This window comes from Salvia hispanica, chromosome 1 (assembly GCF_029641045.1).
Source record: "Salvia hispanica isolate PSC_SH4W2 chromosome 1, Shi_PSC_v1, whole genome shotgun sequence".
In the NCBI taxonomy this organism is placed as follows: domain Eukaryota; kingdom Viridiplantae; phylum Streptophyta; class Magnoliopsida; order Lamiales; family Lamiaceae; genus Salvia; species Salvia hispanica.
In genome coordinates this window covers 45271462-45415640 of record NC_142692.1, presented here as the reverse complement: position 1 = coordinate 45415640, position 144179 = coordinate 45271462, and the positions used below count along the sequence as shown (strand labels likewise).

At 35.7% G+C, this 144179-nt stretch overlaps 12 protein-coding genes, 6 long non-coding RNA genes, 1 other non-coding gene and 1 pseudogene across 23 annotated transcripts; 10 read left to right on the top strand and 10 right to left on the bottom strand.

Annotated features, from left to right (window-relative positions):
* Positions 1 to 2991: 2991 nt before the first annotated feature.
* Positions 2992 to 4954, top strand: LOC125220054 (Peroxidase superfamily protein). Its single transcript, XM_048122174.2, has 4 exons — positions 2992 to 3268; positions 3351 to 3542; positions 4089 to 4254; positions 4362 to 4954. The coding sequence occupies exons 1-4, from the start codon at positions 3014 to 3016 to the stop codon at positions 4769 to 4771; spliced, it is 1023 nt and encodes a 340-aa protein (XP_047978131.2). The 5' UTR covers positions 2992 to 3013; the 3' UTR covers positions 4772 to 4954.
* Positions 4955 to 6970: 2016 nt separating this feature from the next.
* TRNAL-CAA (transfer RNA leucine (anticodon CAA)) lies at positions 6971 to 7051 on the bottom strand. Its single transcript has one exon. It is a non-coding gene; the product is annotated as a tRNA-Leu (tRNA).
* A 2387-nt stretch (positions 7052 to 9438) lies between these two features.
* On the top strand, positions 9439 to 10485 carry LOC125220558 (uncharacterized). Its single transcript, XM_048122720.2, has one exon. It carries the CDS (start codon positions 9943 to 9945, stop codon positions 10360 to 10362), a length of 420 nt encoding a protein of 139 aa, XP_047978677.2. The 5' UTR covers positions 9439 to 9942; the 3' UTR covers positions 10363 to 10485.
* A 1172-nt stretch (positions 10486 to 11657) lies between these two features.
* Positions 11658 to 18108, bottom strand: LOC125217590 (uncharacterized). Its single transcript, XM_089062042.1, has 7 exons — positions 18081 to 18108; positions 17081 to 17211; positions 16932 to 17027; positions 14129 to 14198; positions 13272 to 13372; positions 12188 to 12372; positions 11658 to 12104 (listed from the first exon to the last, which is right to left on the bottom strand). The coding sequence occupies exons 1-7, from the start codon at positions 18106 to 18108 to the stop codon at positions 11981 to 11983; spliced, it is 735 nt and encodes a 244-aa protein (XP_088918168.1). The 3' UTR covers positions 11658 to 11980.
* A 565-nt stretch (positions 18109 to 18673) lies between these two features.
* LOC125217592 (uncharacterized) lies at positions 18674 to 19932 on the top strand. The gene is made up of 3 exons (XR_007175758.2): positions 18674 to 19001; positions 19079 to 19168; positions 19509 to 19932. It is a non-coding gene; the product is annotated as an uncharacterized LOC125217592 (long non-coding RNA).
* A 4162-nt stretch (positions 19933 to 24094) lies between these two features.
* On the bottom strand, positions 24095 to 24777 carry LOC148933920 (uncharacterized). The gene is made up of 2 exons (XR_016135953.1): positions 24718 to 24777; positions 24095 to 24260 (listed from the first exon to the last, which is right to left on the bottom strand). It is a non-coding gene; the product is annotated as an uncharacterized LOC148933920 (long non-coding RNA).
* An 8651-nt stretch (positions 24778 to 33428) lies between these two features.
* Positions 33429 to 37706, bottom strand: LOC125217591 (ARM repeat superfamily protein). The gene is made up of 8 exons (XM_089067799.1): positions 37484 to 37706; positions 37138 to 37398; positions 36101 to 36384; positions 35877 to 36005; positions 35345 to 35467; positions 34505 to 34612; positions 33833 to 34011; positions 33429 to 33752 (listed from the first exon to the last, which is right to left on the bottom strand). The coding sequence occupies exons 1-8, from the start codon at positions 37632 to 37634 to the stop codon at positions 33629 to 33631; spliced, it is 1359 nt and encodes a 452-aa protein (XP_088923925.1). The 5' UTR covers positions 37635 to 37706; the 3' UTR covers positions 33429 to 33628.
* Positions 37707 to 73280: 35574 nt separating this feature from the next.
* Positions 73281 to 75482, top strand: LOC125224128 (serine carboxypeptidase 1-like). The gene is made up of 7 exons (XM_089057864.1): positions 73281 to 73875; positions 73957 to 74064; positions 74127 to 74398; positions 74467 to 74706; positions 74793 to 74914; positions 75026 to 75115; positions 75230 to 75482. Exons 1-7 carry the CDS (start codon positions 73509 to 73511, stop codon positions 75480 to 75482), a joined length of 1452 nt encoding a protein of 483 aa, XP_088913990.1. The 5' UTR covers positions 73281 to 73508.
* A 420-nt stretch (positions 75483 to 75902) lies between these two features.
* On the top strand, positions 75903 to 76856 carry LOC125220561 (serine carboxypeptidase 1-like). Its single transcript, XM_048122722.2, has 4 exons — positions 75903 to 76095; positions 76195 to 76296; positions 76380 to 76645; positions 76725 to 76856. Exons 1-4 carry the CDS (start codon positions 75903 to 75905, stop codon positions 76854 to 76856), a joined length of 693 nt encoding a protein of 230 aa, XP_047978679.2.
* A 1807-nt stretch (positions 76857 to 78663) lies between these two features.
* On the top strand, positions 78664 to 80969 carry LOC125224129 (uncharacterized). Of its 2 annotated transcripts, none has more exons than XM_089066250.1 (5): positions 78664 to 78975; positions 79130 to 79528; positions 79673 to 79750; positions 80337 to 80458; positions 80583 to 80969. In XM_089066250.1, exons 1-3 carry the CDS (start codon positions 78799 to 78801, stop codon positions 79727 to 79729), a joined length of 633 nt encoding a protein of 210 aa, XP_088922376.1. In that variant the 5' UTR covers positions 78664 to 78798; the 3' UTR covers positions 79730 to 79750; positions 80337 to 80458; positions 80583 to 80969. The 2 variants fall into 2 exon arrangements, with proteins under 2 accessions (XP_088922376.1, XP_047983443.2); XM_048127486.2 differs by having other exon boundaries at positions 80337 to 80462.
* A 7455-nt stretch (positions 80970 to 88424) lies between these two features.
* On the top strand, positions 88425 to 92279 carry LOC125224124 (CDPK-related protein kinase-like). 3 transcript variants are annotated; one of them, XM_048127478.2, is made up of 11 exons: positions 88425 to 88992; positions 89953 to 90083; positions 90165 to 90206; positions 90295 to 90403; positions 90516 to 90594; positions 90665 to 90961; positions 91041 to 91069; positions 91236 to 91343; positions 91420 to 91482; positions 91574 to 91741; positions 91817 to 92279. In XM_048127478.2, exons 1-11 carry the CDS (start codon positions 88585 to 88587, stop codon positions 91955 to 91957), a joined length of 1575 nt encoding a protein of 524 aa, XP_047983435.2. In that variant the 5' UTR covers positions 88425 to 88584; the 3' UTR covers positions 91958 to 92279. The 3 variants fall into 3 exon arrangements, with proteins under 3 accessions (XP_047983435.2, XP_088923593.1, XP_047983434.2); XM_048127477.2 differs by having other exon boundaries at positions 88426 to 88992; positions 91041 to 91153; XM_089067467.1 differs by lacking the exon at positions 91817 to 92279 and having other exon boundaries at positions 91041 to 91153; positions 91560 to 91683.
* Positions 92280 to 92686: 407 nt separating this feature from the next.
* Positions 92687 to 94321, bottom strand: LOC125224126 (PIF / Ping-Pong family of plant transposase). Its single transcript, XM_048127482.2, has one exon. It carries the CDS (start codon positions 94205 to 94207, stop codon positions 92906 to 92908), a length of 1302 nt encoding a protein of 433 aa, XP_047983439.2. The 5' UTR covers positions 94208 to 94321; the 3' UTR covers positions 92687 to 92905.
* A 2478-nt stretch (positions 94322 to 96799) lies between these two features.
* Positions 96800 to 98344, bottom strand: LOC125224132 (uncharacterized). The gene is made up of 3 exons (XR_007176827.2): positions 98058 to 98344; positions 97808 to 97965; positions 96800 to 97001 (listed from the first exon to the last, which is right to left on the bottom strand). It is a non-coding gene; the product is annotated as an uncharacterized LOC125224132 (long non-coding RNA).
* A 7919-nt stretch (positions 98345 to 106263) lies between these two features.
* LOC148933919 (uncharacterized) lies at positions 106264 to 107783 on the bottom strand. The gene is made up of 3 exons (XR_016134736.1): positions 107497 to 107783; positions 107247 to 107404; positions 106264 to 106440 (listed from the first exon to the last, which is right to left on the bottom strand). It is a non-coding gene; the product is annotated as an uncharacterized LOC148933919 (long non-coding RNA).
* A 6350-nt stretch (positions 107784 to 114133) lies between these two features.
* On the bottom strand, positions 114134 to 115264 carry LOC148933918 (uncharacterized). Its single transcript, XR_016130728.1, has 2 exons — positions 114858 to 115264; positions 114134 to 114415 (listed from the first exon to the last, which is right to left on the bottom strand). It is a non-coding gene; the product is annotated as an uncharacterized LOC148933918 (long non-coding RNA).
* Positions 114351 to 116925, top strand: LOC125197286 (uncharacterized). The gene is made up of 4 exons (XR_016130727.1): positions 114351 to 114493; positions 114576 to 114647; positions 116177 to 116240; positions 116712 to 116925. It is a non-coding gene; the product is annotated as an uncharacterized LOC125197286 (long non-coding RNA).
* Positions 116926 to 119028: 2103 nt separating this feature from the next.
* LOC148933917 (putative late blight resistance protein homolog R1B-16) lies at positions 119029 to 121297 on the top strand (annotated as a pseudogene).
* A 1107-nt stretch (positions 121298 to 122404) lies between these two features.
* LOC125218126 (C2H2 and C2HC zinc fingers superfamily protein) lies at positions 122405 to 125884 on the top strand. Of its 2 annotated transcripts, XR_007175883.2 has the most exons (7): positions 122405 to 122572; positions 123528 to 123728; positions 124315 to 124417; positions 124847 to 124942; positions 125031 to 125424; positions 125634 to 125711; positions 125779 to 125884. XR_007175883.2 is itself a non-coding variant. In XM_048119730.2 (6 exons), exons 1-5 carry the CDS (start codon positions 122564 to 122566, stop codon positions 125375 to 125377), a joined length of 756 nt encoding a protein of 251 aa, XP_047975687.2. In that variant the 5' UTR covers positions 122405 to 122563; the 3' UTR covers positions 125378 to 125424; positions 125634 to 125884. The 2 variants fall into 2 exon arrangements, 1 of the variants encoding a protein (XP_047975687.2); XM_048119730.2 differs by having other exon boundaries at positions 125634 to 125884.
* A 4695-nt stretch (positions 125885 to 130579) lies between these two features.
* LOC125219691 (calmodulin-binding protein (DUF1645)) lies at positions 130580 to 131761 on the bottom strand. The gene has a single exon (XM_089069832.1). It carries the CDS (start codon positions 131744 to 131746, stop codon positions 130742 to 130744), a length of 1005 nt encoding a protein of 334 aa, XP_088925958.1. The 5' UTR covers positions 131747 to 131761; the 3' UTR covers positions 130580 to 130741.
* Positions 131762 to 138342: 6581 nt separating this feature from the next.
* Positions 138343 to 140357, bottom strand: LOC125224131 (serine carboxypeptidase 1-like). The gene is made up of 7 exons (XM_048127488.2): positions 140003 to 140357; positions 139799 to 139906; positions 139436 to 139707; positions 139119 to 139358; positions 138912 to 139033; positions 138739 to 138828; positions 138343 to 138620 (listed from the first exon to the last, which is right to left on the bottom strand). Exons 1-7 carry the CDS (start codon positions 140355 to 140357, stop codon positions 138371 to 138373), a joined length of 1437 nt encoding a protein of 478 aa, XP_047983445.2. The 3' UTR covers positions 138343 to 138370.
* Positions 140358 to 144179: the final 3822 nt, after the last annotated feature.

The window sequence follows — 144179 nt, the reverse complement described above, 5'->3', positions numbered from 1 at the left end:
GTGGGCTACCTTGGCTGCCCAAGATAAAAAAAAAGTACATGCCATGAAATTTTGGTACTCTTTTATTTAAGTAAAATATTTTATAAATAAGAATTGATTTTATAAATAAAATCATTTTCTTATAAAAATAATCAGAAATGTCACTTCCAAACCCGGAAATCCCATTAATCGATGTAACAATAAAGTTTAACACGTATTTCACGGTTCCAATTTCAAACTAGAATTGCGATTCTGAACCTACAATTAACCACTCACAGGGCCAACGGACACTATTATTGGTCCTGGAGAACTGCCGGGAAACGCCAGCCGCCAACCCCACTGCGGACCTTGGCCCAATTCTATAAGAGAGTGGGAGCAATGTACCTCTTTCTCATGGGTTTGAATTATTGGGCCTTATTTTGATTTTATCACTATTAATTTTATTAATTATAAAGTGTAGCCCACCCCACTTATATTTGCTACTCCCTATACAGTTAAAGAACTTCAATATACAGGCAGAAGAACAAAAACTATGTTAACCATCTTCCTATATGAAATATTTATTATTTTCAATATTATTCTATTTCTATTCTGCATTGATATTGAATTTACGGATCATGTAATAAAAATTTCTTCATCCCGATAGTTTTGCTTCTTAAACAAATTAGTAGAATTTTCACCTCTTTCTTGTATTTTCTTTTGACACTCTTTATTTTAAGTTCATATATTAGAGTATGCAGTATAAAACAATCTGTTTAAATTCTACAGTAATTTATTTATGTAAATATTATATTTATCATCTGATCTCCTATCATTAATTTTTGAGTGAACTACAAAATTAGTCCCTGGACTATATGTTTATCTCGCCAATAAACCATGGACTTTAAAAATATCTCCAGATAACCCTGGACTAAGCGTTTATCTCGAAAATGGTCCTTTTTCACTGTTTCGTGATGAAAATACCCTTTTGGGAGGTTTGGGCAATTTACATTTTAAATTTGATATTATTTCAAAATTATTAATCTTCTTCCCTTTTGTCATCCTTCACTTTGTTTCTTTATTTCAATATTAGATTTAATTTTTAAAATTAAATTTTTAATTTTTAATTTTTAAATATCAATAAATATTTTTAATTATTAAAATTACTATTAAATAAAAAATTAATAGTTTTAATCAATATTTGATAGTGTTAATATTTAATCAATAAGGTACGACGACACCTTAGTTTTAATCATAAATAGATCATATAACACGATTTATTCCGAAATAAATATGCATCTAATGTAAGACTAATATAATTTTCGTTTATTAATTTGAAAACAATCAAAATTAACTAGAAAATTTCAACAAAAATTATCCTATATCAAAATTTTAGTAGTATCAAATTTTTAGAACTTCATAATATTTTTAGTCAAATTCTCCTATACATTAGATGCATATTTATTTCGGACTAAATCGTGTTATATGATCTATTTATGATTAAAGCTATTAAATATTGATTAAAACTAAGGCGTCATCGTACCTTATTGATTAAATATTAGACACTATTAAATATTGATTAAAACTATTAATTTTTTATTTAATAGTAATTTTAATAATTAAAATTTTTTTATTGATATTTAAAAATCAAAATTTAAAATTTAATTTTATAAAATTAAATCTAATATTGAAATAAAGAAACAAAGTGAAGGATGGAAAAAGGGAAGAAGAATGATAATTTTGAAATAATATCAAATTTAGTACATCACTGAAATAATATCAGATTTAAAATGTAAAAAAGATCAAATTGCTCAAACCCCCCAAAATCCTCCAAAAGGGTATTTTCGTCATGAAACAGTGAAAAAGGACCATTTTCGAGATAAACGCTTAATACAGGGTTGTCTGAGGATATTTTTAAAGTATAGAGTTCATTGGCGAGATAAACGCATAGTCCAAGGACTATTTTTGTAGTTCACTCTTAATTTTTTTATCCGTCACTAACTTCTAGTACTAGGGTACGTATACAACATGGAGTCATTAGAAGAAGTTATATTAGTACCTCACAGTACTTTATAGTGCAGAATTTTTATTTTCGGTTAAAAGAAAAGAACACGACCTAGTAATTCAAACGAATTAATAGAACATTTACTTTTTAAAAAGTTATTTAAAATATAAGCATAATTCGCAGAAATAGGTATAATTAGCTCACAGTACTTTTATGCCTTATTGTCTATCTAAACGTGTACATATTCTTTTTTTTGGTTAAAAGAACATATTAATAGATCATTTATCTTTTTAAAAGTATTTTTTATTATCTATTCGAAAGTTGCAAAATCAGATGTCATTCTAATTCCAATTTTCATATATTTAGTTTTTCATTTCCTCTGATTATTCCCTTCACTACATTGAGGCTAATTTCATATTGACACCTAATTTCCACTTTTCCAACCATAGTTAATTAAAAATTTTCCACTTAGTGCTGACTTGTATAAGATTCACAATTTAATAGTATAAATGTATTATTATTAGGTTGCACATGCTAAAATCCCACAATTAATTAATCATGTTTTCACGAAAAAGTAAATCCTTTTGGTTTAAAATTGCAAATTGTCAATGTAATGTGACTGACAAAATGAAGCATATAACCGAAAGACAACCACTTTGCATTAGTTTTTTTTGCAAAAGCATACATTAATTAATAAACATACTAGTAATTATCAAATTAAGTGATCCAGTTAGGAGCTTATTAGGGCTTCATGAGCATAAATCCAAACAAACAAACAATTAATTATTTTCCTAAGTGGAGGCTAATGCTAATGCTGCCACCATTAATTAACTAATTAACTATCTTGTATATAAAAAAACATATACAAAGGTGCATGAACAAATTTTCCACAGAGAAATGGCCGCCATTAGATGATCACCATGAACATAGTGGCAATGCCACTCACAAATTTCTCCAACCTTATGTTAATCTCTTGCTATAAATAGAAGCAACTAAACCTCTCCATAATCATCAACATTTCTCTTATCTTTTTCTCATTATAATCAAGCAATGGACCAACTTAATCTCTTATGCGTAATCTTCATCTTGTTTGGTCATGGCCTCATCCATGCTCGACCCGCGGATTATGGCTATGGTGGTGGCTACGACAAACCTACAGACGGCCCCCTCAGCTTCGACTTCTACGAAAAATCATGTCCCAATTTGGGAAGGATAGTTGGGTGGGGCGTTTGGGCAGCATTCAAGAATGACACAAGAATAGCGGCCTCTCTCCTTCGTCTCCACTTCCACGATTGTTTCGTTGATGTAACTTTCTCTTTTCTAACCTTATGTAAACATACATAAAAATTTGGATTTTAATCAGACTAATTTGTTGATCATTGTATAGGGATGTGAAGGCTCAGTGCTTCTTGATGACACTAAAGATTTCAAGGGAGAGAAGAATGCTTTCCCTAACCGGAATTCGGCTAGAGGTTTTGAACTCATCGACAACATAAAGGCGGATGTCGAAAAAGCTTGCCCTTCAGTCGTGTCGTGTGTCGATATATTAGCTATTGCGGCTAGAGAAGCCGTTGTTTTGGTAACGATACTTCATCTCGTATTTTATTCGGCCTACTTAGATATATGCATGGGCAGAAGCACAAAAGAATGTTGGTAGAGACTCCATTGACGTGACAATAATCCAACTCATTATCCTAACATAAAACTTGAAATATGTTTATATAAGACAAATTTTACATTTTAATTTCCTTTCTATTCCTTATTTTAATATATCTTATTCTTCTTTAAGGATTAGAAAGAGGAAGAAGATATTTTTGACAATTTGAACTTCACTAGGGCAGTGTGAGCTAAAGATAGTTCTCACAATTTTGACAAATTTAACTAAAGATAAAATGAAAAAAAAATAGTGTGGTAAAGAAATAGTGCATATAAAAAAAAGAAATAATGTGGAAATTAAGCCCCTTAAATTTCCCACTACCACTTATGTCCGCCTAAGGATACATGAGAATAAATATAATTATAGCCAGTTTGATAAGGTAGATAACTCATCTATCTTGAAGTTATTTGACCGAAAATATATGCTCAGAATTGTTTCTGATGGTTGCTTTTTATGGTTTACGAGCAGTCGGGTGGCCCGTTTTGGCCCGTTGCTCTAGGGAGGCTGGATGGGCTTACAGCAAGTGAGAAATCAGCAAATGAGCAGTTGCCTTCACCATTTGAGCCTCTTGTAAACATCACTGCAAAATTTGTGGCAAAGGGACTTGATGCCAAGGACATGGTAGTGCTATCAGGTATGTACTATATTTCTATGTGACATATTTACGTGCCCAATTCAGTGAAAAGGTTATAATATCAAAAGGACACTTTACTAAAACCCTAAATTCAATGTCACGTTTAGGTGCTCACACAATTGGATTTGCTCAATGCTTCACATTCAAGAGGAGACTATTCAACTTCAAAGGTTCCGGCAAAGCTGATCCATCTCTTGACACTCCATTTCTCTCCAATCTGCAAACATCTTGCCCTAATTCGGACGCATCGAACTCCAAACTCGTCCCTCTCGACGCCCAAACCATAGCCAGATTCGACAACAGTTATTACAAGAACATTGTCAACAACTCCGGCCTCCTTGAGTCCGACACAGCGCTCATCACAGACCCTAAAACTGCAGCCATGGTCAAGGCCTACAGCGCCGATCCTTACCTCTTTGCGAAGGATTTTGCCGCCTCCATGATGAAGCTCGGAAAGATCGGTGTTCTAACCGGACAGGCTGGACAAGTTAGGAAGAAATGTGGCTTGCTCAACTAGTTTTATTAGATCCAATTAAATAATATGGTTATTGCATGCATCCATGTGTGTGTAGTGAAATAGGATTCTGTTTATTTTCTATGTTAGTTTTGTGAGAAAACTAACATGGCATTGTGCATGTGAGTTAATGTATATAAATAATCAAAGCTACCAAGGAATATAGTTGCATACATATTACATATATATGAGAACGTGAGTGTTACTGCAACACTACTCTGCCTAACAAATAAAATCACTGTATTCACAATGATATTAACAATGAAATTGTACGGAAATTTCACTCAAGATTCGGACTTAGGTGGTGCAGTAATCAAATAAAGAGATACATCCACTGTAGATTTTAATTTGTAATTGAAAGGCTCAAAATAGTTCTAAAAAATATTACTCCCTCTGTCCCGGATAACACTTTGACCGTGCACGAGTTTCAAGAAATGTAATGAAAAGTGAATTGAAAAAGTTAGTAGATTGTGAGTCCTACTTTTATATATTAGTTTTATAATAAAATATGAGTAGAAATGAGTTAGTGGAATATGAGATCCACTACCAAAAATGGTAAAAGTGAAATGAGACAGATTATATAGGACGGACCAAAATGAATGAGACAAATTATTTGGGACAGAGGGAGTTCTACACATGATTCTATAAATGATCCCTATTCAGTTCTTAGTAATCCAATAGCACAAATTGAAACTAAATGGAACTTTACTCTTATCAAAAAAGTGATCTATGAGTTGTGGAAAAGTAAGGGATGGAAAATTATAAAAGGCGTATGAGACCCGACTAAGACACGTCCCATTGTTGATATATATAAACACTGTTACAACTCTGCCTCTCCGGAACCAACTGCGCTGCCCTTGTGGGCCAGTAGTATATATAAACATGGTTACACATATCGATGAGTATAAATATTGAGAATGGATTTTATGGTTGTGTTGCCTTGGTTTAATATCGTTAATTTCCTTCAATTAATGTTACATCTTTTTTAATGTTTCTTTCAAAATTTGCATAAATTATATTAGCTCCATCAACAAATAAATACTCCTACATTATTTGAAAATCTTAATTATCACCAACATTTTATAATCTCACATCCGAACAAAATTTTAAAAACAGCTAACTCGATTCTTCAAAACTTATTTTCAAATCTATTTCGCTCTTATATACATAGAGTATCGTGAAAATCATAATACAAGAGTTACAATATAATTGGATTCCTTCACTTAAATTAAAATATGGGGTATTTTCGACTTAACAACTAACGAATTCGAAGTGTGTGTGCATGTGTTTTATCAGTACATAGATTGCACGCCGCTAGATAGATACAAATTTAGCACTATTATTATAGTACTACTATTAATAAATATATTTAATTTGTACGCAAAACACGTACAAAAATCACATGCATCAATTAAAATAAGAGAAAAATAATTTATAAAATTATGAATTGTAGTACTAAAATAAAAGAAGAGGGATTCAAAATCAGTTATCAAAGATGTCCGTACGTTGACCACCCCGGGAAAATAATCAACACTGTTTGGGTGTGTGCATTATTTATAGATACACATGTAATTTTGGTAATACCAATTACTACCAAATTTAATTAGAGGAAAAGAATAATACAGGAAAGCACAAGAGTTCAATAGATAAGCGACAAGAAGAAGAAGTTGGTATAATTCATTCAGCAGAAGAACTCACTTATAAACTATCAAGACAAAAGCTGTTTTTCTCGGAATATTGATTGATTTTGACCAAACCTTTGTACTATCCATTGAAATTCAAGATTTTCTGTCCTTCCTAAATTAAATATCACATTCTGCTGCGTCAATATATGTGTAGCATCTTCATATATGCAGACTATACAGTTACACCATCGAATAATCAAGATTAAATATGGACCAAGCAATACAAAACTAAGGGCATGCACGAGAGATTTGGGTGATTTTAAATAATTACAATAATACATCACAATAAGAGAGAGCCATTTTGGTTAAATTCAATTTGACAATGACTTTGCAAGAAATGAACATTTTGATTATTATTAATTAATATATCTTAAAGCTAAGTTTAATTTGATGCAAAAACGACGGGTCGAAAATCACCACTCATATACTCTGGGGTGGGTGCAGGTCGGTATATCAATACCGATTCGATCCGAGCTCTCTTATTGAATTGCTTATTCAATGAGCATTCTCAATATTATGCCTTGAAGAGGACTCGAACCTCCACGCTCTTTAGCACGAGATTTTGAGTCTCGCGTGTCTACCATTTCACCACCAAGGCATCTTGAAAGTGCATCCTATTCTATGAATATGATATCTATCTAGTGTGATGTATGGAATATATGACAAAGGTGGTAAGAGCATCTCCAATGCCAGCTAGCCAACCGGCTAGCCGATTCGCGTCGCTAGCCGGTCGGCTAGCCGAACCATTGGAGTAGGCCAGCGGGAAATCGGCCAAAATTTCGGCGTGGGCTAGCCGATGGCGTGGCGCTGGCCGATGTGCTACCCGCCATTGTGGCGTGCCGATCGGCCAGCGATCGACCAGCGCTATTTTTTAATTTTTTTTTTAATTTTTGAAAAACTATATAAACACGATTTTCTCTATCTCTAAATTTCTGTACAAGAGCAACATCTAGCGATGGACAACAACAACTAGCCCAACATAAAATTAAGACCTAAAACAGCAAGACCCCCGTTCGGCTAGCGGCAAACTATAACAGATTCAAGGCATACTAACATTTTTTAATGTATTTTTTTAATAAATTAGTGAGCAGTAGAGTGGGGCGGTGGCTCGTGTGTGGAAACCCAGATTTTTTTTTATTATGTAATTTTTTTGATTTTTAGTTAATGTACTTTTTTTTATTTAAATAAAGTTAATAAATTTTTCCATATATGTCTCGTAAATTTAATTCGGTAATTTAATCGTAATTTTAATTCCGTAAATGTAGTATATTTTGAATTATTTTTATTGCGGTTGGCCTAAATCTGATGTGGCAGGTGGATTTTTAGTACTACTGACGTGGCAGGGAGAGAGAGTGGCTGGCCTATGGCTGGCCTATTTGCATTAGAGAGGCTCTAAACTGATGATCATTGATAACCTACTGACGGGGCTTTGTCGATAATCTATTAGTGTTACATATAATTACAAAAAATCTAAATTATCAACAGTTTTTTCGTAGTTCGTCGATAAAATCTAAATCGGGTTTTATTATCGACGCTATTCTCATTAATCAATTTCATCTAAACTCTAACCCTTTTCTTTGCTACTCACCACCCATCTCTTTCCGGACCTCACACGTTATCGCTCTCCTCCGTCTCTTCATTCCTCTCCTGCTCAGCCCGGGTCGTCTCCCCTTTCTACCATGCCACCATTACTCCAGAGAAAAACGATTTTCGACTTTATTGTTGCTCTCCTCCAAACCAAAACCCTATCCTAACTCAAACCCTAGGTGCAATTTTGTCATGTAAATTAATTAGTGTATGCTAGAAAAATAAATCAAGTTATTCTAATTCTAAGCATAAAATCTATTATGACTTGTGCTAGTCCTATATAAATAGTATGTGCTAGAAAAGCAAATCAAGTTATTATTAAAAATTATTAGTATGATTTATTATAATTATTGATAATTTCGCACGATTTCTTACCATCCCACACCAAATTTTACCACGGACTAGCTAACATTGAATTTGTTTGAAGAAATTCAAAATTTAAAGCTTAAACTATGAAGCCGAGACATAATCATTGCATGATTTACATTGCCCCAACGGCTAGCTTCAAGGATACCATACACTGAATAATACTGCTATCAAAGTTTAATTTACTAATAAACTAAAAAAGACATACAAAAAAGTTGTCGAGACAAGCACCCCATTTTGCATCAGCTATATAAGGATTAGTTACACATTATTAAAACACTATTTAACTCAATTTACACAACACTCTTTTCAGGATAATGCTAATCTTTATGCAACCTTTTTTCCAACAAATTCTCAGTTTGTGAACCTTTAAATCAAGAAAGCAAAAGTATGACCATTTTAGCGTATGAAACAACACTCATTACTTCCCAAGTAACACAAGAAATTTCATTGAAACAAACTTGCTGCTCAAACGAAAAAATTCGTGATTTTTAAGTACTCGTCGTGGATCGATATATCAAAATGTTTATCGACTGAAGTTAGTCAGAGCCCAAGTTTTGATTTCATGAATTGAGAAGTTCAATGTTTCACGAAATAGTTTAATTTGGGATTAACATAACTGCAACAAATTCAAAAGGTTTTAGAAGTTATATTGCAGTTACAAAAATGTGATGATTTGATTTGTAATTAATCCTAAATCAACCAAAAGCTCTCTACTTATACTAATATTCTAAATGTACTCGATTTGTGACTGGAGACACAAAAGAATAATTGGAACCCAAAATTATAAGGTCTAAAAATTCTATTTTGTGGACCATGAAATATCAAGAAAGCATATCCTACAATAGTAGATCGGAATGATATGACATAATCACACATTGCCATTTTACATTTTTGGACAGAAATCAAAGTCCAAAAACAAACATCAATAAACCCCATAACCAAATTAAGAATTTTACTGTGGTCCCAAATAAAGAATTACTACAAAAGATAAATTACAAAAATTATTAGGATGTAAACACAACATAGTCTGCTGCCAGCTGCTATCTGCATATCTATTCTCTAGTCCCTTTACTACACATCTCATTCTTAATCCTACATTTTTCTTGAATTTTTCCATGCAAAAACAGACACCTTTTCTCATCTCACAAATTGATTTTTAAAACTATATGATTGTCTCATCTGAGAAACCATTTGGTCTTTATAGAAACAACAATAAAGGGAAAAAAACACTTCTTTTCCTACCTGTTTTCACACTTGAATTTGTGAAGGTTTTTATTTTTGAAAAAAATGGAAAGAAGAGAGAGAGAGAAAGGGAGAATTTAAAGTACCTGTAAACAGACAGTAGTACATCTCTCCCACTCTTTTTAACTTCAACATTCTTGAGAAAACTAATGTTTCACAACGTTTGATGCCTCATTTCCTCCTCCAAACTTTTATCTAATCCCAAAGATTTCACCTTTCTTTTTTTTCAGTTCTTTTTCACTCAGGAATATCCTCAAACACTTCATCTTCAACAAACCGAGATTTCCAAAAATGACAACTTCCGCTCCGGTATTGGACCCTTTACAGTCTCCGCCGCCGCCGCCGCCGATGCAGATGGGGCAGCAGGAATACACCGCGCATTCGGGTCACGGGTCGGTGGGGCCCGTAATCGGAGTTCTGGCGGTTATAACGATTCTCGGCGCCATCGCAATCATGATTGGGCGGCTGTGTTCGGGGCGGGGCATAATGGGCCACGCCCAGTACGATTTCGAGAGATGGGTCGAGACCAAATGCGCCTCCTGCATTGATGGCCGGGTCGACCCGCCTCCGCCCCGGGTCGTCGTTGAGCACCGCGTCAGCACTTCGTCGGGAGACGGCGCCAGGGCCGCCGCGACGGAAGAGAGTAATGAGAGCCATCATCATCAACAACAACAACAACAACAACAACAACAACAACAACAACATGAGTAGAGATTGAATCAAAATCTTGCAAATTGAAAAATCCAAGGTTTTCACTGTAAACTGTTTCTCTATTGGGGAAAAGGAATTTTATTTTTTTATTGGCTTATATATTATGTCAACATTCACATTCTATTATTGGCACCAATTAATTTATATTTGTGATTAAAAAAAACACTTTAATTGGTGAGGACCAGTTTCGTAATCCAATTGAAAGAATTAACAATTTTGAGAAAATGTACACATTCCTCTAGAAATGTTTTGATTGTGAAGGAAATAAATGGGGAATTGTTGCAAACGAATTTAACAGTGTAGTTGTAGTACTACGATGTATTTGTGCCAAGCTCATTTTTGCTTTGCTACAGTAGCATGCTTTAATGATTTTTGTACTGTCACTGACCCCCTTTAATTACAAGTTAGTTCGAAACTTTAATTCCCTTTTTGTTTTGTTTCTTTTTTCAAAAATGCCATAAAAAATATAAATAATAAAGTGTATTTATTTAATACTCCTAACAAATTAAAAAGGGTCAAGTGAAGGAGCTGGTATTTGTTCCAACTTTTTTGATAATAAGAATTTAAAAGTAGAGGTGATGGATGGCTAATGGCTTCATTGGCAAAGAATGAATTTTTTTCAAGCAATAATGTCACTCTTTTTAGAAAGTGGGTGGCGCACTTTCATTTTCTTTCTTATGTCCCACTTTTTTCCCACCCAAAAAACTAATTACTCTAATTTTTTTAATACTATTTTGCACTACCCGAATAAGTACAAATTTTAGTTTTTCAATTTTAACGTAAGAATATAATTTCGTACATATAAGTATGGTGGCCCGTCACGTGAGAGGCACGAGAGGAGGCATGGAGATTCCTCTGATTGGTTTGACTTTGACCATGTGAATTTGCAGCTTTTGTCGAGGAATATGCAGCGACCGGCAGCGGCGAGGCGCACCAACAGCTGCTCGCCACCGTCTTATGCGCGGCGGCGTCGATCCCAACAACCGCTTCCTCACCGCTTTCTCCTATTGGGAGTCGACTTTATAGGAACAATGTTAACAATGCCGCCACGTGTCTCTCTCTTCTCTGTGTACCCATTATCAATGGGGGAATAATCCTTTTTATTCTTTTTTAAATATTTTTGTGCAAACCAACTATATCTATGGACTATTTCCTCTAGAGAGGAAAAACATATCTATGAATTCCAAGTGAGCTCAAGCTGCTATAATATCAGAATTTCTAACAAAAAAGTAATAGTAGTAATAAAGTTTTTTAGTAGTACTACTGCTTAAAATGAATCACAATACCAACGTATATTTGCAAAATATTACTCCCTTCGTCCAAAGGAAGATGACCCATTTCTTGGACGACACGAGATTTTATGTAACTTTATTTTGTGTGTTGAGAGGAGAGAGTAAAGTGAGAGAGAGAGAATAAAGTAGAGATAAAGATGTTTTCATTTTAAGTAATGGGTCATCTTAGTTGGGACAAACTAAAAAGGAAAGTGGATCATCTTCAATGGGACGGAGGGAGTACTAGTAAAATAGATGTGATGAGATTACAACAGGTGAAATTCTTGGGCAGTGGCTAAAACAAAGCAATAGTATGAAATATGGTGAGGGAATATTAGTAAAGAAGCTCACAAGTTGTAATTGTCCAAACCTAAATCCCTAAGAGCATCGGTGGCAGCAGCTTTGCAGTTCTTGTGGGTTTGCTTCGCCCTTCGGATTAGTTGCTCAATGCCATTGTTAAGCAGAATTTTTCTGCACATCATAGTGCCAGCATCTCAGAGAAATTCATCGGTAATCATCGCATTAGCACGTATCAAAGTCGTAAAACTATGTACCTGTTTTCTGCAATCTGCATTCGAACGACAAGGTTCCTGATCATGAAACAAGAGCTCCTCTGCAGCTGATCCGACTGAGGAAACTTTTTCATAGTTTGAATAGCGAGGTCCCCGGCTCCAGATTCGATTACACGAGCTGCATTCTCTGGGGACCTCAAACATAGAGTAGTTATAATTGACATGACCTGTTCATCCAGGAAACACAGTCTGATGCATTAGGTACTTGTCGAATTCTAAATTAAGCATAAACAGATATTAAGTGAACAAAAAACACAGAGAGGTGAAGCATGCATATAAGAAACTGAAAGTAACGTCTGGTAGTTCGCACTTCATTTTCATGCTCTGTCATTTTATCCTTCTACCTTCTTTTCTTTCATTTCTGTTGGGGAGGGGGGACCATGGGGTTGAAGTAGGGTAAAGGTTGATTAATATTCAGGTTACATCTATAAAAGAATCTCCACTATCTTTCTTTGCTTTTAAGTTGGATTTTTTAAAACAAGAGTTTATATTATACTACTAAAAAATTAAAAGGTGTTTAAACGCCTCAAAAAGACTAATGGTGTATGTAATTACTATATGTTACAGATAATTATACATTGTAGAATATGACTAATTTGTTTCCTTATCTATCCAGGCATGGTTGCTACTCTAGGAACAACCAAACTATTAAAAATAGTCAAAAGCTTAAGTCCAACCAGTAGCAAAAAAGAAGAGTATGTTGTATTACTAGGTACTACAGATATATGGGGTTCAAGCAATTTTTTTCCATGGCATCAAGTTGTAAACTAACCTCTTTCCATTATCTACTACTCTACTGTATGTATAATGCATGCTACACAATATATGATATACATATTGATAATTCAACTTTATTAAAACATGTTAAGTAATGTTTTCCATTTTCTTGGTTTTAAGTTGGTTCAGAAACAAGAGTGTATATTATACTCCTCAAAAAGACTATTGGCGTATGTAATTATATGTTCAGTCCAACCAGTAGCAAAAAGAAACAGTATGCTGTGGTACTAGGTACTACAGATATATTGGGTTCAAGCATTTTTTTCAATGCAGCAAGTTGTATACTTACTTCTTGCAGCACCAAAGGATCATCTGAGAATCTCGCTGAAAGATTAACAAGCTTATCTGCGCCTCCCTTTTCAACAATAACGTTCTTATAAACATCACTTCCTGCAAGCTAATCAAACACATTAGACATTCTTCGAAGTTCCAGACCAGCACAAAACTACAAAGGATCTAAAAAACTGAAGATATACAAAGATAGTGAGAAATAATATTGGTGCCCAAGAAAGATATGTAAAAATCACTAAAATGGCAATCAAATAGGAATACCAACGGGATATGTTGTACATAAAAGAGATTCCTAACACTACTTTGAGAACAGAACAGGAGGAAATATTTGCAGCACTATAAGCATGAAGAATTAGCACTGTAAGAAAACACTAAACTATCAAATACAATTGATGGTTGCTAAAGCTATCCTACTAAAATGTAAACATATTCATAGACTGGTGCATGATGTGCACTGATACAAAATGCAGATAAACAGTAAGAATAAACAAGGGTGGCAAACTGGCAATACAAGTACAAAAATCTCAGGCACTCGCATAGTCGCATGTCTATACCAAGTATCAGAAACATAACTAATTCTCTTCAGTTATTACTTAATATGGAGTTAAAAGGATGTAGAGATTACCTTGCGTTTTAATATATTTTGTTTAAAACTATTCATGAACAATGCCACATGATTTTCTTTTTAGGTTTATTAATATATTTCCAGTTGTATGTAGGACAGTATGCCAGTCCAACAGCTATATCTAATGCCCCTGGCATTGATCACTACTCACATAGTCATGCATGGTAAAATTTGAACCCTAGACAACAAAGAACACAGAGCTTTTGATGCAGCTCTGTTTGCCTGCATACCACTATCATCAAGGCACCTTAGAATCACATCTAAACCCTCAACATCAGAAACGGACCTGCAAATCTCATCCTGCAATAAGACACCAGTAAGAGTGAGCAAGATAAATGTTAAAATTCAACATGAGGTAACATATCTTTCTGCTTCCTAAAACCAGAAGCCACATTCTTAGTACAATCTAAAGGGTGTTAAGTTGAAAGAACAAAGTTTTGAAATTAACAACTTTTTCTTCGCTTTATGAGTCGAGGGTGGAGCAGTAAGAATTGACTCTTAAAATAAAGGAGGTCAACTGCTTGAAAAAGGAACTATGGAGTACATTTTTTTATGTAATGTATTTGGAATTAATTCTAGTGGTGCCTCGAAACAAGGATGGCCACAACATGTAAACGTTCAGCCGTTTTGACATTATTAAACATGAGTTACATACCGCATGATGCGGCGTTAATGAAAAGAAAAAAAGAATCAGATACACTCTTAAATTCACAGCTACAGTTTTCAGAGCTATGCTAGCTGATATTAGACAGGGGGACTAAGAGCACTCCCAATGGTTTGGGGATAAACTCCCTTATTTCTCCCTAACTCCTGCCACATCAGCACCAAAATTTATCCCCAGTTTTTAGCCAACTTTTAGCCAACCTCTGCAATGGTTTCTCCCTTATTTCTCCCTAACTCAACATTTCATTTTTACATCATCACTAATTTAATTGTTTTATTTTTATATATAATAAAGCTAGCTTATTTAATTTATAAGATAAAACAAATAATAGTAATAAAGTTCGTTGTATTAAAAACGGGTACACATTACAACGAAGAAAATTAAAAAAAAAAAAAGTACACGAATGGAAAAAAAAAATCAAAAAAAAAATTCAAAGAAAAAAAAATTCAAGGGCGGTGGGCGCGGTTTCTATTTGCCCACAATTCTTCGATGATATCGTGTTGTAGTGCTTGATGGGCCTCCTTCTGGTGTATGTCCATGAACGCCTGGAACCGTTCATGTTCGTTGTGCGGTACACCCTGGCGGGCGGACTCGGTTGAGACACCGTGACTCGATGATGCAACACTTGGGTCGTTGGTGACGTCGAGGACGCCTTCGTGTTCATCATCGATGATCATGTTATGCATGATGATGCACGCATACATGATATCGGCAATATCCCCCTGGTAGAAAAAGCGCGTCGGGCCCTTTACCAGTGCAAATCGCGATTGGAGCACCCCAAATGCCCTCTCCACATCCTTGCGCGCAGACTCTTGCGCTCGGGCAAAATACCTTCTTCTATCTTCGAGTGGGCATCTGATCGTCTTCAGAAACACGGGTCATTGCGGATAGATGCCGTCAGCCAGGTAGTACCCCATGTTATGCACATTGCCATTGGCCGTGAATTCGATGGAGGGGCCTAACCCGTTGATCCGCTCGTTGAAAAGGGGCGAGGAATTGAGAACATTTAGGTCGTTGTTCGACCCGGCTATACCAAAATAAGCATGCCAAATCCAAAGCCGTTGGTCGGCAACGGCTTCAAGAATGATGGTGGGATGCGTACCTTTGTAGCCGGTAGTGAACTGGCCTCGCCACGCGGTTGGGCAGTTCTTCCACTGCCAGTGCATACAGTCGATGCTGCCGAGCATCCCCGGAAAGCCGTGGGTCCTCCAGTGCCAATCCAGTAGGAACTGGCAGTCAGCTGCGTCCGGCGAGCGAAGGTAGTGCTCCCCAAATATCTCTCGCACGCCCTGACAGAAATTCTTCAGGCACTCGTTGCCAGTCGTCTCGCCGCATTGCAGATACTCATCGAACATGTCGGCGGACCCTCCGTATGCCAACTGCCGGATGGCAACAGTGCATTTCTGTAGGGGCGATAGTCCGGGCTTTCCTGCTGCATCTCGCTGGAGCCGGAACTCGGGGTAACGCGCGGACAACGCATTAACAATGCGCAGGAAGAGGGAGCGGCGCATTCTGAACCGGCGACGAAATACATCTGCCGGATAACGTGGTTCCTCCGCGAAATAATCGGCGAACAGCCGATCGTGCGCACCAGTGTGGTTGCGAGGGATGTATCGGCGCCGCCGACGGATTGGCCGTTGGGGGGGTGGCTGCTGCATTCGAGCGATCTCGCTTTGTATGTAGCGGGAGATATAGTTGTTGATTGGGTTGTTGGCGAAACCCGCTACATCCCATCCGGTGGGAGCGGGAGGTACCTCTTCTTCGGAAGAAGAATGTGATATTTCCTCGTCGGACTGAGCACGAGACGATGAATCAGAACTCATTTAATAAAGATGGAGAGAAAAAAGATTGAAAATTTGTGTGAATGAAGTTTGTGGGTGATGAATGGAGGAAGAGGATGAAATATTTATAGGGGTGGAAATTAGAATATGACCGTTGAGGAAAAAAAAAAAAAAAAAATTGATCATCGCCGAAAAATCGCCGAACAGCTCCCCACAGTGGCCGGCGATGATCCGGCGATAGCCCGGCGTTAAAACGCCGCTTGGCGTAAAATCGGTAGGAATTTCGCCGAAAAATCGCCGAACTCCTCCCAATGGCCGGCGATAAGTCGGCGATATCCGGCGAAAAATCGCCGGATTTTCGCCGTCGCCATTGGGAGTGCTCTAAGGCCTTCATGAAGTGAATCTACAAGAACTTCTGCCATTCCCAACTTTGAGAACTTTCGAGCATAATTAAAAACCTGAAATGAATGTAGAGAATACCAGGATGGTAAGCAAAACCATAAAATACAGAAACAGCACTAGCTCCAGAAATTGCTGTTTGCAATAAAGGTTTTTCTGGAAGTAAACTTCCACAAAAAGTCGACTTACTTGTGAGGCTAGAACGCGATTGTCATCAGATGATAAGATGACGTGTATGGCTTTATATATGCTCGGAATGCTCCCTCCATTGTTTTCTTTTAGAATCTGAAATATTAATTCATCAATTTTCATGTCCATGTGAACGATTCTTTGAGAACTTCGTTTCCAGTTTCAGCTGCAGCGACAACTGAGAAACTGCAATCTAAGATCTTAACATCTTCTCTTTCATTGCTCAGAATACCTACAACTATCTTTGGGCCTCCATTTTCCTTAAATATTTCAGTAGGACCTGCACAAAAAAACAGCACAGATAAGATATTTCCTACCCATTAAAGTAAGCCAATTTTTTTCATTATTGCCCACAACATAACATATTGCTGGTATGGCTCAGAAAATTAGTCGGTAGAAATATCTTGTTCAGTCTGTAAAGAAAAAAAACAAGATTTATTGCATAAAATATACTATGAAACTCAAAAGTTTTGAACCAGTTGGAATATGAAACTGCATATTCAAAACTGCAAAAACTTCCTAAACTATAATGTAACCTTTCCTTTGATAACTCAGTCCACATAATGCCCACAGGAGTAATATCTAAACATATTATATTGGGTGGGATAGCGTAGTGTTGATCTTAAGGAGCTTAGTCCAAGGAGTAATATCTAAACATATTATCAGTGCATATTTAAGTCGAATTCTGGGAGATAAATGTCTGCTACCAATAATGCTTGTGGATCATTTGGATCTAAAAGATTAAGCTCATAAAATTGCATACAACTTGAAATTGTATTTCATTATCGTGAATAACGGAAGCCAAACCCTGGCGATACTCGTCTCGGAAATAATCAACTCCACCGCTCCATTTTTGGCTGCGTTTCCCGATTCTTTATCTCCGCAGCTCATCCAATTTCAACAGCTTCCTGCATCGATGACCGGGTCGTCGTTCAACAACAACAACAGCAACAATTATTCAAAGTGAATCCAAGGTTTTCACTGTAAACTGTTCCTTCATTTCTCTATATTGTGCTTCTATTGGGGAAAAGAAATTTGAATTTTTATTCGGTTATATATTATGTCAACAATCTACTAATGCAAACAATTAATTTATATTTTGAGGTGCTATTTCTGATATATAAAAAAAATAAAACTTTATGCATTCACAGTCACAAGTATCCAAGCCCATCTTCATCTTTCTCTAATTTCCTTCTATTTCATCAGCAGCCTAACTTACAGCTCGACGAGCCTAAAGTTTCGGAACCAAAACCTTAAGCTTATTTCACGGCTACGGTTCCAGTTCAAAAACCATCGATTTTGGTTACTATTTTGATCCGCCAGTTTCAACAGTATTTTGCTGATTCGGTTTCACGGTTTTTCTGGTGGTTTTTCGCAGTTCTGGAATTTTGGAATCTGAACCGGCCCATGGTTTCAAAAGTGGCGGTTTCGATTCCATTTAAATCTCACGGTTTCGGTTCGGATAAACTATTACTTCCTTCGTCCCGTAATAGGAGTCCTATTTAGTTATTACACGAGTTTTAAGAAATGTAAAGAAAAGTAGGTTGAATAAATTAGTGGAATGTGAGTCTCACTTATACTATATAGTATTAGTTTTATAACAAAATGTAAAGGAATAAATTGGTTGAATGTGGGTCTACTTACCATTAATGGTAAAAGTAAAATAGGATTCTTATTGTGGAACAAGTCGAAATGGCAAAACAAAACTTTTAGGGCTCGTTTGATTGCCCTGATAGGGTAAGATAAGCCCTCCTATCTAGGGCTTATCTCGTTTGTGATTGCCCTGACAGTAATGCACGACGACCCGGGATACAACCCCAACCCGAGAGAAATTAAGATACCACGCAATGTTTCCTGTATATGCGTATCACGGTCTTCCCCCCTGATAAGCTTGTATGCTATCGATCCTGATAGTTGGAATTGCACTGATTGCCTAAAAAACCCCTTTCCCTGTCGTGAATTCAAAGTTGTAGGAATAAATTTTATGAGCGGTCGAGGATATATGCGACGGAAATTTTAATCGACTGATAATCGTGTTCACCGATTCCTTCATCCGCCCCATTCCAGTTTGTAAGTCTTAATTTTTTTTTTTCCAATTTGGGATGATAATTACCGGTTTGCCGGTATTAACCACCATAATTTCGCAGCGGCTCCAAATTTGCTGTTTGCGCATTATACAATTGGGTATCTCTAATTTCACGCGGTTGTCGATGGCTAATGAAGAAAGTTCCCGAACGGTATGCTAAAACTTTGCAACAGAATCAAGTGTCCACTGATTGCAATTGAAATTGTCGATTGACCAATTTCACTTGCCTATTGCACATATTCATGATTGAATTATTTCAATTGCCGATTTCCATTGAATTTGATAGTTAAATTTGGTTAAAGTCAGTGAATTAGATTGTTAAATTTGACTCCTTAAAAGTATGGGTCTAATTCAGGATTGATTTAATTGAACACATCTTTGTAGTTGAGGTTTTGGTTTTGTTATGGTTTTTGTTGCTGAGTTACTACATTAGGTTTTGAGCTATTTTCAAATTGGATTGTGAGGTGTCTGCATATGGAATGCATTTTCAGGTTGCATGTCCGAATAATGACTTGACAACCGTGTTGCTCTTGCTTGAGGAAATAATTCGGAACTACCAAACTAACTTGTTACACATCTCGTTTATGATCACAATGTTATGCCCACAAAACCGCAAGCGTAAACGTTGGGATCGTCTAGGTCAGTCTGTGGTTTTAGACTCTATTCCGGCTCATGTTCGTCATCTGGATAGACTATTTCGAGAATCAGATAGGGCATGTGTGTATAACTTAAGAATGGACAAAAACCATCATACATTGTGGCTTGAAACAAGGGCGTTGTATGCAATTACATACCTGATGTCTTATAATTTAGTGGTAAAAAGTTTCCCAGTTGAATTTGCAGAATTGTGTTTGTGTTGCAGCATTTAGCCTTCCTCGGCGAAGAGCAAAAAAGACTGGCGCGAGAATAAAAATTTGGGCGCCTTATGGATGGTGTTAGGTTTTGAAGGACAAAATTGGATATATACAAATTGTATGAGGGCAAATATGGCAAACATGTTTCTTATCATTAGTTTCCATATGGCAAATCAAAGACAGTATAAGCTATCATAAGAACTATATCAGGGCAAACAAACGTCGGAGTAAGATACGGACTATCAGCTATATCAAGCAAACCCCTTTACACCTACCCTATCTCATCAACCCATATCATGCTAATCAAACGCGCCCTTATTGTGGAACGAAAGGAGTATTTACTGAGATCCAAAACAAATCCGTCTAAAATGAGACCATGGCATACTCTTGGCCCATGTCATCACTGAGAATTTGATTATCTCAATTATGAAAAATAAAATAAAAATGATGTGATTTAACCTATAACAAAAATCTGTTTGCAGAATGTGCAAAATCTCAATATAAAAATATCAGACCATGTGATTTCATAAATGCTATGTGGCCACATTATGGTAACCATAAAATTGGTTTAACAGAAAAAACTTGGTCCATTTATGATTTCCGGTTCAGCTGTAATTTCTTTAGACTGTTATGTCCCTGTAGTATTTGGCTAGATTAATTGCCTTTTTAATCTCTTTTTTTTTCTGAAATCTTTCTCCCGCCAACTCCCGCGCTTCTCTTTCCACTTTCCTTCCCTTTCCCCATCAAAAAAATTCGCACCTCGAAGAAATACCTGGCCGATGCAGCGATGATGAGGAAGTGTGTAGTTGTGACATAACGTTTTTTTTTAACTTTTGATTTTTTGGATTCTGTAAAAAGTTTAAATATATTTTGTAATAGTATTGTGTGAAACTATCGATTGTTATATTTATTTGGTCTCTGTAAAAAATTTGGATAGATTTCTGGTAGGATATGAAGAAGAGATATTTATTGGTGTGTGCACAGTACGTGTTTGAATAAATATCCAAATGGGTTCATTATTTTTTTTCTGGTACTACATTTCTGTTGATGCCTAATTGTATCAAATTAGTATAATAATTGATTCAGTAATCTAAATTTTTATTATATTAATCTTATCATTCAGTTAATTGATTTAATTGAATTGAATAATATATCAAACTAGAAGATAAATTGAATAAAATATCAAATCATCCCCAATTAATCAATTAGGTAGAAGATTTAGTTAAATGATCATTGAATTAAATCAGAATTTAATCTAGGATCAAAGATCAATTAAAATTATTTATTATATATCAAATTAATTTCATATTCAATTGATTTATTGAATTATGGAGTATAAGATAAATTGAAAAGCTAAAATACTCTCATGTCTAAAATTTGAATTGATTGATTTAATTGAATTAAATACTCCTATTAAACTAGATATCCAAGGACACATATCCAATTAAATCAACTATAAATTACTCAAAATTAATGAATTGGATATAATATTTAGTTAAATTATTACGTTAAAATTTAAAATTCGGATGTTAAAATATGATCAAAGATCAATAAAAATTAATTATATCAAAATATGATAATATCTTACTGAGATATTGAACTGTGTATAAATATAAGACACATGGATTAGTACTCAGTTAAATCCAGATGAATGATAAACTACATACCTTATGTGAGCACCACTCTTGTTTGATGCACGTTTAGTATTGTTCGTTTTAATTTATATATTTAGTTTGATTTTAATACATTAAATGTTATTAAAAATTTTAATTTCATAAAATTCATAAAAATCAAAGCTCGATTTGCTCGTTTTCTCTATAATTTCAAATAAATTAATAGAATAACAAATCGAGCTTTGATTTTTATGAATTTTGTGAAATTAAAATTTTCAATAACTTTTTTAATATATTAGAATCAAACTAAATATATAAATCAAAATAATAACACTAAACGTGCGTCAAATAATAATGATGCTCACATAAGCTATGTAGCATATCAATCCTCGTTAAATCTAAAATTTTATTGCATTAATCTTAACATCCAAAAATGATTAATTTAATCGAATCAAAGATCAAACTACATCCATTAGATATAAGATAAACTGAATCAAATATAAAAATTATCCCATTAATTAATCAATTGGATAATACTACTGTTTAGCTAAACCACTTTTATCATTATTTATTTTGCTTTATATATTTAGTTTGAATCCAATATGTTTAAAAATATTATTGATATTTTTAATTTTATAAAATTCATAAAAATCAAAGTTAAATTTGTTCGTTTTCTACATAATTTCAAACGAACAAATAAAACAATAAATCTAACTTTGATTTTTATTAAATTTTATAAAATTAAAAATATCAATAACATTATTTCCTTTGATGTAATTGAATCAGAGATCCAACTATATATCCAATTGTATCTGTCCGACAAAAGATAAATTGAATCAAATACGGAGTATCAAATTATCAAATTGGACATACTAAGATCAAGTCATTCAATTAAAATCCAAAACTTAAGCTTAAAAGTCAGTTGAATTGTTCAATTTAAATTATTTAAAATTCTCAAATATTCAGTTTAATTTCTTAACAAACGAAGTTCTAAATTAATTCATAATTTCTCAATAGAATAAAAAACCAATTCGAATATCCAACTTCTAAATCAAGACAAAATTCATCTATTATATCTTATGAGATTGATTACCGTCCAACTTTAATCCCCGTGAATCTAAAAAAAAGTTCTTTCTTTTAGTAGTTGTAAATTTATAGTAAAAATATCCTTCAGTTGTCATGAAGGATTATTATATAATAATCCATCAAGGATTAAACTTTAAGATTGTTTTAGTTGGAGTGGACGACTATAACTAATTATCACATGATTATTCATATATAAATAAGTTGTGAGATTATATCTCATAAACTAAACACAGTACATATTTAATTCCGATATATAATCTTGCAAATCGAATAGTCTCTAAGAATATTATTTTTATTTTCTATTGTATTAGTATATCATTTTCATTATGAACGATTTTTTTATTTCAGATTTGTTAATATACTATTGTACCATAATTAAGCTTTATAATTATATATATTTTGAGTTTATAAATAGATTTTAATTCTATAATTTAATTTCATAGTAATACAAAAATTTAGGAGAAAATACTGCCAAAAATTGATATTGTATTTAGTCATGCTTGTTGTACACGAGAGCTTACTTTCATGGAACAAATTTTATTAAAAATATTATGATACGTTCAGACTATATGATAAAATAACTTAATCGATTGGGCATTTGAAAAGAACTACATTAATTAGTGTCTGCTTTGATTCAAATTCCAATTAGAGGCTATTAAATAGGCTGTAGTTATTAATGTAACTTTATTTCAAAATTTGAAATATACAAATTCCCCCTTTTCGTTCTGAAAATTGAGATGAGAACTAAAACAAAAAATAAGGCAAAGGATATATAAGTAATTTTAAGTCATCCACTAACTATAACTAATATTTTATGTATTAATGTACACATAAATTTACTAATTTAGCCTTGTGTGGCTGGCCATAATGTGACCATTTAGCATCACTCTTTTACAAAGCTTCAAAAAATTTAAACCATTAATGGAGATTTCCCAACAAAACATTTCAAATCCACTTCACAGATATTAATGCGGCACTTGAAAATGATGAATGACAATCCCGATTCATTAAATACGATTCAAAATCTCCTAATTACAATTTACACACAAAATTTATCTACAATATATGAAAGAAAAATTACCTAAACCATATCATGAAAAAATCTAGCTAGCTAAGGCAATAAAGAAACGTTTCATATCTTCCCCAAAATGTTATCTTTGCTTCTCTATGTAAACATGCCTGCATTGTGTTCACCGTGAAGGAAAATGAAGAAGGGAGGGACAAAAAATAAGCGTGCTCCTGGGAGATTCAGACTTTAGACAAAAGTAGTGGAGAATGGGAAGAAGCATTGGATTTGTTCACTGTGGGGGAATACTTTTGTCACGCCCGTATTTTCTAAGGATAGAAAACACGGTTGATCGCGACTAGGGGATGATTAAAAAAGCGGGGAAGAAAGGGGGAAACACACATCTTTGACCAAAATATTTAAATAATTGAAATAACTTAGAAAACAACATAGTATCAATTCAACAAAGTACCAATTCTAAGAAACAAAGACTAGAAAGTAGACAATTTTGAAAAGAGTTAGGTTCTCAATACTAAAACAATTTTAAAGAAAAGACACCTAGCGGAAGCGTTCAAGACACGGAAAATGTCGAGTATGAAGACACGACATATCCAACAATATTAAGCCAAACACAAATAATCCATGAATTCTGCTCAACATCCTCCACGCCCGTCGTCGCTCAATCTGCACATTAAGAAAAACAAATATGCAGGGCTGAGTACTTGATGCACTCAGTGGACACATGCCAAATCAGTTTGTCAAGCCATAACGAGTGATCTTGGGGGTTTTAATTGAAAAGAACCCAAGTCACTAAAATCATCTTTACATAAATTTCGGTTGCAACCATTTTTCCATCACCATCACCATCACCATATCTGAACATACATGACAAGGAATGTGGCCACGAACCAAGTCACTAGATCGGCCAACTTCAAAGAGATAGCGCACGATCTACTGGGTGTACACTAGTCCGAGCAGGGTTTGCGGCCCTACTGGGACCCGAATTCGATTAAACATACATGGCATAGCCACTTCAGATAGGTTCATTCAAACACAAAACATGGCAAGACAAACAATTTTCACCTCCTTTCACATAAAAATAGTATTTAGGACATAATCCTTATTTAAAAGGAAAGCCCACCTCAAAAGCTTAGCTCCTCCACAAACTTCCTGTCCCAACCTCAACAACGTGCAAAATTTCACCCTTTTCGAAATAACATGATATGCAAAAATCAGGCTTTGCTAAATAATTTAATTTAAAGACAATGCATACTCCTAGGTGTGCCTAGGTGTGCGTGAAAAATTTATCCCTCGTTCACAAATAACACAACAAACTCATCAATCAAGCACAAAACCCAATAATGGCCAACATACTTGACCTCTCGGTTTTTACTAAAAAAAATAGTCCAAGTGATTAAATTCCAAACATCATAAATTTCAATTATTGAATATACTAGTTCTGCCCAAAATAAACTGGTTGGCAAAATTCAACAAACATAAAAATAAAGCAATAGGCAGTAGCTAACAAGCATGCTCCCAGCAGCCCACGTCTCTCTCTCAACTCTACTTTAATTTCAAATACAAATAAGAGTAGTGCTAAATAGCCACATTATGGCCAGCCATAAACTTAAAATATTAATAAAAAATTGTACATTTATTGCTGATTCACTTTAATTTATTTCATCTAGAAAGAAGCAATTTATTTTGGACTATATTATCCTTTAACATTAACACTCCAATACATAACAAAGAGAAATTTAACCCTCTTTTCAATTCTTTTAAGTTGATTTCGTATCACTTTTTATATTTTTTTATTATTTTAGTATTGTTATTTAAATTTTGAGTAAAATTAATTTTAAAGTAATAATATAAATATCTAATGATATTAGAATTCAATTGTTACTAATTATTTTTGTTCTCCTTTATACTCCATAAAATAAGTCAACTATTAATAATTAGTATTTACATAATTATAACAAAATATATGTAAATATTATATTAGTATACAATGCATTTATAAAAAAGGTAATTCATTTTTTAGAGGGGACAATGTTTCAAGACTAAAAGTATACATAGAAAATATCTTATCCTGGAAACATAAATTTGAAAAATAGAAATTACTTAATTGAAATCCATTAAATAAATTAAAAATCCTAGATAATTTATAAAGCTAAGTTATGACAAAGACTCATATATAGTTTATAATCAGTTTAATATATTCAACAATTCAATTTAATAAAAAATGAGTAGTATACATTATTATTTGAAATTAATATCGTTCAATTATATCTTAATCAGTATAAACCCTCAATTGTTATGACGTCACATCTTAATATTATCAATTAAAATGTTGAATTGAAACATAATCATCCAATTAAATAAATTAAATTAAATCTCCCGTTGAATCTAAGATCAATATAAAACCATAATTATTATTATTATTTGTATATCATAAATTCATAATACAACGTCATATATACTAGTCCAGTTTAACCATATATTAACTCAATTACTAATTGGAACGATCACACACTTATACCAAGATAAGTAGATTAATCATATTTAGTTTCAATTTTGATCACTAATTTAATTACATGTTTCGATGATTATAATTTATAGGTTATTTATTACTAAGAGATTAATTCAATTTTTACAACAAAAATATTGTTAAAGATATTTTTAATACAACTAAACTAAAGACGTTAATTTATGTTCTTAATAAAATGATCTTTTGTAGTGTATGAATTATTATAGTTTGTGAATATCACCATTTTATATTTATAAGTCAAACTAATTATCGATAATTTAATTTACTATCACTCATGTTAATTAGGATATCAATTTGAGTAGTATGTAATATTTTTATTAAGTTATATAATATCATGATATGAAATTTCCTCAAAGAGAGAGTTTTTATTTTTAAGAGACGACGAATTAAAAAGAAATGTTTTTTTTTGGGGGGACTGAGGAAGTACTTTAAATCAACGATAGTTTTATTCAAATAGTTTAATCAACAGTAATAATACTACTATTATTACATCTAATACACTAATTATCATGTACATTATGTAATAAGAAATTTTAGTTGATCTTATCTTTTATGGAGAATTTATATTAATCACAGATTTATTCAAATAATGGAGTGTTTAAACAATTCACAAAATATTAAATAGTACTAATATATGCGTATGTAATACTAGTAGTTAGTATATACATATCACTAGTATACAAATAAATATATTGATTTCGAAGCTATTTTAATATATATTTCAATGATTAATAACAAATATTTATTGTTATAAATAAATTCAATCAATATAAAACTATATTAATCAAAAAAAAAACTGAGTTGAAAACAAAAGAAATATAAATAACAGATTGTAGAATTTGAAATTTACTACTGCAGTTAAATAAAAGGGTAATAGTGAAAATATTGTTTGAGCATTAAATAAAGTAATTAAATGATTTCAATTCATAGTCTTTATATTTACTAAAATGCCATTTTATTATCAGCCACATTATGGCCACATAGCATTTCCCTACAAATAAACTCAATTAATCAATAAATTATACCAACCCACTTAACAAAATTTAAGAATGAAAAAGAAACTGCGTAGCTTAATATTAAAACTATACTCCCATCCATCAGCACGTAAGCTCACTTCCCAACACTTATGCTTATCTATTTTAAGTATATATTCAACTCTACAACTTTTCACAATGGAAGGGGAAATATTAAATGGATTTAGTATAAATACTCCCTTGCCACACGTCCCCCTGTTAAACAACTATTCAAGAAGAAAAATTTAATAATCAAATATACTATATTACTCCCTCAAATACTACACGTCTACTACTCCCTGCCACCTACTCACGACAAACTCTCTATCACAAAAGTACAAAAGAAAACTTATTATATACAAGAATTTAATCCCATATACTCCCTAATCCAAAGCGGACTGACCAGAAAATAATAAACCAAAGAAAAAGTACTATATAAATACTCCCAGTCCAAAACGTCTTCTTCAAAGTTTCAAACAACAAAACTCTTTCTTTCCCTACTGTTTAATTCAGAAGACAACCAAACACTCAACAACAGGCTCTCCCTCAAACTCTCGTTCCAAAAAAAAAAATGATGCCGCAGCAGCCTTCGTCGCTGCTGCAGTCACGGCCTATCCGTCACCGCCACTGTCCGCCACCGATCCCGGCGGTCAGCTCCTCCGTCGCGGCACCGCTACTCCCAACGGTAAGTTTTCCTCTCCCCTTTTCCCAATCCAAACTTTTTATTTCAAAAATTTTAATTGCTCGATTCAAACATTTTTGGGCAGGCAAAAGTATTTCCAAGAATTGGATCGAAGATAAGCAAAAGACAGTTTCTAACTTATTAAAGATCGAAGCTTTGGGAGGAGAGTGTCAATCAAAAAGTTGCAGAAATATTCAAACAATATGCTCTGGCTGCGATCCGTGATCTAACGTGATTATGCAGAGGATTTAGAGAATAAATGGTATACCTTTGGGAAGAAGAAAAACTTGTTAGCAACGGGAGGGAATGAAATCACAGCTCTCTCGTTTCAGAACTGCAATACGACGGAATTGACTACAAGATTAATATGATTATGCAAAGGTTTATTATTCAAGAGATTGAGGAGAATTTACCTTCACGTGGGAGACGAGAAAGAATTGCAGCACATTTTTGAAAAGGATCGTGAATGTGTATTTTATAAGCAAAACTGATAGAGATTTTCATGGATTTAGTGGTTGGAGAGGTTTTAGGGAGTGGGGGTTTTTTGTGAAGAGGAAAACGTGTAGAATAGGATTAGAAGAAGGAAATATTTTTGACTGAGTATTTGACTGCAGGAAATAAATAGGGATTTTGAATAAATGGCTATATTAAAAGTATCCCAATTGAATTAGGATAAATAGCATAGGAGAGAATAATAATAATAATAATAGACAAAAGTGATAGGCCCAAAAATATATGAAATTTAGTGCTTAGATTTAATTGTGGTGTTTTATTATTTTAGTACTTTGGTGTTATTCCAAATACTTAGACGAACGCCCAACTTTTCCATCGACGATTCTCACAATAAACTCGTCAACTGTTTTCACCACACAATTAATCAACAACCAAACAAGCATTCGAAAATTTCATTCGCAACTAATCAAAACGAAGACGGTATTTTAATCAAGGTCTATCACTCGCTCGTTCTCAAAACAAAACTAATCGAAAAAGGTACTAAAAAGACGGGTGTTACAACTTTTCAATTGGTCAACTCGTCGAGGATTGTCTTGACTAGAGGTCACCAAACCGAACCGGCCCGGAACCGTCACCGGCGGTTCGGAACCGTGAACCGGAACCGCGGTGACGGTTCGGAACCGGATAAGGTTCGGCGGTTCCGACGGGCCGGTTCAGGTTCTCAAGAAATGAAGAACCGTAACCGGCGGTTCGTCGGAAACCGGCGGTTTGCCGGTTCCGACAGGCTTTTTTTTTCAATTGTTTCAACTTTAAAATATACAAATACAATTATATTAATTGTATTTGTATATACTCTAATCGGTGAAGAAGACTTCTCTATAAGACTAAATCCGGGAGACTTTGACAATTCTACTATGATTGTTGATTGTTAAATTAAACTCAACAATTAAGGTTGAATTGCTAAAGGTATCCTCAATTTAGTTATCTAGAAACATCTCATTCGCCGACTAAGAGTATATATATATATATACTATCTATTTACATTTATAATTTATTATTTTTTACTTCAAGTTTTTTTTATTTAAATTGTTATACTCCCTCCGTCCCACTTTAGGAGTCCCGGTTTACTACTTTTGGATGTCCCACTTTAGGAGTCCCGGTTGGAATATTCCATAATTGGTAATAGGCCACACATTCCACTAACCTTTTTCCACTCACATTTTATTATAAAGCTAATATAAAAAGGTAGGACCCACATTCCACTATATTTTTTCACCAACTTTCCTTTATATTTCTTAATACCCGTGCCGAACTCAACCGGAACTCCTAAAGTGGGACGGAGGGAGTACAAGCTAACAAGCATGTATTATGTTATGTATTAAGTCTTTTGACTCTTTTGTAATTTCAATTTTCAACATTTGTATTTGTAATATCGACATATCGTTCAAATTTGTATATTTGTATCAATAAAATTCCAATTGTTCAACTCCAATGTCGACTTCTACTCTATTTGTCAATTGTCATTCTCGTTTTATTTATTTATTCGATAGTAAAAGACTACAACTACAAGGTGTAATTTGTAATAAGTACTATAAATGAATAAATTTTTAAAATAAAATTAAAAAAAAAAAAACAAACTTGAACCGGCGGTCCAAATCGGAACCGGCCCGGAACCGTCTGGAAACCGCCGGTCTTGAACCGGCGTTGAACCGTGTCCGAACCGGTTCAAGGACCGGAACCGCCGGAACGTAGGCGGGCCGGTTCAGGTTCTACATTTTTCCGAACCTGAACCGGCGGTTCCGAACCGGGAACCGGCGGTTCTTGAACCATGGACCGTGGTGACCTCTAGTCTTGACGATGCGAGTGTTCAACGGCTTCTCCAACAACAGTTCAATCCGGCGGCCTCAAACTCCGCATTCTTTGGTCCGTCTCAACGGGAAGTTACCTCGACGATCATGCAGTCCACCCCAATAAATTGTTAATTTTTATTTTATTTTAGTGATACTAAAATAAAATAAAATTTGAAAAATAAAGACATTATACATTATTTATTACCTTTGGTCTAATCATAATGGACATTTCCATGTCCATTACAACTACATCAAATATGTTACCCGCAATGAATAAATTCATTCCCATTATTTACTATTGTCGTTTAAATCCTAAATCTAACTAACAACTTTTCTTGGGTTTTACGAATGATGTGGTCGCCGCCCACGTGGTGGGAAAAAAATAAGTGCTCTCATGGTGGGCAACGACTACATCATCCGTAAAACTTAAGAACAGTTGTTAATTAGATTTAGGATTCAAACGACAATAACAAATAATGGGAAGGAATTGCAATGAATTTATTCATTGCGGATAATAGATTTGATGTAATGGTAAGAGTATCCACAATGGCAATAGGCCAGTCATAGGCTAGCCACAAACTCCTCCTGCTACATCGTCAGCACTAAAATATCTCCCGCCACATCATCAGGACAAGCAATAGGCTAGCCATAGGCTAGCCACATCAAACAAAATTAAAAAAAAACAACTAAAACTTTACGGAATTAAAACACAAAATACGGAATTAAATTTATGACACAAATACGGGAAAATTCATTAATTTTATTTAAATAAAAAAAAGTACATTAACTAAAAAAAATTACATAATATAAAAAAAACCGGACTTCCACACACGAGCCCCCACCCCACTCTACTCTCGTCGTCGCCGCCGCCGTCCTCGCCGCCACCCGGGACCCCAAATCTGCGGCATCTGAGCCCGCGTCTGATCCTCCCAACTGTGCCGCGGCGGCATCCAAATCGACCCGCATACTCTCGAGCATTGAGTGAAGAAACCTCTTCTCCACGGGTCAGTTGCCTCCCTCCATTCAGCTAAGATCTTGTGCATTTGTTTACGCGTTTTTTTACGCGCGCAGAAGGCGAGCTCGGTTGGCGACTTGCCAGCAGGGGGGATGCCGACTGGACCTCTTGGGACCCCTGGGCGACTCCCCTCGTTGCCCGTTGCGCCCGCCTTTGACCAACCGGGCGAGTGCGGTGAGTAAACAATGGAGGGGACGAGAACTCCTGAACATCCTCAGGGAGGTCGTGGGAACCGCCGCTACTGCCGCTGTAATCACCGGCATAGTTCAGCCGCTGCTTCTTTGGCCAGCCAGCATCGACACCCGCCCGAAACTTCTCGGAATCCATCAGCACCAGATAGCAGTTCTAGTAGGTGAATTCCTTATACAGCCACGATACGGGAAAGGCTTTCTCCGCTATCCTCCTGCAGTACTCGTCAGTTTGGCCACTGGTCTTCATGCGGAGAGCGTTGGTGTACAAGTCAACAAATTGGGAGACCGCAGCCCTGATTCGCTCCCACCCCTTCCGACACTCCTCCCCGTTGTATGTCTTCCTCTGCGGGCAATTCCTCTTGTAGGCTCCTTCAATTTTAGCCCACATGTTGATGATCCTCTGATTGTTCGAAACGTGGGGATCATCGCAAAAAGACACCCAAGCCTTGGATAGCGCGACGTTCTCATCATCCGTCCACTTCCTCCGTGTCGGGCTGTCGTCATCAGTCGGCTGCGACGACCACCTTTTTGCCCTTCTTCTTCTTCGGTGCGCCCCGCCCCCGCCCTTGACCGACTCCCCATGTATCCTTGGGAGTGTCATCGTATCGATCGACTCGTTCCAACAACTCCTCTAAGGAGAAAGTCTCATCTCCAGTGGATTGAGTCTCCACTAGGGTCGATGTGTGGGAAGATGTAGTCAATAAATCAAGACTGGGGCGATAGACATTGCCCCCCTCCCCCGGTGTCCCCTGCATCACGGGCTGCACCCCCCGCCTGCCACCCTGCATCATCTGCGGCATCATCTGCATCCCGGCTCCCCAACCGGGCATCATCTGCATACCGGGTTGCATCCCCGGTACCCCCTGCCCGCCGCCCTGTGGCATCATCTGCATCCATGAGACTTATATACTAGTTTCAGTTTTCGCTTGACACGATGTGGGACAGTTATATGTTGTATTTTTAGTTTCAATTGCCAACAAAAATTGCATTACATGTATGTTTATTGCATATTTAATATATTTTGGTATATTGACGTTTTGTGAGAAATGTGCAAAATAGAGCCTCAAAAGATATCAAAAAGTTGGAATCAAGTCTGGAGGAAAAGAGTTAGCTAGCGGTCCGCTGGGCCTCAGCCAACGGCTGCTGGAGTCCATCGACCATCGAAGAAACAACGATTTGCCTCAGAACACGACCAGCGATTGCTGGAAGTTGTCCCAAGAGAACGCAGTCTTTTTAACTAGTAGTCCATTAAAATAAAAATAAAATACTTCATGTAACTCAAGCTAAGAAAAAAATAACATAGATATAGAAAAAGAAAATGCAAAAAAAAATGCTTTATCATAATAACTACTCCATCCATCTCCTACTGATTGTTCACTTTTGCCATTTTGGTACGTTCCATAATAGTGAATTCATTTTTCTTTTTAGTAAAAATACACATTTCTTCTCACTTAGTTTACTCTCTTTTACTTTATTCTCTCACCATCTCTCTAACTTTTTTTCATTTTCTACTTTATTATTTATTTATCTAACTCACTAAACATAAATTTTCTTAAGTCGGGTGTCGAAAAAAAACGTCACTATTACTATAAAACATAGGGAATACTATTTAAAAACAATAGAACTATAGTGAATGAACTAAATGCAATTGTACCAACTAATTGCAAGTCATTTGACGCATGAACATATGCGTTTCATGCATCGCTTTCTACTATTGGAAGTCGACTTTGTAAGAACAATATTAAGATAGCCACCACGTAGCTCTCTCTTGTATGTGTAACCATTACCAATGGGGTATCCCGTATCCCTTTATTAACTTTTACCGTAAATTTTTATCTAGCATAAATTTTATATAGTACTATTATTTATGAGTTAAATAAAGAAAGAATAAGAAAAGAGAAAATAAATTAAAGAAATTGATATATCTATTTTAAAAATGTGCCATTCAGAATAAGATCTCAAAAAGAAAAATATGTTACTTGAAGTGAGAAAAAGGGGCGTTATCAACATCAACAGACTATTTCCTCAAGAAAGGAAAAGCATATTGGAATATACTAAAACAGATGTGATGAGATCAAGGTAGAGATGCTAATAAAAGAATTTTCTAACAAAAACAATATTATAAAGTTTTTTACTTAAAAAATAAGAACCACGATACCAACATATACAAAATATCTATCTGCAATATACTAAAACAGATGTGATGAGATCATGACATGAAATTACAACAGGTGAAATTCTTGGACATTGGCTGAAACAAAGCAATATTGAATATGATAATGGAATAACAGTGAAAAAGCTCACGAGTTGTAATTGTCCAAACCTAAATCCCTCAAAGCATCGGTGGCAGCAGCTTTGCAGTTCTTGTGGGTTTGCTTCGCCTTCCGGATTAGTTGCTCAATGCCATTATTAAGCAGAATTTTTCTGCACATCATAGTGCCAGCATCTGAGAAATTCAATGGTAATCATCACAGTAGGAATATCAGAGTCGAAAAACTATTTACCTGTTTTCTGCATTTCGAACGACAAGGTTCCTGATCATAAAACAAGAACTCCTCTGCAGCTGATCCGACTGAGGAAACTTTTTCATAGTTTGAATAGCAAGGTCCCCAGCTCCAGATTCAATTGCACGAGCTGCATTCTCTGGGGACCTCAAACATAGAGTAGTTATAATTGACATGACCTGTTCGTCCAGGAAACACAATCTGATGCATTAGGTGCTTGTTGAGTTCTAAATTAAGCATAAACAGATATTAAGTGAACAAAAAACACAGAGAATTGATGCATGCATAAGCATAAGAAACTGAAAATAACGTCTGGTTGTTCGCACTTCATTTCCATGCTCGTCATTTTTTAAATTTTATCCTTCTACCTTCTTTTCTTATATTTTTGATGGGGAGGGGGGACCATGGGGTTGAACTTTAAAGTAGGGAGTCCATTCCACCAAATGAACTTTGAAGTAGGGAGTCCATCTATAAATGAAGGTATAAATGAATCTCCCTCTATTACACCCAAATGGAGTCCATTCCACCAAATATAATATCTTTCCATTATCTACTACTCTACTGTATGTATAATGCATGCTATACAATATATGATATACATATTGTATAATGCATACTGCAGATATATTGGGTTCAAGCATTTTTTTCAATGGCTGCAAGTTGTATACTTACTTCTTGCAGCACCAAAGGATCATCTGAGAATCTCGCTGAAAGATTAACAAGCTTATCTGCGCCACCTTTTTCCACAATAAGGTTCTTATTTACATCACTTCCTGCAAGCTAATCAAACACATAATATTAGACATTCTTCAAAGTTCCATACCAGCACAAAACTATAGAGGATCTATCAAACTGAAGATGGACAAAGACATGAAACGAATTTAGGCAAAGGTGGTGAGAAATAATTCTGGTGCCGGAGAGAGATAATATCTATTAGAAAAATATTATAGAAAATCCTAAAATGGCAATCAAATAGGAATGGCATCGGGATATGCTGTACATAAAAAAGATGCCTAACACTACCTTTGAGAACAGAACAGGAGGTAACATTTGCAGCACTATAAGCACGGAGAATTAGCACCATCAGAAAACGCTAGACTATCAAATACGATTGATGGTTGCTAAAGGTATCCTACTAAAATGTAATCTTAGACTGATGCATGATGTGCAGTGATGCAAAATGCAGATAAACAATTAGAATCAACAAGGGTGGCAAACTGGCAATACAAGTACAAAAAAAGTTCAGACACTGGCATAGTCGCATGTTTATACCAAGTATCGGAAACATAACCCTCTTCAGTTAATATAGAGTTAAAAGGATGTAGAGAGTACCTTGCATTTGTACTATATCGTGTTTAAAACTATTCATAAACAATTCTACAAGGTTTTCTATTTAGATTTCTTAATATATTTCCAGTTGTATATAGGACATTATGCCAGCCCAACAGCAATATCTAATGCCCCTGGCATTGATCACTACTCATATAGTCATGTATGGTGAAATTTTTGCACCTTAGACAACAAAGAGCACAGAGCTTTTGCTGCAGCACTGTTTCCCTGCATACCACTATCATCAAGGCACCTTAGAATCACATCTATACCCCCAACATGAGAAACGGACTTGCAAATCTCATCCTGCAATATTAGATGAGTAAGAGTGAATAAGATACGCATAAAAATTCAACATGAAGTAACCTATCTTTCTGCTTCTTAAAACCAGAAGCCACATTCTTGGTACAATCTAAAGGGTGTTAAGTTTAATTAGCTAAATTTTGAAATTAACAATTTTTTCTTCGTTTTTTGAGTCGAGGGAGGGGGGGCAGTAAGAATTGAGTATTTGAGTTTTTAAATAAGGAGGTCAACTGCTTGAAAAGGGAACTACATTTATTCATGTAATGTATTTGGAATTCATTCTAGTGGTACCTCAGAACAAGGATGGCCACAACATGTTAACGTTCAGCCGTTTTGACATTATTAAACATGAGTTACATACCACAGGATGCAGCGTTAATGAAAAGAAAAAAAGAATTAGGTACACTCTTACATTCACAGCTACAGCTTTCAGAGCTATGCTAGCTGATATTAGACAGGGGGAGCTAAGGCCTTCACGAAGTGAATCTACAAGAACTTCTGCAATTCCCAACTTTGAGAACTTTCGAGCATAACCAAAAACCTGAAATGAATGTACAGAATACCAGGATGGTAAGCAAAACCATAAAATACAGAATCAGTCACTAGCAAGTAAACTTCCACCAAAAGACGACTTACTTGTGAAGCTAGAACGCGATTGTCATCAGATGATAAGATGACATGTATAGCATTATATATGCTCGGAATGCTCTCTCCATTGTTTTCTTTTAGAATCTGGAATATTATTTCATCTATTTTCATGTCCATGAACGATTCTTTGAGAACTTCGTTTCCAGTTGCAGCTGCAGCGACAACTGAGAAACAGCTATCTAAGATCTTAACATCTTCTCTTTCATTGCTCAGAATACCTACAACTATCTTTGGGCCTCCATTCTCCTTAAATATTTCAGTAGTTTGGAGATCTGCACAAAAAACAGCACAGATAAGGTATTTCCTATCCATTAAAGTAAACCAATTTTTTTCAGTATTGTCCACAACATATCATATTGCTGGTATGGATCAGGAAACTAGTCTGTAGAAATATCTTGTTCAGTCCAAAAAACAATAGATTAAGGTGTCGTTCCATTGCCATGACTAAGTATCATGGGATAATTCATCTATGATTAAGTTGTGAGATTAATTAGTTGGATGGGTGGCTATGACTAATTATCACATGATTATCCGTCTAGAATTAAGTTGTGAGATTCAATCTCATGAACCAAACACAATACATATTTGATCCCGAGATATAATCTTGCAAACCGAATAGCCCCTAAGTGTGTCAAGTTAAAAAAGATTTGTTGCATAACATAATGATACTCAAACTTTTGAACTATTTCCAATTGGAGTATGGAACCGCATATTAAAAACTACCTAAACTATAGTGTAACCTTTCCTTTCATAACTCAATCCACATTATGCTATTACGTCCATTTATATTGGGCTACCCTAGTGTTGATCTTATGGAGCTTAGGCCAAGGAGTAATACCTAAACATATTATCAGTGTATATTTAAGTCCAACTTAAGTGAATTCCGAGAGGCAAATGTCTGCTATCAATAATGCTTGTGGATCAGTTGGATCTACAAGATTAAGCTCATAAAAGTGCATAGAACTCTTAATTTTTTTTATAGTTCAGTTCCTTTAGATCAAACATTATGGCAAAGAAGTCTATACCGTGAATAACGGAAGCCAATGCCTTTAATCCTGAAGCCAAACCCTGGCGATACTCGTCTCGGAACTTTGCACAAACACAAATAATCAACTCCACCGCTCCATTTTTGGCCGCAATTGCCGCGTTTCCCGATTCTTTATCTCCGCACAAAACTCTCAACTCATCCAATAATTCAACAGCTTCCGGCAATGGCTTTTCCTCTCTCAATTTCCCCAAACACTCGATAACTGGATTACTTTCTCCTGGTACGGAGGTCACAATTCCTTGACAAAATTAAAAACAAAAATGAGTGAGAAATGTAGTCCCCGCAGCTAGTGAAGAAATCTGAGTGTGGTCGGAGTTACAAACCGGATAGATCGACGCCTTGAAGAGTGAGTGTCTGGATAGCGTCGTTGAGAGCTTCAGCTGGATCCATGCCGAGATCTTCTATGTTTTCCTCCACCATTTCGTCGAAGGCTTTCTGTGAAACTGTACGCGCTGCCGCCTTCGCCGGTGCCATCTTGTGCCGCCGATCGGGGAGAGAGAGAGAGAGAGAGTAGCGGTGGTGATTCGCGATTTAGAAATTTGAATATTAGCGGGCTGAGATCATATTGAAAGGGTTTGGGCTAAATTTTTGGTTTGCGCGAAAATTCGTAGCAGCCCATAAAACCGCGACAGAGGGGAATTGAGTATTTAAGGCTTCATTATAACTAGTATATCCCCGCTCGTTGCGCAACAGACAAGACAAAATTCGTAGTAAATCATATACTAACTCGTGTGAGATATGAATAATTTATTACGTATTCATTTAATTACAATTATAATTTATTACTGAATTGTCAATGGAGAATACATATATACTCCCTCCGTCCCACTTTAGGAGTCCCGGTTTACTATTTTTGGGTGTCCTATTTTAGGAGTCCCGGTTGGAATATTCCATAATTGGTGATAGGCCTCACATTCCACTTACTTTTTCATACTCACATTTTATTATAACTAATATATAAAAGTAGGACTCACATTCCACTATCTTTTTTCACCAACTTTTCTTTGTATTTCTTAAAACTCGTGCTGAACTCAACCGGGACTCCTAAAGTGGGACGGAGGGAGTATAAAATATGGAATAAAATTTGAAATATCTGTGTATACCTATAATTTATGAATACAAATATTCTTATAAATTTATGAATACATACTATCTTATAAATAATTTGGACAATCAAATATCCAAATCGATAATAATAACAACTGCGGTGCATCCATTGTAAAAAAACATGAATTTAATTTTTCGTAGAACAACACAATGAAGTATATTAATGTTTTTCTATTTATTACTATCATACACTATTATTTTTTTATTTACTTTAGCAGATATTATTATTATTATACATCTTACCTTATTTGCACTATTATGATATTACTTTCTTGAATTAGTTACTATTTTTGTATATTTAAGAATAAATATGATGTTGTATGTACAATATTAATACAATATCAATTCTTTGAAATTACTTCAGAATAGTTGTAAAGTAAACTATCGACTTATAGTACTACTACATATAAAAGCACATGACAACATTCTTCAAATTTACTACTTCATAACTTGAAATATATGTGTCACACTTTAATCTTTGCGAGGTATGAATAAATGAAATTAGTCAAATATTGTACTTTGTTTTATTTGGGGGGAAATTTCATTTATTGCAAAATTCTATCTGTTTTGTATTATGTTTATGACACTATTATAGATAACATAATATTCATTACAAATATTAACATCTATAACTTAAATTTTGATTAATTTTGCTATGATCTAGTATATCCCCAGCGCGTTGCGCAGCTGACGAAATTCGTACCAAATCCTATAATCCGTGCGAGGTATGAATAAAGGAAATTATTTAACACACTTCGTGCCCAAAAGTTTTGTACGATAATACATCAATGATAATTTTATTAATCCCTTCCCATTCTTCCATTTTTTTAATTTTCTTAATGACACCTTTCCACAATATTTCTTCCAAATTTAGAGTAGTACTTGATAAGGCTCGTTTCATGCATTGGTTTAGGGTTAAAATTCTGTGCATTTGGGGCGCTAATGTGCGTTATTGAGTTCAGGTACACCTGCACTGCACTCTTAGGACCTGTCAAAATGACGCCGTTGCCGGGGAATGCATGGTGTTATTTGTGTGTTTGCGAATGTTTTGGTGTAAATGGTTTATTTACTATGTTTTCTTTTGTTTTTTTTTTCAGTTTATGAACAGGAGCTACCGGTTCGGACACTGGAACAACTCACCTGGTTGGAGGAGCGCCCAGACTAGTTGGCGGGTCAAGGAAGCGATATTCCCAGTTACTACCAGATCAGGGCTTACAACAAGGGACCCAGTTCACCTGAGTTCGGAGAGCGACGAGGAGTCAACTTCGTCAGTTAAGAAGGAACCAAAGTCAACCTCAGAAACAGAGGAGGAAAGCGTTGAGAGCATGGCCAACGCAGGCGACGACGACCCAGAGATCGGCTGGCTCACTGCCCATTTAGATGGCGAGCATGCCCAGGCCATCGTCTCCAACCAGCGCCAGAGGGCGATCGACATCAAAACTAATGTGCTGGGTATTCTACCAAATTTCTCGGGTCGGAGGAATGAGTGTCCATATGAATTCCTCAATGAGTTCAGTAAGCTTTGCAGTATTCAGAAGAGGCCCAACGATGCAACAGAGGAGGATTACCGACTACGCGCGATCCCGTTTGCGCTAAAGGGGGAGGCTAACACGTGGTTATTGAGGTTGCCTCCCGATTCGATCCATACGTGGAAGGACTTCAAGTTGGAATTTCTGGATTACTTTTTTCCTTCTAACAAAACAAATGCTCTTAAGAAGGAGATCCAGGAATGCAAGCAGGAGTATGATGAATCGTTGAGCCAATACTGGTCCAGATTTAAAGGGCTGCTCGATGCTTTCCCGAACCATAGGATGATGGAAGCCAAGACCTACTATCTGTTCTATGAAGGGGCAAAACCTGAGTCCAAAGATCTGATGAATACCGCTAGTGGAGGAAATTTCACCAAGAGAAAGGTGAGCGAGGCCCGAGAGATACTGGGAAGATTAATTGATGCAAAAAAGGCATACGATTCACCTTGTACCATCCTAAGGAGAGGAAGTGCGGATGCAGTCACAGTGCAAAATGAAGAGAGGATGGATGCCCGAGTGGATGCAAGGATGGATGTTAGAATGGAGCAGCTGGAGAAGACTATTCTAACTGCCCTAGGAAAGAACGATTCACCGGGTCCGACAGAGAAAGAAAAACAAGCACTGGGTCCAGAGGATGGTTACAATTATTGCGGATCTCAAGGAGGGATGGATTGTCCAGCCCATATAAATGCAGTGGGAAATTGGAACCAAAATAATCAAGGCAACAATTGGAACCAGTGGAGAATCAAAGACGCTCCATGGAGGGACAATCCATGCTTCAGGTGGTCCGAGGGGAATCAAAACCCTCAACTCCAGATCACTAACTCAGAAGGAAACCAAGGAAACCAACCCAACTGGTCCGGAAGGAATCAAGAGGGGCAGGGCAACTGGAATCAAGGAGCACAAGGTAATTGGAGTCAGGGAGGTCAAGGAAATCAATCCAGCTGGAACAATAGGAACCAAAATAACCAGGGAATCTCATATGTACCCCCACACCAGAGAAACAACAACTATCAGGGGTCAGGGAATCAGTACAACAATAACCTAGGAGGTCAAGGAAACTTTCACCCGCATCAAGGGGGTGGACCAAATCATGGTCAAGGGCCAAGTGACAGTCAACAGAACCCTCGGACCCAGAGGAATCTGGATGATATGGTCCATGACCTAGTGAATTCTCAACAGCACATGCAAAACAACTTGGTGGCAAACAATGACGTGGTCCACAAGCTCCAGGATGCTCAGCAAGAAAACAAGGCCGCAATGGATCTGATGTCGAAGCAATTATCTCAGATCGCAACGTCTCTGAGCGACATGCGAGGAAATGAAGGAAGGATTCCAGCCTCAGTAAAACCACCAGAAAGGGCAAATATCAGCCAAGTTACCATGAGATCCAGGAAAGCATATGAAGGACCCAAGCTGAAGGTAAATGATGAAACGCCAGTGCCGATGAGCGAGGATGTTATCCACCCGGTCCAGCAAAAAGAAGAAGTTAGGGCAGGGGATGATATCCAAGCCGGTGACTTGGGAGGATTGTTACCTCGAATGGCTGACCCATTTTTCTTAGACCCGGAGCCTGAGGTAGAAACTGAAAAAGAGAAAGGAGAGGCGGAGGGCCCTCTAAGGAAGATCCGACAAACGCAGCAAAGAGGATTAAACCTTTTCCCTACCGAGGGGATGCCAAGAAGAAAAAGGACAACCCCGTGGATTTCGTGGAGATCTTTGGGAAGCTGGAGATCAATCTCCCGTTCCTGGAGGCTATGAAGCTGCCCCCGTTCAGCAAATTCATTAAGGAGTTCATTGCAGGTAAGGCAAAATCCGATGGAAAGATCGTGATCGGGGAGAATGTATCTGCAGTAATTCAAAAAAGGATAATGCCGTCAAAGCAAACTGACCCAGGTATGTTTACCTTACCTATCACTATAGGAGGTGTCAGAGTCGAACATGCTATGTGTGATCTAGGTGCATCTATTAATGTGTTACCGCTTTCCATATATAAAAAACTGGTAGGAGCAAGAATGACTGATACGAAAGTGGTGATACAGTTAGCTGATAGATCATGCATTAGCCCTGAAGGAGTGTTAGAAAATGTGATAGTTAAAGTTCATGATTTTCTATACCCTGCCGATTTCCATGTGATTAAGATGAGTGAAAACGAAACTGCTGAGTCTAGTGGCGTTCTTTTAGGAAGACCATTTTTTAGGACCGCTAAGAGTATAATTGATGTTTTTTATGGCACCATCTGTTTAGATTTCAATGGGGAAAAATTCACTTTTAGTATTGATGAAGCTATGAGGAAACCACTTGACGTGGAAAACCTCCATTTTGTTGATGTGATTAACCCCCTGGTCCAGGAGTTTCTTGAGACCGAGCTATTGCAGGAACAAGCTGACACCTCGGAGACGACTGAATCTATGAGGAAAGAGGTTGCGGGATGGTGTGAAGCAGTTATTAAGCAAGGGCTAACTGATGAGGAAATCACAAAAGCAATAATGGATTTCTGTGCCAAGGCCGGATCCACTGGGTCCGAGGGATCAGTCCATTTGGCCAGTGTGGAAAAGTTGCCAGAGTTGGATGAGCTGGTCAAGAAAGGAATGGAGAAGAATCCGTTGCCACCTGAAGTACCCCCTCCAAAGAAAGAGTTGAAGAACCTTCCTCCGGGTTTGAAGTATGCCTACTTGGGCGAAGGCGAGTCTCTGCCTGTCATAATCAACAACCTTCTGACCCAGGAGCAGGAAGTCAAGCTATTGGAAGTGCTGGGGAGGAACCAGAAAGCAATAGGGTGGACTCTATCTGACCTAGTGGGGATCAGCCCCGATCTATGTATGCACCATATTCGTTTAGAAGAAGGAGCCAAGACACACCGGGATCTCCAAAGGAAACTCAACCCCAACATGAGAGAGGAAGTCTTAAAGGAAGTATTGAAGCTGCTGGCCCTGGGAATCATATACTCCATTCCCGACAGTGAGTGGGTGAGTCCTGTTCACATGTTGCCGAAGAAATCGGGAATACAAGTAGTCAAGAATGACCGCAACGAGCTTGTTCCCACAAGGTTAGTCACGGGGTGGAGAATGTGCATAGACTACCGAAAACTCAATGCAGCCACACGAAAGGATCATTTCCCGCTACCCTTCATCGACCAAATACTGGAAAGGTTGGCAGGAAAGCAATACTTCTGCTTTCTAGATGGCTACAGTGGATACTTCCAAATATATGTCAATCCGGAGGATCAGGAGAAGACCACATTTACCTGCCCCTTTGGAACATACGCCTACCGGAGAATGCCTTTTGGTCTGTGCAACGCACCTGGGACATTTCAGCGATGCATGATGAGCATTTTCTCAGACCTACTGGAGGACTGCATCGGAATTTTTATGGATGATTTCACCGTATATGGAGACTCTTTCGAGACTTGTCTGGGGCATCTAGATATTGTTTTGGAGAGATGCAGGAAGAAGAACCTGGTGCTGAACTATGAGAAATGTCACTTTTTGGTCAAGGAAAGGATAGTACTGGGGCATATTGTATCTCAGAGGGGCATCGAGGTAGATAAAGCAAAAGTGGAGGTGATCTCTAAGCTTCCACACCCAACGAATCAGAGGGAAATTCGAGGATTCTTGGGGCATGCAGGGTTCTACCGAAGGTTCATTAAGGACTTCGCAAAGATCGCTCAACCCCTAACAAGACTACTCCAGAATGAGGTAGAATTTGAGTTTGATGATAAGTGTAAAAAAGCCTTCCAGCTGCTCAAGGATCGTCTGGTCACAGCTCCGATAATCCGCACACCCAACTGGGATTATCCCTTCGAGGTAATGTGCGATGCGAGTGACTTTGCAGTAGGAGCAGTGCTAGGCCAGAGGATCGAAGGAAAAAGTTATGTCATATTTTATGCCTCAAAGACTCTCAACCAGGCCCAGAAGAACTATGACACCACTGAGAAGGAGATGTTGGTTGTGGTGTACTCATTTGAAAAATTTCGGCCATATCTACTGGGGTCGAGGGCAATAGTGTTCACTGACCATACAACCATTAAGTATCTTCTAGCCAAGAAGGAATCAAAGCCAAGGCTAATCCGATGGGTACTGCTATTGCAAGAGTTCGACTGGGAGGTCAGAGATAAAAGAGGAACCGAGAATAGAGTGGCTGACCATTTAAGCAGAATTACCCAGGGAGAAGATGAGGAAGCCGTCCCTGATGCTTTTCCAGAGGAGCACTTGTATTACTTAGGGGAATCCACTAGACCAATCAGATGGGTAGCAGTGTTAGCATTAACTGGGCCCGAGGAGTCAGAGAAACGGAAAGGCAAGCCGAATGACGAGCCTTAGTTCGCTGACCTGGCGAATTATTTAGTTACTGGAGAATTACCTACCGCACAAGAGATCACTAGGGCCTAGAGGATGAAGATTAAAAGCGATTCCAAGTACTACTTTTGGGATGACCCATACCTCTGGAAGATGGGTCCAGATCAAGTAATAAGAAGGTGTATTCCAGAGTGGGAGCAAAGAGACGTGCTAAACCATTGCCATGCACTAGCATGTGGTGGCCATTTAGGCCCAAGGAAAACGGCAAGAAAGGTTCTGGATAGCGGTTTCTACTGGCCTTCGTTGAATAGGGATGCTTATGAGTTCTGCCAGAATTGTAACAGGTGCCAACTGACCGGAGGGATTTCTATGAGAGATGAGATGCCACAAACTCCTATAATAGTCTGCGAGATCTTTGATGTTTGGGGCATGGACTTCATGGGCCCATTTCCATCATCGTATGGAAATACGTATATATTGGTTGCTGTAGATTACGTGTCCAAGTGGATAGTGGCCAAGGCTACAAGCTCTAGCGATGCGAAGGAAGTCTCAAAGTTCCTAAAGGCCAATATATTCAACCGATATGGCGTGCCCCGAGCGATCATCTTAGACCAAGGGACTCACTTCTGTAATAGAACAATTGAAGCGCTGATGAGAAAATATGGAGTCCACCATCGGTTATCCACTCCGTATCATCCCCAGTCAAATGGGCAGGCTGAAATCTCAAATCGAGAGATTAAGGGCATCCTAGAGAAGACGGTGAATACCTCAAGGAAGGACTGAAGCAAGCGTCTGGGTGATGCCCTCTGGGCCTACAGAACCGCTTACAAGACACCAATAGGAATGTCACCCTACAGATTGGTATTTGGTAAAAATGTGCCACCTGCCCGTGGAGATAGAGCACAAAGCATATTGGGCAGTCAAGGAAATGAATATGAAGGCTCATGCCTGTGAGGAAGAGAGGAAGATGCAACTGCAGGAGCTAGAGGAGTTGAGGCTGGAGTCATATGATTCGGCCATGTGGTATAAGGAGAGGACCAAACTCTGGCACGACAAAAACCTTCGGGTCAAGGAGCTGCAGGTCGGGCAGAAGGCACTCTTTTTTCAGTCAAAGCTCAAGCTCATGCCTGGAAAGCTGAAGTCCAAGTGGATAGGGTCTTACACAATTGTTGGCATTCGACCGCATGGAGCAGTGGAAATTCAGGGAGTCAATGCTAACTCTGTTCCTTTCCTAGTTAATGGTCATAGAGTGAAAGTGTTTAGGGATAGCTCGGAATTGTGTGAAGTGGAAGAAATTCCATTCCACACACCTTCCACTATTGCCTCGTAAGCCATGTTTAAATATTCTTCGGGAATTACTGGGTCAGGTAGATAGGGTAAAATTTTCGATCAGCTGACTGGGCCAGTTAATTCCCAAGAATATTTAAACATTTAGGTGTAAATAACATGAATAAGTTTTTTTTTATGAAAATACAAAAAAAAATATATATACTCCTAAAACCCAAAAAGATTTTTGAAAATTCTGATCGTCTGTGGAAATGTACAAGTGTGAAAGGCTCATCTCTTTGACCCAGACGTTCAGCAAATTTCGTTATTTTTACTAAGTGTTTCGGATTACCAGGTCAGAGGGAAGTGAAAAAAATCAGGGAGAAGTTTGAATTTTGAATTTCAAAAAGCTGGCGAGGCGTACGGTTGCTCGCGTCAGAGACGCGACCGTTCGCCTGCAGCCAATCATGATATTCTTTTTTTTTTTTTTTTTTTTTTCCTTTTCCTTTTCTTTTCCTTTTAATTATTTTATTTTCCTTTTATTTTCTTTTTCCTAAAATAACTTCCCTAAGAAAACTAATTAACTTTCCCACCTAAAATTATTTTCTCATAACTCACCATTCCCAAACTTTTCTTTCTCTCTGCAGATCCGAGAAACATCAAACCCACCACCATTAACCACTGCCATACACGAAGATGCAGAAAAATCCGGCGTCACGCACAGCCCGTGGGAAAAATCCACCGAAGAAAATGACCACAAAGAAGGTGACGGAGGCGACGAGTTCGACTCCCACGGCCGAGAAAACACCTACGCCGCCACCAGAAGAAAACCCCACTCCGCCGAAAGTTCCACCGCAGCCCATACCGACCGAAGTGCAACCACAGCCAAACATCGGACTAGACAACCCCGCCGAGGAGAAATCCGACGAAGCGGAACCGGATCCCGAGGAAATCATACAAGAATTCATGAGTAAGTATGGGAAAGGACCGAAGGCGAGCAAATTCTTCGCACAAATGTCAGAGGCATGCCGGAAACAAGAAGAGGTAATTCCTGCCCTAACCCCACTTACAATTCCACCAAGACCCCATACAATAATCGAAACACCCACTGCACAAGCCTTACCCACACACACAGAAAACCCCCAAATTTTATCCGAAACCCTAACTCAAGAGACGAACCCCCCACACACTATTCCTCAAACAGAAACTAAGCCCCACGCCGAACCCTCTATAAATGTAGAAGAAACTAATGCTGAGGAGGGTGATAGGATGGATACGGAGGAATTAGAGAGAGAGGAGGGAGGGGGTAGTCTAGGAGAGCAAGAAGAAATATCGGATGTAGAGGCCGCTGGGTCAGGGGATGAGAGGGAAAAAGAGGAGGGTGAAGATGGTGGGGAGAGTGATAAAACAGAGGAAGTGGATCAAGAAGAAACAGGGGAGGTGGAAGAGAAGGAGGAACAGGGTGTAGAGGAGACTGTGGAAGATGGGAGAGATAGTGAGGGCAGCGTAGGTGAAGAAGGTGAGGCAGTTGTTGACAAGGAGGCTGAGAAGGAAAGTGAGAGTGTTGATGAGGAAGTTGCTGTTGAGGAGATTGAGAAGGAAGTTGAGAAGGCTGAGGAGGAAGGAAGAGACGGCGATGAGCAAGATGCTGAGAAAGTTTGTGAAGAAATCGAGACTGACATCGTCGTGGTGGACGATACGACTACTGATGACCAAGTAACTCCGACGGATGAGAGGATGACGAGGAGGCAATCCCGTCTGAACAAAAAGCAAGTGGATGAGGGAGAGGCAGGCAGGTCCAAGCGCCTGAGGCTGGAAGATATAGAGGAGACTGGGGATGATATCCCCCTGGTCCAAGAAACGCAACCAGCCGAGGAGGAAATCTCTCCGGAGGCCCTGGAGACGAGGTATGAGGCGGAAAGAAAGAGAAAGGGTAAGCATGCTGCTAAGCCCCAACAGAAGAAATCTCGCCCCGCGAACACCACTGTGGTGATCAACGAACCAGAAGCGATCCGTGTGCCGTTTGCCCATCCAACTGACGAAGAGGAGGCTGAGATACCAGCCGTGGAGGAGAGCCCGTTCGAGACGATGGAGGTCCTTGTGACCAAAAGGTTGTTGGAAGCCATGGTCCAGTTTGAGTACCCAAAGCTGTAGAAGGCATGTGATGGCCGAGCCACGAATGGGAAGACGGCGAAGTCCGGAAAGAAGCTGTGCCTCTCGGACCTGGAGGAACTAGGAGTGGAGAAGAAGTTCATCTCCTATTTCAAGAGCATCGGGTTTGAGTGGCTTCTTAACCACAGCAATGCGGAGGTGCCGGTGGCTCTGGCCAATGAGTTCTTCACATCATTCAAGTTCAAACAATCTACGGATATCGATGCGGACACAATCTCCTTCAGGATATTCAACGAGGAGATGGAGATGAGTATAAGGGAGTGGTCGTTGAGACTGGGACTACTGACACCCGAGGAGGAGGAAGAAGGAGCGTGGAATGAGAGAGAGATCGGCGCGCCCAAATATACAGCTGGCTTCGATGCTGAGGAGGCCTGGAGGATGGTTTCCCACAAGAAGGTGGCCAGATTCAAGACGAGCTCGTCAAAGGGGATACACATCACTGACCCTGTACTCCGATTGGCACAAGTATATATCGGGTATAATCTCCTGGGTCAAGTAGGAGCAACCCTCACTACTCCAGAGCTGTATTTTATGTGGTGCATGCTGAACAATGTGAAAGTCCACCTCGGGTACTGGACTGCCTATGCATGCCAGAGAGTCAGAACTCACTCCGACCGCCATCTATACACGTGCAACTTGCTGGGAGCATACCTCCAGAGAAATGTATCAATGAAGATAGCCAACTCGGTCATCAACCTGCCAATGTGTAGCGACCCAGGATACTTCGATCTCCCGTTCTTCTTCAACAAGGGACTGACTATAATGAAGGATGACGTGTTGAGATTTTACGAAGTAGGGAAGGGCGATGAAGTGAAGATAAAAACCGAGAGGGCGGATGAAGAAGATGAGGAGAAAGTGGCAAACAAAAGGTGGCGGATGAGAATGGAGGAGACGATGTTGAAGCTGGGAGCAAATACGGTGCAGCAACAGGAGATCTTGCTGAAGCTGCACCAAGAGGCGGTAGCTCAGAGGGAGATGATGGCCGCGCAAGCTGACAAGATGGCCCAGACCGTGGAGACAATGATGAAGATGGTCACTGTGGTTGACCAAAAGATCCTCTGGGCCCAGCAGCAGCGCATGCCTCCCAAGTTGCCCACAGAATCTAGGCAGCTGACCCCAACAGCCACCCCAGAGAAGCCAGCACCCAGCACCCAAGGAATGCCACCAGAGAAGAAGAGAAAGGACAGCGAGACCACCACCTGTTGGGACTACCGCAGCGGAAGACACGGAAACCAAACAGGTCCTAGAACGGATCTATTTAGGTGATTATGCATTCGACTCCAATTTCATGCAATAAACATAGATCTATAGATATAACATCAAATAAACACATAATCATGCATATTCGATGTAGATTCGATTGTTACCTCATTTTGATCCATCATAGGATCGAAGTTGCTAGCTGCACCACCCGGAGATCCTTGGTTTCTCGACCGTGAATCTTCCAACCTATTCCCTAGTCCTTGATCATCCATCCGTGTGGGCGGATCTTGAATAATCAATAATAGTCTTGAAGAGATCTAGAGAAACCCAATCACAAACTCGATATTGTCTTGATCTAATCCTATGAATTAGGATAGAACAAGAACAAAACAAAACCCTAATTCTCCCACGTGCCAAGGCACGAAAACCGAGGCAAGGAGAGAGAGAGAGCCGGCGACGGCTTCTAGGGTTTAGGGAGGAGTGTTGTGAAATGAATGGTGTGCTAGGGTTTCCACATCTCATCACTATTTATAATGGACTTGTTGGGCTAGGTTGGGGATCCATGGAATGACTTAAGTGTTGGGCTCACCCATTAGATAAATTACTAATTAAATCAAATGACCCATGATTTAATATATTATCAATGGAATATTATTTTATTCCACTAAAGAATAATATTGCACTCCCACTTAAATTACCAAATTACAAATAACTTGGGTCCATTTTATTTTATAATATTACCCGCGTTTAAGATTATCTTGATCCGTCAATTTAATTCTTTTGTCTGCTATGTGACTAGAATTAAATTAATTCTCCAAAGAGTTTTTCTAGTTTGAAACTTTATTTATTATTCGTGGAATAAATTCCAACTGCGCAGTTTTCTGAATAATAAATTCCTCTTTCAAACACCTCATTGGGGATCACCCTTTTTGGGATTTAATCATACCACACTGGGCACGCGAATTCTATGAAATAATATTCCAATACCTTCATGTTATTCAATTACTACCACCCAAGATATCATGAACTTGAGTTACGTACAAACTCTCACATATTGATAAGTCAAAGTGGCGTTTGATTGAATAAACAATATTGATATTAATATCATAGACTAGAAAATACTAAACTTTCTTGAAATATATTCTTTCAGTAGATAGCAATAAAGAATACATTTCGGATTAGATCCTTTCAGTGTTTTACCACACCGGTGTTACAAATCTCATCTTAGGTAAGAGAGAATTATCACAAACACCGCAACCGTACCAATAGGTAGCCAAAGCCTATCTAGGTTGTGAATACGTTTTTCTTCTTACTAGATCTGGCCAAGTCCCTTACTGGAAAACTCATGAGGAGATTCATCGAATTTCCCTACTTGACCTTCTTAGTAAAAAGCCTTAGACTTGTTTATCATATTTCAATAATAAACCATTATATTATATTATTTATTCTCATAATTAGGTAAACAAGTGGACGTGGCGTTTCTCGTATACATGCACAAGCTGACTGTACAAAGGCATGTACGCTCGAAGCATCTTTTAGTATACAAACCCCAACACCACCAGCGTACCAGTGAAGAAGGATACCCCCAGGCCAGGGGAACAGAAGGCCAAAAAGGATGATGAACCAAAGCCCAGCCAGAAGAAAGCAAAGACGGTGACCAGAGCCAGCTGACCCCCCTCCCCCACAACCAAGTAATTTTAAATTTCAGTTTTTTTTTATGTCTTTTTATGTTTAGTTCGTTTTTTTTACAAAGCATGCCGTTTTTTTTATGTGTATGTGAATATTTGTGTTATCTTTATGTATATATGTGTTAGCTATCTTCTCCCACTTAGCCCGATGCTCGGTCTAAGTGTGAGAAGTTTGTTTTTTATATAGCATGCTTTGGTATCTGTTAATTTGTGTACCTTCTCCCACTTAGCCCGATGCTCGGTCTAAGTGTGAGAAGTTTGTTTTTATATAATACTCCCTCCGTCCCGACTAAGATGACACATTGCTTAGCCGACACGGGGTTCTAGGAGTTATTGGTTAAAGTGTTTAATTGGAGAGAGAAGGTGGATGTAAGTATTAAAGTAGAGAGATAAAGAAAGATGAATATTTTAATAGGAGTGAGAAAAAGTGGTTGAGTGTATTAATTGGAGAGAGAAAGTTACCAAAAAAGGAAATGTGTCATCTTAGTTGGGACAAACTAAAAAGGAAAACGTGTCATCTTAAGCGAGACAGAGGGAGTATGTGTTTTGTGAGTCTGTTAGGTGTCGCACTAACTTAGCCCTGTTTTCCACTTCAAAAAAAATACTTGGGGACAAGCATGGTGAAGTGGGAGGGGGGAGGGAGTTAGTGCAAGTTAGTGTCAATTATATGTGTCTGTTTACTAGGTCTAGGAGTTAGTAGTAGTCAGTAATAGGAAATTATGTGTTTATGCATAACTGGTGAATAGAAAGCAAAGCCCCTTAGCGAGAGTGATTGAAAAGAGAAAAAAAAAGTGGAGGTATAAGCTGGACAAAGTCCAGGGAGGAATAAGCTGGACGAAGTCCAGTAGGGAAGGAGAAAATTATAATAAGAGCTAAGACAGGGGAACTCTCTGACCCGAGGCATCAGTGGTATAGCATATAAAGAGCGAACGATCCTAACATCCCCGGTGAGGAATGAGTGATCGAGCGAATCCAACAGTTAGTGAAGTTAGGGGATATCTTGACAAGCTGACAAGCCGATTAGATAAAAGAAGGGAAGGGGAAGATTCGGAGACTGTATGTTCTTGGATTGACCTCAATCTTGTGGGGATGGCTGCTAGAAAATAAACCAGTTTATGCATTTATGTGTTAATATGTGTTTTTATCTGTTTTCTTTGTCTAAGTCCTTTAGCGTCTAGGTCTAGTAATTTGAGTCTTTTTTCTTTGTTAGTAGAGTCGGTTAAGGGGAAACCATGCATTGAAACGTGCCTTATTCTTTTTTCTTGTCTTCATACTTGAGGGCAAGTATGGTTTAAGTGTGAGCAGTTTGGTAAGGCTCGTTTCATGCATTGGTTTAGGGTTAAAATTCTGTGCATTTGGGGCGCTAATGTGCGTTATTGAGTTCAAGTGCGAAGTAAATCTGCCGGACCCAGGAGTTGCTGTTACCGGACCGGCAGATGCAAAAGAGATGAAATTGAAGCAAAATCAGAAGTCGTCGTTCAGACCTGGGAGAATCAAAAGTTGGCGACAGGAGCAGAATGGAGCGAGAGCAGAGTATTTTAAAGAATCTTACTCAAGGGCAAGAGCGTAAAATCACCAGAGGGGATACCCTAGAGATCAGAGCCTCGCATATATAAGGAGCTCAACCTTGAAGAACAAGAGAGATCCGTGAACAGCCACCTCTACGCTCTCCTAGCTCTAGTTCTAGTTCCATACTTCAAAATTTTCATTCTCAACTGCTGCGCACTTGGACATGGAGGGTTCTGGCCACCGTGGTTCTCATCGTCATCGTTGTTATTTTGCTGTGTAACACCGCCTTGTGGAGGCGAAGAAACAATTTTATTTGCTTTCGTTTAGTACCTTGTTGTTTTTAAGTTCCGCAACTCTAGTTTCTTGCTTTGATCCACTGGATTCAGGATTCAGACCTATTTCTAGTTATTATGGAAGTTTATGTTTGCTTTTGGTTGAATATCTCTGAGTTTACGATCCTCTCTTTCTTTTAGCTTTTGTTCTACGTTTATTGTTGGATGTTTGGAGCTGAGATCTGTTGGTTTGTTGTTGGAGGTTGGGGATTTGCATATGGAGATATTTGGATCTGTTAAATCTTGGTGTTTCGGAGTTAAAGTTTCGTATATTTGGTATTTTATGTTCACGTTGTGCATGAGTATGACTATTTATTTTCTGTTCTTTGCATCCTTTAGGTCCAATAGCGTAGATATGTTAGTGTAGGCTTTAATTTCTTGTTTTAAGTCTAGATCTAAAGTTTGCTCTGTTTCCTTGGTGTTTAAAACTCTGTTTTCTCTGCTATTCTCGTTTGATTCCCAAAGAAGATGAAGTTATTGGTAGTTAGAACCAGATCTGCTTTATGCCAGTACTTTTCAGCATGTACTTTGCTTTTTCTGCATGTCTCCCAGACCTGTCAGTACGATCCACTTTGTCTCTTTTACTTTTCTGCATGTTTTTCCAGACGCTGGTAGTTTAAGGAAACTTGTCTTGCTGTTTGCTTTATGCTTGTCTGTCCAAATTAGGAAAACCTTTCTAGTTAAGTTTACTTCGGCTGTTTGAAAACTTTAAAATATCGCAGTCTCTAAGTCATGTATGCTCCGTACGCTCTCAGTTCTTAGACCCAGTAGGTAGAGTAAAGTTCTCCTGATCTATTAGACCCAGTAGGTAGAGTAGAGTTTTGCTTATCTCTCAGACTCAGTAGTCTAAGTTCTCGACCCACAAAATTGCGTGGCAGCAGCCAACCCCTTTTTCCAAAACATACTCAAATGCAGTTTCGTGGCACCTTCGTCCTCGTGGGATCGATCCTTTACTTCCCTGTGCTAAGTTGTAGTATAGTGTGTTGAGGTTTTTGAAGGGACAGAGTGCACCCAAAGACCCCTTTCTGATAAGTTTCATGATCTTCTAGCCTCTAAAGTCTAGTCGAATCCTCTGGACCTGTTAGATCGAGTGACACATATCACAGTACAGACCTGCACTGCACTCTTAGGACCTGTCAGTACTGTTCTTTTAATATTAATGATATCTCTTCACGATAAGTTTTAAAATATTATGAGTAGTACTACTATTACTTTTTGTCATAAAAATAAATGATTTAGTCACTTTGAAACTTTACAATATAGGAAAATTACTATTAATATACAAAGAACAACGAATTGAATATAAGTAATTAACGATTAATATTACTTTGATATATCACGATATGTAATATAAATGTATGATTACAGTCGAATCTCGTTAAAATATGTAATTTTGATTTTGTTTCTCTAATTTTTAAAATTTCAATTTCTTTAATTTCTTTTATGTTTGGAATGCTACAGTTGAATCTCGTTAAAGTAATTCTTGTATTCTTAAATCATCTATTTCATATTTTAAAGCTATATGATTGATGTTTTCTCCGTTTCTTTATAAAATACACTTTGCAACAAAATCAATTGTTTATACTAAATATATCATATTAATATTAATTTAGTTTACTGTTGTGATTTTAATAATTTCATAATTTTAATTCTCCATTATATTTATATCTTTTAAGCTCTCCAATCAAAATCAATAAAAACATAATCAAATCTTGCAATATATAATAAAGTGATTTGAATTTCATGAAATTTTAATTTTTGAACATTACAATCGAACATTGCTTAAAAAATCACATGTTCTTAACTCATCTATTTAATATTTTAAATCTATATAGTTAATATTTTATATTTTATATAGAATATTGCATAGCAAAAAGTACATTACACAGTGTTGTTAAATTGTAAACTATGTTGCTAAGTCTGTACTACAACCTAGCCCTATCGATTACTAAACCCTTTGGGGATGGATTTAACTTCGATCACTTAGTGAACACTATGCCATTGAGTCGGTGCTACACCCTAGCCTCATGGACTACTAAACCCTTGGAGTGTTGTTCCCAAATCACATTAAATTGTCAATCAAATGACATTCATATGATTAGTAAATTTGTACTTCAGCCCAGCGTAATGCGCATACTACGATATTTATAGTAATCAAATAAGTACGTAATCATGTATTATTGTTACATGTGAACTTTAGTACTGTTATATAGTATTATCAAATTGTTATGCCTGTGAACTTTTTGAATGCACATTGGAACTTTCGTAAATTCACATTCACAGTAAAAGATGGAGTAAATATTAGAGTTCTTAGCTCTATTCACTACTAATATCAGTATTATACTTCTTTTTCTTTTCCTGACACATGTCATTAATTTTATTATTGTCTCTGTGACAATATGAAGAAGTGCTACATTGTTGAAACAAATACAAAAAAATAGTATTTTGGGATGAATATAAAAAAACAATTATTGTAGATTACATGCTCGATCATGTTTTAGATTACCACCCGTTTATACATATAATAAATATATAAAAATAATAATCGACAAACATATCATATTGAAATCATATTTAAAATATAGTTGATTTAATCATTCGATTATATTGTTTTTCTAATTTTAGAAATTCAAGGTTACCAATTTAATTTTAATTTCTAATTAAAAATTCATGGATCAACGAACAAAGTCAATACTCATTGATAAATATAAAATAATGATTATAGTAGTACATATTTAAACATAGTTTAGACCATTGCTAATTATATTATAAGAACAAAATCATTAATCTATTATTGGGATAATTTTGATATATTAAAAATCATATCGGAAATATGATCAATTAATCTATCATTTAGATTTTTTTAATTTTAAAAATCAAATGAGAGAAATTCAATTTTAAATTTTAAAGTTCATGATTATCCGAAGGACCAAAATCCACATATAATTGAAATTAGAAGTTAATATCAAATAATTTGATTTGGGCTTATTGAAGATTAGAATAAATAAATAGATGAAAGCCATAATTTAAGGATCTTATTGAAGCCTATTACAACTATACAATGAAATTTAGGTAATTAATTGTAGGTATAGTTACTGATATTTTAAATAATCTATTAACTAATAGTCTGATATATTGAATAATTACTAAAAATTAGTATTTTCTTATGATGGATGGTAAAAAGAAAATATAATTTTTGAAAATGCGAGAACCACATGTTCTTAACTCATCTATTTAATATTTTAAATCTATATAGTTAATATTTTTATATTTCATATAGAATATTACATAGAAAAAATATATTGCACAATGTTGTTAAATTGTAAACTATGTTACTAAGTCGGTACTACAACCTAGCCCTATGGATTACTAAACCCTTTGGAGATAGATTTAACTTCGCTCACTTAGCGAACGCTATTTTTTTGTGTCAGTACTATACCCTAACCCCATGTACTACTAAACCCTTGGAGTGTTGGATTTACATTTCAGCCCCGCCGCGATGCGCAACTGACGATATTTTTAGTAATCAAATAAGTACATAATCATGTACTATTGATACATGTGAACTTTAAGAATCGAATCGTTATATGCTCCATCCGTCTAATGAAATATTGTCCATATATTCAATCCCAGCGCGATGCACTATTTTATTAATTGAATAAGTATATATAATTAAGTATTGTTAACAACGTTAAATTTTGATATCACTATATAGTATTAAGATCGATTTCTATTCCACAAAAATAAACAATTAATAATTTAAATGAAGAGAGAAAAAGAGCAAGATATTTTAATTGGAATGAGAAACGTGGTTAAGTGTATCAACTGAAGAAGGAAAGTTTTAAAAAAAGAGAAAAGTGTCATTTTATTTGGGACAAACTAAAATGAAAAATGTGTCATCTTAAGTGGGTGATAAAATTTACTAAAACTAATACTCCTACATGGCCATAATTAAAATTTTAAAACTAATACACCTACATGACCATAATTAAAATTTTACTAAAACTAATACCTTCAATTTACTAAAAATAATATTCCTACACGGCTATAATTTTACTAAAACTAATACCTTCAATTTACTAAAACTAATATTCCTACACGGCCATAAATTAAATTTTAAATTATCATTTATTAATTTGAAGTAGGGTTTACTTAATCCTAATTATATTTGGTCCAAAACATATTAGCTTAGCCCAAATTCACTTTTAGGGTCCAATGGCATTTTTCAATTCCTCCTAGCGGCCCCTCTCTTTTTTAGTTATTTCTACATCTTTCACGCCACAAATTTTACTCCAGATTTCTTAAATTTGTTTTGTTTGCTAAGAATATGGAATGCGTATTTTGTGGAATAAAAAAAAATATGGAATGCGTATGATGTGAAATTTTACTCTAGATTACAAAAAATAAAAGAATATGGAATGTGTATGATGTGTCTGATATAATTTGAAACTTCATATAATGTTATTATAAAAAATTAAAATAAATATATAATGGTGTGGTTGTATACTCACTAATAAATAAATAAAAAATGTATAGTTGAGGGGTTAAATATTGAGCACATCTTAAAATAATATAATTTATTATTTTGGGTTCTCTTATACATATATCATACAAAAAGTAAATTTTCCATTGTACAAAACAAAAGCTTGATTGATAAAAAGTAAATGTATTTATTGAGCCAAATTGATTAAATTTATATACTCTATATATATCAGAATGTGAAACTATTTTTAATTTATATGAACATACCTAATATAAAGTACATAGCATTACACTATGGTAACAAATTTTTACTTCGTATTCTTAATTAATTTTTGACAAAATTTAATAAACCATTTAAACGATTAAAATCTAAGAAATAGTTTGATAAATACCATCATTATGATCTAATTAATGTATATTTTTTTGGAAATCGCTAAACAACTTATTTGATAATACCATCAGTATTAATTACCTGATAATCTTATGTTTAATCGGATAATGTACAACAAATATTAATAAAATTATTAGTGAAGGAGTGAGGCGGTAGGTCAGGCCAACAACATAACAGTGTGGGTCCCATCCCAATAATCCAATCGCCATTTCCTTTATCCCAAAAAATTCCAAAAGTTACATCAATTATATAGCTTCTTTAAAAAGCTTTGCACAAAATCTAAATTAAATAAAAATGTATGCATTGTGTCAATCTCTGTAGGGGTTTTTAACATTTGAGATAGAGATAAACTATTGATTAATGACATAAAATAATATTTCCTTCCAATTTGATCAAATTTGTATATTCCAATATATATCGGTATGCGGAACGATTTTTTCTTTGCACAAATGAAAAGGAAAAGATGGATTAGCAATTTATGATATTGGAATAGGAATAGCCATTATAGCGTCTACAGTCTACAGTGTGAATTGGGAATATGAAAATGCATTGACAATAGAGAAAACTTTTTGGAATATGCATCATATGGACAATTCTTTGTGTGGAAAGATTAAAATTATAAATAATCACTTTAAATGTATATTGTTAAAATATATACTCTCTGTCCCTCTGTAGTTGAGTCATATTCCTTTTTGGGTTGTTCCACTGTAGCTGAGTCGTTTCCTCTTTTTTGGCAAAAAGCAACAACTTTTCTTCTATCTTACTTTACTCTCTCTTACTTTATTCTTTCTTCATCTCTCTACATTTATCATTTTCTACTTTATTATTCATTTATTTAACTTACTTAACACAACTTTTGTTAAATCTCGTGCCGAAAAGAAACGCCTCTACTACATAGGGAAGGATGGAATATCAATTATATCAACTAATATCTATATTATATCCCAAAATGATAAACCAAGAGCCAATGTAATCTATACATCCATATCTGTATTTATACATGCGTAAACGTTAAGTTATGAAAATTTTTGCATATGTATGCTAGCAAATGATTAAATGAAAAAAAATGTCTAAATTTTAAAGTTTAGGCTAAAAAAATGCTGACAACATTTTCGGTCTTTTTTCTAACATGCATATGTCGTACGAAATTGATTGGTAGTAGTTGAGACAACTATATAAGTCATCTAAAAAAGAATGAAATAAGGAAGATTTACTTAAGGAATGAAATCTACATTAATCATAGATAATATTATCGGATTAAAAAATTATGCTCCACTTACATATAAGATTATTATGAAATAATAATCTAAATAAATTTCTGACTCAACTTATTTTTAACACAAGTATACCCGCAAGTGTACGGGGCTAATGTATCAAATAGTAAGCAAAGAGTATCGTATCCACAGAGACAATGAGTGTCAACCTAATTACCACGAACCAACCTCAACTACTATCTAGATGAATCGGAATTTTGGTTTTTCTAAATCTATTTAAAAGCAAGGTAAAAACAATTTAAAACAACTAGAGAACTAAAAGCAAATAAGAAAACGGATGTAGATCAACGATGAGAAGGTAGAATCCTACGGGATCGATAACAACTATCCTATGCTCAACTAACTTCCTAACTATGCCAACAAAGGGTCTCAAGGGTTATTAAGCTATCACTAAGCATATAATTTGTAGATTGCTACCTAGAACCGAAGTCTCCTTCCTAGAACTAATGCAACAACTCCTAATAGCTCCTAAGATACTTAGCTTCATTCAAAGGCTCAAATCTCTCGATTATGTTGGCAAAGACGTCAATTTCTTCTCTTTCGAATTAAACTACTCACTTCTCAGTTCTTGTAGTAAAATCCACATGCATTTATAAGGTGATCAGTCAAATAAATGTATAAGCACAGAAGAAATCAAAATAACCACATGACCCAAGGCATAGAAAAAGGAAATCAATTAAACATAAGAATCATTGTATCTCCCCCGTAGAACTCTACGAAGGATTTAGCTACTCAGGTTCAACACAAAAGTCAAAGAAATATTCAAAAACATTGTTTGAACAAGAATAAAACTAAAAGATGAACTCCTAGAATTGGATTGGGCAGATTGGAGGCCTCGTCTTCAATCTTGCGATGAATACTCGTCCTCTGCTCGTTCTTCTCTTCTTTCTAGGTGAAAAAGTAGTATTTTTGGGGTAGGAGGCGTGTAAGTTGTGTTTGGAGGCGTTTCCTAGGCATATATATACCTAGGGTTGACTTTGGGCCCGAAATAAACTGTCCGACGAAGCAAGCGGGTCGCCAGGTTGGGTGTGCGTCGAAGCTGGCGAGTCGCCAGCTGCTTACGGCGTTTTTTTTCGTGTTTTGCTGGCGGGTCGCCAGGTTCGTTTGCATGCGAACCTGGCGGGTCGCCAGCTATGTCACTGCTCTGCGCAGTCTTGGTAAAACGGACATAACTTCTTCTACTGAACTCCGATTGAGACGTTTAAGATATCCACGCGAAGCTCTTTCGAAGACGAAGAGAATGGTATGCATTACATGCGAATCGGACTTCAAAATCTCCAGAAAAGCTGTCTCGAACATTGAGCAGCTGTACATCCACATATTTTGTACATTTTTCTACACATTCTTCACAAAATGGTCAAAATACCAACATAATAGAGAAGTAGCTATAACCATGTCTCAAAGTACACAATATATGATCAAAACCAAGTAAAACTACCCTCTAAAATCATGTAAAATCCAAGTGAATCAATATCATATCACAATATGGGCGAATATATGAGAGAATATTAGTAGCAAACATTTTCGTATCTTTATTGAGAGAATATTGGCAGCAAACATAAATGAAATTACAATCCAATTAATTTTCGTATCTTTATTGTGCAATTGAATTCGTAAAAACACACAATTTAACACAATTGAAAATCTATCATTTCTAAATAAACAATGCTTATAAACAAAATATCAATATCTAATGTCTAAAATATAAAAAAATAATACTATTTTTATAATACTCTTTTCATTTCCTCATAGTCGGGAAAATCTTTTTGGCACAATGTTTGAAAGGAATATTTAGTGTATTAAAAGAATATATTGCTCTCATTAATTTATTAGAATGATGCAATCGATTTACATTTCCTTATGTACTTGAAAAATTGAAATAAACCGAGCGACAATATTGTCATATCTTTTAATATTAGTAATGTTAGTTAGTGAAAATTTAGTGATAATGTAATATATATTCCCTAAAACTATAAAATAATATATTCCATATATACACCCGGCCTTTTCAATTCTAGAAATGAAATATATATCTTCTATTAATCTATTATATTTGATAGGTATTAATGTATATGTAATTTAGTAGTACCATCAAAACTAATTAATATGGTTAGACGTTAGACGACTACATGAAGTATAAATAGAGACAAAGCAATAGATAGAAAAGGTTTAAAAAAAGTAGTTGAATATAATTATTTTGGGTTCTTTTATATATATATGATGAAAAAAAAAATGGTCCATTGTACAAAATAAAAGTTCAATCAAAGTTAATAAAAAATTCTAAAATTTACATTAATTATATAGTTTCTTTAAGAACTTTTGCACAAAATCTAAACAAAGTAGTGATTCAAAATACTGTAAAGCCCCTTCAAACAAATTTGATTATGATATTATGTTTTTCTTAATTTTAATAATACATAGTCTATTAATTTAATTTAAATTGTTGTTAGATTATAATTATATAGAAATAAATAAATAAATAAAATAGAATAAAACCTTAAATTATATCCCATAAAACCTTAAAAGTTTAAAACTAATACACCTACATGACCATAATTAAAATTTTACGAAAACTAATACCTTCCATTTACTAAAACTATTATTCCTACACGGCTATAATTAAAATTTACTAAAACTAATACCTTCAATTTACTAAAACTAATACTCCTACACGGTCATAAATTAAAATTAAAATTATTTATTAATTCAAGTAGGTTTTAGTTAAGCCTTAATTATTTTTGGCCCAAAACATGTTAGCCTAGCCCAAATTCACTTTTAGGGCTGCATTATTCACTATATAATCCAACGGCATTTTTCAATTCCTCCTAGTGGCGCCTCTCTTTCTTAGTTAAATCTACCTCTTTCACGCCACAAATTTTACTCCAGATTTCTTGAATTTGTTTTGTTTGCTAAGAACATGGAATGCGTATGATGTGGAATAAAAAAATATGGAATGCGTTTGACGTGGAATTTTACTCCAGATTACAAAAAATTAAAGAATATGGAATGCGTATGATGTGGCTGATATAATTTGAAATTTCGTATAATGTAAATTATGATTGATTTAATGTAAATTATGGAAGGTGTATAATGTAAATCATGACTTATTTAATTTACAATGAATCAATTATAATACAAAATGCTGTATTTTTCTTTTATTAATTCGATCAAGCCCAAACGGTGAAAAGCTTAACTAAATATTGGAAACCATTTCTTTTTTATATAATTAGAAAGTTAAATTAAACAGAGTGACTATCTCGTCATATTTTTTAATGCTAGTAATATTAATTTTGTGTATAACTTTGTCATGTATAATTTAATTTGTCTCTATATTTAAAAGTTGATGTGATGTCTGTTTGATTGTAAGTTTTATCAGCTTTAAAATATTGTTATCTCCTGGTCAATTAATAATCATTGAAGTGTATTTAAATATTTTTTAAAAAAAATGAACACATCATAGTTATAGTGATAAGATGACTTTCCCTTATTTATGAAGAGTCTCTTTTAAAAGTTGTAGAATAGATTATTAGAATCTCTTTTAACCTGAAAAATTTATTTTCGATAAATGATTAATAAAATATTGTAAAAATCTATGTCATTTTAAAATTCATATTTTAAAAAAATCAAAAAAGGATAATTTTTTTTATACAATTACAAATTCATAGCAATTGTGATATTGTAAGAGTATTGCAAAATGATATTAATAAAATATAAGTAATTTATGTATAAACTTTGTATAAATTATAGATACAATGAATTTGAGTATCACTTACTATCTTTTCTCATAGTCAGGGAAAAAAACAATATTTTTTTAGATTGATATCCCTCATACTTGAATAGTCTATTTATATTTAATAAACTAAACAATTTTTTAATTAATAAAATAGAAAATAAAATAAGAAAGATAAAAGTGCATTAAAAATGAATATGATATGGTAATACTAACACAACAAATGGGTATAATTTGTCATTTTTAATATTATCAATTTTTGTTTAAGATTTTCTATAACGGTTGAATTCAAGCTTCAATTATAATTTTATTAAATTAGAAAAAATATGATCTATTAAACAATAATAAAAATATTAAGCAAATAAGTTAAATATCTAGAAACTATAAATAGTATGTTTAAAGTTTAGGGACTAAATATATGTGTAAACGACAAAACTTTAAGATGGTTCAAAGAATATTTAACTCAATTTACAGAGAGTTTAACCCAAAAAGTTTTATTACATCTCTCTTTAAATATTAATTAAATATAACTCTAAGATAAAAATTCACGTGAAAACTTATTAAATATAACCCAAAGAGATATAAATATATATAAACAAATTTTTGTGAAAACATATTAAAATATATATATATATATATATATATAACCCAATTTTATTAAATATTTATTAAATATAACCCAAAGATAAAAGTTCGTGTGAAAACTTATTAAATGTATATGTGAGAGAGCCAGAGAAGTCTCATTACATCTCTCTTTAAATTGGCATGAAATGAGATTTAAATATTTATTAAAAATAACCCAAAGATAAAAATTCAGCACATCTCTTTAAGATAAAAAATCGAATTATATTTTGTTATGCTTTCACTTTTTGTTAATTGTACTGGTGAAATATTTAATTGTTTGTGAAAACATGAAATGTATATATTAGTACCTATTAATATTATACTATATTAATTATTGATTGCTGATTTTTTTTTTTCAAATTTATTTACTTTACAAAAGTATAGGATTTTAACTTTATGTAACATATCAAATGTATTAATTATTGATAGCTGAATTTGACTTTAAATAATTGCATATATTAAGAAGATATATTTTTAACCTCGGTGTATATATAGATCTGTCCTTAAAGAAAATTTTATTTTCTATATAAGTATAAAAAATAAAACTTACTTTTAATACGACAGTCTATTCAATTAAACAAAATGGGAAGCAACTTGCACTCTTTGCACAATTCTCAATGTCTGGAAATGAAGGTTTTCAATCTTTTCAGTCTTTTCACATTTTATAAAATAAAATGAAACAAAATAAATTAGCAATGTAGACATCATTGGATGGATATGAATTTTGGGATATTCAAATCCCTTAAGAATCTCCTCTCTTTTTATAAGCAGTACAACTATAAATTTTGGTGGAAAATTGTTTGGAATAAAAATGATTAAAATAAAATCTGCCAAAAATAGATTAAGTAGGAAGAGAAAATAATATATAAAAAGAATAGTTAAATTGTGGAGTAATAGGAAATAGTATTACCAAATTTCCAATCCCTCGGATTCTTTTAATCTCACCTCCTCATCCTTGTTCTACTTTCTCTCTCTTGATATATATACATATATCATATTTGCATCTGTATAAAGTGTCAAGGGGTCATTAATATTGTCCACAAATGAAGTACATTGGAACTTGCAATTACAAATTATGACAGTATATTTATTGTTCTCAATTAATGAGGTTTAAAATCTATTGCTTCACAATAATAATAACTACTAAACTTAATCCTAATCTTTGCGCCACCTACTTCTAATTGTATCTCTCATTCTCTCTCTTCTTTGCAATATACTGTACGAAAGCAATGGTAAAGAAATAGACCTCTATTCTTAAAAATTAGAGAGAATACTCTTCCAATTTGCTATAGATGAAGTGTCACGACCGCATTTTGCTAAGGATAGCGAAAGCGGGTAAACCGCGACTAATGGGAGGGATTAAAGAAGCGGGGGAAAGAAAAGGGCTGGAACTTGAGAATTCGCACAAAGACCAAGTCAATTGACATCATGCCGAGTATTTCATTACATGGTCTTGATAACAAAATGAACGTCTCCTCAAAAAAAATCAGAGTTGATGGTGAGATTCTACAATTCTCACATTACAAAGACACAACGGAATAAGTCCTTTCTAAACGACTTCGTGTATGAAGACACGAACCGTTGGGAGATCAACTTGATTGTTTAACAACATCGACTCCGATCATCACTCCATCCTCCTGACGTTCAACCTGCATATTTATAAATACATGCAGGGCTGAGTACTTGGTGTACTCAGTGGACACGTGCCGAAAACAAAACATACATTATATAGTTGTCAAGCCATCACAGTAACACACGGGGGTTTTTCTTAAAAGGCCCGAGCTTACTAACTTCTTTTGTGAGCTAAAAGTTCGACTACAGACTAGGTTCTGTCATAAATCCTCACTCATCATCCATCATTCATCGTTCATCATTCATCATTCATCATTCATCATTCATCGTTCATCATTCATCATTCATCATTCATCATTCATCATTCATCGTTCATCGTTCATCATTCATCATTCATCATTCATTCCAGTCAAGTGTCGCTCCAACGGTCACCCATCATTCCATGACAATCCAATGACAATCATCAAAGCAAAACATTTATGGCATGACAACAATTTGAAAAGAATCATAGCTCCATTTTAAGAAAAGATGATTTTTCATAACTTCAAAAGCATTTGATTTATATCCACACTAGTGTGCTGGATAAAGAAAGCCCACCTGATATGCTTATGTCTCAACTCAATTACTCGCTTTGGCCTCACTCGCCCTCGAGCAATTTGTCCCTTGAAAATAAATAGCGTAGCTCGCTAATTAATACTTGAATTATTTCTCTTTAGAAAGAATGCATGCATCCTATTGGATAGCACCTATATCTCAGTCTCGGCTTATAGGATTGTTCTTAATCCTACCTCAGCTTCACTACTCTGCAGAGTTCATTTATTCTCTTTATTAACTTGGAGAAATTCTATTTTCTCTAAACAAATACTCGGCCCTTAATTACAAGAATAGGAATTCTTGGAAAGTCTCTTCTAAAATTCTTTTCTTCGGATTTTTCTTAAGGCTGCCCATGGCGTCGCCGGTCGGCCCTTCGCATCTCCAACTTTGACATTTTTCATCTTTGAAAATTTTAGAAATTATTCGGGGATTAATTAATCAAGCTCCAACTCGATTCTTACAATAATCTCATCCAAACCAAATAAATTTCCAGCCCAATGATTTAATCTCGACCCAACTGCTAATTAAAATTGGTCCATGCTCCACTCTCTTTTAATTCAACATGGCCTAACTCTATTTTATTTACTCACTTCTGGCCCAAATAAACAATTAAGTAGGAGCCCAAACCAATTAGTTAAAATCAGCATACTCCCTTCCCATCGTGACTTTTCCTTCCCCAAATGGCCAAGTCACATTCTTCAAATATTGAAATCCCTAAAGGAACATCGTCGTCTTCTCTCTTCTCGGCTTTCTCCGTCGCCGCTCGTCTCCGGCGATCGCAGCACCGTCGCCGGACACGGGTCCCTTTCCCCGTCGAGCTTTATTTCTATCGAACTCCCTCTTCTTCTGACAGAGACGGAAATCTCTCTCCACCTCTCGCCTTTTCCAATGATTTCACCGACGGGGAAGAAGGCGTAGCCTTTCCCTCCGCCGGTTCCTCTCTCTCACGCTCGGCGAGCTCACAGTACCGCCGCCGACGTCACTCGCCGTCCGCCGCTCCTCTGCGTCGCTGGCTCTCCGTCGACGCTGCCAACTCTCTGCGTCGAGCCTTCCGCCGAGCTCTCCTCCAGCAAGCAGCGCCGCTGCATGTTCTCTCTCTCTCATCGCTACTCCATCGATCTCTCCGGGAGGCAGTCCGCCCTTCGTTGAATGCCCTCCGCTTCACGCCCTCTGCCGAGCGCTTCCATCCTCTGTGAATCCGGCAGCAGAGAGGAGGCATCGCCTCTTTCTCCCTCTCTCAGCCGCGGCTTGCAGCTGCTCTGCAGAGCTCCTCGGAGTCCCGCCGACGAGATCTCCGTCGTCGCTCGACCATTGTCGGACAGCTTCTCGATCAGCCTAAAGCTAAGTTCTTTAACTTCCATTATCTAGTTAGTATCTTGAGTTCCTCTTTGAGCAGTAGCTTTGTGGTATTAAAGTTCTGATTTTTTTTCAATTGGGGCACTTAGCTTACTGTATTGAGTCTCTATTCTTACACATGCTTACTGTGGGAGATCTTGAGGTTTTTGCTATTGTTCCATACTTGGTTGTGAGAATCTTATGGAAATTCTAAGTTCTTGTGCTATCTACTTGTTGTTCTACATGATGCGAAGAGTGTTGGTGTTGAGGCTGTTGGGATTACCTTAACGTAGTTGAATCCTCCTCGGTGGTGGTTGTCCTTGCCGTCACCACTCGCTGCCCCTCACCCTCCTCCTTCGCTGCTCTGCTTATGGTGTTGTGTGGAATTGTGATGATGAAAGTGATGGTGGAGGAGGTGAGGGGAGATGGCTCCTATATAGTGCTAAGCTATTGGAATCTATGTTTGAGACTTGGAGGCAAAGGCTCCTATTTTGGGCTTGTTAGCTCTCTTACTTTCGAGCTTGATGATTGTGAGATTCTTGCCGTTTTGGTGATGGTGGTTGATCTTCTTGGCTGATTTCTCGGCCTTGATCGACGGGGAGATGAGAGTTTGTCTCATTTTCTACTTTTGGGCTTGTGTAGGAGCTCGCTCTCCAATGCCCCTTTGTCTCGACTCCCTTTTGATGTTAGAAGAGATGGTGACCAAGATTTTCTTACCTCATGCTCTATCTTGTAGCTCTTCTAGCTATATTACCCATTAAATGTTCCATCTCTTTATTTAGCTTGTGCTTCCCTCTCTCTTTACTTGTGTGTCACTTTCTAACCCTAATTTGGTGTAAACTTTGTAGGTACATGGAGGCATTCTTGGAGCTTGTGGAGGCCGAAAATCGAGAACGGTGGGAATGAGGGAAACACTTAGATTTAGTTGCTCTATTTGGCTAGTATCCGAATATTGTAGTTTGGCATCTTTGAAATGCTAAGTTGTAGCTTCCACTTTTGTATTTTCCACATGTAACTATTATGTAGCAAAATCTCACACCTCTCAATAAGATTGTATAGTCCTTTTCCCATTGTGTAGCCCTTTACCATTAATCTCTTCAATATATGTAAATCCTCTTCATAAAGTATTGTGCTAATTTATTCTCTTTTTCTTCTTCCAATAATTGTAGTTTACAAACTTAAATTTCTTGCACTTTAATTCCAATCGTCCTTTCGTCAATTTTTTTTTTTACTCTAAAACTAGCGCACGAAAATTCGGGATGTTACATGAAGTTTGCAGGATTTATTAGAGTTATATTTTTGAAACCATTGGTTAATAGGATATCTTTAAAAGCTGCTTTCCATCTTTCCAACCAGCAATTTATAGGGAGTAGATCCCCTACGCAAGATTTTATACATCAAATGATCCATCTATTTCTCTCTCTTCTTTTAATATCTTCTTTCTTTAATAGTTTTATACCTTATCTTCTTTCTATCAATCTTTGTTTCTATATTATAAAATAATTAAAAAATATTGTATAATATTAAAATATTAGTTATAGTGTTCATTCTTGAGAATATTTAAAATATTAACTATTCAAATCATTAAATAAATATTTGATGAAACACAGTCATCTATTTCTCTCCCTTCTTTTAATATTTTCATTCTTTGTTTTCATACTATACTACTATAACATACTGAAAAATGTTGTAAATCTGAGAATATTAATTAATTATAGTTATCATTGTTGAAATAGAAAAAATAGCTCAAAATATGCTGTCCCTAACTATTTTATATGCTTTTTGATGATTTAAATTATCATATTTGCACCTGCTCAAAAAATATTGATTGTTAGAAACCTTTTTTTAAATTTATTTACTTTTATAGGATTTTAACTTATGTAACCTGTTAAAGGCATTAATTATTAATGGCTGAATTTGACTTTAAAGAATTGAATCTGATGTAACTTACTTTAAATACTACAATCTACTCATTAAAAAAAATGGGAAGCAACTTGCACTATTTGCACAATCCTCAATGTAGAAATGAAGGTTTTCAATCTTTTCAGTCATTTCACCTTTTACAAAGTAAAATGAAACAAAATAAATTTGTAAGGTGGAAATCATTTGATGAATTAGAATTTTGGGATATTTAAATCCCTCAAAAATCTCATCTCTTTTTATAAGTAGTACAACTGTAAATTTTGGTGGAAATATTTTTTGAATAAGAAAGATATAAAATAAAATATGCCAAAAATAAATTAAGTAGGAAGAGGAAATAATATATCAAAAGCATAGTTAAATTGTGGAGTAATACGAAATAGTACTAAATTTCCAACCCCTCTGACCCCCTCTTATTATTTTAATCTCACCTCCTCATCCTTGTTCTACTTTCTCTCTCTCGAGATATATATGAGCATACATATATAATATTAGCATGTCAAGTTGGTCATCAATATTGTCCACCAATGAAATACATTGGAACTTGCAATTACAAATTATGACAATATATATATTTTGGCTTCAACTAAGAATGGGTACCATTGCTCTCAATTAATGAGGTTTAAAATCTATTGCTTCACAATAATCATATAACTACTAAACTTAATCCCAACTCTTTGCACCACCTATTTCTAATTGTATCTCTCATTCTCTCTCTCTTCCTTGCAATATACTGTACGAAACCAATAGTGAAGAAATAGAGACTTCTATTTTATGGCTTAAAGTATATTAAAATAAAAGAAAATATATTATATTAAAATAAAAGAAAGAAATGACATTGATTTATTGATCTATAAAAATATATACTCCATTTACATAGAGTATTGTTCAATAAAACAAAAAAAATGACATTGTAGATGTTTATTTTAGATAAGTTGATTTATTGACCTGTAAAAAAATTGTACTCCATTTAATAGTATTTGAAATTATTTGATTAGAATATATTTAATGGACTTATGAGAATTAATACATATAAATAGAGAAATAAAACTCAAAACCCATTTTACAGTTGAAAACTAAGATATTTAATCTTTTATAATTATATAGTACTCTATTATATTGATACGACAAACTCATATTTTATGCAAAATGAAATGCATTCCATTCTATTTTCTGTGCAATTATTGCTCCACAATGTCTATACATTTATTGCCTATTAATCAAAACAATGGAAGAGAAAAACCTCTTCATTTTTTCTCTTCCCTTTCTTATCTTTGGACTAATCATCTTACACAAAATATATTAAAAAAAAGAAGAAGAAATCCATCTAACACTCAAACGTACAAAATGATAAAAAAAATATTACTACTAAAAAGAAAAAAAAGTGCATCTGACACTCAAATGTACAAAATGAGTACAAAATGATAAATAATATTACTACTCCCTCGGAAAGTACTCTCTCTCCTCTCTCCTTTCACCCCTCTCTATTTCTCACTCCTTTCATCTCTATATCCCTCCTTTTTCAGCTATTTAGTTTCACTTCCTATGTATAAATGGTTGGACAGATCCGGCAAGCCACGACCTATACTAATTTCGTTAGTGTCTTCATCTGTTCTTGTATTTTTCCTTTACTGGATCTGTACTTCTCTTATCATTCTCTAATTTACTCCTCTTTTGATATTCAATGCTTGTTAATATCTGCAAAAAAACCCAGAAGATGTTGTGAGATATTAGATTTAATAGGACAAACAATGGTGAGTATTAATAGAAGGTAATGCTGTTGTGGTTTAAAGAGTTAACCTATGTAAAAAAAATGTTAGATAATATTCACGTACCTTAAATATCTGCAAAATATAAATGGTCAAAAACTCAAGATAAGCTGCAAAGTATTAAAATAAAAAAAATATAAAGACGAAGAAAGATATGAAAGTAAACATAGAGAGAGAGAAGAGCCTATAATTTATGTAAAAAAGAAAAATGTTAGATAATATTCACATACCTTAAATATCTGCAAAATATAAATGGTCAAGATAAGCAATAAAATATTAAAATAAAAAAAAATATAAAGATGAAGAAAGATATGAAAGTAAATCGTAGAGAGAGAGAGAAGAACCTGTAATTTGTGAATGTGTGTTGTTGCAACTAATATTTATAGAGCAACTTTCTAAATAATCTTGGGTTTTAAATTTCAAATTTCAAATTTTTTTTGTTCTAGAATGAACAGATTTCCCCCCTTTTTTAGCTCCAAAAAAACCCTCCATTTTGGAGGGGGGAAAACCCACATTATTTTTGGGAGGTAAAACCCACGTTTTCTTTTGGAGGCAAAACCTACTTTTTATTTGGGTGGGAAAACCTTATTATGCTATGTGTTTCATATGCATACAAAATGTATTTATATATATAGATGATGTGATGTTTAATCAGCTTTACAATTAAAAATGATGCTATTATCTGATGGTTTTAATGCATGAAGGTGGTGTGGTCATTTTAACTATTGGTCAAAGCATGGAAGTGTGAGTTGGCGCCTACCACGTGCAAAATTCCCCTCAAATCGAAAATTTGAAAACAGGGGGGGAATTTCCTTTGATTTTCCCCCCAAAAAAACCGAGCTTTTAATGGTAGTATAGATTAATTATTTTCATGCACTAAAAATATTATTTATATATGGTCCTAAGAACCGAAAAACTCAATTAAATTCGGCATTTGAAATTGTCGTCAACATTATCGTGTGACAGGCTGACGGCTCAGCTCCAAGCCGAAGGGTTGGAATTTACTCTCATATTCTGTCAATCATCCATTGCAAGTGAGAAGCATTGTACCACTTATATATTTTTACTATCAATTTCAATTAGAGAACTTGTTCTTTCCATATGATGTTAAGTTCATAAGTTGCATGATTTGCACAAAACCAATGTTTCACGCTGAGATTTCAACTTTCTTAGTCATTTTCGGCAAATTTTATGGACCAAGTTGGGTAATAAGCTATGTTTGTGATAGGATAAACCTTCGATCGGCCTGATCGACGTCCGTAGATCGGCAATCGATAAATATCTGTCGCGAGCAGCGAGTGCCCGTCTCGCCCGTCAAGCAAGACGATTTCCTCGCTTTGGAGAAGTTAATAAACGATAAAATAATATTGATATTTTTGATTGATTTCAAATGATTACAATGACTTCTATTTGTAATGCTAATAAATAACTTAATGAATAAAAAAAACAAAGATACGGAAAAGATCTTTTATTTTAATTTTCTTAGTCATTTTCGGCAAATTTTGTGGACAAGTTGGGTAATAAGCTAAAATTTAGTAGTTCATACAATCCCCAAAAGTCGATTGTTAAATGAGAGATTTCGGAAAAAGGGGTTCAATTCGTAGGCCTTTCGAAGTTTGACATTCAATTTGCTGACCTTTCGGAATATGGGATCGTGGCGTGCGAATTTTTTGAAACAAGGAATTTTTGAATTTTTATCTATTTTCACTTCTTTTTCCTTATAATTTCTCATAAAATATTTACGAATTGACCAAATTGTCCACTACTAATATTTTCACCACAATTTTAATAATTTTACTCACTTAATTCTGCAAATCACCGCCGCCCTCATCTTCATCCTCTTCCCTTCGCCACCCTAGGCTACCCTCCGCCACTTAACTCATATTAAAATTGACTGATTAATTCTGCAAATCACCGCAGACCAAAATTTTGATAATTTCATTCCTATCAACACCAGAATTCACTCATCAAATCAATTTCAGTTCATTCTTATCAAACAAAACAACAGAATGGAAGCAAAAATCAGACAGAGAAGGCTGACAAGAATCCCCAATCAAGATCCATCTCTTCCCCGAAAATCAATAATCACTCTGTTCGACGCCCCCAATTTTCCTCCTCAAAACCCAAAGCTCGAACCTGCATTCCAGATCCAATTCCTGTTCTCGAAGTATCTCACACGGACTGTGGGCGTTGATGGAAGCAGAGTTACACATGGTGGAATCGGATTCTCTTGGGGCTGTGGCGACGACAGATGAAAATGAAGATGAAGGTGATAACACTAAGTATCAATTGTAATTGAAGAAGAAGAGAACTTCAGGTATTATGGTTCTCCAAAGCAATTGGAATAATCTGGTGAATAGAACAGATTGATCCATGGGGATACAGTGGTGGGATACGGATACCGCAACAATCATGGTCAGTTTCGTAGTGGAGGCGGCGAAGAGGAGGAAGAGGAAGATGAGGGAAGATGAGGCGGCGGTGATTTGCAGAATTAAGTGAGTAAAATTATTAAAATTGTGGTGAAAACATTAGTAGTGGACAATTTGGTCAATTCGTAAATTTTATGAGAAATTATAAGAAAAAAGAAGTGAAAATAGATAAAAATTCAAAAATCCCTCGTTTCGAAAAATTCGCACGCTACGATCCCATATTCCAAAAGGTCAGCAAATTTAATGTCAAATTTCGAAAGACCTGCGAATTGAATCCCTTTTTCCGAAATCTCTCATTGTTAAATAGAGGTAGTTAATAGAAGTTTGTGTTCATTGTTAAAAGCTTGATTAAGAAAAATATACGAAAATGGAAATCATGACTTCCACATGCTGATTTCGACTTCAATTTAAAAATGAGCAGTGCATTTCATATACTCAAACCTTATGTTAGACCCCTCCAGACAATGTTTCTACCTCTATAACTAGATATTACACAAAAAATACATGCGCATTGATTTAGTGTAAAATTAATGAAATTGTATGTCTCATCATGGACATAAAATATATAAACTCATTTAAATTTATTTATAAACTTTATTGCAATTTTTGACTCGAAAGTGATCCTGAAATTTAACTGGTTACATTAACCAACACCAAAATTAAATCTTAAGCAAGTCTTCGCCAAATGTTACTAATGTTTATGTATAAATTATAGGAATTGGTCGAAATTCTGCTATCAATCTAAACGAGTAAACCAAAACCTACACCTTCGCCGGCTCAACTTCTTTAACTAGTACTTTCAATATTCTGTTATCAATCAATTGCAGTATTTGTAAGTGATTCATTTATGGTGAAAATGTGAATTATATTTGAAGAACGCTTAATGACTAAAATCTTGTCGTTTAATAAACAGAACCAAATGAAAAAGACAATAACTATGAGCTGAGCTTGTAGAAACGAACTATGCAGATGCCACTTGCCGGCGCATCTCATTATTTTTCTGGCCGGAATAGTCTTCTTCAATTCGCCCAAACTCCACTTGAATCTATCCTGTTATATAAGTGTCACACACATATTCATCAGTCATCACCAAACAAACTGTCTTTCCTTTGAAAAAAGTAGAAATGAAAGGTGGAGTAATCATCTTTCTCATTTCTGTTGTGTGCCTCTTCTTTGCCTCTGTGCAATGCTACGGTGGCAAGAACCGCGATCCTCTGAGGGAGCTGCTGAGAGGCCACATGAAGAAGAGGTCAGAAACATATGCAGTAGTCGAGGAGGCTTCGACTGACTACTCACCGGTCTACATGGCGCCTCAAGACGGCCTAAAAGAGGCCGACAAGATCATGGGATTGCCGGGCCAGCCGGAGGTGAGCTTCCTTCAGTATTCTGGATACGTCACTGTTGATCCCACCGCTGGACGCGCTCTTTTCTATTGGCTCACCGAGGCTGAGGACCCCTCCACCAAGCCACTTGTGTTGTGGCTAAGTGGAGGTTCGTTTTACTCTTACCTCATTTTGTTTTTTTAAGTTAATGATGAGGCGGATGTTTGAAATATCTACATGACTTGAACAGCACCAGGGTGTTCCTCGATAGGATATGGTGCGATGACAGAGCTTGGGCCGTTCCGTGTGAATGCAGACGGGAAGACTTTGTGGTGCAATGACAAGGCTTGGAATACTGGTGAGGCCTAATTTGGAAATATTGTTGAAAGTTAGTTGTTGAAATTGTTTGGTGTATTGTAGTGGCTAATGTCCTGTTTTTGGAGTCTCCTGCTGGCGTTGGATTTTCCTACTCGAACACGACGTCGGACTATGTAACAGGAGACACCAAAACTGCAGCGGATTCCTATACTTTCTTGGTGAACTGGTTGGAGAGGTTCCCAGAATACAAAACTCGTGATTTCTACATAGCCGGAGAGAGCTACGCCGGTCACTACGTCCCCCAGCTTGCTCAGTTGATCCTCAAAAACAACAAAATGCCAAACCAAACTGTCATTAATTTGGAAGGAATTGCAGTGAGTTTCTACATAAGCTGTATGTTGCAAAACAAACTCTTGTCTTTCTAATTTTTTATTGTTTTCAGATTGGGAATGCATACATCGATTATCTAGACGTGCTGCGTGGCTCCATCGACTTCTACTGGTCACACGCTCTCATTTCTGATGAGAGTCGCGATGAAATCGCTAAATACTGCAACTTCTCATCTCCTATATTATCAGACCAATGCAAGCAAGTTTTGGAGCAAACATATGGTGAATCAGGAAATATATACACTTTTGACATCTACGCGCCTCTTTGTGGTTCGAACTCTACTGCTCCATCGGTATGGAGTAGTTTCTAAGCCTGAACTTTCTAAGTTTTCCAATTTATAACCTCAACCTTGAGAAGTTATCTTTACTTTGAAAACAGCTGTCTACATTTGATCCATGCTCGGATGACTATGTTTTCACGTACCTAAACAAGCCTGAAGTACAGCAAGCACTTCACGTGAACATTACTGGAGCTCTCCCCGGGCCATGGACATCTTGCAGGTACTGCGATCTAACGGCTGAAAATGAATCAATGACAAAAATAATGTAGTTCAATGACTGATTATAGTAGTAGAGTACTACTTATTAGTGAGCTGCTTTGTCTTAATGTAGTGATCTCATAGACTGGACTGATTCACCTTACTCAGTTTTACCTGTCATCAAGGAGCTCATGGCTAACGGCATTAACGTCTGGATCTACAGGTAACTCACTGTATTTGTCGTTTGCAACGACAAACAAAAATGATAGTAATCCAAACTAGTAGTACAAGAGAAAAATCTCACTTACTAAACAAGAATTGTTTACAACAATCACAGTGGCGACACAAATGGAGTGGTGGCGGTGACAACAACAACCAGGTACTCGATGGCCAAACTAGGGGCCCCTATTAAGACTCCGTGGTACCCATGGTACTACCAAGGGGAGGTTGGAGGATACGCGGTGGGATATGAGAATGTGACATTTATGACTATAAGAGGAGCAGGGCATTTCGTCCCGAGCTATCAGCCTGGGAGAGCGATCACCTTTTTCTCATCCTTCTTGGAAGGGAAGCTGCCTCCCAGCAGCTAAACACGCAACGATTTCAAAGACTTGTTCTAATTAGCCATTTCTATCAATACAAATTATGATTGACCCTTGCATCACAAAATTGGTAGTCATTATCACTTGGTGTAATGCATTTTCATGAATGTTGAAGGACTTGACTTCTGTCGTTTAATAAACTGATGCAAATGAAGATAAAAAAAACTAAGCTGGTATAAAACAAACTAGGCAGCTGCTGCCGGCGCCTTTCATCATTTATCTTGGTGGCCTTTAGCCCAAGACAATTGAAACAGATAAAACATTTTACAATGTTTGTATCGTCTCAATCAATCTTCTTCAATCTGCCAAAATCTACTTGCTATATATATAAGTCTGACAAACATGTGTGCATATTCCTCACTAAACAAAGCTTCTTTCTCTTTCCATAAATTAGAAATGAAAACCACAATGGTCATCTTTCTCATTTCTGTAGTGTGCTTCTTTTCCTCCGCGCAATCTAGAGTTGGCCAGACACAAGTGAGCCTCCCTCAGTATTCTGGATACGTCACTGTGGATCCTAGCGCTGGACGCGCTCTTTTCTATTGGTTCACCGAGGCTGACGAATCATCCACCCAGCCACTTATGCTGTGGCTCAGTAGAGGTTCGTTAATTTCTGATTTTGCATACACGCAAACTAAAAATCCACCTTTTTCGATTTTCTAGATTTCACACGGTTGTCAATTGCTCTCAACTAAAACAGGACCAAAGCGTTCCTCGATAGAAAATGGCGCAATGTCAGGGCTTGAGCCGGTGACCGAAGACAGCAAGACGGTGTGGTACAATAAAAAGGCTCGGACTACCGGTGAGGCCTAAAAAAGAAATATTGCTAAAAAAGGTAGTACTACTTGTAATATTTCAAAGATAAACTTACAGTTGCGGAAACAGTATTGTGTTTTGTTGAGGCAAATGTCCTGTTTTTGGAGACTACTGCTGGCAACACGACGTCGGACGAAGACTCAGACCCCCAAAGCGTAGAGGATTCCTACATTTTCTTGATGATGTGGTTGGAGAGGTTCCCGGAATACAAAAGCCGAGATTTCTACATCGCGGGAGAGGGCCACAGCATCCACCATGTGCCGCAGCTTGCTCAGTTGATCCTAAAAAACAACAACATGGAAGATGCAAGTGTCATTAATTTGAAAGGAATTTCAGTAAGTTAGTGCAAAACAAATTCTTATGTTTCAAACATTTTGTCTGCTTGATGGATGATGAATACATTTTGTTTTGCAGTTTGCGAATGCATACGTTGATATTCCCTGCATGATGTCACCGACGCGTAGCAGGGAAGAAGGCAATCTCTGCGGGTGCATCGATCGTCAATCATGTTCTCTACCTTCTTCACCTTTTCGGAAATGGAAGTAATTAACCCCTCACTTGTTGAATTAATTCACCTCATCCAAAGCCTCCAGCCTTTCGTTGCTGCTATTCAATCCATGGAGAAGTATGTATCAGAGAATTTGGAACAACATAATCAGTTTATATAAATCATTGTATTTGGATTCGATTTGATTATGAGTTATTTGCTTGGAATTTTCTACGAATCATTGTGAGTAATTTTGGAGTGTCATATAGTAGTAATAAATTTTAATTTGATGCACAAAATTAAACATTTTTAACGTGTATTCTTGGCTGAAAACAGAAATTAAAATTAAAATATTTTTTTAAAATAAAAACACAGCAAGTGTCTACAACATTTCACCATAAATACCATGAAAAAACATAACGAACTTCTACAACATTCATCACAAATACCATGAAACTACATAACACGACCGGTTGAACAATTTTCTCGACCACACCCTGGTTCATCTTTCCCGCTTACATCCTCTTGAATTCAATTGTCAGGACAAATATGACGATTCGCCCACTTTCTAATTTCCCACATACCATCACACTTGTCTAGTATGACTGAAATTTCCCAACAACATGCCCCCGCTTGTTCGGCATCGCTGACGGCACCTTTGCTTCTCACTCCTAACGGATATTTGCATACTGCATGCCATCTTGTTGAGCTGCTGCCAGTGACCTTATATTGTCGTACAATGTTCAAATGCCACAAAGTTATAGCGGTCTTAATTTGCAACTTGCTATCAAATTTAGTTCTCAACCCAATACGAGTCGGATTGTTCTCATCCCAGTACATATTGTTTCTTGCTCCATTCCCTTAAAAGTTAGGTACTTCATAAGAACCAACTTGACATGGTAATGAGCGAAAAAATGGTAACTTCGTATGGACGTCTTGTGGAAGTGGTTGCTCAACTCGCACGACGGGTTTACATACTATCTCATCAGTAGAAGAAACATTACCAACAAATTCTTCGTTACAATTAGTGTTTGCCACATACGGTGCCGACGACAATCATCACGATTCTTTGTTTCACGATTAATACTGTCACTAACATCATCACGAACATCTACAACATCTACTTTATTCTTCATTCCAACATCACCAGTATCTGCAACATCTGTTCGCTCATTCATACCACTATCAAAACTCGTAAGTTCAACCCCCGCAGATGTCTCAATACCATGATCAACAGTTGGTGGGATTTCTGCAATTCTCACTGGTGTATACTCAACAAATAATTCTAGATGACGAGTAGAATTTTGAGCCTCGTTAAACATATACATCACACTTTCATCACTATGAATCCCCGTACATATATAACTAAATCCCGAACAAAAAACTAGAGGATGTCTCCATGATATGTCAATCGTATATTGATGCATACCTATTTTCAATTTATCACATATCAAAGCAACCAATCCTGGATATGAAACACACGAATTCAATATTATGGCATCTCTCGCACGGGGTGGGTCATAACCAACACCCAAACCTTTTAGTCGAACTATTCTACCACCCCAATACAAACTCACAAATATTTGCATAATTTCTGCATCAAAGAATATCAATAAGAATAATAATTAGACACAAATTTTCAAATAAACCCTAATATAAACAAAATAGGGAAAAACCACATAATGTAAAACATTTTTATACAATACACATAGAAACATCAACAATATTATCAAAGAACACAACTTACCGATTAAACGCCGAGTAGTTGCCGGAAGCCAAAAATTGCCAAGAACAGCAGCTGGAAATCGAAATGGAGAAGGGTTTTCGCGTATTGATGATGCCTCTGCCCAGTGGAATATATTTAAGATAAAAAAGCAAGACGCATTACGCTTGTGCGTTTCTGTAAAAAACATCGGTAACTCAATTTCTGTGCAATTTTACATCAATCATACCTTAAATCTACAGAAATTTTGCTCTGAAGATTTACTGAGTAATTTTGAGATGAGCGTGTACGGCGGCGATAGCTGGGCGCGGGAGGCACAACACCGGAAGCGAAAAGTCGACGATTTGATGATCGAACGCATCGATTCATCTATTTATAAGAAACTTTCCAGCGGCAAGTTTGCCTGTCTCGTTTGCCCTACCAATCCCGTTCTCGACTCCCCCACAATGCTCTCGGTCAGATTCCTCACAACCCTAATTGAGTTTTTAATGTATCAATCCAAAGAGGAAAATCCCCAGATTATTAGCTTTTGTTTTTTTATAATTTGATATTTGAAAATCAAAACGATTTTGCGAATGATTGTATTCTGATGCATAATTTTGCGTTCAGACGCATGTGAGCGGCTCACAGCATCAAGCTGCCGAGCTGAGGCGTAAAAGCAGAGAATTGGCTAAGCAAGAAGAAGTTAAGAAACGATTAGCGTTGTCGGGCCTTGTTAGTGCTAAAGCTCCTGCAATCAAGCAGTTGAAATCAACCAGCAAACCCTTGATTGAGCAAGCTCGAAAGGCTGTATTCGACGCAATTTCTGGCAGTGTTGCCATACCAGAGGTGATGCCCACAGTTGCTAATTTGGGGAGGCCGTTTGTTGGAGATAATGGCAGCAATGCTGATGGAGTTGTTAGAGAGGTTCAGCCATTGAATTATCGACTACGCCAAGAGAGGGAACTCAAGTTCACAGCTGCTGGATGGATACGCGATTGCCACGGTAGATGGTTCAAGGATGAAAATGTTAGTAATTTGGCTGGAGCTTGTTATTTGAATGTTTGGGTTTACATTTCACTTTGTGGTTTTATATAGTTTTCACATGTGAGGTTTGGCAAAGAGAATCGCGCATATTGTAGCCTATTTGATGATGCATCATTTTTTCCACAGGTTGAATTTGATTCTGATGAAGAAGACCCAAACATTGTCTTAAACGAGAGCACTTGATTTAAGAAATATCATTATCAGGTTTGGGGAATTCTGCTTCTTTTTACATGATTGTAAGCTCAAAAAGTGTTCTTTCGAACCAGTAAGATTCATTTTTTCAATCGTTATTGATAATTTAGAATGTGGGGACTGGCATCGAAAGTTTCTCAAGTGCTGCAGTTAGAGCGATAAATGGCTTGCATTTGATTGGCGTGAATTCCAGACTAGTTTTTGGATAGGATAGATTCAAATGTATGTGGAGTATGATTTATGTTGTGCGAGAGCCATGATAATTTTCCTCACGTTCTTGGTTATATGTTCCTGAATCAGTTGGTCATCTTTGAAAACCATGCTGATTTCCTATCTTATGAGCTTGCAATAATATGAAGTATTCGTCTAAGCTCCAATATTATAAGAAAATGAATGCTTTCTGGAAAAAAGTAATTGCAATTTAACACTTCTCACAACTAAAATACTATGTTTGTCATTTCAATTGGTTATTTGATTTTAGGTAAGAACTCGTATAGCTTAAAATGGGCTTCAAGTGCTCCTGATAATGGTCTCTTTTGTTAATTTCCAATGTGACCTTCTGTCTTTACGAACAACTGAGGCTTGTTATCTCTTGCAGAGTCTAGTTCTAGTATACGAAAGATGCAAGGATTCAGCCTGAGAACCTCTTACAATGCCGTTGCTCCTTTTACCTCACCACAATGTTGCGCCCTTCGTATCTACTATCTACACACCCATCCAGTACGTATGTTTTTTCCTGTGTCGTCAAAATCAGTGCACATTATCCACTGTATAGCATCATCTATAGAGTTATACCTAATTGCATTCGTTCAGAAGGATAAATAATTTGCTATCTGTTGTGTAGGCGTTTTTCCATCACGCACGTCCATCATCGTATCATGACTAACTTTGTCGTGAATTCGTGATGAGGGACATCGAGTTGTTGCTGGCAGTCCTCTATCTTAACATTGAGTTTGGTGTCATCTATCTCTGGAGCTAATGATGTAGTTTGAGGGATTCGTATCATCAACTAATATGCTGAGAAAGATGTGTTGAATTTAAGTTTGTGGTGCAAGTGAGAATTGGGAGGGGTATTTAATTCGTTGATTTATACTTTTTGTCCAAAGAGGGGAGACTAGGATTGAAGGTGAAGTCGATTGTTTCATCGCTTTCACAATTTTTTTTATTTCTTCTTTGATGCTGACTTAGACAATTTTATGCTATAGATTCCTAGTGTAATGTTTAGACGTTATTCTCGGCTTGGCCCCACCAGTGTCAAAATCCTGGCTCCGTCCCCCACCAAACATAAATTAGGCAGCTTTGAGAATGCTTTAGTTGCAATCCACACTCAAGTTATTGTTGGGAACTATAATGGTTTCAACGGAATTAGAAAAGGAAGATTAATTCAGGCGTGGTTATAAATTATACTCCTTCCGTCTCCAAAGAATAGGCACCTTGGGTTCGGCACGAATTTTATTGCAAAATTGGTAAAGTAAGAGAGTGACAGAGAGAAAAAGTAATTAAAGTATTTTTAGTGGGGAATAGGTCCCACCTTATTAGAGAGAAAAGTTTTCAAAATTGTAAAGTAGATATTATTGTGAGACGGACTAAAAAGAAAAGAGTGCATATTGTTGAGGGACAGAGGGAGGAGTAATCAACATTAACGCATAAAATAATGCATTTAAAGAAAGGTTTGAAAGACAAAAAAAAATCAATAATATTTATGAAACTATTGTCGCATTTAGAAATAAAATAAATTATCTGCAGGTAGATTAACTTAATTACATACTGGTAGGATATTCTATATCTTGATTTGTGTAGTAATCTATTTTTTAGTATTAATTTGAAAACAATTTGTATGCCTGAGTATTTGTCAAATATGCTAATATTAAATGTGTAAATATATATAGTATGTAATTTTAATTTAAAAATTTGGTTCTTTGTTCCAAAAAAAAAAAAAAACAATTCTTTTGATTTATTTTCTTATTGTTTATATTATGGATAGATGAAAAAAAAGAAAGACTTTGGTGTTGTGATGATTAGTCGTCAAGATAATCTTACTCCTATTAAATAGTACTTCCTCCATCCCTGAAAAATTGTCACATTTTTCCATTTCTGTTTGTCCAACAAAATTTATCACATTTCACTTTTTACTATTTTTGGTAGTATACCTCATATTACACTAAGAGTGTCCACAGTGGGTGAGCCACGGCGTCTATTGCAAGCAGCGGATGATTCGCGGCGGTCGCGCGGTGGTTCCTCGGCAGCCTATTGTGAGCCGCCGAGACCGCCGCGGCGGTCAAAACGTTATTTTTTTACATTTCTTAAAACTCGTGTCAGGTCAAAGTGTGACAAAATTTATGTGACGGATGGAGTAATAGTTATGATAAAGCTCTATTATTTTCCTGAGATTTCCTACTTAGGCTCCGGCTCGTCAAGATATAATTTTATTAGGCTCTGGCTCGTCAAGATATAAAATTATTTTGCTGCAATAATTTTATTAAGTTATTATTCTTTATCTTTATTATAGAGTCTTGTGTGATACTACCATTTATCTTACGGATCAAAATTGTGTGAGAATGGTCCATATTTGGATTCGAATCAAATAACAACATCACTTCTAATTAGATGGAATATGAATTTAGGTATAGGTCATTATTCCCCTCATCGTAAATGGTCACCCACAAAATAAAAATAGTGTACACATATATTCATATATTCTACTAATCTATTTAATTTTCTTAATTCGCACGTGTTGTACAATGAGAGCCATACCATATAAGGAGTAATCATTTATTATTATAATAAAAAAAACCAATATTGTTTGTAATAAATTGAGAAAAAAGGCTTAATTAATTGGGGTTCTTTACAGTTTGCTTTACTTTAAAGCATGTTCAAGACAATATTCAATATATGTAATAATAATAGTATCTAATTTACAGATAGTATGTTGTATATATACATATGAATTAGAGAAGTAGTGTATGTGGCTGTTTGGTTTATATCCACATGGTGATTGTGGATTAGGTATATCGCATTTGTCATTTTCGAAAATTTTGATTTACTTGTCCTTCTCTTTAATATGGTTTGTCTGCCCACGTTTTTACTTTAGCGTATATCATTTTACAAATTAATTGAAGATTTTTAAGTGAATAAAAAGTACTACTATTTTATAAAATTAAATAGGAGTACTAGTTAATCAAAGTATACCAAAGGATAAATACAAATTAAAAAGAGACAGAAGGTGGTTGGGCAAAATTTTTGGTTAGAAATAAAAAATGAATAGCCCGAAACGAGTGGACCAGCTCAAAATCCTACATTTGTTTGTTCTCTTTCTATATGTTCTTTAAATGTGTTCATTTTGGTCATTTTAGTGTTTTTTGTCAAAAGTTTTTAATTCCACTTTTAGAAACTAATTCACTACTAATCTCTAACACTTGAATCTAATTATATCAACTTGTTTATATAGAAATCAAGCATGACCAGCAAAATTATCTAGCATTTACAATTAAATATACGATGCATGGCTACAACAAATTTTGCCGTAGATTTTATTTTTTCCTTTCATATAAACACTTAAACCTAAGATTTATTAAAATTCGTGTTAAAAAAGTGTGAGCACACCTAGAAACAAAAATTAAAAATAATCATTTATGTTTTAACGTATTAAGTTATCAAAAAAATACTAGCTAGGACGGTGGACTAGCCAAAACCGAGCAAGTTAGGGTTAGGTCCAAAAATATTTTAGCATAAATTCAAAAGTCTGATTCATCCGGACTGAATATACATGAACGTGAGTAAATGAGCTCAATTTACACCCCTTAGATGAATGAGAAAATGTTGTATGAATTCTAGTACCAAATTATATATAGACTACTCTTCGTTCCTCCATCGTTAAATATTCTTATTTGCCAGAAAAAATGTCCATCAACTATTAAATATCACAATTTGACATATACGGAGTACTATAATTTCAAATTATTCACAATACATTCAAACAATTTCTTAAATTTGTGGCGAAATCAAATGATGAACAATGAAAGTATATTTATGTCAAAAATGACATTCAACAAGATGAATTTTGACCGGGAAAATATAGAAGACACTCGTTTGTGCAATTCGATATTTATAGCTAGTTAGTAATGTCTAAATCTAATTGTTAGAGATTAGATCTAATTGCTGACACCTTTGGCGATTTTCTGACATGAGTCCATTTGGATATTTACTAGAAATTTATGTCTTATAGTACAAGTCTCTGACGAGTATCTCGAGCTTCTAACTTGGATCCTCTTATTTTACTACTACTACTATTATAAAATTTAAAAACATTGAACTTTCATTTGCATCTTGCCTTTACTTGCACTTTTTTTTATTTATTTAAAATGATGCAGACCACTGAAATTTAAAATAAATTAATATAGTCCTGTATTAAGCAGTGGCGGATGGAGCATATAATTAATTAATTTTATAAAAGGTTTACTACTTGCCCAGTAAATGAGTTGGTTCTTACGTTCGTTGGTTTTATATGCCCTTCCATTAATTTTAAAAAGGCCCACCATCTGCTTGAATAAATTAAGAAAACGAAAAGTGTATTTTGTGTAAAACATTTTTTTATTGAATTATTATATTTCTCACGGAGTATTGTTTTGCGTTGGAGTTTAAATTTAAAAAAAAAAATTGAATTTAGAAATGACAAGTGAATCACACTTGCATGAATTTTAGTATTATTTTAATTTTTGTGTGGTATATATTCATTTAACTACTATCCCAAATTAAAAATTATAATACATTATTGCACAAAGTCGTACCTCCAAATTAAAAATCTTAAATCCACCACTAGTACTAAGTAGGAGTTTGCATTTGATTATGTCCCTATATATATTGATTATATCTAGGGCTGGCAAATCGTACGGATTGGGTCGCTATCGGGTCAACCCAATATCGACCCAATCTTATCGGGTCCCAACCCAAATTATCGTGTTCTTATCGGGTTCAACCCAAACAGATTCGTGTCGTATTCGTGCGAATTTCGTGTCATCCAAAAAAATATTGGTCATCTTTTAATTATAATAAGTTACTTCACAATATAAACGCTATACGATAACGACCGACATATGATATTATATAATTAAAATTTGATATTACACGATAAAATAAGATATTATAAAATTAAAATAATTAATTTCAATAATATTTAAATCAAAATAATAAATTAAAGTATATTAAAATTAAATCTAACAAATAAAGTTAAAATAATTATTTTTTAACAAAATATAAGTATGTAGTAATATTTTTTTATCATAAAAAATAATTAATAATAGTATTAATCATATTTTTACTAATAAAGTTATAATTATAATATTTTTTAATTAATAAAAATAATTAAAATTAAAATTTAATATATTATTTTAATTAATAAAAATAATCAAAATAATTTTTTTTCTCAATTGATAACCCAACCCGACCCGCATCCAACCCCAACCCAACCCAACCCAAAATTTTCGGGTTCTTATTGGATTGACCCTATAAGGACCCAAATCTTAAACGTGCGTGTTCGTGTCGGGTTAACTTCGTGTGGATTCGTGCCGGATAAAAAATTGCCAACCCTAATTATATCCCTATATATATAACATTTGTAGTACTAGGTTAGTATTGATGCATCAATTTGTTCTTCCTCAAATAAGTGTCATTTGAAATCTAGTAATTTGTTTAAAATGATAGTGTCAAAATTTCATTTCTACTCTCATCATCAATATATATATGCAGATATTTTATAATTCGGGAAATTTCTAAGCAATAATTTAGTTTTCTTTTAATTTAGTCACTTTTTTAATAACCAATTTTATCAATAGAAGATATTTATTCAAAAAAGGAATACTCCATCATTTCTTCAAAATAGAAATTCTTTTTTTTTAGTTCATTTTCTAATAATAGATATTTCCTACTAACTTCTTTTTATATCTCTCTTACTTTATCCATTTTTTTAATTTATCTTTCTTACTTTATAAATTTTATATTAAAATTCATATCATTTTTAAATTTCTATTTTTAAGAAATAGATGGAGCAGTACGTATAGAAAATTGAAGCAAGGTAATGACCACGAAGATGTCCCACAATATTGAAGGAGGTTGCAACCACATATGCGGTGCTACAAAAACTAAGCTTTCAATATTAGACAAATCATTCAAATACAGAGTCTTGTCAATTTTATCAATGGACATTTGTTATGTGTAAAAGATTACTCCCTCCGTCCTATAAAGATTGTCCCAACCGGGCACAGATTTTAAGATATGTAATGAAAAGTGAGTTAAAAAAGTTAGTGAAATGTGGGTCCTACTTTTATATATTAGTTTTATAATAAAATGTGAGTAGGAATGAGTTAGTTGAATATGAGGTCCACTACCAAAAATGGTAAAAAGTGAAATGAGACAAACTTTGTGGGACGGGCCGAAATGAAAAAATGGGACAATCTTTGTGGGACGGAGGGAGTATTTATTTTGGGATCTTGAAATAAGATGTATTTAGATCCAAAACTTTACTTTATTTTCATTTTGGATTATTTGATACTAGTATATTACTAAATTATCACATACTTTTAGTTCTGAATGCTATTTTTAAAATTACCACATAAATTGATCAATTATTGATTCCATTATTTTATTTTGACATGAATAGCTGGGAAATTGATATGGTATAGCTAAAATAATACTCCCTCCGTTCCATAGTAATAGAGACATTTCTTTTCGGCACGGAGATTAAGAAAAATTTTGTTAGATGAGTTAAGTAAATGGAGAGTAAAGTGGAAAATGAAAAAAGTAGAGAGATGAAGAGAGAATAAAGTAAGAGAGAGTAAAGTAGTGTGGAAAAATGTATTGACTTTTACTAAAAAGGGAAATGACTCTATTACTATGAAACGTACTAAAATAACAAAATGACTCTATTATTATGGAACAAAGAGAGTAATTGCACAGAAGGATAAGTCTTTTCAACAAAAATAATCAATACTTCATATTTTTAAAAAAACATATATACTCCTTTCATTCCACTAAACAATCATGATATTTTTGAATGGCACGGAATTTTAGAAGAAGTTGTTAGGTGAAATAAGTAAAGAAAAAATATAATTGAATATTTTAATGAGGGAAGAGGAGAGAGAAATTTATTTCCAAATATAGAAAGTGGACATTTACGATAAGTTTAACTAAAAATGAAATATGAAAAATGAGACTGATGGAGTACTGTGCACTGAGCCTTGCTTTCTTGAGTACGCCGTGTTATGAATGGAAAAATGATATGTTATGACTTGTAAATAAGTAGAGAGAAAAATGGATAAAAAATTTCTAAAAAATTGCATCAAAAATGACAAAAAAAATATATGTCTGCACTGATCTAAGGCAACCCAAACATTATTTTATGAGACGAAATAGAATCATATTTCTTCTATCCAAAATAATTGAATGCTATTTGTGATATTTTCTTATTTAAACTTGACATTTTACATATTACTCAATAATTGTACCACTTGATAATATAAATTGATGTAAGCAAAGTGACAGTCAAATAATTTTACTTATCGCCATAACAAATGAATTTTTTTGACAATCACAAAAGATGGTAAGAGTGTTAATAGGGATACCGTGTTTTTTCAGCATAGTCAATCAAATTGTCTACATCGCAAATCAAATCATAAATCAATTATTAATCATTTATGCATGCGAATAAGTCATAATTTATACCCTAATATTCTTAAATACAATTGAGATTTATGTTGACTTGAATAAGAGTAACTTGATGATCCAATAGATAAGTCTTTGTATTTAGGGACATAGCTTTATAAATATTCAAATTTCCACTCAATAGATTACCCACATACTCACATATGACAATATACATATATATAGATAGACTTTTGATGTATCATAATTTATCATGAGTATCAGATTTAAAGTTGATATGGACTATGGCTTGCTTATATGGATTAATTGTCTGGACTCTGGCGGCCAATACTATGTCGTTTCAGATAAAGTTGTATAATTAGTCAATGTCATCTTTAAACTTGAGGATTTTAATCTTGTCACAACAATTAAAATCTATATGCACTGTCATACACTTTTTTTTTATGTGTAATTCATGAGATTACTGAAAAAATGTGTATTTACATGTTATGCTATGTGAGTTAGTAGGAGTATAGTTATTTTCCTTTTAAATAATATTATATTTATATAGAATTAGCTTTGTACAGAATTTGTCAAAAAACACATAATAGCTATATTTTACATTTTAGTATTAATGTCGTTGCATTTTTAGGTGATATGTTGACGATGATACCACTACTTATCGATATTATTACCAATCATGAGAATTTTAGATCAATTTCTTCAATACATCATTTGCCAGATTTTAATTAAATGCGATCATAATTCATACACATAAATACTTACACGCCAATACGTGTGTGTGTCAGTTTACGACACTTAGAAAATCGTATTTATTGTGGAGTAGTATTTATTTATCACAACGTCTTTGATGTTGTGGTATCTATTTGTGCACTGAGCCAATAGAGTAAGATAAAAACAATACATCATACAAGATATAAATCTTGTATGCAAATTATAAATTTATAATTATATAGTATACACCTTCATCTATACCAATACTACTACATACTATTCCCATACAAAGACAAACAATGTAACACAAATTCCATGTTACTAGGAGTACAAATTAAACCAACTAATCTCCCACAATTATTTTCACATATAAAAAAAATACAAACTACTTGTCCTCAATATGCAATCACCATAATCCAAACAATAAAAAGCTTACTCCGCCGCCGTCGCCGGCGGAATCTTGAAGCGGCGCGGCCATGGGTATTTTCACCTCGAAGCCACTTCCCAAGCCCAAGCCCAAGCCCAACCCCTACGCCAGAAGAGAGCCACCGGAGCTTTCCGAACCACCGCCGGAGAGCATGACGCCGCGGAGGAGGCCCAATCCCCCTCCGTCGCCGGCGAAGCACTTGATGGCGGCGCTGCTGAGGAGGCACGCCTCGATGAAGCCTAATGCTGCCGAGATTCCGGAAGGGGAGGAGGTGGAGGAGGATGAGGCGGCGGTGGGCTTGAATAAGAGCTTCGGGTTGTCGAAGAAGTTCGCGAGCAAGTTCGAGATCGGAGAAGTGGTGGGGCGAGGGCATTTTGGGTATACCTGCTCCGCCATTGCCAAGAAGGGTGACCTCAAAGCTCATAAACTCGCCGTCAAGATCATTCCCAAGTCCAAGGTTAGTCAGATAATAAAACACTTAGTTGATAAAACGTTTCTCCTTTGTTCAAAAAGTCGGAATTTGACTTTAAAAAAGAGTGAGAGGAGAAGTGAGACTAATTCTGGTAGATTGAATTTGATAATTCTTATGCACTTAAAGATTGTTATATGTGTAAACTAATTTTAGATTTCTTTATGATTTTATATGAATCTGCTCTGTCATAATATAGAGTTATTACTATGTTTATTTCAATGAATCCCTCTCTTCCATGTAAAATTGGACAAGGGAATTGTTACAGTGCAATGAAAGAGGAGATTGAAACACCATTTCTGAGGCCTAATAATTGAGAGGGTTGGAACATAGAGTTCAAAGTGTATCAGAAACTCATGACTCATTCATTACATTTCTTTCATACTTAAATGCATTATCAATTAGGTGATGAATAGTCACAGTCCAATCATTTCTTCTCGAAAATGTAGTATTGAATGTGACTTTGAAAGTCTAGGAGCCCACTTAGGTCCTGATCTTGAATGCTCAATAATAGTGATGATAATTGCGATACGACTCTGTGCAGATTGTGACGTATTGAGAAATGGTTTATGCTTTGCCATTTTAGTGTATGGTATGCAGTCCCAAAGAGGAAAACTATAAGTAAAATCATGTACTACTTTTTTTCTCTTTCTGGAGTTTGATGAGGGATTGAGCTTTAGGGCTATTACAGAAAATTCATTAATAGTGGCAGCAAACACGAAACATAATGAACTCATTGTGATGAACGAGACCATCGCCTTCTCTGGGGAAATTGACCGATCCATGGTGGTGGTCAGACCTCAAGTCGGTGATGGCATTCGGTTGCAAGATTACCGTTATGATTAGACGAGTTTTGGGAGAGTCTAGGTAGATTTTGTTACTTTTAACAAGCATATACTATATCTTAAACTTTTGCTTGTCTTTGATATTTAAATATTGGTTGAGCAGATGACAACAGCTGTTGCCATAGAAGATGTTAGGCGTGAAGTTAAGATCTTGCAAGCATTGACAGGTCATCCTAATCTCGCCCGATTCCACGATGCATTTGAAGATTCCGAGAATGTCTATATACTCATGGAGTAAGCTTTGAACTCCACAACTGCTTTTCAATCTCATCTAAATCCATTTGGTACTAAATAAAGCTGTGTATTTTTATGTAGATTGTGTGAAGGGGGGGAGCTTCTTGATAGGATACTTGAACGGTTCTATACTCTATTTCGTTCGAGCTTTTAATTCATAGCGATTGGTAAGCATGACAGGCGCCCTAACATATTCGACTTTTTTTACTAGAGGCGGGAAATTCACAGAAGACCATGCGAGGACTATTATTGTGCAGATTCTGAACATCGTTGCGTTTTGCCATCTGCAAGGAGTGATCCACCGTGATATTAAACCGGAGGTATCAATGTCCATGTAACTTCAGAATGTTTTACACCAATAAGTATCCTTTCGAAATAAAATAAAAAGTAGCCAAACATGATACTATTACTTATTTATGGATCTTTGTGCAGAATTTCCTCTTCTCCTCAAAAGATGAAGATTCTCAGATAAAAGCTATTGATTTTGGGTTATCAGATATCATCAGACCAGGTATATTCTCCTTCCTCAACATCTTGCTAATCTGTTGGTAGTGTAACAATTATATGGCCAATGCTAACAGATCAAAAGCTCAATGAGATAGTCGGAAGCGCGTACTACGTGGCGCCCGAAGTTCTACGCCGATCGTATGGCACGGAGGCCGACATTTGGAGCATAGGTGTGATCGCATACATACTACTATGTGGCAGCCGCCCATTCTGGGCTCGTACTGAGTCCGGCATTTTCCGAGCAGTTCTCAAAGCCAGCCCGAGTTTCAACAACGACCCATGGCCATCGTCGTCTTCAGAGTCCAAGGATTTTGTAAGGTGCCTGTTATGCAAAGATCCCGGCCGTAGAATATCAGCTGCTCAGGCTTTATGTGAGTCATCCTCTAATATTAGAGATGCTGCAACTTCCCTTTGCTCTTCCCAGACCCCCACTGATCACCTCGTTTGCAGGTCATCCATGGCTCCGAGATCACGAGAAGGTAAAGCTCCAGCTCGACGTTCATGTGTTTAGACCCATGAGGGCGTACATGCGCTCGTCGCCTCTGCGTAGGGCTGCACTGAGGGTGTGTATATCTGCTTACGATCGACGGTTTAGGTGCTTTCGAACTAATCAAATTGATGATGCTATTTGTCCGATTTTTGCAGGCTCTGTCGAAAGTATTGAAGGCGGACGAGCTGTATTACCTCGAGAAACAATTTGGATTGCTGAGTCCAGATGCCAATGGAGGCATAACTTTAGAGACCATAAAAATGGTCTGCTCATATCATAAACCAACAGCATTGCTCTTTTTTCTCATTCATAAGCTGAACACAGTTCTTTTCCGGGCAGGCGTTGATGAGAAGTGCTACAGATGCAATGAAGGAATCCCGGATCTTGGATTTCCTCGAGCCGGTAACAACATAAATACACTGTTTTAAAACCTATTTACCTTGTTTTTATTGATAGACCAACAACTTATTTGACAGAAGCTTCTGAATTGCAGCTAAACGCACTCGGTTATAGAAAGATGCATCTTGATGAGTTCTGTGCAGCTGCATTAAGTGTCAATCAGATGGAGATAGTTGACGGATGGGAAGAACGAGCACGATCTGCATATGCTATATTTGAGAAGGATGGAAACAGAGCTATCCTCATTCAAGAACTAGCATCAGTAAGCTGGGTTTTGTTCTTAAGATTTCAGGAAGCCATCTTTTCCTCTGAGTTCTAACTGATGTGAATTTACCAGGAACTCGGGCTTAGCCCTACAGTGCCAATCCATGCAGTTCTGCAAGAGCATATAAGACACAGTGATGGGAAGCTCACCTTGCAAGGTTTCATTAAATTGTTGCACACCCTGCAGCCATGCTCGCCTGCAAAGACACCGTAAGAGCTACAATAGTGTTTCAGATAACGACGGTTAGTATAAAACTGAACTGCAGCCCTGAACCAACCACCAAACATGTTTTGGTCCCTGAGTCATCGTTTATTAATATGATCCCGTTTATCAGTGAAGTTCTCTGTTCTTAGAGAGAAAACAGACAATATACACCAAAACTGTACAGTTCTGGATAGATGTGAAGAGCTAAGTTATGCCAGATTCTATCATTATTGTTTCATGACCGTACAAATGTATGGTATATGACTATATATGTACATCCTGATTTCTGAATTCTGATGCAAATGGCATTCAAATCTACCATTTGGTTAAATTTCGGAACTGCACCATATATTCAAGTACGTTTCTTTCCGGGTTACGAACAAGAAAAACAACACAAAGACAGTTAGCCACATCTGGATATAACTAGGAATGGATCCTGAAATATCCCAACTCATTTATGGAGTTCAATTCCTTCCCTTGAACAATCCATTATGTTTGCTTTTTTGTGATGGGAGGATGAATAAGAAGAAGAAATCAAGGGACCGGGTATCAGGATTCCGGCCAATCTTGCCACCATTAATATTCTGAGGTCATCAAAATTTTCAAGAATGTAACAACTATTGATATATATAGTCATGTCTCAGAGAATTCAAAATCAGTTCCTTAGTCATTGTATATAAACATAGAAATGGAGGTAGTAGACTAGTAAACACAGCACACTAAGTGAAAAAGGCTATAGGAAAAGGCAAAAAGTACTTCATTCTGCACCACAGTAGAGCAATAGCACAGTATAAGCAACAACTTACAAAAGAGACATTACCTAATTCATATCTTCCAATGTGAGTTTGGGACTAAAGTCGGTCTAATTCATCTTATGAACTATAGAATATATTATGCTACGGTCTGCTAGTAATACAACGATCGATATTCTTACATTTACCGCATAACAATGCCCCCTCATCTTGATGACAGTCGTTGATAGAGATCATCGGCCAAAAGCTGCCTCAAGTTCCCCCCATAGTAATAGCACGGCTTCTCATTCTCCAGCACCCCCGGTGTCTGGCCACTTTCCTCCGGCTCCTTCCACAGCTCCGGCTCAGGCTCCCTTGCAACCTGACACAGATTGTGCAACACGCAGCAAGCAACAATTGTTTGAGGAGCGTGATTCAGTCCCACATTCAAGTCCTGCATAATCTTCCACCTCCCTTTTAGCAACCCAATTGCCTCCTCCACTGCTTTTCGTCCCTTCATCAGCGCCTCATCAAATGCATTCTGGGCGGGACTGCCTGTCCTGTCGTAGCTGAAAGGCGTCATCAGGAACGAGAGCAAGGGGAAGCTCCAATCCCCGACAATATACGGCCTCACAGGCTGCCCCTTGACGCTAACCGCCTTATCCCAAACAATGTCGCTTGAAATCAGCTTGTTATACAGCAAACTATCCCTAAAATGATCAGCGTCCTCGTGGCCTCCGGGGGCTTTCACGCAGACATCCCAAAATATCTTCTTGTGATCGGCCACGACCTGCAATAGAAGCGATGGGAATCCGTATTTGCAATAATACATTGAGCCGTTGATTGCATCGGGGCTGAGTTTGTGGAGCTTGACGGGGGTTGTATCAATTGCGCCGCAGACATTCGGGAGGGGTGTGATTTCCTGAAATCCCTGTGTTGTTTCGACGAGGCGGCGGCGGGCGACGGGGATTTTGATGAATTCGGGGTAGAGCTTGGTGGCGAGGAGGCGGGTGACCATGTTTGTGATTTTGGAAATCAGGTAGGGCTCGAGGGCGTAGCGGGAGGCTAGGGTTTTGAGGGAGAGGCCGTGGGCGAGGCGGGAGAGGACCATGGCGACGGCGTAATCGGAGGGGAGGGAGAGCTGGGATTGGGTGATGTAGGGTTTGAGCTTCTCGACGACGGTGGTGAAGACGGGGTAGGAGAGGCCGTAGAGGGATCGCCATTGGGCGTCGCGGAGGGGGGCCTCCATGGCCCAGATGCGCTCGGTGGAGAGGGCTCGGAAGGCGGCGACGGAGAATTCGGAGGGGGGTTTGGCGGCGGCGGCGGAGGAGGAGGTTTTGGGCTTCTTTTTGGGGGGGTGGGAGGCGAGGTAGGACAGGACGGAGGAGAGGGTGAAGAAGAGGAGGGGAGCGGCGGAGGTGGAAGCGGCGTCGGAGGAGGAGGAGGAGAGGAGGGGGGAGGTGGTGGGATCGAGGTAATTGTGGAAGTGGAGGAGGTTTGATAGCATCAGGAGGAAGTATTGATCCATGGTTGCAGAAACCCTAGAGAGAGAGAGAAGTGTGGAAGTTTTTGCTGAGAATTGGGGTTGCAACGACGACGGAGGGTACGACGCCGTTTTTGCACAGCGGTGAGGGTGTGTGATGAGAGAGGTAGACCGTATTTGTATTGGTGCCACGTCATTTTTTAGTTTTCTGCGTCACCCCCGTATTCTAGTCTAAATTAATTTCTGAGTTTTAGATAATTAATTGAAATTTTTTTAGTGCAAGATACACTCCCCTTATATGGATTCCATTTTGGGAAAAGATGAACATCCACAATAAAAATAAGTCAGTAGTTTCTAGTCCATGAATATCACATGGCAATCTTATTTGGTATACCTCACTAATAAGATCTTACTAAATGGAAATGTATAGCTTACATGACCAAATAATTACAATGGCATAGTATGATGTTTTAAGGATATAATTTCCATATATAATATACACTATATATACACACAACACATTAAATTATTAATTGTTTATTTCGTTAAAAAATTCACGTGTAATAACATTGAGATTTAATACGCACACTTTTTTGTATTATGCTTTTTTTTCTTTGTTTTTTTAGTTGAGTACATATTTATTCATTTTTTATACTCACATAATTTTCTAGAATGTACTAAAATTTGGTCTTTTTTTATTCAAGTAAATATATTCTTGACTATATTTATAATTTATTGATTATATCTTTGTGTATGTTTAATTTTTATCTTCATTTTATTATAATTATTTTTTTACAGTTAAATAACTATAAATTAAAGACCACATTTTTATGCCTACTAAAGTTTTATCTTCTTTAGATTTATAGTTGATGTTTCTTTATTAAGATAAATAAGATTATAATCCTTAATTTGAATACCCTAATGAATAGTAGTAGTATTTTAATTTCTTTAGATTCATATTTTGTCTATTGTATAAAATCCATCAGATATGATCATTGTGTAATGATAAATTAAAAAAAAAATAGAACGTCATTGTATGGTCATTCATATATTAAATTTATTGTGTGCGATGATAATATAATATAATTTATGTATATATCAATAAAAAAAGATAAATATTCCCATAAAATAAATAAATAAAACTTATATTTTACATATCAATAAAAAGAATAGAACTCTCGATTAATAAATTTGGTGGTGCAATATAATCATTTTATATATGGGAATTATAAAAATTTCCTTAAAACATCATATTATGTCATTATAATCATTTGGTCATGTAAGCTATACATTTCCATTTGGCAAGATCTTATTAGTGAGGTATACCAAATAAGATTGTCATGTGGTGTTCATGGACTAGGAAATTTTTTCTCGTCAGCCATAGGTCAACCACTCTCTCTCTCTGCCACGTCATCAGCACTAACAATCCACCTGCCACATCATCATTTTACTCAAATAGACTAGCCATAGGCCAGCCGCAATAAAAATAATTCAAAAACAACTACATTTACGGAATTAAATTTACGATTAAATTACGGAATTAAATTTACGAGACATATATGGGAAAATTCATTAATTGCATTAAAAAAAAGTACATTCATTTAAAAAAATAAATTACATAATAAAGAAAAAAAACTATTGCCGTGCAGTCTTCCGTGCCCACAACTCTTCAATTATATCCTTTTGGAGTTGAATATGAGCATCCACTTGGCGCATGTCGGCATATTCCTGGAGGCGGCCGACTTCATCGTGAGGTACCCCACGTCGTACGCTAGGGGTGGCCGTTCCGTGGCTTGGACCGACTTCATTGTCATTGGCCCAACTAGTCAGTTGTACGCCTTCGTCTCCGACGATCATGTTGTGCATGATAATGCAGGCGTACATTATATCAGCAACGCATTTGACATCCCACAAACGCGTTGGACCCTTAATTGCCGCCCATCGAGACTGGAGCACACCAAATGCGCGCTCCACGTTCTTGCGCGCCGACTCCTGCCGTTCCGCGAAGTAGGCCTTCTTGTCATCCGCCGCGTGCCTGATCGTCTTCACAAAGACATGCCGCCTAGGGTATATCCCATCCGCCAAGTAGTAGCCCATATCATGCCGGTTGTCATTGGCCACAAATGAGACGGCCGGACCGATGCCCTGACACTTCTCGTTGAAGAGGGGCGACGAGTTGAGGACGTTGAGGTCGTTGTTCAACCCGGCTACCCCAAAATACGCATGCCAGATCCACATCGGTAATCAGCTACAGTCTCGAGGATCATCATAGGATTCTTTCCCTTGTAGCCGGTCGTGTAGGCCCCTTTCCAGGCAGTTGGACAGTTCTTCCACTCCCAATGCATACAATCTATGCTGCCTAACATCCCGGGGAACCCATGCTGCTCCCCGTGCATCTGCATCAGATCCTGACAATCTTGGGGGGTAGGGCTTCGAAGGTACTGCTCACCGAAAATTTGAATCAGGCCCTGACAGAAAAACTTCAGACATTCCAGAGAAGTCGTCTTACCGATGTGGAGGTTGTAACACCCCGACTTTTTATCACCCTAAGACTTAGAAAATCGATCTACATATATATATAGGTTTCGCGTCTAATTTTCTTTTACTTCTCGTTATGATTTATCGTTGTAAAGTATATTTTGAATAGTGAATGAGGATAGTATTATTACAAAATACTATAGTATTCTCATAGTCCATTTATGAAAGACCGAGCTTCAAATAAAAGTTCATACATGTTCAACATCGAGTTCAACGTTTGACTAGAGTGAAGAAAAATAGATAAAAGTAATCTCCATGCCCTTCGGATCTTGCGCAATAGTCCCGCCTTGAACCTCGATACCTACACGAACAGATAAGAAGCGTGTTAAATCAAGACGAGACAATCGACGAAATCAAATCACATCAAGCACGTTTATCAAACGGCGGCTCACGTTTTCCAAATTACGGCTCACGTCTTTTTAAGCGACGAGACATAATATTCTTTCCTTTTTAGGTAAAAGAAATGGTTGATTAACCAACTTGCCTCTTATGGCAAAAAGTCCATAACCTTTGGACATTTCACCTCCACATATGAATCAAGTTTTAACCATATAAACTCATGCACCTTTCTTCCTTATAAATATCACACCATATCATCCTCTACCTTTTGGCTCCTTCACAAAAAAAAATTCTCTAAACAAAATTCTATCAAGATGAGGATGCATATAAGCGTTTGAAGAAGAGGAGTCAAATTTCCTACACACTACCATTCTTCTTCTTCTCCTTTTTCTCAAGGTAAATTCTCCTAACAATTGTTTTTCTTACTACATTGTCATTTTCATATTACAATTAGTAAAACATGAACATTTGAAGCCTCCCATGTCAAATACCAATTCTATACCACTTCCTTCACCCTCTTTAACATTTAGAACTTTTCATCGAACTTAAAACCACAACTAGAGCTTGATCATTGAGGAATAAAGTGCTTAATACTCAAACCATATTATTATGCCTCTCCCCTAATGGTTTTCATACCAATTATGCATATGACTTCCTAGAATAGAATTTGCCTTAACTATAGAAAAACTTAGACAATGAAAACAATTAAGCAATGCCTAAACTCTTAGAGAACTTCATCGCACAATAATAACGATCTTGGAAAGTTACCTCGTGAGCGAAGAAGCTGCCGGACCCCGGGGATACTGCCCGGCAATGGCCCACCGGCGGCGGCGGCAATCCGGCGACCGACAGCAGTCCGGCAACATTTCGGCGGTTGTCCGACTTTTCACAACGAAATTAATCCCTTTTTCACGATCTATCCAAATCTTCACATTTCAAGACTTAATTGTTAGTCCTAAGCCTTCAATTTAAGAAAATAAAGAAGAAGAGAAAGAAGGGGAAATGGGGGAATTCCTACCTCTCTCGGTCAACGGCGATGAGACCGCCGTGTACCCGGCGGCGACGGCGGCAGCGGCCCACCAGTGACGGCAGCAGCGGCCCGGCGGCGACGGCGGAGGTGGCGGTTCGTGGCGGCAGAGAGAGAGAGGCCGAAAGAGAGAGAGAGGCCGAGAGAGAGAGAGAGAGAGAGAGACCAAGATAGAGAAAGAGGGGAGAGGGGAGACGTGACCGGCGGCCGGCGACGCTCGCCGGCGACGGCAAAATCGCCGGCAGAGAGTGGCGAGAGAGTGAGATGTTGGAGAAGGGGAGAAATGTTTTTTTTTTGAAATAGAAGAAAGAAGGGAGGCTAATTTCTTTTAGTGCTTTTAGGGCAACACACTTTTGGGCCTCCCCTTTGGGCCGAATAATTTTAGTGAAGTATGGTCTTTTAAACTTACTAAGTGTGGGCCGTTTTTTTAGAAGAAAGGTGGAAGTTGTGCTTTTAAGTCTAAGTGATGAAATGAATCCTTATCTCTTAATTTTGGTTTAATAGTTCTTAAATTGTTTGAAGCTTTTAAATAATTAATCTTATGATAAATTAATGTCATGCCCTCCTTAATTAATTAATTAAATTTCTTGAAGATAAGAATGTATGGATTTAATGAACCCTCTCCCAAATAATTATTTAATTACTTTAAGGTTTCTTATAAAATAGAGATCCACTTTTCTTAAGTGGAATGAAGTGATCTTGATCGCACCACGAACATAGGACGCATACTCCATGTAGGATCATTTCATGTCATGCACCTTATGTATGTTCATAAAACTAATTTAAATCATTATACTCTTTCAAGAAGGGCGTGTTCGCGGAGTTTGATTACCCAAGGTCGAGCTTTTGTAGAGTTTTACTTGGAAGCTTTGAGGTGGGCTTTATATCCAACACATTAAGTGTGGATAAAATTATCAAATATATGAAATGATTTTTGTTTGATAAAATTGCACTTACTTTTTTTTCAAATGTTATCGTGCCATAAATTATTTGTTTTATGATGCCTATCTGCTTGGCGATGCCAAATGAATGGATGAATGAAACGAATTCGGCTCCAACAGGACCAAGATCCTATTCGAGTTAGTGTACACAAAGGAATGGACCGTGAGTCATCGTAAGGGTTGGCCGGTCAATGTGATCGTGGAAGGTGGCCACCTTCCCGACACACAATGAACCATCAGATATGGCGGATTGATGGAATGAACTTAGCTTGATCAAGCGAACTTTATGAAAATGAACTTAGTAAGCTCGGGCCTTTAAGAAAAACCCCCGTGTGTTACTGTGATGGCATGATAATAACTTTTTCTTATATGTGTATCTTTCGTCAATGTGTTCACTGAGTAACCCGTACTCAGCCCTGCATGTATTTCTAAATGTGCAGGTTGAGCAAGTGATGAACTGGTGGCTGAGTGGAGTTGGTGGTCGTCTCATCTCTTTGTAGGATTTTCGTGGCATGTGTCTTCATACACATGACCATATAGTTACAACTCCTTCCGCTGTGCTTATGTTGTAGTATTTTGTACTAACGGGTCATAGGAACAATGATCAGTAACGAGTGACCCATGTTAAACACTCTTTTAAATCCTCATGATCTTTCGTTGTCTTGTGAACCTCTTTTATCTTATGAAGAAGTACTTGCACGTCTTATTGTAAATTCTTTCGTCCCCTTTCTATCCCCTCTTCTTAATTCTCTCCCCTGGTCATGATTTACCGAGCAATGTTATCCTTAGCAAAGCGCGGTCGTGACAGAGTGGTATCAGAGCCTAGGTTTCCTTTCCGCTCTGAACCCATGAGTTTTCCTTCTTAAATGGTCTGGACTTGTTTCACTAAACTATGTATCGATTCGACCAAAGCTCAGCACCAATTCATCACACTCAACGAAAAAGGTAACTTTCGTCTTTTTTGAAACAAAAGTTTAAAGTGTGAGTTTTATGTGAAAAGTTTAAGAGGTTGAAGGGAAGGAATAACTCTTTAAGTTGGCCTTTAGGATTTTATCATCAAAGAACATAGAATGCTTTAAAAGAACTGTCCCTTGGGAACTTAGTTCGAATTTAGAATGATATGTATGATTTTATCATTGCTTTCCTAAGCAACGGAAACAAAGTGAATGACGTAACAAGGAGTCTTTTAGTACACAGAAGAAACGAACGAGATTAAAGAAGAATGTTGTTATTACTTAATAGCATGGACTGATCTTATCTCTTAATTGTTCTAAACCTTGAGGACATTGAGTCGACTAATGTCTTAATTCTCAAGAGTGGGGGAAACCAACTGATACCCATTATCTGTTAAACTTCTTTCCCAATGCTAGACCGTGACATAAGTTCACTAGAAATATCATCATAAAACCAGCCTCGACGAGGTGCCAACACTGAGCTAAAGTTGTTCTAGATCTAAGTCCTCTTAGAATCCAAATTATATGTACAATGTCATGAGAAACCAAATGTCGAACGATGACGGACAAGAACGAGTTTGAGGAAGGTCTATTGCGCCCACGTGTCTAAGAGTGATGTAGGAAGTCGTTTTAAACAAATAATAATAATAAAGTCTCCAGCATGAACGTCATCAGAATAAGGTGAGTCTATATACTCAGTAAAGATAGACCGACGGGAAGAAGCTATACGAAACTCCTTGGAATTTGTGATAATAGCATCACGCTATCCCAAAGATCTTTTCTATGTTCCGGCTTCCAATTTTAATTTTTTTTCACGGAAATGACTGTTGTGGCCTACCAAAACTACTACGAATATGTGATCATCAACCAAAGTTACCAGATCTCAATTTAGAGCCTAAGATTTACCCAGATTCATCCCACTCATGAGTAAGCGAATGAGGAGTATCGTCTTATGGATCACGATGATGATTTTAACCACCAGTACTTACTTGGAGCCCCAATGTTTTTCCTCTTTCTGACAAAGAATTTGATTGACTCGTATTTCGAGAGTATTGTACCATTTTGTTCATTTCTTTATGCACCAAGTGGTGGTTCATCTTTTAGTAAGCATAAGTTTGAGTCTTGCCCTCATCTTTTCAAACACCATTGATTGATGTCAATATTCTTTGACTCGTTCCTTGTAAGAGTAGTGACTTTCATGAGTTCTACCAACAAATATCATCTCTGAAAAAATTATGCTTCTCAGGCAATTAACTTTCAAAAATAGCTTATTACCCTTGAATATCTCATTGTTCGTACTATTTCTCAATATATGATTTCTAAATACTTTTCTTACAAATTTAAGACATACTTTTTCCACAAGACTCTTACACGTATCGCCTCATGTTCAAATTTTTTCTGCAACTCCAAGTTTAAATTTTGAATTTTACTTTCTCCCTAAGAGAGTCGCCTTGATTACCTATGAAAGACTTGGAAAGCCATCAAATTTATTTTCATTATTCCATATTATGATGTGATGAATCAATAGTCGATACGACTTCACAACAATTGTCTTTTTTTCAAATTCTTCCATTAATTGAGCATGTCGGGGCTTACTCTGATAGATACATCCTCCAATGTTCTCTCAACTCTTTCAAACCTGTTTGGTCAACTGAATTGACAGTCAACTTTGAGAAGTTCTTCATAACTTATTTCATCTACCAATCTTCCAGAAGAATTTTCTACTAAGCTCTACGGATATAGCTTAGACCTTGTGAAAGTATTTGTCTTTGCTGAATGGATGTGATGAGCCCAATTGAACCTAGTTTTTGCTCTGTTATTGAAAATCAGTAGTTGCAAGCTACATGTAAGAGGTTGTTACGAAAACCCATGATCGCTTGATCAGACTAGTGACGGTCATTTTATTCTTCTAGATAACCTTGGAATTATTTCAAAATTCCAATCCCCTTTCAGTATCAACTCACTTTATCCAAGTTAAGACTGGTAAATCCCTGAGTTTCCTACATGAGGAATGCACGAAGAACAATGGTCTAAATCTTTTAAGATTCATAAAAGAAGGAAGTTCCCTTAGGCAGACATGCACAAATGTGATGCACCGACCAGAAGGTCGACATAAGTAGGACATCAAGTTTTATATATATTCCAATTCATGGCCTATTAGAAGTAAAAGGCACTCTGGTGGGATCTTCATGGATAGAAAATTGATTTAGTCCATTTGATAATGATCGAGTTGTTTCGTCGGCCCGAACCGAGGAATCCCTTAGATATGATGCAAAACGGATCTTGTTCTATCCTTAATCTAAGATTCCTTTATAAAAAAATTTTGAATCGGAGTTTGAAGAAGAGGAGAGGCAAGGAGCCCTTGACCTGCAATAGATAGATGAAGATTTATAATTAAGTACCACTTTCGATGACCCTCTAGAAGAGCGAAAGCACGTTATAGTGCGCTTTCAAAAAAAAAAATGTAAAAGTCCTCATAGATCCTTACATCTCGTAGATCCCTACATGCATAAGTAGTTAATTTATCGATATGTGGATGTAAATCATGTCAAAATAAAGTTCAAATGGAAGAAATCGACAAGGTCGAAACAACCGGCACAATGCTCACAACCACAAGTAATGGAGATGCAACCTTAGCAGCCTCCCCCACAACTACCTTAACTGTCGCAGCAACAACAACCCCGATGACCGATACTACCCTTAAAGGCTCACGCACATGGTATGAGAACAAAAGAAGCCAAAATGGGGCCAATGGAAGCAGGAATGACCATACTCCTCGATGTATCCATTATTCTCTTATTTGTACGGGTGCATTCCACTTTTTCGTATCAGCACCCTGCATAGAGACTTTAAACATCCAAATGAAGCAAGCTAAACATAAAATTCGAATGTCGTTGCCAATAAGAGAAATTGTAGAAATTAAACGTGTTTGCCCGAGTGTAGAAGTCTTATGGGAGAGCTTTAGATCACGACCAACAACATGAGTGTCATGTGAATGTGGAGCACCGACATGATCCTGTGTATGATTTGACTAACCCAGGACTACGCTGCTATACTATGCAACCACGACCAATTTCTTTCCAAATCCCAGGAAAAGAACCAGCACGCTCCCATGGGATCACAAGGGATAAGCAAATATCCCTAATAACCGCGACAGTCGTGCGGATATGTTCACTTGGGCTACCCTGTTTACCTAAACAAAACAAAAAAAAAAACGTAAGATAAATGAGTGGAGTGTATGTTTCCAGATGTGTTTCCCGCCAATCTACTTGGCTTAGCCCTAGATTAGTCTTTGGAGTTCGCCATCGATCTTGATCCCGGACCTGCACCAGTGTCGAGAGCTCCGTATCGGATGGCTTCTAAGGAATTGGAGGAACCTAAAGCTGCAACTTCAAGAACTTACGAATCTAGGTTTCACTAGACCGAGCGTCTCACCATGTGGAACACCAGTACTTTTGGTGAAGAAGAAACATGTGTTACTAATAATGTGTCTTGACTATTGAGAGTCGAACAATTGACCTTAAGGAACAAATACCCGTTGCCAAGAATTTATGACCTGTTCGATCAACTTCGATGAACTATTGTCTTTTCAAAGATGGATTTACAGTCCAGCTACCACCAACTAAAGATTTGACAAGATTATATCCCAAGGACGACTTTTCAAACCTGATATAGCCGCTACAAGTTCATTGTGATGACCTTTAGCTCGACAATTTCGTCCGCAATATTTATAATTCTCATGGACCGTGAACAACACCCATAAATGACAAATGTGTATTAGTATTAATAGACGTCGTGCACATCTATACGAGGAACAAGAAGAAACACAAAGAAAACAAACTGATTACCTTGGTAACACTAAGGTTTAAAAGTTGTATGCTAAATTTAGCAAGTGTGAGTTATGGATCAACGAGTTGAACTTCCTCTGTCATGTTGTGACTACCGAAGGAATCCAAATGAATCTAACAAAAGTAGAGATCTTGTAGGAGTTAGAACCTCCTACAATACTTAATGAGTGACGAAGCTACTTTAGGACTGGAAGGGTACTATAGATGATCCATTGAAGGATTCTATAAGATTTCAAGAGCGATGACGTAACAACTTAAAAAGCGCACCAAAATTTCGTGGACCTCAGACTTTGAAGAGAGTTTTCATTAACTGAAGAAGAAGCCGGCCACGTCGCCAAAATTTTTTTTTAATTGTCCCAAGAATGGAGATAAGCTATGTAGTTTACTTCAATGCGTTAAGGAATGGACTCGACCGCCTCATCATGCAAAGCGGGAGAGTAATAGCATATCTACCATGTCAAGCAGGTTACACAAGCTCAATTACAACCCACGCGATTTGGAATTTAGTTGTTGTGGTGCCCGCCTTAATGAATTGGTGACACCCCTATGGAGTTCGATGTGAAAATTTCTAAGATAACAATAACCTCAAATATTGTCATGACCGAGACTTGAAAATGAAAAAAAAATAGTTGGAACTAGTGAAAGACAACGATTGTGGCATCAACTACCATCCCGGCAAGACCAATGTAGTGGCCGATGTTCTAAGCCAAACAACGTAACACTTGGCAGCCATGTTCACCCACAAGGAGAGATTCCTACGAGAATTCAGCAAGCTCAACTTAGAAATGGTGAGTGCCCCACAAACAGTAAAGGCAAGGATAGCTACTCTAGTGGTGGAGCCAGAATTGAGATAAAGAGCGTATTATCATTACGCAAAGGCAATACGAAGACTATGAAAAGTGTACGAGTAACGGTGAGGACCAATGGATGTGAGAACTACCCCGAGGAGGCAGATAACGCCCTCGCTTTTGGAGGGAGGTTGGGTGCACCCAATGATAAGAAACCGAGAGACAAGATTGTGAGTGAGGCTCATGACAAGCCCTAGACCGTACACCCTGGGAGTACAAAGATATATCAAGACCTAAGGCAAAAATATTAGTGAGACGGCATGAAAAAATGTATAGCATCAATTGCGAAGAGATGTTTGGCTTGCCAACGAGTTAAAGCATTGCATCAACAACCTTACGCGAAATTGCAACCTTTAAAATAATAATAATAATAAATAAATAAATAAATTTTGAGTGAATGTGGGAACACATAACCATAGATTTTGTGACGGGCTTGCCAAAGACCAAGCGAGCGAACACCGCCATCTGGGTGAACGTGGATCGCCTCACAAAGAGTGCTCATTTCTTGGCAATTTCAATTGCTTACGGATCCGAGAGTTGTCTCAACTTTATGAGCGAGAAATTGCGCGCCTACATGGTATCCTAACCTCAATCACTCTAGATCAAGATATGAAATTCACTTTGAAATTTTGGAGAAACCTACAAGAAGAACGGGGTATGAAACTAAACTTCGGCACTTCGCTCCATCCACAATCTGGCGAACAATCGGAGAGAACGTTTTAGACTCTTGAAGATACGCATCGAGCTGTCGTGCTCAACCGAGGTGGAAGCTGATGCAATCCTATTGTTTATAGATTTTTTTTACAACAATAGTTACGAGACGACCGTTAATATGACACATTACACCGTGTTGAACAAGAGGAAGTGCACATCATCGCTATATTGAGATGAAGTTGGTGAAAGATAGATACTGGACCTTGAAGTGGTCAACAAAATGGTCAAATAGTGCGACAAATCAAAGGAAGGATCAAAGAAGCAGAAGACCGACCTATAGTTCAAAATAGGAGACAAGGTTTGTTTGAAGGTATCTCCTCCTGAAGGGATGATATATTTTGGTGTAAAGGAAAAGCTTAGGCCTCGATTCATTGGCCCCTACGAAATCTTGGAGGAAATTGGACCTGTTGCATATCGTTTGGCGCTGCAACCAAGTTTCGGAAACGTGCACAACGTCTTCCATGCTTCGCAGTTACGAAAATATGTGTACGATCCGAAACATGTGATCCACCATGAAGAGATGATGTTAAACCCGGACTTGAGTTACGAGGCGAAGCTAGAAGCAATCTTAGACAGGAAGGTGCAACAACTAAGGAAAAGAAATCTATCACTTCGGTGAAGGTATTGCGGAAGCATCATGGATACGAAGGAGCCACATGGGAGCTGGAGGACGAGATGAAAGAAAAATACCCGGAACTGTTTGAATAGACCCTTACAAATTTCGGGACGAAATTTTTGTAAGGGGGGAAGAATGTAACACCCCGACTTTTTATTACCCTAATACTTAGAAAATCGATCTACATATATATATAGGTTTCGCGTCTAATTTTCTTTTACTTCTCGTTATGATTTATCGTTGTAAAGTATATTTTGAATAGTGAATGAGGATAGTATTATTACAAAATACTATAGTATTCTCATAGTCCGTTTATGAAAGACCGAGCTTCAAATAAAAGTTCATACATGTTCAACATCGAGTTCAACGTTTGACTAGAGTGAAGAAAAATAGATAAAAGTAATCTCCATGCCCTTCGGATCTTGCGCAATAGTCCCGCCTTGAACCTCGATACCTACACGAATGGATAACAAGCGTGTTAAATCAAAACGAGACAATCGACGAAATCAAATCACATCAAGCACGTTTATCAAACGGCGGCTCACGTTTTCCAAATGACGGCTCACGTCTTTTTAAGCGACGAGACATAATATTCTTTCCTTTTTAGGTAAAAGGAATGGTTGATTAACCAACTTGCCTCTTATGGCAAAAAGTCCATAACCTTTGGACATTTCACCTCCACATATGAATCAAGTTTTAACCATATAAACCCATGCACCTTTCTTCCTTATAAATATCACATCATATCATCCTCTACCTTTTGGCTCCTTCACAAAAAAAAATTCTCTAAACAAAATTCTATCAAGATGAGGATGCATATAAGCGTTTGAAGAAGAGGAGTCAAATTTCCTACACACTACCATTCTTCTTCTTCTCCTTTTTCTCAAGGTAAATTCTCCTAACAATTGTTTTTCTTACTACATTGTCATTTTCATATTACAATTAGTAAAGCATGAACATTTGAAGCCTCCCATGTCAAATACCAATTCTATACCACTTCCTTCACCCTCTTTAACATTTAGAACTTTTCATCGAACTTAAAACCACAACTAGAGCTTGATCATTGAGGAATAAAGTGCTTAATACTCAAACCATATTATTATGCCTCTCCCCTAATGGTTTTCATACCAATTATGCATATGACTTCCTAAAATAGAATTTGCCTTAACTATAGAAAAACTTAGACAATGAAAACAATTAAGCAATGCCTAAACTCTTAGAGAACTTCATCGCACAATAATAACGATCTTGGAAAGTTACCTCGTGAGCGAAGAAGCTGCCGGACCCCGGGGATACTGCCCGGCAATGGCCCACCGGCGACGGCGGCAATCCGGCGACCGACGGCAGTCCGGCAACATTTCGGCGGTTGTCCGACTTTTCACAACGAAATTAATCCCTTTTTCACGATCTATCCAAATCTTCACATTTCAAGACTTAATTGTTAGTCCTAAGCCTTCAATTTAAGAAAATAAAGAAGAAGAGAAAGAAGGGGAAATGGGGGAATTCCTACCTCTCTCGGTCAACGGCGATGAGACCGCCGTGTACCCGGCGGCGACGGCGGCAGCGGCCCACCAGTGACGGCAGCAGCGGCCCGGCGGCGACGGCGGAGGTGGCGGTTCGTGGCGGCAGAGAGAGAGAGGCCGAAAGAGAGAGAGAGGCCGAGAGAGAGAGAGAGAGAGAGAGACCAAGATAGAGAAAGAGGGGAGAGGGGAGACGTGACCGGCGGCCGGCGACGCTCGCCGGCGACGGCAAAATCGCCGGCAGAGAGTGGCGAGAGAGTGAGATGTTGGAGAAGGGGAGAAATGTTTTTTTTTTGAAATAGAAGAAAGAAGGGAGGCTAATTTCTTTTAGTGCTTTTAGGGCAACACACTTTTGGGCCTCCCCTTTGGGCCGAATAATTTTAGTGAAGTATGGTCTTTTAAACTTACTAAGTGTGGGCCGTTTTTTTAGAAGAAAGGTGGAAGTTGTGCTTTTAAGTCTAAGTGATGAAATGAATCCTTATCTCTTAATTTTGGTTTAATAGTTCTTAAATTGTTTGAAGCTTTTAAATAATTAATCTTATGATAAATTAATGTCATGCCCTCCTTAATTAATTAATTAAATTTCTTGAAGATAAGAATGTATGGATTTAATGAACCCTCTCCCAAATAATTATTTAATTACTTTAAGGTTTCTTATAAAATAGAGATCCACTTTTCTTAAGTGGAATGAAGTGATCTTGATCGCACCACGAACATAGGACGCATACTCCATGTAGGATCATTTCATGTCATGCACCTTATGTATGTTCATAAAACTAATTTAAATCATTATACTCTTTCAAGAAGGGCGTGTTCGCGGAGTTTGATTACCCAAGGTCGAGCTTTTGTAGAGTTTTACTTGGAAGCTTTGAGGTGGGCTTTATATCCAACACATTAAGTGTGGATAAAATTATCAAATATATGAAATGATTTTTGTTTGATAAAATTGCACTTACTTTTTTTTCAAATGTTATCGTGCCATAAATTATTTGTTTTATGATGCCTATCTGCTTGGCGATGCCAAATGAATGGATGAATGAAACGAATTCGGCTCCAACAGGACCAAGATCCTATTCGAGTTAGTGTACACAAAGGAATGGACCGTGAGTCATCGTAAGGGTTGGCCGGTCAATGTGATCGTGGAAGGTGGCCACCTTCCCGACACACAATGAACCATCAGATATGGCGGATTGATGGAATGAACTTAGCTTGATCCTACTAACGTAGAAAATATTATGAATCAATGCCAACTCTGGAGGTAATGTTAACCTATATGCCAATGGTCCAACTCTTCCAACAATGTCTCACGGTTCAATATAATGAGGACTCAACTTACCTTTTTGCTCGAATCGCATGACTCCTTTCTGAGGTGAAACTCACAAAAAGAATTTATCAAGACTGAGATAGTAAATCGCGGATTTCCATCAATATATAAGATACTCCCTCCGTCCCGGAGTATTAGACTCACTTCTTTTGGGCACATGATTTAAGAAATTGATATTTAAATAGTTAAAGTGGAGAGAGTAAAGTATGAGAGAGGGAAAAAGTAGGGGAGAGAAGAGAGAAAAAAGTAGGTGGAAAATAAAATAAGATAGATGCTTTTTGCTAAAAAAGGAAATGAGTCTAATATGTTGGGACATCCCAAAAAGGAAAGTTGGTCTAATACTTTGGGACGGAGGGAGTACTAGAATACCATATAAGCGTTCCTGCAGATAATGATGTCAAATCTTCAAAGAATAAATAATGTCGCTAATAACAGATTTTGATCAGAATAAGAAACCCCATGCACTTGCGATTGTTACGACACATATAAACTGTCCATTAAGTCAAAGATAACCAAATCCATGTTTCAGCGCATCACTATAGCGCATCACTATAAATAACATAATATCTTATACCTGCGGAGATAACCAAAATAGGTGACATATTCAACCGATGCTTCCACTCATTAAAACTCTTTTGATATGTTTCACTCCATATAAAAGAAGAATACTGTCGTACTAACTTCATTATCAATTGAATAATAATCGAGAAATATTTCCAGTTGAAAACCAGTTCAATCTTTTGTAGATCCAATTCTATTTCACGACCTGACACCACGTGTCCCAATAATACCACATGTTCTAGCAAAAACTCACATTTACTCAACCTTGCAATAATCTGTTTATCTCACAGAACTTGTAATACTAACTGCAAGTGATTAACATGATCATCTGTACTTCATGAATATAATAGTAAGTCAATAGAAATAATCACTAACGGATCCTGGAATAGTTGAGAGAATTTGTTCATCAATGCCATAAATAATTGTAGATGCAATAGTTTATTCGAAAGGCATAACCAAAACTCATAATGGTCGTACGGAGTTCAAAATGGTGTCTCTACAATATTCTCTTTAGCTATCTTCAACTGATGAGATCTTGATCGAAAATCAGTACTCAAAAACAGTTGCATACCTTGAAATTGATCAAATAAATCTTCTATTCTCGGTAATAGATATTTATTCTTCATTGTCACTCGATTCGACTTCCAATAGTATATATAATGTCGCAGTGTATCATCTTTCTTCTTCAAAAATAATATTGGTGCTCTTCAAGGTAAAACATTAAGTTATACATATCTCTGACAACTCTTGTAACTGTTTCTTCAACTCTTGAAACTCTAATGAAGACGGTTGATAAATATAAATATAAATAAATGCAGTGGTCAATAGAGAAATATGTCTCCTGATAAGGTGAAAATCCAGATAAATCTGTACTACCAATAAATCGAAAAGCCGATCTAGATAATATAAGAAAACCTTGAAAAATATATTGATTACCGTAAAATATCACCCGATCCCGTCTCGATGATTATATTACCATTTCTTTTACTTGACAAGATACCTTGGTTCGATGAAGTGAAAACCAATCTATACCCATAATAATATCAAAACTTGTGTATGAATAAGAGAATCAATATCTGCCGGCAACTCAATTGAATTAACTCGCAACACGTTCTCTAGAAAACCATGTATATTGAAATAATGCCAGCTCATAATCAACAAACTTAGTTCCTTGATTAAAGACAAAACCTTCTCTGCTTCTTGTCACCATACACTTCTTTGCATATATTTAGCATTGAGTTCTCTAGAAAAATCGTCTGAACTGAATACCAGAATACCAGAGGTTGTATCATAGCTTGTGGGACTGTTTCCCACCAAGATTAAGTATTGCTTCAAAGAAGAGATACCCTATAATCAAAACCTTCTTCTGACATACAACTCATCTGATTGAACACCGGTTCTATCACTTTTAACTATATCCCAGCCTCAATCAGATTAGTCCCATAAAATCAACAACTTCTACTCGAGCTCTTTAAATTTTCTACCTCTTTACCTCATCACTGGTCCATGCACTCTTTGTTCTAAAAGCCTGGGTAATCCCCATATGATACAACATATATATGAAATGCACTATATAATTAATTGATGATGCAGGGCGGCTGACCCTTCTCTCCTCGGTGACACATGTTTATGATAACACAAATGCAAATGAAACTTATAACCAAAATGTATCATATGATATGCCTGAATGCTATGTCCCAGCGGGATTCTATCCCCGCTCTGATACCACCTAAAACTGTCACACCTCAACCCTTATGACATATGCACTTACTATAAATAAATTCAAAATTTTAAAATAAATAATCTACGTGTCAACTACATAAAATCCACATATTATATCAGGTACATATTTCAAAACTTTCTGAAAAGCAGTGGGGCCCTCTCACCACTCTATATATAACACATTTATCTACATGCATAAATGATGAGGGAGAGAAGTTGCCAAAATGCGTCAGCCGCCGACCCTTATAATAATTGTAACTCACGTCAACCCACGAATCATTTATATCTTATTCCTGAAAAATATTAGTGGTTTATATGAGCCACAACTCAGTGCATATAAACCTTACCTTTTATTTCACACACATATATCAAACTCATTCTTTCATCAAAATATATCACCGGAAGTGATAAATATCATAAACAATTTAACATTCATATGCATATGCCTCTCCATTCTTTTTATTATTCTGTGACACATCAAGCCTGGTATCTGCCCGGGATTTCCATTGTATACGACCCGTAGGTCCCTTTTCATTATTTGACCTTTCCATGAAGGCCCCTCTTTGCTTTTTGACCTTTCCACGAAGGCCCCTCTTTGCATATTGACCTTTCCACGAAGGCCCCTCTTTGATTTGACCTTTCCACGAAGGTCCCTCTTTGCATATATTCTTTGACCCGTAGGTCTATTATCATTGAATATGACCCGTAGGTCTTTTTCCATTGTATATCAGATCCAGAGCAAGACTGTCACATATCCTCTTTAATTCCATGGTTCAAATAATTCCAATACCATGCATCAATCATATCCATTGCACCAATTACATACTCATATATTCCATCAATTAACTCCAATACTATAGATAAACATATCCATTGCACAAATCATATATCCACATCACATTTCACCATCAATATCAAATAACACATAACCATTTAGTCTCATATCATATAATTCAAATATTCACTTCAATTTAACACATAGCAATCAATCACATAAAATATGTAAAATTAAAAGTGTGATTTATACACACCTGATTATGAGATTTTATTCTTGCCTCAACTTCCTTTTCACTTCATAATTCTTGATTAAATCACAGTGCATGCTCGATGATATATTTCTTGAGTTTATTTGTTACCAATGCTATATAGCGTCAAAATAATATTTGAATGGATGAATGAGTATGTTCCCTCAGAAAAACTCAACTATCGTCCCTCTATATATATACACAAATGATAAAGCAATATATAAAATTTATAGTAGCTTAAATGAATCACATATAGGTTTGCTTAGCTATTGAGTAATTATCCACGTGTAAACATATACCTATACCGTCATTCAAATACATATAACATACTAATATTTAAATTTAGTAAACTATTGTATATTAAAATAATAATAACTAGTGCACACATATATTTTATTCGATACTAATACGTATACTATAATTCTGGTTAAACAAACTAGCTTATGTACATATACTTAGTACACGTACAAATATATATATATTCAAAAATAATAGTTTCATGCACACGCATTCACATTATTACATATGTATACACTTAAATTAACTATTTAATACTTTAAAGTAATATATGTAGATATAATATTTATTATGCAAAATAATGCATATTTCGGGTTAGGGATGTCACAGAAAATGGGTATAAAAGACTCAAAATAGTGAAAAAGGGTATGAAATGATATTATAATACTCATACGTAGAGGCTTACAATGCATTTTTTTAAACATGGGTGCCTCTAACATTCGACTTGTCGTACGTAGAGGCCAATTTTGTAGTTCACTCTTTTAAAAATAGCAACTCTTTCTATTTTAGCCCGTTCTTTAAAAATAGCAACTTTCAAACTTTCTATTTTAGGAAATCTTTACACCCATATACATCAATTTATTTACCACTTATACCACTACAATTAACAACTTAAAGTAGACTCCATCGTCCACTAATATTAATTTCATTACTTTTTTCTCTCCTTATCTCTTATTTTACCAATTTTTCTCCCTCTCTCTCTCTTACTTTACAAAATTGTGCATTAAAATTCGTGCCGTTTCAAACCTCTCTATTTTTAAAAAACGGAGGAAGTAATAAATACTATGATTTTAATTGCATAATATCAAATAAGCTTTTATTTAAATAAAATAAGACTTTTTTAATTAGCAAAAATTATTATTGCATGCGCTATTAAATATTTTACAGAATCTTACATCTAATCAAAGTCTCATTTACAAATTAGTCTTATTATCATATTTTATTTTAAGAAAATTTTATTTAATTACAAAAAATATTAAGTATTTTTTAATCCAGAAAGTCTTATTTGTTCTAACTCTTCAAATCAAAATGTTTAAGGCGATTCATCAAATACTTTCCTGTAGGCAGAAGATTTACATAATCCCGTAAATTATTATCAAATTTCGAAATTAATTTTTTTTCCTAAAAAAATAAGGATACACTTTGCATAAACACACAATAAAGTTGAAAAAAAAGTAAATACCCCATTGGCCGGTTTGAACCCACGCCTCTCCTCTTTAATACGTAGAGAAGACTAATCATATGAATTGATTGGAGGTTGATCTACATATATTATGACGATATTTTCAGGGGCACTCTATAGTCTATACTATTTGGGTCGCAATAAATAATTGATTAAAATTGATGAACAATATCACATTACAAGCTGGAACTCACTAAAATTTATTAAATTAGCTTTGAATCATATTTAATTTATTTATTTTTTAATAAATAATTTTAATAATAATATTTAAAACATAAGAAATACTAGTATATAAATATAATTGTGATTAAGAAATAAGAATTTCATATATTTCGTTTGATGATATAGACTTTTGCATAACAATTGGCATAAATATTAATTAGTTTATAGTATCTGTAACATCCAAATTTTTATTTGTTGTTTAAGATGTCGTTTGTTCTTTTAAACCCAAGCTCTTTATACGTTTGAGGGACTTGATTTACGACCAATGGAAAAGATGGGAATGGAAACAGATATGCGACATAAACGCTAGAAAATAGATTTGCTTTTTGGGCCAAACAATTATTGTTTCCTAGCCCAATTGTTTATACGAATTGAAGTCATTTGATAAATCAAAATAAATTCTTTGCAGCCCAAACTTAACTCAAAATTCTTCCACTCTCAAAACCCACGGTCCACACTTCCATCACCACAAAAATCTCAACCGCCATCTAAATCAGTTTCTATGAATGCAGATTTTATATCTATATACTCCGTCTTCTACTCTTCAGTCACATTCTTCTCCATTTATTCAAAATCTGAGAAAAAGTTTAGAGAAAATCGTGAGTTATTCAAGAAACTTCCTGCAATTGCAAATTTGTATCATCCAACAAAAGGTATAGCCATTCAATTCAATTCAATTCAATGAAACTTATCGCTGGCTATTGATTCCATAGCACAATTTTCTCGATATCACAGTTTAAAGGAGAAACGAGAGAGATTTGTTTTCAAGTCCTCCTGCTGCTAGCAATTTCTTTCTGCCAATTAAAGGTATATCCTCTGTTATTTATGAAATCTTCCATGTTTTATCCCATGGCATATTCATTCACGGTAGTTTCATCATAAGCATGGGAACAAATTAAAAACCCTTCCTTTCGCTTCCTTAAGATTAAAGTTTTAATCTTTTCACTCTCAGTGCTTGAAATCGGTCAATTAGAATTTAACAAAAGTTAAGAATGGGAAAGGGGAGAGAGAGCTTACCGGTTGTAAGAAACGGAACTGCCGACGGAGGAGCTGGCAGTGGCTGGATTGCAATGCGTTGGCGACGACGGCCAGAAGCAGCGGCGCTGCCCGACGGAGCTGGCCGTCTGGAGCGGCGGCGAGGCAGTTCCAACTCTGCCGAGTTCACGGAAACAACAAATGGTGAGAGAGAGAGAGAGATTGTGCGTTGTTTTGGAATCGGTAGTTTGTGTTTTGGGACTTAAAATTGGGAGATAGGAATCAGGATTGAGTTCTCTACAATTTGGGAATGAGTTTGTTGTTGTGAGGGGTGAGTCAGAGAGAGAGAGTTTTGAGATTTGCAGATATAGAGATAGAATTGAGAGAGAGGATACGTGGGGTGGCTGAGAGTATTTTATGTACTCCTTAATTCTTTTTCTGTGAAAATTTTTTCGGCTTCATTATAAGCCCATTTTACTTCATTATATAGGTTTATTATTTCATTCTATACTTCAAATGCTTCTACACATCCTTCATTCCAATAATTTATTACATTATTCCATGTGTTTATTAAACCATATTAGCGTCATGGCGTTGGTGATAGATATTGTAGACATTTACGTACTGGAATGAAGTAAAAATCTACTGGAATGAAGTAAAAACCTACTAGAATACCTACTGGAATGAAGTAAAAACCTACTAGAATGAAGTAATAACCTACTAGAATGAAGTAATATATTCTGGAACGAAGTTAAATCTTCGTAACATGTTAGTATGGCTTATTTACCTTCAGATGAATTAAAATAGGCTCGTGATGAAGACGAAAATAATTTATAAATTTCTATATCTTATCCATAAAAAACTAGATCTAAAAGCCCTAATTTGATAGGATTCAATGGTTCAGTCTTTAAGAGTGGATTTGTGGATAATGGGACTCTAGTACTATATGTTCATGTGTTGGGTATGGAGTATGTACATATGGTGACAGAGAGTAATTTGATAGTTTTGTTTTGATCTTTTTGAATTTTTAAATGAGAATATATACGTGCATTGGTTGGGAGTATAGTACGTATTTCCTTATTTTGTTTTATATGATTTATTTGGGCAATTGAATTGTTTGCTAATTATTATTGGATTTTGTTTGGGCCAATTTAATAGTACTTGTTTAGTTTGGGGGTTTTATTAATTATTTTGGGCAGTTTACTTGTAAATCAGAAAAATATGAGAACGTTATATATTATGTGTTTTCTAAATGAAAGAGCGAAGAATGATTTGAACACACGCATGTAGGATGCATGCATCGCTACAAAATAATTTGTATTGTAAAGTCTAATTTTTGCATATCATGTTATTTCGAAAAGAGTGATCTTTTGCACGTCTTTTGATGTTGGAACGGAGAGGTGATTGGGGAGTTAAGCTTGTGAGGTGAGCTTTCTTTTTAAATAAGGGCTATGTCCTAAGCATGTTATTTTTTAAATGATGGGAGATATGTTTGTCATGCCATATTTTTGTGTTGATGTGAGACCTATCTGAAGTGGCTTTTGCCATGTATGGTTAATCGAATTCGGGTCTGACTAGGGAGTGAGTCCCTACTCAGGCTGGTGTACACCTAGTAGATCGTACGCTATCTCTTTGAGTTGGCCGGTCTAGTGACTTGGAATGTGGCCACATTCCCTGTCATGTAGTTCAGATATGGTATGGTGATGTTGATGATGTTGAGGTTGATGGTGATGATGATGTTGGTGAAATGTTTTAGTGACTCGGGCCCTTCCAAAGTTAAAACTCCGAGGTCACTCGTTAATGGCATGATAAACAATTTATAAAAATGTTTTCGGCATGAGTCTACTGAGTGCATCAAGTACTCAACCCTGCATTTGTTTTAAAAAAAATGTGCAGGTTGAGCGGTGACGAGCGCGGCGGGTATTGAGCATAAAAGTGAAGAATATGTTGTGTCTTCATACATAGCAGTATTCTACTCTCGAAATGTTTCCGCTGAGTTGTTGTCTTTCTTTTGAGTTCTTGTATTGTTGAGATAATATTCTTTTGAGTTGTTGATTGTTGAGATACTCTAATTTTAATCGAGCTATATATTATTTCGAGCTTTGGTCGAGTTGTGTCTTTTTCCCCTTTTCTTTAACCCTCCCCTAGTCGCGATTCACCGTGTTTTCTATCCTTAGAAAATGCAGGCGTGACAGTATCTTAATTAATTAAAATTATATGGAATATTATTTTGTTATGTATATTATTTTATTATATTTATTTCGTAGATATATTATTTATTTTGTAGTATGTTAAAATTATTCTATTTTTTATAATTTATTTTGCATTTAATTCTATGTACCAAAATAAACATTTAAAATATTATGAGATCTATATTTATTCTTTAATTATATATGTGGTAGTATAAAATGCAAACTTCATCTTTCGAACAAACTCCAAACTATGATCTGAACTGTTATATTTCAAGATATGATGTCAACCGATGACAAATAATGTCAACACAAAAAGTCAACACAACGTCAATCGGTTGACAATCTTGACGTTGCATTGATACTTTCTGTTGACATTATATTATCATCTGATGACAACAAATCTTTAAATCTGGCGGTACAAATAATACTTTTGTACTTATTATTTAAATTAAAACCAATTTTATTGATAATTTATACTCAATTATTAATTTTAATTAGCGTCAATTTAATTAAAATCAAATCTTGAAATCTAAAATTTTTTATTTATTTTAAAAAAATAATTATAACAAGAAAATAGATTCAATTAATATTATTTAATTTTTATATATTTTTTATATGAATAATATGTATATCAGTATATGCAATTTAATACTGCATGTTTTAAGGTACATGTTACCTAATAGACATTAGTGCTACATGAATATTATTATTAATACTATTTTTATTAAATATATTAAATCTATAGATATTTAATTCGCCACCCCCCTTAAGGATACATGATAGAAACTAGATGTACGTATCATGATTGTTATTAGTAGTGCTAGCGTTATACACCATAATGAAATTCAATATATTTGATTTAAAAAATGAATCAAAAGATCGAATTTAAAAAATAAAAACTATAATTTTATTATTAAATTTTAATATTAATAATTTATTACTTTTAATAAATTTAACTTTATTAAAGTCAACAAATATTGATTCTATTAATTATGCATATTATTATCATGATAATAAAAATTTTCAAAAATGAACTACAATAAAAGTCCACTAGTTCTTTGAATTTAATTAGAACTTTCACTCGCACTATGTTTATAACAATTAATGAAACACATATAGGATACAGTTACTTCTATTCCCTATATACATTTAATTAAACTTATAAATTAAACAAAATAAAATAATTTAAAAAGATCACATATCGTAATTAGATATTATAAGTATAGAAAACATACAAACAATATTTATAACATAATTATAATTTAGAATTTTTTTTAGTATTTTTATAAGTTGAATTAAAATTTATGGTGTATTTTAATCTACTCGGCATAAACTTAATTTAATCTATATCACAATTATAATTTGTAAGTATTTTAAATTACAAGTTCGAATATATTTTATAATATTGTAAATTTGTAACATCATATAATAAAAAAGAATACAAAATGCACCATACGATTTCATACTCTATTCTTGCATTTTAAAACACAGGATTTCAATCCATAAAAGATAGGAAGTTGATGAATAAATCAAAAAAATATGGAAGAGAGGGGAGTGAAAACTGCATATACTATTTTCGAGCAAAATGTGGAAGAGAGATGAGAGAGATGCCATTTTTTCAGCAACAGATTTTAAAGGATATATCAGTAATATACTAATTTGTTTAAATGATAATTAAAATTATGAACCGTTCCAATATGTGAAATGTCTAAAAAATCCAATTATGTACGTAGAAATTATCTACATTTATCACTGCTCTTCTATTTATACCTACTAGCTGACCACCCGTGCGATGCACGGAGTATATATACTTCATCTGTCTTCAAAGAACATGCACTTTGAATTTGACATAAGTTTTAATACAAAATTGATAAAATAAGAGAGTGGTAGAGAAAAAAAGTAATTAAATATTGTTATTGTCGAATGAGTCTCAATTCATTAGAGATAATTTTTTTTTAAAATTGAAAAGTACATATTCTTGTAGGAAGGACTAAAAATGAAAGAGTGTATATTTTTGTGGGATGGAGGGAGAATATACTATTCATTCCGTGCGCCATTTGATGTTCTATTTTAATATTAAAGAGAAGATGGTAGTCCAAGATCAACAACACATCATAAAGTCTATTACCACTGTTGCTTCAGGCTCATCTAGATCTACTTCCACTGCTTCAAATGCTACCATGATTGGTTTTGATCATGTCTTGTATCAGATGCTGGACAAAATCATTGGAGGAGAACTCGATCGCCAAATTATCCCAATTGTTGGGATGGGCGGGATAGGTAAGACCACTCTTGCCCGAAATATCTATGTAAGTCCACTTGTTCGGCATCATTTTGATGTTTGTGTGTGGTGCACAATTTCTCAAGAGTATAATACATGGGAAATTCTTAGACAAGTCCTTGGACAAGTAGACAAGAGGATCGAGGGTGATTTGAGTGAAGATGAATTAGGATTACATTTGCACAAATATTTGGTAGGAAGAAGATATTTTATTGTGATGGATGATATGTAGAATATTGAAGCGTGGGATGGAGTTAGGAAATTCTTTCCCGATGAAAGAAATGGCAGTAGAATAGTAGCGACTACAAGGCTATCAAACTTGGCGTCTCAATTAAACAACTCAAATGGTCTTAATATAAATTTTATGGATGAGTATGCTAGTTGGGACTTATTTTCCTATACTATATTTGGAAAAGAAAGTTGTCCTCTTGAGTTGGAGGACATTGGAAAGAAGATTGTGAAAGGTTGAAAAGGTGTTCCATTGTCAATTGTTGTGGTAGGAGGACTCCTATCCAAGTCTGAACGCACAAAAGAAAGCTGGGGTTTTATTGAAAAAAATTTAAGTTCAGTTTTGAATTTGGATGATAACGAGAGTTGCTTGCAAGTATTATACATGAGTTATAATAATTTACCCATTCATATAAAACCATGTTTTCTCTATATGGGGGGATATGATGAAGATCAAGAGAATCCAGTATCTAGTCTTGTCCCATTTTTAGTTGCTGATGGATTTGTAAAACCAATTAATGGGAAAAGTTTAGTAGAGGCGGCTGAAGAGTATTTGGAAGAGTTGGTTGATAGAAATCTCCTTATAGTTGAAACACGCAACTACTTCGGAAAATTATAATCATGGAAACTCCATGATCTGTTGAGGGATGTATGCTTGAGAGAAACTCGAAAATTGAAGTTTTTATGTGTGTTGGGATTCAACAAGGCATAAATACTGAACGCCGCATTTGAAGCACATTATCGGAGTATCCAACTCCACTCCTTCAATCTTTGAAATCTGCATCACTTGTTCGGTCTTTCATAGGGGAATGCCCAAAGAGTTTATCGTATAATTTCAAATTGTTGAGAATATCTGCATTTGGCAAATACTATGAGGACGAAGATGGCCAGGATTATTATGAGAAGATTTTTCTGAGGCTAGTTAACTTGCGTTTTCTTTATGTAGATGTTGATGTGTACCCATTACCCAGGATTCCTTCAATCTCTTTTATGTGGAATTTGCAGACATTAGCTTTATACGTCAGTCATGATTACATTTTTGAGATTCGGAAGATGCCTCAACTCAGGCATGTCATGACCTATCGAGGATCGCTTGATGCTTCATATTGTCTCCCCGATCCTCTCAGTGACGAAGAGGATATGGCGTTGGAAAACCTACAGACACTTTATGAAGTGAGCAATCTCAAGTTTGGTACAGTGGTGCTTAAAAGAATCCCTAATATCAAAACATTGAGGTTATACTATAAAAGAAAAATAGATGATTACCATCTCAACAATCTTTGTTGCCTCCACAAACTTGAAATTCTTCGTCTTCGTTGTTCTATAATACGTCGCAATTTGGTGCGAGAAGTGAGCTTCCCATGTTCCCTCAAGGAGTTGACATTGCAAAATATTGAGCTTCCTTGGGAAGATATGGCGACGAAGATAGGTTTGTTGCCTCTTCTTCAAGTTCTCAAAGTGGAGAGGAAATCCTTCGCTGGGTCCCGTCCGAGTGGAAAACATTTGAAGGCCAATTCTCGAGTCTCAAGTTTTTGTTGATTGAAAGTTGTGATGTAGAGTGGTGGAACACAAATAACACCCACTTTCCACGCCTTGAGCACCTTCATCTCCGCTTTGTGAAGAGGTTGAGGGAGATTCCGTCATGTATAGGAGACATACCAACGCTTCAATCAATTAAGGTGGAACGTTGTAGTGATTCTGCTGTGGATTCAGCTGGAAGAATAAAGGAGGAGCAAGAAGAACTTGGCAATGATGGCCTTCAAATTCATCTGATCATTTAGATGAAGAACTTTACCACTCTCGAGGCTCTCTTTCTCTCAGCCGTTACTACTCATCATCTACACATAGTAACCAACAATAAACCCAGAATCAATATATAGAATCCTAGCTCATTTTTGTGTATAAATTATGGTGGTTTAGATAACCTCTATATTCTTTATTTATCTGTGTTTATGGTGATGGTTGTGGAGGGCAATAGTAAAGAGGTTGGCGTGAGAGAGAGTGTTTGTGACGAGGTAACATTTCAAAAAATCTTTATAAATTTAATCAGAATAAAAAAAATATAAAATCAGAATATTAAATAAAACAACTTTATTATTTCTACAAGTGCACACCCAATACCTGATCCGACATGTGTTTTTGGATACTTGAACACATGTCACAGGTATATTAACACGACGATTCGAGTACTCAAATACTCAAATCTTTACATATGTTAATAAGCAATAGTAAAAGAAATAAAGAATGAAAATGTATATTAATTTTTGTAAAGCTAAATTTTTTTTTATTTAATTAGAATATAATATTATATGAAATTCTTTTTGTTGTGTATGGTACTCTTTCCGTATCAAGATGTCCACTTTTCCTTTTTAGTTTGTTCACATGTTCTTCTTTAATTTTTAGTTTGTCTCACTCAAGATGTCCATTTTCTATATTTGGAATTAAATTTGTCTCTCTCTCTCTCTCCTCTCTGCTCATAAAAGTATTCAACTAGTATTATTTTTTTTCTTTCTATTTACTCAACCTAACAACTCCTAAAATCTTGTGGCACTCAAGAACGTAGACATCTTGAATGAGACGAATATAGTAATTATGTTTATGAACTTAAAAATGCCAATTGTATAACCTAATTAATTCTAATTAAGTAAATAATACTATTACCTAATTAATTCTAACTTAATATCTCTATTCTCTACAAATCTAATTAAAAAATACTCTAAATAATAAATCAGGTATTCGATGTATTAGGTTATCCGATACCTCTCAAATTATAGGAGTATTAAATTTGGTTAAAATTGGATATATGAGTGTTCAATATCCGGCGGAAATCGGATACGGGTACCTAAACCTAACACCCGATATAAAACCATAACATTTGCTTGTTTCCGGGCGCTTTTAAAACTGAAAACGCTGTTGTTGGGCACAATAGGAAATAGGGAAGAACCAAGAACGTTGATAAAAAAATTGTTAGGGTTTATTGATTGAGCTCGTTCGAAAACTTGTATCGCTTCTCCGGGAACGGAAGCCCATCCAAATCATTTCCAGCCATGACAGAGGTACCACCAGAAGTCTTTCGATGCATTTCAATTTGTTTCTCGCTCAATGTTCCTAATTTCAATCTCCGGGATATGTTTTGATTATTGATTCGTGTGGTAGGTGTAATACTAATCACATACTTGCATCATTATGTAAGAACGTTTGAACTTTGATCCAACCCGCGTTTCACAAAATCGAAACATGCCCCCGTACTAGAACTAGAAGAATCTGAATTCAAGGATAAAGGTTTAGTTGGGTTTTGTATATTTTATAACTTAAGTTCTGAAAGATTATGCAATCTGTAGATCTGATTGATTATTTTGAATGTAGTGATTTTAGGGGATAAGAAGCGTTGATCCACCTGTTGCTTGTGGCTTTTGCTTGGCAGAATTCTTGAATTTATGACTGACCGAGTGGATTTAGCTTCCGCATATTTTTGTTGCTTGTCCAACTTGAAAATGCATTTACAAGTATATACTTCAATCACTAGGGTGGTGTTCGGTTCGTAACATAAAATAATAGTAGGATACAATATAGGATAAGATAAGATGGGCTTTATTTGAGTTTAAGGCAATATAGAACAGAGAAAGGTCGTAAGATTAAATAGTCGCAGGGTCTAGGCTGCGATGGATTGTCATACTTGAAGAGTAAAAATGGTTACTTGCAGACGGGCCTGTTGCGGGCTTTTAATTAGTAGTGGGCCGTGAAAATTTTGTATCTTGCGAGCCGAACGCATGATTATGGCTTTAGTCAGACTTTATCTAGGACCAATCCTACTAACGCAACTGGCCTAAGAAGATGAAGGGGTTATGATATGTGGTTGCTTGCCTCCCCCGTTATCTCCGTAAAAAACTTGATAATCTGTCTCTAATATCTATGGATCATAATCATATTTGTTTAATTATTTTGTGTATTTTTGTTTTTGATTGATATATTGTTAATGCTATCTGAAAAGTCCTTCCTTTTGCTCTTCAGTACTGGGTCAGTCAGGGTAACAAGTGGTGTGACACCTGTAAGATTTACATTTCCAACAATCCAGCCAGCATTAGAAACCATGAGATTGGGCAGCGGCACAAGGATAGTGTTGCCAAGAGGCTTAATACTATGCGAGAAGACAAGGCGAAAAAAGATAAGGAACTAAAGCAAGCAGCAAAAGTCCTGGAACAGATAGAAGCGGTGAGTTATCAACTTATCATACTGTTTTGTATTTGTTCTATTGTTATTTATTCAAGAAAAGGACCACCTTACTTTAGCAAAAAGGGGGAAACATTGGAATAATGTTATTTGGAATGCTGATGATATTTATTTACCTGTCTTGGGAAAATTCTTCATGTCAAGTGAACCTGTGAAGCATACTTAAGTTTGATGTTTGTAGATGTTTCTAGTCTATTATAGTGAAAGCCTGAAGGGCATGTTCTTTATCACATGTCATCCATTTTTGTTCATGAATTGTGTTGTAATGGTATGACTCTTTGCTGCTTGTAGTCATTTCAGACATTTACTCTTTCTCTTGTACAAGGCCTTCATTATTTCATCTTTTCTCCAATATTATTTTTTTACCCTTTCCTTGTAGGTGCCTGATATTATTTTAGTATAGTTGAACCCATATGTGAATGAGGATAAACACAAATCCGTCGAATCTCATTATAGCTGTAATTATTTCATTGCTAATGCTTGATATATTATACCTCCCATAGTCCCATGCTTATGCTTTTACTTATTTAATAATTACTCTGGTTCTCTTATGATTTACTCGTGTCAGAAAGCCAACCGCAGCTACCAGAAGGATTTAGCATCTTTTCAAGAGGCAAGGGAGTCTAATGCCCAGGCACTTGTTGATGACCTAGAAACTGATATGCCTGGAGGTGATAGAAATTGGTTTTGCGATTTGTTATTTAGTTGTCTATAAATCTGAGTTTGAAAATGCACATCAACCTCACTGATAGAGCACCATGACAAGTGGATATCCTTGTTATAATCACATTTTTGTTGATGTCCTAAGTTTATCACTAAATTTTGCAAGAGGATATGATTATCAAAATTATTTGTATAATCTGTTGAGAGTTAGTGAAAGATAGAATAATGCTTTCATTTAGCCAATGATTTTATATAGCTGGTGCCCAGTTGAAAATATCACATATCTGTTATTTGACGTAATCGAGTTTCTTTGGTCTACCACATTCTCTTGCCAATGAATTGTTTTTGTTATATGTATGTTTGATAACATATTCTTTACATTTTTCTTGGCTGAACTTTTCAATTAGTTATAATTACTTTCCTCTTTCAATGGACAGAATGGGAGCATGACACTTCATCAGGCTACTACTATAACCAAACAACTGGTTTTCACTATGATCCCAATTCTGGCTTCTACTACAGTGATTCTCTGGGTATGCACATTCTCTTTAGTAGTTTCTGTATTGAATTAGTACTTTTTTTTCTGTTAGGTGCTAAGCTACTTATATGCCAATACAATAGGTAAATGGGTGCCTCAAGAAGAGGCCCTGGCAGCATTTCAAGCTTCCCCAATGTCTATCAAGAAGAGACCTAGTTTGGGAAAGCCAGCATCAGCATCGGAGAGCAAAAGTGGGTCAACCTCTGAAAGTGGGCCTCCACCCGGACGCTTGGTTTCCACGCCACTCAATCCGATGAGAACTACAAAAGGTGCTAAATCCTCGGTTGCTGTTGCTGTCAAGAGGAAACGACCAGATGAGAAGCCCAAAGCTGTGTCTAAAGAGGAAGCAGCTGCACTGAAGGCTAGGGAGGCTGCTAGGAAGAGAGTTGAACAGAGGGAGAAACCATTGCTTGGTCTATACAGGCCCTGATATATATGTGTTTGCTTCCAGAAACCCTTCCATGTTTGTTGTAAGAGGTGAATTTCAAAACCTTAATTGATTATACTACTAGACATATTAAAGAACTTATGCTTTGTGGTAAACATTTACCTCTAAATGATGCTCCACAAATCCAATCCATCAATTTTGTGTTAAGAAGATATCCCTGTAGAATTGCTTAGATAGAATATGAATCTGTGTTTCCTAAAGTAGCTATCATCTGATTGTCCAAACATGATGCATGCAGGAGTCCAAAGCTTAGAGTGGCAACGTGATTGATGCACTCGGATGTTTCGGAATGTGCTATCTTTCAATGCAGGAAAAGGTGAATATGGCAATGTCTGTGCGCCGACTTGTACCATGTATTAATAGACCTGGGTTTCTGTTTGTAGGTTGAGAGATGATGACCTTAGATGTATCTTCCAAAGATTATAGCTTTACATGGGTAATTCTTCAACATTTCTGAATATTTTATGAAGCGAAAAACGTTCCCATTTCTGTCTGCTCCCCTTTGGCCAGAAACTAAATGGTTTATGTTATATACGCTCGGATAGTTCTTTATCGTTCAACAAAGCTGCTCTCTATCTTTGTATTTTGTTGCATTAGGGAGGGCAGTGGTCTTGCTATGGTTAGAAATAGTGACTTTGAATCCGCTAATGACATCTGTGTCGACCCACTGTGCCCGGTTTTTCTATTACAGTTCCCACTTTAACGTGTTTGCGAGCTAATATACAGAAGTAGAGTTTTCCTAGACGGGTCGTGGTCGGGTCGCTCTCATAATAGAGAATAAATGGATGTAATTTACAGGGGAGAAATAAAGTCAATGATATTTGGAAAAGTTTCGTTGTTGTTTCCTAACAACATGGTGAAGACTTGAGTGTAGTAGGGATGGGTGTGTTCAAGGAAGTCGGCGGTGGTTCCCTACTTCCCTTAGTGGATGACGACGGCACATGGTGGTGGGTAGTCAGTCTGCCGCATGAGTTTGATTTTCTTCCTCTCAATGTTCACACTCTCACACTGCATTTACTTCTTAGTCAATTTAGTCAACACTCCATTTATTATTTTGCTTTGCCACCCACATTTTCTTCATTTATTCTTCTCGACCAGAATAATTCCGACCCCCACACCATAAAAATTTCAGATTTATTTTGTACACATTTTTTGTGTTTTTTCGATCAAGTCCTTGTATGATTGACTTGGAGTAGCATTTTTTTGGAGTTGAGAATCTTCATTTTTTTTTTTTTTTGTTTATGGTTGTGATTGCTTTCATCATTTCATATGATTGTTTGTTAGTTATGTGATGATTATGGGTTTTTTCCACTTGATTTTACTCCCATGTTTTAGCTATAAGCTTTCTATATAAGGGTGATGTGTCTGCGGTCTATTTCGGATATATTTCTCTGGGATGTTTTGTGACAGCATTGTATTGGTTAGTTTTTCTTTAATGTGATTTCCTATTTGATTTGACAGTGTGAGTGTCACGTTAGTTATAAAGTTTTGCATTAGTTGATGTATCAAATTTGTGACTGGCTGGGATAGATCACTTGTGATTAACCAATTACCTAATGTAATAAATACATATATTAACGTGGGGTGGTCGGTAACTGTTGTTTTCATTGATATCATAGAGTGGTAATTATCTCACCAAATTTCATATAATTAAATGCCAAAGGCCTGGTCTGACCTTTCCATATGCTTTTGTTATATTTGGGATAATACTTTTTAGTATTATTTTGTTTAGGGAAATTTTGTGTGATGTCGTCTAAAAGTTAAAGGTTCATAAGATTAGTCAAAATCCGGATTTAAGCATAGAGAAACGTACAGATATGCTCCGTTATGGGATAAGACCCATATGAATTTTCATACTTAAAATTGTCCCAAACTCATTTGTTTCTTTATTAATATTTTCATAAATACTAATGAATAACTAATTACTAAAATATGTTGAAAATTATATACTCATTTGTATCAAAATAGAAAAGTCCAAAGAAAGGGTATATACAACTACAAGCCTAAATCTTTTCCCAATATATACAAACTCCTATTTTTTTAAAGTTTAACAAAGAATTTGCATGTGTGTTAATTTGTTGGGATAATTTCTAATATAAAAATTGAAAGAATGATAAAAAGGAAAGGGAGGAAAGAAAATTTATTGAGTTGCGACAAATGATGTTGGCGAGTCGACAACGACCTTCTTCAGTTGGTGAATTTTGACCCTACGAGTTCTGTTTCCCGCACCACACATATGATTGTACGTCTCCCGTGAAGCAATATTACTTACTCAACCAAACATGCTCTTGATGAATTATGTCTAAAAGCATGAAGACCCCTAGTTTTCCTAGAAACCCACGCGAAATTAAACACTAGATCGATCAATGCGGCGTCTAATTTCCGTGACTCGTATGGGAAATATTTCCATTTTTTTTATTTATCATGTGATTGCATAATTTATTTATAAATTCATAAAATATCTATTGGTCAACATCTTAGACTTTTCCAATCGTTCAAAATTCAACGTTGGTTTGTCAGGATCCAATAGTACTCACTCCTTGACCACTTTATGTATTTACTTCAATTTTTATTTTCATGTTTCTATTAACTTCAATGAAATTATATCGTGAATACCATGTTAATACTCGTATTATTACACTTTATATTAAAACATCGCGGCATTTACACTATTAACATTGTTAAAATAGAAAAATAAAAACTACTCCCTCCGTCTCATAATAGAAGTCATTTTTATTGTGGACACAAATTTTAAAAAATGTAAAGAACGGTGAATTGGAAAAGTTAGTGGAATATGTTACCACTTTTTTATATTGGTTTTACAATAAAATGTGAGTGAAGTGAGTTAGTGGAATGTGAGACCTATTTTCCATTTATATTAAAAATAAAGTGTGATTCTTATTATGGGACTGACCAAAATGATAAAGTGTAACTCTTACTGTGAAACGGAGGGAATATTTGTTAGATAAAGAGGCCACGTATCGATAGTCATCTAAAGTATTTTCAACTAGCTGTCATCATTAAAGAAAATCAATGGACCTTTTTTATTCGAGCAACTAAAAAGATAATCAATGGACCTCTTCTAGTCGAGCAAAGAAAAAAATAGAAAAAACAAAAGCAAAACACCTGTGGATAATGATTACACCCACCATTATCCTCACTAAATTCATGCATCCTCCTCATCTGTGACAGAATATGCTCAAAGGAAAATAAAAATTCAAAGCAAGAAAAAGTTTAGTTGGATAAAGTAGCACAATTACAGGGTTTAATTTGCATTATTTTTCCTCGCATTATGTAACATAATTCACCTTTCGTCAAAAAAGAAAATTAATCGTGAAAAGTTTGGTGGCACCACTTTTTATTGCCACAATAGCTATGCCTAATCAAATTAAAGTGACACCTTGGAATGATGTCTCTCCATTTTGGTTCATTTAAATTGAATAAAGTCAGTAATTAGACAACAATTAATGATCCAATTTATTATTTATGTATAATTAACAAACAAATCTTATTTTCTAGTCGAATTGCAATTTCGACATCATCTGAAGTACATTCCGACTGGACCATGTAACATTGTACTGAGATAAACAGTTAATTAATATAATGTCCATTATTGCACATACAGATTTAATTATGTGTCGTAATCAATAACTATAGAAATTATTCAGATTTATTGAGCATAATGCTAAAATGCGATTTTTGTGTAAAATATGTACAGAATATATAGTATTTGAGGCAGCACTAACTACTAAATTTGCAATTTATGAGACATGACACAAAGTCGTTGATTTGGGGGGCACACATATTAATTAATCTTCTAACCGTAATCATTTCGACAGATTAGTGACCATAGTTTTTATTGTACTTTTGGTGATGCAGAAATATTAGAATAGAAGAAAAATAGTGTACAAAACAGCTACCATGATGGGCATATATCAGATTCGATTGCCAAGCCAATCATATCCTCCTCTTATAATAATAATAATAATAATAATAATAATAATAATAATAATAATAATAATAATAATAATAATAATTCCAGCCATATATAATTTTACTATTTGTTACACAGGGGAGAGTTTCAAATAGAAATTTTTTATTAAAATAAAAAATGAAATATTATTTTTAATAATTCAATCGTGAAAATTTACTATGAATGAATCTTCTTGCTGGATAAGTAAATCATTTAAATTTTTACGCTAAGTCTTCCCTATATACATATATATATTCATGTTGAATTTAAATTCTACTAGTACTACTTACTTAACGGTAAACATATTTTGAATACTTAATTGTTAGGCCGGTCGACTCAAACCCAACTTTTAACCTCAAACATCACCATTAAGCCAACTTACATATTACTCCCTCTGTCCCATAAAGATTGTCCATTTTGATCGGGCACGAATTTTAAAAAATATAATGAAAAGTGGGTTGAAAAAGTTAGTGGAATGTGGATCCTACTTTTATATATTAGTTTTATAATAAAATGTGAGTATGCATGAGTTAGTGGAATATGAGGTCCACTACCAAAAATGGTAAAAAATGAAATGGGACAAACTTTGTGGGACGGACCAAAATGAAAAAATTGGACAATCTTTGTGGGACGGAGGGAGTACATCATATATCAACTGTTATCGTTTCCATGTATAGACATCGATCCAAATAGTTAGACTATCTTTCCATATGCAAGAAATACTCAGTATGCCATGCTTCCCCACCCCCAACTCAAGAAAAACTCAACTATTCCTTTCCACTAATGAAAATTACATCAATCAGTATACATTTAGATTGAAATGGATATATCATCCTCTAAATTATTACTAATAAAAACAGACAATAGAAGCTAAAATTGTACATAATCTGAATTAGTATCAACGATCATAAAAAACAAATGAATTTCCTTTTCCCTTTTTCTTTTCATGTAAGTATGTACAATTCCTCAACCACAATCAACTGCGATCTTAAAAAACTAGACCATACTAGGAGTAATAAACTTCTCCAACTACGCCACGCTACAACTAAATACTTGACTTTTAGTACACTATTAAAATCTCTACCTATAATATACCGCACGTCCATATTATTAAAATGCCCAAAAACTAATTGGACAATTCAAGATTTATTATTCTATCTCTAACTATAATAAACAAGCAATAATTAAAAAAAAAGTCATCGACTCTCATATAGTCCCGAAAGATGGCTTTCAATTCCAAAAGTAAAACAAACATTACGTGTACAAATTGAATTGTTTCATTTCATCTCATCATACGTATATCAAATTAAAATAAAATGTATTATTATTTTTCCTCTACAAATAAATAAAAAAGAAAATCGTGTTTAATTTTCTCAAACGCGCGGCATCGAAGCGGCGGCGCCTTTGGAGATCTCCGGCGGCACCGGATTGAAGCCCAAGCAGCCGAGCAATCCCTGCTTGTACGGCAGCGACGTCCGCCGCCGCATCTCCTCGGAGAAGGCTCTGTTGACGGTGTAATGCAGCTCATGCGCGGAGATCGGCGGCCCGGTTGTTCTTCTCCGGCTGGAGACCGAGCCGACGCTCTCCGTCGATCTGAAGCTGGAGTTCCTTACATCGTCGTTTCGATGATTATTCATCGTTGGCTTCTTCAGCTGCGAGTACTGCTTCATGTTGTCCTTATCCTTGGCTCGGCTCTCGGATGCGCTTCTGAATAGGAGGAGGTCTTTGATCTTCCACTTTTTATACCAGAACGACGTCGAGAACACGGAGCTGCTGCTGCTGTGCGATTTCGATTGATTATGATGCGTGGTTTCGCTTTCCGGCTCGAATAAGAGGTCGGAGACGCGGAAGGGGGAGAGCGATCGCGAGGAGCCTTTGTTCCTCGTGGTTCGGTCTCTCCCTCTTCTGTCGTCGGCGGCGGTTTGTTTTGTGGTGTGTTCGATTGCGGCGGCGAAGGGGTCGATTTCGTCTCTGGATTTGTGGCGGGGGGAGAAGATGTTCTTCCGTGGGGATTTGGGCGAATTGGAGGGGGAGTAGAGGTGGCGGGGAGGGGGCTTGAGGGGCTTGATTTTGCCGGCGTGGAAGAGCTCGTCGGCGGGGAGGGAGGGGGCGGAGGAGAGGTGGCCGCTGAAGTCGAAGGCGAAGTCGGCGTCGTCGTAGGTGGATTTGGGGGTGCCGGGGGAGGATTCCCAGAGGAAAGGGATGGCGGCGGTGTGGGAGGGGCTGGTGGGGGCGCTGTAGAAGGAGGAGGGGATGCGGGAGGGGCTGGAGGGGGCGCTCATGTAGGGGGTGGTGGAGGTGCTCATGAAGGGGGTGGAGGAGGAGCTGTCGAAGTGGAAGTCGGGGGCGGGGGAAGGCATCATCACCTCCATCTCCATTGTTTTTAGTGATTGGAGTTTTGAAGGAATGGAGGTTGGTTATATATAAATGATGGGAGGGGAGGAAATGGGGAGGAAGGGGGGCTATGGTTTGGGTTTGACTCGGGTTGTAGAGGGGGTGGGCCTGTTTTACATGGGAGATTAATGTTTTGTCTATGGACTCTACTGTCACATTTCATCACATTTCATTGTCTTGATTAACACCTCTAACAACTTGTTTTTTTTTACTTGATGCATATGCTAAAATAGTTTTGTGAATTGATTAATATTCTTGTGTACACATAGCTTTCGATTTTTAAATATTAGGATAGTAGTAATTTTGAATCCCAAAGCTTGATCATGTACTGGTGAATCTCGTAAGGTTTAAAAATAGAATATACTGAAATACTATCATTTTTTCGTAACTGTTTTTCATCTGTATATGACACGATATCTTTTGGTGATGTTCATAAGCTATGCTTATGATCATATTTAGGGGGTGTTCGGTTTGCAAGATTGTATCCGAGACTAAATTTGTAGTGTGTTTGGTTCATGAGATTCAATCCCACAACTCAATCCTAGATGGATAATCATGGGATAATTAGTCATAGAATCTCACAACACAATCCTAGATTGTATCTTGGTATTATTTTATTTTGCAAACCGAACACCACCTTAAATGTTTAATTGTAATGGAGTTATAACATTTATATATTTATATATGTAACTGATGTATCACCCAATCAAAATTTGTTGATGTGCATGCTTAGAATTCGAACCCAATACTTCCCCATTCGTCTAAGAATATGTATCACATTTTAGCTCTTCTCTGATTTTAAGAAATATAGGAGAATGTAGGTATTATTTTCATATTTTATAGTGATATATATGTAAAATGGGTTCGTGAAATGTTAGACTCACTATATTAAAAAATAAAAGAGACATGCAATGACAGATAAATTAAGAAAAATGAGTATGCGACAATATATTTATGGACGATGGGAGTAATATTGATGTTCTTTCTTCCGAAGTAGCATTAGTTCTGGATCCAATTTTTTATTGATATCATACTATCCACCTTCATCTAATAAGTACAACTATATCAAATTTATTGAACCAATAAAAACTGATAAATGCAAAAGTAGCTACATCACATGATCGCACCCTTGTCAAAGGGTGAAGATACTACAAATACTTGTTTGTAAGTAATGTAATTGAAAATTTATGTAGCCGTATAAGGGAGTTCCAATTCGTTTATTTTGTTTTGTAATGAATTTCGGAAATATTTGCGATAGCTTAATTTGGACATTACATGGAATACAGAGTAAATGGTGGAAAGAAGGATTCGGCAAATGGATAAAAATGTGTGATGAAAAATTAAATTTGTGCTTGAGTTGACTTCCTAGCCGAATTTTTTAAGTAAAATTGAAATAGAGTTGAATTAAAAAATGAATTAATATGCCAGTATCGAGCAAAGGTATATTGGTCTCTTAATCATGATAATGATTACACATCAATAATGCTGTTTTTTCAGTTTAATGTTAGTTTCGATCTTACAACCTGTGCAGGTTTTGCAGGTTTTTTATTATTTACTACTATTAATTTACTCAAATAAGTGTACCCTAAAATATAATTATTGATGTTGGAATATTTTGATTGCTTCAATATAAAATGAATTCGTCTCATGGCGTATGATTAAAGTATAGGAGTTTCTTAAGTCATTTTAAAGCTTTGAGGATATGACACTAATTAATCACTATTTTACTATTGTCTTGTGTGATTAACTTTAGCGAAAATTTATCATCTCTTAGTTTGTCTTGTTTGAAGCTTTCATAGAAGGGTCAGAGTTTTCTTTAATTTCTAGTGTAAAATTAATGTATTAGACTATATTCCATTGTCTATTTCATCATCCTATTTCTTGATTTATTTCTATGAATACATATGGATTTGATTTCCCAATATTCAATAATCCAGACTTTAATTTGATAGATGTTGGAGCATAGAACCCGATAGAACCCGAAATGACATTTGAGCTTCTGAATGGAGTATATATTTAGTAAAATTTCTGGTCTTGCATTGTCTTCAAACATAGATACTTTTGTATCGAATTGAGTTAACAATTCGGGTGTTGTCTCGTTAAACTCGTGATTACTTTTGTAATTTTTTTAATGAAAATTGATTTTTCAATCACATAAGTTTGAGCTCAATAGATCACATCGTAATAACTACGAAACAATTGAATTTATTTCTATTGGACTGAAAAATTTATATTTACGAGTTATTGTAGGCATAATTTACAAAATTATCTAAAAAAAACAAACTTGTTTAATAACATGCGAATATCTGTCGCATTTTATATGCTAATTAATGAAGCTAATTATTGTACTTTTCTTCGAATTAAAATATCTATGTGACAGAAGTGGATAATAACATATATCAATTAAATTGCCAGTCAGATATATACAGCTGCAAAGTTGGAATAAATAAGAATTAAATAATAGTGGAGATTTGGTGACATGATTAAAACAAATTTCGAATGCAAATGATGTCACTGGCTTCAAATGTGTAACGATTTAAGCGATCTCCAATCCGTGCCAAATGCTTTATTCTTTTATATCGATGATATGCTATATAATTTATGTGCGATTAATTAGTTGAAAATTAGTTTATGTGAAACAAAATTTCCTCAGACAATTTATTAATGATTTTTAAAAGTATTTGAGAAATATAATATTTTTTGGATAAGTTTACATACATATTATAAAATTTATAAATTGATCCATATGGATAATATTGGCATACCAAATAACCTTCAGCAGTTGACCTTAAGAGTTAGTTTATTATACAAAACGTTGAGCTGAATGTCATAATTATATTTAAATTAAAACCCATTTTCAAAAGTTATGGACTAGTGGTGCTAATTAATTTTATTTTAGGAATCTCATGTATGCAACTCAATAGTTTATGGACCAATATTTATATTTGTTTTGCACTCAATAATATAAGAGTAATAATGTAATAAAACAATTAATTTTTATGTATTTGCAAAATAAAGATTACAAATACAAAACAATAAAAAGTACTACTAATATGTTTCTCAATATACATATCCTAACTAGTTGTAGAACTGATACTATAACTATATTTTCCTCGTCATGAATCATTCGTAAATCAAAACGAATTAGCTTCCTAATATTTGAGCTATGACCAATTAAAGTATATGGCTAACAATATAAAGTATTGATATCAATCAAAATTCTTAAATTTGCATTGTAATTTTCTCAAGAGTCATAGTATATGCACTATTCGAAATTTTATTTATATTATATATTCATAAAAGATTACTTGTCTCCCATCATAAGTTCTTTATCAACGTATTAGATTTAGATATTAAAAAACATCTCAATTGTAAGCCGATTCTTTTCTTCATTTAAAAACTATACAAAATCGTGAAGATTTTTAGTACAAAGTTCACAATTTACTGCGAAAAACTTTGTGCTTCTTAACAATAGCATCATTTTAGATCTTAAGAAACTACTGTACCATTCTGGTTGACCAAAGAAATTTTGTGATGTTAATGAAAAATAAAGAAATTGAAAAATATCCACTTAATTGGATGGATTTAAAATTCGTACCCAATTTACAATTTGATCAAATGTTATTGTGTTCATTTGTCAAAGCAAATTCAAATTTAGGGTGACCAAATTTATATTTTCAATCTTTTTGCCTCCTTAGATTTTTGATAATATAACATACTCCATTATTCTTTCTTTTTATAAACAGAAAAGAAAATTGATTTTGTAGTATTAAAGATGTTGACAGCCCACTTGGTAATTGGTATTGAGTATTGTGGCCCGACAATTTAGACAATTATTATCGATATTAATTTTTGGAATATATAACCGCAATTAATATAAACAAAAGTATGACAAATCGTTGTTTTCGGATATCGGATCTTTGTTTTAGCATAGAAATCTTGAAATTATCACCAATTTATCTATTTTATTGCAGTATTATAATTAATCTTGCCACTTTTTCTGATTTTGGACTTCTCACTTTGTCAACTCTAAACAAGTTGAGTGATTCTTCTTTTTCGCAGTGTACATGTTTAAATAAAATTTGAATTAAATAATTTATTATGTACGAAAAAGTACTATGAAATCATTCGTGCAAACGCATACTGATGAATTCCGAGATTTCAATTCTTCCAGAAACACATAATTAATTGAAATTCTAAGCAACAAATACTCAAAGACTTAAGGAACAAACGTGCTTTGAATGTGGCTAGAAATTGTCAAAAATATTGCAAAGTTTATTTAATTTATGATTTTGTATGATTATTAAACATTACAGTTATACAAACCATCACGTTTTCAAAAAAAAAAAAAGTTATTTACCTATTAATATATGGACTTTAAACATTTTCTAGTATTCTTCCAATATTTTAAAAATATCTAAATACATAAATTTTGAGTTTTTCTAATATCACCCCTAAATTAGTTTTTCGCCAAATTTAAATACGTGTTCGTTGGAAATGCCGTGGGTCAATTCGATTCAGGGACGGATCTAGGTTAAAGCTAGCATGGGAAAATGCCCCACCTCAAATTTTATCAGATATATAGAAATTATACATTATAAAATTTATTTGTTTTAATTTCTCACTAATTGCCCCTCTTAAAACTCTTAAATTTTGCCTATGTATATTTTTGCCCCTCTTTATATGAATTCCTGGCTCCGTCCCTGATTCGATTGATTATTAAAATGCCGTTGTTTGATAGAAGAAACAGTTTGTCTTTAAATCCATAAATTTTAAAATAAAAATAAAATAAAATCTTCCTATGTAAAACATAAACTGGGAATACAGTAATTATATACTTATATATCTAGATTTTGGAATTGATCTTTTCTGAGATCATTTGATGTTCATCACTATGGTTAAAGAGATCATTTGTTGTTCAACACTAAGTTTACAATTGGTATAAGTATACAAGAACAAATATTGAGTTGAAAACTTCTAACATTTTCTATAATAAAACTCATGTGAAGCCAACCATGAGTCCGAACTTATATTTTTTTTTAATATTTAAGTTATGTATAAAAATACGTCGTAGGCATGTATTAGTGGACGTTGTGATAAAATAAATTAACGTTCTAGAAATAATATTTTTGTCTTTTGATCAACTGAATTCGACCTCAAATAATTAAGTAGGAGCAACTCAAAGTCAATTTTAGGAGATTATGTGATTTAAGACTTGATTATCACATGTTCTAAAAAGGTAGCATAAATTAATTGAGCCCTCTTGCACATTCAACGCCTCAACTTACTCCATAATTTAATAAAACTCAAAAACTGACTTACTATAGTAAATTGACACTGACCCACGCGGAGTGTGATCAATTGCTAATTTTCTTAAGTTGCTAACTTGCTTACTCATCAATACAGTGTATTAAAAATGTCAACACGATTACATTAAAATGTCAACACATAATTTTGTTGAACTTCAATATAATATGTTGATATTATGTGTTGACATTTTAATATCAACGTGTTGACATTTTTAATACATTATATTGATGAGTTAGCAACTTAAATAGTTAGCAATGTAACACACCCCGACCCACACATATTACAATAAGTGGCAATATATACGGTGTTAATTTCCTCATAAAAATAAAAACAAAATAATAAAATAATAATACCATTAATTATAATATTCTTTGGATATAATCTAATGATAAAGATGGGAGAATATTCTTTCATAATATGAATGCAAAAATGATTACATATTTATGACATAACAAAATTATTACATATCTAAGGATGATCCACAGAATCCAAAATTGTGATAAATTTAAAGGATGAAGTAACAAAATTAGTGTTGTAATGATAAGCCAACACATTAAAACAACACCATTAAAACTTTGCATTGTAACCGACAAAGATCAATTTCTCATCAAATTTATCTCTATTTAATAAGAGTAGAGATATGAGAATATGCAATGCTACCCAAAATCTTCAAGTGGTCGATAATATGGTTTTTCTCAAGCTTTAAATGGAGATCGATTCAAAGCTAGCTTCCTTTGTAGGACATAGGTTCACAATGTAGATAGTTATATGAACATCTTCAATCCAAAAAATCTTTGGTAGATTTTAGTCAATCATTAATTCATTATGCTTCTGGTCTTTCAACGATTGTGCAATTCTTCCGTTCAGCTACACCATTTTGTTATGACTCCTCTGAATAATGAGTAGTTCATCTAGTAATGTAGCTTCAAGTATAGATTTATTGCACAAAAGACTTTGGTCATATCAGCCTTTAATGTCGTTTCTATAATATTGATTTTTGAAGTATCCACATGCATTTTTTAGATATTATGGGTGACACTCTAATTCAAGATAATTATTTCACAATATGAGATACTCAAACATTTCCAACTCTTCCTCTCATTTTTCTTGATAGGAAAAGTATGGTACTTAAAGATAAAGGTGTGGCTAATATTTTGGAAAATGAAAATACATTTAGAAGTTCATCACAAAACCTCTGTTATTATAAGCAGAACTATGGTAGATAGATAGATAGATAGATAGAACGGACAGTCTTTGACATCGTTCTGTGTTTAATTAGCTCTCTCTTGGTGGCATGTTTAGCTGCTGGGAGGCAGCTTCCCTTCCAAGAAGGACGAGAAGAAGGTGATCGCTCTCTCAGGCTGATAGCTCGGGACGAAATGTCCAGCTCCTCTTATGGTCACAAATGTCAGGTTCTCATATCCCACCGCGTACCCTCCAACCTCGCCCTGATAGTACCATGGGTACCACGAAGTCTTAATAGTGGTGCTTAGTTTGGGCAACGAGTACCTGGTTGTTGTCACCGGCACCACTCCATCTGTGTCGCCACTGTCATTGTTGTAAACAGTTCTTGTTTAGTAGTTGAGATTTTTTTTTCTTGTACTAGTTTGAATTACTATTATATTATGTCTGTTGTTGCAAACGACAGGCATAGTGAGGTAGTTACCTGTAGATCCAGACGCTAATGCCGCTAGCCATGAGCTCCTTGATGACAGGTAAAACCGTCTCCGGCTCATCGGTCCACGATATGAGATTGCTACATTAAGGTAAATCAGTTTATTAACAAGTGTTCATAATTTTTGTCGTAGGATATCATTTTCAGCCGTTAGATCGCATTACCTGCAAGCGTCCCATGGCCCGGGGAGAGCTCCACTGATGTTCGCGTGAAGTGCTTGTTGCACTTCAGGCGTGTTTAGGTACGTGAAAACATAGTCACTCGAGCATGGATCAAATGAAGACAGCTGTTTTCAATGCAAAAATAATTTTTCAAAGATGGGGCTAGAAACTATAGTTAACCCTAAAAACAATACGAGAGGCGTAGTATACCGATGGAGCAGTAGAGTTTGAACCGCAAAGAGGCGCGTAGATGTCATAACCGAATATATTTCCTATTTCACCATCTGCTTGATCCAAAGCTTGTTCGCATTTGTCTGATATTTCAGGAGCCGAAAAGTTGCAGTTTTTGATAATTCCATCGTGACTCTCGTCCGAAATGAGAGCATGCGACCAGTAGTAGTCGTACGAGCCATTTACTTCGTCGAGATAATCAATGTAAGCATTCCCAATCTGCAAAGTGCAAACAGCATCACCGATCAAACTAAGTAGAAAGTCAATAGTTTGTTATGGCTAATGTAGAAACTTACTGCAATTCCTTTCAAATTAATGACAGTTTGATTTGTCACTTTGTTGTTTTTTAGGATCAACTGAGCAAGTTGGGGCACGTAGTGACCGGCATAGCTCTCTCCGGTTATGTAGAAATCGCGAGTTTTGTATTCCGGGAACCTCTCCAGCCAGTTCACCAAGAAAGTGTAGGAATCCGCTGCAGTTTTGGTGTCTCCTGTTACATAGTCCGACGTCGTGTTCGAGTACGAAAATCCAACACCAGCAGGAGACTCCAAAAACAGGACATTAGCCACTATAATACACCAAACAGTTTCCACAACTAAGTTTCTCTTGCAAATATTATTGTTACAAACTTTCATTTAATTTTGTATTTTAGGCCTAACCAGTATTCCAAGCCTTGTTATTGTACCACAACGTCTTTCCGTCTGCATTCACACGGAACGGGCCAAGCTCTGTCATCGCACCATTTCCTATCGAGGAACACCCTGGTCCTGTTTAAGCCATGTACACATTTCAAACAATTAAATTGGTGTATTTGGAAGCCGAATTTCTAGTTTACGCGCATGCAAAACCAGAATTTAACGAACCTCCATTGAGCCACAACACAAGTGGCTTGTTGGAGGAGTCATCAGCCTCGGTGAGCCAATAGAAAAGAGCGCGTCCAGCGGTAGGATCAACAGTGACGTATCCAGAATACTGAGGGAAGGTCACCTGCGGCTGGCCTGGCAGCCCTGTGATCTTGTCATCCTCTTTTAGGCCGTCCTGAGGCAACATGTAGACCGGTGAGTACTCAGTCGAAGCATCCTCGACTACTGCAGATGCTTCCGACCTCCTCTTCTTGTGGCTTTTCAACAGCTCCCTAAGAGGATCGCGGTTCTTGCATTGCACAGAGGCAAAGATGCACACAACAGAAATGAGAAAGATGATCACTCCACCTTTCATTTCTACTCTTTGTTTAGTGATGAATGTGGAGACATGTTTGTGCACTTATATAGCAAGAAAGATTTTAAGTGGATTTTGGGAGGATTGAAAAAGATTGTGATTGAGGCGATGCAAACAGTGTAACTAGTTTAATTTGTTTCATTTGTCTTGGAAGGAAGAGTATTCCACCAAGATAAATAATGAGCGGCGACGGCAGATGCCTAGTTTGTTTTACACCAGCTCATTGCTATTGTTTTCTTCACTTGCTTCAGCTTATTACACGACACCATTTTAGTTACTCAACATTCTTGAAAAAGTATTACAGCAATTGATCATTACTGCCAATACTATGATGTATTTGTAAGTTTTCATCATACCCATTTTAACATCAAAAGTGCAATGAAAAACCATGTTGTTCGTAATTTAATTTTGCAGTTACCACTCCCTCGTTTGGCTTTATGAAGAAAAATAGATGTAAGTAGTGAATGGAATGTAGGTGTCACTATTATATATTGGTTCGTAATAAGATGTGAGTGTAATAATTTAGTACAAGGCAAAATGCATTTAATAAAAATGGAAAACAACAGTGGAACTTTAAATCGCAGACGTACCAAAACTGAAAAATGTGACATTATTTTACGGATGGAAAGGGTATTATTATAGGCTAACAATACGACTTAGAATCAATAATAAACTGGCAAATTTGGAAGTAGTCTTTATAGTTCCTAACTTCTACTCCCTCCGTCCCATTCAAGATGATCACCTTTCCTTTTTTGTTTGTCTCAATCAAGATGGTCAATTTCCAATTTTGGAAATAACCTCCGCTCTCCTTTCTCCTCATTAAAATATTCAACTACTTTTTTCCTCTCTACTTTATTACACGTAACAGCACTTCCTAAAATCTCGTATCACTCAAGAATGTGATCATCTTGAGTGGGACAAAGGGAGTACACAATAATAGTACAAGAATTTTTCGTTCATCATTATAGGTCCTCAAAGAATCAATCAAGAGCAGGTAAAAAACTATAGAGTCATTATAACTAAAAATCTCAATCTTAAGTTCAAAAAAAAAATAATAATATGGGACATTTAATCCTGGACGAGGAAGTATTTGCCTATTAATATATGGACTTTTGACATTTTCTAGTATTATTCCAATATTTTTAAAATATTTAAATATATCAATTTTGAGTTTTTCTAATATCACCCCTAAATTAGTTTTTCTCCAAATTAAACTACATGTTCGTTTGAAATGCAGTAAGTCGAAATAGATTGGTCATTAAAATGATGTTGTTTGATAGAAGAATGCAGTTTGTCTTCAAATAGATAAGCTTTAAACATTTTTCTGGTCTTTTCTCGAACATTTTTTAAATTTAAATACATGAATTTTGAGTTCTCTGGGTTATTTTTCGATTTTTTTTTTCCAAACTTAAATTGATGCGTTTGTCGAAATAAAGTATCTTTATGACAAGTTAGACAGATCACTAAAACAACACCATTTTTAATAAGAGAAGATAATTGAGATTGAGGTATTAGGGGTTAGTACTGTGGCAAACTTGTGCAGTTAATTTATCCATCTCACTTTTTGTGAGTTAATTCTCAAGCTTTAAATGGAGGTTGGCTCAAAGCTTCCTTTGTAGGACATAGTTTCAAAATGTAGATAGTTATATGAACATCTTCAACCCAAAAATCTTTGGTAGATTTTTGTCAATCATCATGTTTCTTGTCATTCAAGGATTGTTAGGACTCCAAGACATGATCATATCAGCCTTTAATGTAGTTTCTATAATTAATACTATTGATTTTTGAAGTATCCTCATAGTCATGACTACATTAGCTGTTTTGAATTTTAATTATGTGCATGCATTTTTTATGTATTATGGGTGACATTAAAATTTAGGATATTTTTATCATAAATACTCAAACATTTCTAATTCCTCTTCTCAATTTTTCTTGACAGGAGAAGTATGGTAGAAGATAAAGATGTGGCTAATGTTTGGTGCAATGAAACAAACATTAAAAAGTTCATCACAAAACATCCAAGTACATTATTATCAGTAATACTTGGGTAGTTAGATAGATAGATAGATAAATATAACGATAGTCTTTGACATCTGATGGCATGTTTAGCTGCTGGGAGGCAGCTTCCCTTTCAAGAAGGAGAAATGCCCAGCTCCTCTTACGGTAACAAACGTCAGGTTCTCGTATCCCACCGCGTATCCTCCAACCTCCCCTTGAGAGTACCATCGGTGCCAGTTGCCACAGAGTCTTAATAGTGAGTACCTGGTTGTTGACACCGATACCATTTTATCCGTGTCGCCATTGTTGGAAACAAAACTCATTTAGTAGTTGACATTTTTTCTTGTACTAGTTTAAATTATTATTTTATTGACATTTTCAAGAGAGAGTATGACATCTTTATCCATCTTGTACAAACAATTCAAATTTAGTAGTTGACATTTTATCTTTGTACTACTATATAGTTTAAATTATTATTATTATTATTATTATTTTATTGATATTTTCAAGAATGAGTGTGACATCTTTTATCTATATTGTACAAACAATTCTCATTTAATAGTTGACATTTTATCTTGTACTAGTTTGAATTATTATTATTTTATTGACATTTTCAAGAGAGAGTATGACATCTTTATCTATATAGAACAGACAATACTCATTTAGTAGTTGACATTTTCTCTAGTACCCATGACCTCCTTGATGACAGGTAAAACTGTCCCTGGACTCAGTCCAAAATACGAGATTACAACATTAAGAGAAACAATTTCGTTCCACGGTGGTAGAGTTATTTTCATTTTTAGTAAAAATCAACACATTTCTTCTCACTTACGTTTTTCTCTCTACCTTTTTCATTTCATATTTTATTCTTCACTTACTTAACTCACCTAACACAATTTTTCTTAAATTGTGTGTCGAAAAGAAATATCTCTACTACTATAAACGTAGGAAGTATTAATCATTGTATATTTTTTTTACATATGATATCATTTTCCACCTGCAAACGTTCCATGGCCCGGGGAGAGCTTCATTGACATTCGCGTGAAGTGCTTGTTGCACTTCAGGCGTGTTTAGGTACGTAAAAACTTACTTACTTGAGCATGGATCAAATGAAGACAACTGTTTTTCAATGCAAAAATTAATTTTGAACGATGAAATTTCGGGCTAGAAACTATAATAAACCTTAAAAATAATACGAGTGGCGTAGTGTAGTAAAGTTTGAACCTTAAAGAGGCGCGTAGGCGAGATACATCCTGATAATGCTATTGATTGGCGTGTTGTCCCTAAGATAAAATAACTTCGTCTCTGAAGTAGCAGCACCGCTTGCAGCAGAGCTACAGCAAACTGGAGTATGACGATGACAGAGCTTCGACGGAAAGATTATTAATTACTCCCTTCGTTCGCGAATGGATTCTAGCACGGGTTTTAATAAATGTTAAGAAAAGTGGGTGGAAGAAAATTAGTGGAATATATGATTCCGACTTGTATATATTAGTTTAAAATTATATGTGAGTGGAATGTGGGGTCTCTTTACCATTTATGGTAATAATGAACCGGGACTCTTATTCGCGGACGGACCAAAATAAAAAAACGGAACTCCTATTCGCTGGCGGAGGGAGTATACACTAACAACATATAATCACAAATAAATACTCACTAAAAATATGAATATAATAATTTAAATTAGCACTGATATATAAACCCCCCTCCGTCCACGATTAATTGACACCAATTTTCTTTTTCGTCCGTCCACAATTAATTGACATCCTTACTTTGAACTCCTTCCATCCGCGAATAGGAGTCTCATTTTTCTATTTTGACACT

Coding starts and splice junctions, on each gene's coding strand:
- LOC125217590 (XM_089062042.1), bottom strand. CDS start 18,108: ATGAAGATGGGCTTGGATACTTGTGACT. Junction 17,212..18,080: donor GGGCTTGGATACTTGTGACT/GTGAATGCATAA, acceptor TTTTTTGTGCAG/GTCCTACTGAAATATTTAAG. Junction 17,028..17,080: donor CAGCTGAAACTGGAAACGAA/GTTCTCAAAGAA, acceptor TTAATATTTCAG/ATTCTAAAAGAAAACAATGG.
- LOC125224131 (XM_048127488.2), bottom strand. CDS start 140,357: ATGAAAGGTGGAGTGATCATCTTTCTCATTTCTGTTGTGTGCATCTTT. Junction 139,708..139,798: donor TAACAAGGCTTGGAATACTG/GTTAGGCCTAAA, acceptor GGTGTATTATAG/TGGCTAATGTCCTGTTTTTG. Junction 139,034..139,118: donor CAAACTCTACTGCTCCATCG/GTATACTACGCC, acceptor CATTGAAAACAG/CTGTCTTCATTTGATCCATG.
- LOC125224124 (XM_048127477.2), top strand. CDS start 88,585: ATGGGTATTTTCACCTCGAAGCCACTTCCCAAGCCCAAGCCCAAGCCC. Junction 88,993..89,952: donor AGATCATTCCCAAGTCCAAG/GTTAGTCAGATA, acceptor TTGGTTGAGCAG/ATGACAACAGCTGTTGCCAT. Junction 90,207..90,294: donor CTTGATAGGATACTTGAACG/GTTCTATACTCT, acceptor TTTTTTTACTAG/AGGCGGGAAATTCACAGAAG.
- LOC125224129 (XM_089066250.1), top strand. CDS start 78,799: ATGAGCGTGTACGGCGGCGATAGCTGGGCGCGGGAGGCACAACACCGG. Junction 78,976..79,129: donor ACTCCCCCACAATGCTCTCG/GTCAGATTCCTC, acceptor TTTTGCGTTCAG/ACGCATGTGAGCGGCTCACA. Junction 79,529..79,672: donor GATGGTTCAAGGATGAAAAT/GTTAGTAATTTG, acceptor TTTTTTCCACAG/GTTGAATTTGATTCTGATGA.
- LOC125218126 (XM_048119730.2), top strand. Junction 123,729..124,314: donor TCCTGGAACAGATAGAAGCG/GTGAGTTATCAA, acceptor TACTCGTGTCAG/AAAGCCAACCGCAGCTACCA. Junction 124,418..124,846: donor AGAAACTGATATGCCTGGAG/GTGATAGAAATT, acceptor TTCAATGGACAG/AATGGGAGCATGACACTTCA.
- LOC125224128 (XM_089057864.1), top strand. CDS start 73,509: ATGAAAGGTGGAGTAATCATCTTTCTCATTTCTGTTGTGTGCCTCTTC. Junction 74,065..74,126: donor TGACAAGGCTTGGAATACTG/GTGAGGCCTAAT, acceptor GGTGTATTGTAG/TGGCTAATGTCCTGTTTTTG. Junction 74,399..74,466: donor TTAATTTGGAAGGAATTGCA/GTGAGTTTCTAC, acceptor TATTGTTTTCAG/ATTGGGAATGCATACATCGA.
- LOC125220561 (XM_048122722.2), top strand. CDS start 75,903: ATGGTCATCTTTCTCATTTCTGTAGTGTGCTTCTTTTCCTCCGCGCAA. Junction 76,096..76,194: donor TATGCTGTGGCTCAGTAGAG/GTTCGTTAATTT, acceptor CAACTAAAACAG/GACCAAAGCGTTCCTCGATA. Junction 76,646..76,724: donor TTAATTTGAAAGGAATTTCA/GTAAGTTAGTGC, acceptor TTTGTTTTGCAG/TTTGCGAATGCATACGTTGA.
- LOC125220054 (XM_048122174.2), top strand. CDS start 3,014: ATGGACCAACTTAATCTCTTATGCGTAATCTTCATCTTGTTTGGTCAT. Junction 3,269..3,350: donor TCCACGATTGTTTCGTTGAT/GTAACTTTCTCT, acceptor ATCATTGTATAG/GGATGTGAAGGCTCAGTGCT. Junction 3,543..4,088: donor CTAGAGAAGCCGTTGTTTTG/GTAACGATACTT, acceptor GTTTACGAGCAG/TCGGGTGGCCCGTTTTGGCC.
- LOC125217591 (XM_089067799.1), bottom strand. CDS start 37,634: ATGGCACCGGCGAAGGCGGCAGCGCGTACAGTTTCACAGAAAGCCTTC. Junction 37,399..37,483: donor TCAAGGCGTCGATCTATCCG/GTTTGTAACTCC, acceptor AATTTTGTCAAG/GAATTGTGACCTCCGTACCA. Junction 35,468..35,876: donor TGAAAGCTGTAGCTGTGAAT/GTAAGAGTGTAC, acceptor CTAATATTGCAG/GATGAGATTTGCAAGTCCGT.
- LOC125220558 (XM_048122720.2), top strand. CDS start 9,943: ATGACAACTTCCGCTCCGGTATTGGACCCTTTACAGTCTCCGCCGCCG.
- LOC125224126 (XM_048127482.2), bottom strand. CDS start 94,207: ATGGATCAATACTTCCTCCTGATGCTATCAAACCTCCTCCACTTCCAC.
- LOC125219691 (XM_089069832.1), bottom strand. CDS start 131,746: ATGGAGATGGAGGTGATGATGCCTTCCCCCGCCCCCGACTTCCACTTC.